Below are 110,676 nucleotides of genomic sequence, written 5' to 3' on the forward strand. Positions count from 1 at the left end.
TGCAGCCAAAAAATAAATACAATTTAAAAAACTAAAAAAAAAAAAAAAAAAAAGCTGTGGATAAAATACAGTTTCGGAAGCAAGGAGAGGGTTGTATCTAAGGCTGCCAGCAGCCCGTCTAAGGCAGCCCTGACCCGGGAAAGGCTTATGGAAGTGGAGCAGGTCCTGGGGCAGGGGCAGGCCCAGCGATCCAAGTCCTGGGGCGCGCAGAGGGCACAGGGTGTAGCAGAGGCGGGACTTCGAGTGACAGGAACCTCAACTATGTGGTGACTCAGGCTCTGGGCAGCCTAGGCCCTTCCTTCCCTGCTCAGCCTGATTCTCCTTAAACTGGACTTGAGAAGTATGGGCACAAGAGGGAGAGAAACCCTGGGCTGGTCTTCCCTTCCCTGGGGAACTGGGGGAAAAGCAGAGGAATTTGGAGAGGACAGCAGAAAGGCAGATCCCAAAAAAGGAGAGAGGAGGCTGGTGTTCCCCTCTCCCAGCCCCTCCCTCCCTGCTCCCTGCTCCCTGCTGGGGAGGGGAGCTGCCTGGGGCGTTGGCTGCTCTGTTCATTCCAGCTCCCTCCCTCGGCTCCTGTTTACAAGTCCAACCGCCCAGTCCCTAGCTCAGCTCTGGGCTCTTTTTTTCTCTCTCTCCCTCCCCCCCTCCCTGTACAGCCTCATTCAGTGCTGTTTTGCCACTTCTTTTCCTTAATCTTGGGTCTCCATTTCCTATTATCTTTTTGCTCCCCCAGCATCCTGGCACCCACAGCTCAGGTGCCTCTAGGCCATCTCTCTCTGCCGCTGGGAATCCAGCTGTCTTGATGTGGTCACCTGCCCTACTCTCCCTGCTCACATCTGTTCCCCGTCTCTTGCCTGGACAGCCTTTCTTTGCCTTCTTACATCCCAGAGTCTCTACTCAGGGCCCTGTGTCTCATCTCTTGTTCTCTAATCAGCTTTAACTTGGGTTCTGCTTGGGCCTGAAGATTTCAATTAGGACTGAGTGTAATGGGAGGGTTTCCGGTATCCTAGCTGTCTGATCTGCGTAATTCAGGAACTCCTTATTTGAAGCCTGAGGTTTAACACAGGCTGGGATTTGAATTGAGCTGGAGGAGGATGGTTTGATTTGGCTTCCTATTTTGGGTTTGGGTTAGGAGTTTGGGGTTTGAGAATTGCTTAGAAAATAATGTTTGGATCCCAGAATCGCCCAATAATTTTGCTGTTCCACGAGGGAAGATGATAGATTAGAATCAATGAAAGTGAATGGAGAAGGACCTGGTGCTTGGCAGGGATGCTCATCTCTGGGCTGGTGTGGGTATGAGGTAGAGGTGGGGTCTGGGAGATCCCAGATGGCTCGAAGAATGGGTAACAGTAATTTCTGTGCTTCTAAGGCTGACATGCCAAAGGGCCCTCATCCGGGGAAAAAGTCTGCTTTCAAAGAGACTGCAAGCAGACTGCACACTTCGCTTCCGTTCTGGGATCAGAGTTTAAAAGCCATGATGACTCTTTGAGCAGTTGGCTTCTTTTCTTCCTCGTCGTAACACACTGATTTCAGAGAAGGGGACTGTGGAGAGAAGGGAGGGGAAGGGGAATCCCCTGGCATGGGGCCTGCCCACGGAGCTCCCCTCTGTGGTAGCTATGGAAACAGGCATAATAAGAACAAAACAGAGGCACGTTGCCTGGCAACAAAGGAGCCCAGGGTTCATCACACACATACTACATACATATCAGGGAACCCCCAGGGAGGGCGTGACACTTCTGGGGAAGCTAGGGTATCCCAGTGATGAGGAGTCCTAGCTTTTCCAGTGAGTCTGGAGGACTGGTGTGGGATGCTTCTGAAGGATGGTGTAGTGGCAGGGGAGGGCTCACGTCCTCTCAGATCCCTGGGGAGCCCTTATTTTGACAGGGAAGTCCGAAACAAAGGTTTTCTTTGCGATGTTGGAACCAACTGAGGGGACACATAACTAAAAAATAGTGTGTCTGTGTGGGGGGAAGTAAGGTAGGGGTGTAAAAGATGTGTAAGAAAAGATAATGTCCAGTTTCTCCAAAGCATAGGACTCGAGTACAAGGTAAGGTGGCATCAGAGGATAGTTCCTTCTGGACTGAGCGCCTTGAGGGCAGGGATTCCATCTTGCCAAGTACTCCATTACCTGCACAAGCACCATCAGCACCCCCCCCCCCCAGCGGCCTCTGACCCAGTGCTGGACACAGTGAATGTTTGTGCAGCTGCATGAGAGACCTACACGTGGGGGAAGTGCTCCCTGGGGCTGAGAGCAAGGGGAAGCTGACTTTCCCTCGTGAGAATCATGGGGTACAGGATGCTGTTGTATAAGGAACAAGGGCTTTGGGGCCAGTTATACCTGTAGTTCATTCATTCATTCACTCATTTAACCAAGTGTTCTGGAGTGATTGCTTGGTGCCAGCCACTGCTCTAGGCATGGAGTATACAGCAGAGAACAAAGAATTCCTGCCCTCGTGGAGCTTAGATGCTGGTGGGAGCTTTGACTCCTGCTTCTGAGGGTTGTGTGATTTTAGCTAAATCACTGCCCCTCTCTGAGACCCTTTCCTTCCTTCATGTGAGGATTAAACGAGCTGACACGTCAAGTGCCTGCAGCAGTGTCAGGCACAGTCCCCACTGAGGTAGCTTTGGGGAGTGAAAGCTGGGGGCTACAGCAGTGGGCGGAAGGAACAGGGTTGGCAGAAGTTTCTAAAAGTGTGTGTCTCCAGTTGCACCATTGCCAACTGTTGAAAATATTCCCTTCACCTGGGCTGAGGAGGCTGACCCTAAGAAACCCCAGCTTTGGTCTGGCAGGCACGATCATGGCTTTGTAGGGGGCAGGGTCTAGGTTACCCCTTATCTACCCTCCTAGCCTAGAATGGGGCAGGAGCCAGTCCCCAGGACCACCTCCCAGCAGGTATCCTGACCCTCCTACCCCTGAATGAAGTACCTGGACAGTAATCCCTGCTCTGTGGCTGCTCCCCAGACCATCCTCTCCCACCTTTTTCTCTGTTGACCAAGAGGGTGGCCAGAACAAACAATGGAGCAGATAAGTTGGCTCTGAGCCCAGGACACTAGCCTCTGCTCTTTCACTCCTGGGGGGCTGATGGCGCCCAAGCCAAGGTGAGGGGACAGTATCCACACCCGTTCCCCACTCTTCCTTTCCTGCTCCAGCCCCTCCCTCCAAACTCCCATGGCCATCTTTTCAGAGCTATCTTTCTGAAAAACCTACCTGTAAATCAGCTCCCATCTTAATATGCACTGGAAACCCTTGTACTTTCAAGGAACCAAATGACTCATTTCATAAAGTTAAAATCCTCTGGTAAACTGTTAACAATGATTACTTTTGGGGAGAGGGACTGGGTGTGGGTGGGAGATGTCTACTTTTTTTTTTTTTTTTTTTTTGCGGTACGTGGGCCTCTCACTGTTGTGGCCTCTCCCATTGTGGAGCACAGGCTCCGGACGCGCAGGCTCAGCGGCCATGGCTCACGGGCCGAGCCGCTCTGCGGTACGTGGGATCCTCCCGGACCGGGGCACGAACCCGTGTCCCCTGCATCGGCAGGCGGACTCTCAACCACTGCGCCACCAGGGAAGCCCCATCTACTTTTTATTGTTCTACTTTTCTGTACTGACATTCTTCACCCTATGGAGGTATTGATTTTGTTTCAGAAACAGCAACAAGGATTATCTGACTTGTAGGATCACAGGACACTTTGTCTGTATTCTTGGTTCATATTTAAAAACCGAGTAAATGTTATTTAAAATGAGATAAAATTTAAAAAGCCATTGGTATAAGGAAATAATTAGCTCTTGGTCTCTATTTTTATTTTTTAAAGCATCCCAAAGTTGAAAAGTTTAGATTTTTTCTTTAAATAAAGTAGGTGCTGGGAAAGGGGTGCAGACCACAATGGAGGTGGAGGTGATTCTTCAGAAAGTCTGGGTTTCTGATTGTGTGCTTGTGATATGGGTGGTGGAACCGCCTCTGCTGTGGGTTTGAGTCACTGTGTGTGTGTGTGTGTGTGTGTGTGTGTGTGTGTGTGTGTGTGTGAGAGAGAGAGAGAGAGAGAGAGAGAGAGAGAGAGAGAATGAGAGAATGCTGGTGCCCAAGTCTGTGCTTTGACTGTGGGTCTCTGCATGTCTATGCCTGTCTGAATGTCTACACATGTGTCTCCACCTTTCTGTGTCCATTATCTGAGTGTCTGCCTGTCTGTGGCTCCTTTGGCTGTCTCTTCCCTCCCCCATGCCTGTACCCTGTGCTGGTAACTGGACCTGGGACACAGCCCCCAGGGCTGGCAGCAGAGTTGGCTGCTGGGTATTTTTAGCCTGTAAACATGCTTGCCATTTCAGAGGACAGGGCCGCTGGTCTCAGCCCCAGCCCACTCATGATCATACAGCGAGGAGGGCGCTCCCTGCCGGGGCCAGGTCTTCTCAGGTCCCCAGCCTGGGGTCTCCCTTCTGCACGCAGCATTCCAGAAGGAAGGAAAACTGGCTTCGCGTGGGTAGTGGGTGGCCATCCAGGAAGGAGGATAAGAGAGCTCACGGGGGAGAAGCGAATGAGGGTGTAGCCAGAAGGCCCCTGCACCCTGTCATTAAGCGTTTAATAAAATCTCCGTGTAGTTAGAAGTGCCTGTGGGAAATGGCTTAAATTTGGAAACTCAGCGTCCGGCCAGTGGGGCGGTGGAGGGAGGGGGTCGGAGAAGAAATAGGTAGGAAGCGAAAAGCGGGGGGCAGGGAGGTAGACAGCGGGCTCTGCTCCTCCAAGGGGTGCAGGCCTGACTCCCGTGTCGCTGCAGCGGCCGGAGCAGCACGGTGGCACGGGGGTCACTGGTGACCCTGACTCCAGCAGGTGGGGCGAGCGTCTCCAGGTCGGTTCTGTGGGGGGAGGGGCTGAGGGGCCCCCAGAAAGAGGGAAGGCGAGAAATGCGCGCGGCTGCGTGGAGCCTGGGAACCGAGTGAGGAGCCTGGGGCCGAGGATTTGAAGGGTAGCTGCCCGTGTTGAGAGAACACTCAAAGGTCCGCGTCAGGCTGGCGGTCGCGGCTGAATCACCCAAGCCCCCCAACCGCAGCCTGAACCCCTTGGTCCTTCCTGAAAAATGGGCTGATTCGCAGTTCCAGCTGAGGATGAACCTCAGGGAGCTTCGAGGAGTTTCTTGCCGAAGAAGCCACATAGCGCATCCTTTGGGGGTAGATCCAGGCCCGGGCCAGGCCGAGGGGCAGTGGATGGGGGGAGGGGAAGGCAGCACCTCGGACGTGCGGTGCCCCCGGGTCCCCGCGGCCCCTCCGGGTCCCCGCGGCCCCTAGTGCCCTCCCAGCAGCCCGTTCCCTGGTGCCTCCAGGGTTGGCCCCGCTCACCAGTCCCAGCCCCGCTACGGCCCCGCCCGGCCCCGCCCTCTCCCCACCGCTCAGGGCAGACCCGCCCGCCCGCCCCAGCCGGAGTTACAAGAGCTGCCTCCGCGCGCGGGGGCCGGGCCACTCGGAGCAGCTCCGCCGCGGGGACTGCACCGCCCGCCCTGCCGGACCCGCCCCGACCGGGGCTCGCCGCCCGCAGCAGCCGCAGCACCGCGACCTCGGGCCCCGCGCTGGCTATGGCTGTGCCCTGGGGCTGAGCGCGCAGGTAGGGGCGCCGGGCGCACCTCGGCGCAATCGGGGAACGGGACTCCGGGAACGCGCGAGGGGAGGTGGGTGGCAGGGCTTGGGCGAGGCCCCTTGGGCGGGTGTCACTGGGAAGATTCAGTTCGGCGCAAGGTGGGCAGCCCCGGTCCGCACGGGGAGGCGACGCGTAGCGCCCTGGGAGCCGAGCTCTGCCTCCGGAGTTGGGGCGCTGGTAGGGGCGCAAGTTGGGCAAAGTTGGAAAATCGCTCCGAGGCGCGCTTTGCTCCAGTCTGTCTTTCTCTCGAGGGCTGACTGTGGTCCCTGCTGCACGGCCGGGCGTCCGTTCTTGGCCTGGTGGCCCCTGTCCCACCCCCTCCTTCTCCGTGGGGCGGTGGCTCAGCGCGCTACTCCGTTCCTATTCCATGTTTACTGGAGAAGTTTCCGAGATCGCGGCGCGGCCCCTCGGCCCCGCCCGGCGCCCCAGCGCCCCCGCGCCGCGCACTCCCTCCGCCGTCCCTCCCCGCGCCGCACACCTCCGCCCCTGACTTCGCGTCCCGGGTCCTCCCGGCCCCACCCAGTTCTGCACCACCAGCCTCTTCTTTTCTTGCTCCGGGCGGCCCCTCAGCCTCCCTCCAGCTGCCCCGCCCTAGTCTTGCCCCTCTGTGTTTCCAGCTCCAGAAAACTCCCTTCTTCCGCTGGGGCCGTTGAGCCTAGGAGTTTGCAGCTCGCCCGGCAGCGGGACGGGTGGGAGTGGGGGTGGGGGACATAATTGGGGAGATGCCTGCCCTGGGGTGGGCGGGGAGGGGGGCTGTGCCGCGGCATAGCCCTCGAGACCGCCCCTTCCCCTTCCGAGGCGGCGCTCTCTCCCCAACCCCACTCCCAAACCCGGCCGGGTGGGACGGCCCCCGCCCCAGCGCCTGGCTCGGCGCCAGCAGCCTGAGGAATGTGGTGGTTGGAGCCGGTGACTAATTCAAACCAGAACTCGGGGAGGAGTGGTGAGGGGCAAAGGGGAGGGGGGCGAAGGGTCTGGTTAGGGAGGCGGGGGCAGGAGCCCGGCTGGCGTGGGAGGAGGGCTCAGCTGCCCTCCCTGGCTGGAGCCCTCCTCTCCATAGACGCGCTCCTGGAGAGGCGGCTGGGGGGCGAGGTCCTGCCGTGGAGTTGGAAAGGCACTGGGCTTAGGGTGTGTTCAGAGAACTGTGTTATGTAAGGCTTTCCCATGCAGGGAGAGGGTGTGCAGTGTGCGAGGGCCGGCCCTGCTGGCGGGCTCGGCGCCCCCTGCAGTGCCAGGGCCTTGGGAGGCGGGGGCGCAGCCCTTTGGCGTCTCTGGCCACGAGGGACACGTGGGGTCTGAGCAGGGCTGACTGTGCCCCATGCGTGGGAGGGGAGCCGAATGGGCAGACGGGGCATCTCACGGCACTACCTGGGCCCCAGCACCACGTGGGGACAGCTCTGGCGCCTCTGCGAGTCGTGGCCACGGAGAATTGTGTGCCTTGTGTGTGTGCCTTTCACAGGGCGTGGCTGCCACCGAGGAGGAGGTGAGGCGCCCCCAGGGAGCCTGCCGCTGGGTGCCCTGCTCTGTGGAGTGGATTTGTGGAAAGGCAAAGTGGGATCCTCCCATGGCAGTGAGGTCCTTAGAGAATGACCTGGACTTTCGGGAGGAAAAGGGACCCAGATATTTACCTCTGGGTCCCCAGCACAGCGCTGGGCTGCCAATAATTGGTTTTGAAACAGTTTATTAGAATCCAGCCTCTGACTGCAGGGATCGCATGCCCTGTGCACAGCCTAGCACATGATAGGGATTGGGTTGATTTTGTGGGACACAGTGACACATTGGAGGGCTGCGGTAACAGGTGACGGTGAGGGATTTTGGGGAAAGGAGGGAGAGATTGAAGATGCCTTGGAAGGCATTTTAGGGCCTCCTCACCTGTAATGTGTCTAAACTCAGGGAGTAGATTCTGCTTTCATTCCCCCCCTCTTCCCCTGCCCCCCATGAGGGAAATCCGTGGGGCAGGGTACTCACTTCCTTTCCGAGGCTGAATGGGGCAGCTTCCTTCTCCTTGGCACCCAGGGATGTTGGGTTGGGCCAGCACTTGGTGGGTGTGTGTGCAGAGTGGGGAGTAGAAGGGAGCCCCAGGATGAGGGGGTACCTCCTTGCTCTGAGCTGGGAGCTGTGGGATGAGGTAGCGGGGAGAGGACCTGGGACCATGAGAGCTGGGCTAGCAGAAGTCAAAGGGTCTGGACTATTGGCAATGGGGATTGGAGGGTGTCTGAGCCCCTCTCCAAAGCCCTGTCTTTAAAGGTTATATGCAGGGACATTGTTCAGAGAACCAGGACACAGAGGTAGCCACAGAAGTCATGTGGGGCTTAGTGCTGCAGCTGTGGGCCCACAGCAGTGATTCAGGGGTCCTGGTTTGGGCAACTTCTTGCAGAGCTAACCCCACAGAGCTGAGAACTTGTACCAGCCAGACTTGGTTGAGGGGCATGCGACTACAGGTCCAGGGCTCAAAGTGGGACCCAATAGAGTGAACCATGGGAGACCTGTGGAAGGAGAAAGCCAGCATCAGTCAAGGGCAGGGTATGGGCTGGGGGTCCCCAGGGTCACCTTAGTCCCAGGAAGGCCGTGGGTGGAGGTGCCTGGGGACCGCTGGGCTGGATTCTTAGGCTCACTTGGAATTGGCTGGCTGGCCCTGGCAGAGCACGCCACCCAGAGCCTGAGGATATTGTTTGAGGGGTTGGGGCAAAGCTGTGGGAGTGGAGGCGTGTGTGGGGCTCTGGGGTGTGGCCATCACCTTCCTCAGAACCTGGGAACCGCTGGGGGACGGACAGAGAGGCAGACGGGGAGAGCTAGTCTGACTCCTGCTGGGAACTCTCCCATGCCGGCTCTGTCCTACCCCCCACACCTGGAAGCCCCAAGCTTCTCTCCCTGGAGCTGGGCTGATCAGGTACGTGTGCACACGAGGAAAGGAGGTGGCCCCTGGAGAGCGGTGAGAATGGGACGTTTCAGCTGGTGGGTGTCTGGGGCCTTCTGTTCTCCCTCTGACCCCCATGGGCTTTATCCAGGCTCCCAGGGAGCTGGCATTTCCCTGGGCTCCGACCATCCCACTGGGCTCCCAGGCCTTCCTGAGAACAAGCGGTTTCCTCCAGGCCTGGGGGAGCCCGAGGAGTTGTGAGGACCACGTTGCGGGGAGGGGGCACAGCGGGCTCAGCAGGAACGTGTTTTGATTGAACCCTTCTTCCTCCCTGCTGGCCTCAGTCCACATCCGGGGGCCCGCTGGGCTGTTGTCCTGGAGGTCTTGGGTCCGGGGCCCCTGTTTCACTGTGGCCTTGAGTCCCTGTGACCGCTAGTGTCACAGTAGAGAGATATGTGTTATTACCTATGAGAAGGTGTCTCTGGCTGTGCTCACTGGTCCTGAATGTGTCACCTCTGCTTGCCTCTGGGGTTTATAGGGCAGGGGACACCAGTGGGACTCTGTCCCAGTGGTGGAGGTTTCATGGGGGCTTCAGGGGCTGTAGGTAAGGACTCAAGTAAGTTTCTCCGTCCTGGACAGGTTCCAGGCCCTGGAATTTGTGTCCAGAGGCCCCAGGGAGGGTGAGCACAGACGTGGGAGTGAGGCTGCGCCGATCCAGGCTGAGTGAGGCGCCGCACAGGGCCGGTCTGGGAGGGGCATCCTGCCCCGTCCCCGGGGGCTGGAGCGGAGGTTCTAGGGAAGGGGAAGCGCCTGGTTTTGCGTCCTGGCCAGGCTGGGGGGGTGGCTCTTTGGCAGCTGAGCCGAGTGGCCTGGCCCCGAGCCCCTGCACTAGTGTGACCCGACCGCTGGGCGGAGAGATCCGCCTTGGTCTTGTCCAGACCCGGTGAGACAGCGAGCTCTTCTTCACCCCTTGCCCCAGTCAGGAGGACCGCCTCCCCATCCCCCATCCGCAAGCTGCTGTCTTAATCCCAGCCATCCAGGGTCAAGGCCCACTCTTCCCTGGCGAGGTGGCCAGGTGTGGGGACTGCCCGCTGGAGAATGGAAGCTGCCCCCAGTCCCTGCCACAAGGAGAGGGGAGTCCATTTTGGTCAGGGGAGGAAGAAGGAATCTCTCTCCCTGTTGGAAGCTTGAACTTGGAGCGTTAGGGCTGCGGGAGTGGGAGGGGCCAGGGGACAGAGGTGGAGAAAGGCGGCTGGGCGGAGCCCTGAAAGCGGCTGGCTGGCTGGCTGGAGTGGGGGTGGGGGGCTGCCCTGGAAGTCGAGGGGCAGGAAACTCTAGCGTGATGGTGAGGGGCCAGGGGAAGGGGCTGACGCGGAGGAGAGGGCTGGAGTGATGAGGCTGGAAAAACTTCCTCCAAGTGGGCGGTGTGGGCGGGACCAGCAGCCCTGGTAGCCTGGGAGGAGCTAGGCGGGCGCACGCGCTAGAGGGAGGCACGGAATCTGGGCACCAGGTTAACAGATATAGGCTCCCTCCATGATGCGCAGGGCCTGGGGCTGCCCAGACAGGTGTCTGTGGTGAGCTGGGGGAGGCAGGGGCTGTGGGCCTGCTCTGAGCTGTGAGGAGGGGGGACTGAGGAGTGTGTCTGCGCGCCCGGGTTGTGTGTGCTTCCTCGTGTGTCTTTCTTTGATTGTTTCTCCAATGCCCACGTTGCCCGTGTCTTGCAACATGTTCGTCAAATTCTCCCTGATAATTCGACCTCCCCAACACACTATCCCATTCAAGTTGAAGGTGCCCGCTGGGGGTGTGCCATCCAGAATCAGCTGACCTCAGAGCTCTTGGTGCCAGCTTAGACTCTGAATATAACTACGCAGTGCTACTCCAGTTAGAACGGGGCAGGTTGTTTTCCAGACCAAGGTCTGGCGGCTGCATATGTGGAGGTCCGTTTGGAGGCTTTGGCGCTGGAAGAGAGGCGCCCCCGTATTCCTCCGTATTCCTCTGGACCTGGGATTTCCCAGTGAGTGGAAATGTTTGCCTTGCCCTGCCGGTGCCTGTCTCTAGAGTGGGCCTGGTGCCTGCCAAGCCCCAGAAGGGGATGATTCCCTTGGTCTTCACCGGCTGGGGTCCAGAGAGTCTACAGGTGAGCTGGGTTCTGGGTGGCTCAGGATCTCTGACTCCTGGGGACACAGCGTTGATGAGCCTCAGAACCAAAAAGGCCCTCAGATCCTGGGCTCCGGGATGCCTGGGACTCTGCCCGTTCTGGGTTAGCTGTCCCCAAGCTGGGCCAGGACAAGGCTGGCGTGTGGGCAAGGAAGCTGATGGCCACTCACCCTTCCTCTTGTGCTGGTGGAGCTTGATGGGCATCACTGCTTCCTGGGGTCCCTACCCGTGCCCCTACCCAAACCTCAGCCCCTCTCTTTCTGTGTGTTTCTGTCCCTCCGAGACATCCTTCTCCCGCCATGCCTGCCTCGCTCTGGATGAGCATGGAGGCCTCTCCGCCTTCCTGTGGACGTCTCTCCAGCTCTCTGCCCCGCTCCAGTATAGGTCTCTCGGTCTCTCCCTCCCGTGTATCTCCCTTGTGCATCTTTCTCTGTGGTTTCTCATCCTCTGTGTGTGTTTATTTGTGCCTTAGTCGCTGTCCGTGGGTAAAGAGGCCTTGGCGTCAGAGAAGCCCGGGCTTGTATTTCAACTGTCTCATACTCGGGCCAGTCATTTTACCTTGGGGCCTATTTCTGCACTCTAAAATAAGGATATTAATTCTTAATCACATAGGGTTGTTTGGGGAAGGAAGGGGACCCCTTGGTGCCCCAGGCATAGAACAAGCACAGTCCTGGGGCACCATAGGAGCTCTACAAAATTCTCTCTCTCCCCCTGGGGCAGGGGGTGGGGGTGGCAGTGGCGGTTTCTTTTAATGTGGAGCTTTCTCTTCCTTTTTTACCGCCCGCCCGGGGAGTGTTCATGAGCCTAGACGGCCTCTCCGGGTGTGTCTCTCTTTTCTCCGAATATCTCAGCCCCTGGTCCTGGTTATAAGTGTTCACAGCTTTCCCGCTGGTGGAAGTCTCTGGCTCTGGTTGTGAGTCATCTCATTGTTCTGAGCTTGGGGACTGCTTCTCCCTGGCCTGTGTGTATGGTGGGTGGGTTTGCTCATGTGCTGGGTGGAAGTTTCATTGCTGTCAGTGTCCTCCCCATCGTGGGTGGGTGTGCTTCCTTCTGCCTTGGAGTGCCACCTCCTATGTCCCGCCTGTGCTGGGCTTATGCACAAACTTCTGTCCCTCTGCTATGTATCTTGACTTCAGGGTTCGTGCGTGGAGGCCTTGAGGCCCGTGGGCCTGACTCTCGGGTGTGTGTATGTATCAGTTCCTGTCATCTTGACACTGACGCTGGCTGCGAGGTTGTCTTTGGCTGCTGCAGCAGTTAGGCTGGGTCCCCTCCCTGGCTGTTTTCATACTGGCTCTTGGGCAGAAGGGGCTCTGTTTCCTGGGAGCAGTGGGAGAACATGTTCCTCTGGAGGTAGCACCTGGCGGAGACCATCTTCCTGGGGCAAAGAGTCTGTTTCCTGGGCCTTCTCCCGGATCTGCCTGGGTGTTGCCCCCAGTCTGCAGAGGTGGTATGAGCAGAGCCCTGCTGCTCTGCACATCCTCTTTGTGGTTTTGGATTGTCAGGGCAGCTTCGCTCTTCTCTAGCTGCTTCTGGCCTGAAGTACACTGTCCCTGCAGCCTCAGATGCGTGTCCTCTACCTTGAAGCTGGAGTGGCCTCACCATATCACTCCTTTTTTGCCCTCCAGGCAGCCCTGTGTCTTAGCGGGTCTCCACTCCAGCCCCTCCCATCACGAAGGTTACTGTGAGCCAGTGTCGGGTGGACTGCAGACAGGGAGCTAGCTGTCCTGGGTTCTAGGGCCCCAACACTCCCGCATTCTCAGGGCTCTGGACCTCTCTCTCCCCATCTGTAAATAGCAGGCGGTGCTGTCCCACAGGACTTTGCAGCGGTAGAAATGTTCTGTATTTGCGCTTCTCATATGGTAGCCCTGCGTGGCTGTTGAGCTCTTGAAGTGCGGCTACTATAACCAATGGACTAAATGTTTAAGTTAAATTAACTTACATTTAAATAGCCACACGTGGCCTCAGTTTTCTTCCACTCCGAGGGCTTATGCCACTTGACTGAACGTGCAGAATTCCCCAAAGCTCTAGAGACCCTGCTTTGGGTAGCAGCAAGGTCGAGCCCCCAGCCCCCCGGGTAGCTGGCTTCACCTGACTTGTGTGGGAGGAGAAGGAAGGCCCATCTGGGCTCAGTACAGGCCCCAGGGGTGGGCAAGATGGAGGGCTGGGACCCAAGTGCAGAAAATAGGCCCTTGCCACCGTGGCCTCGAATCCCCTATCAGCACCCCCGTGTCCGGCCAGGTCAGATGAAAGAGGAGGGGAGTCTTTCCTGGCTGTGCCAGGAGGTGAGGCCTGAGCCAGAGCAGGCGTGGTGGTTGGCAGCCCTGCCTGGCCAGGAAGCCAGCGGGTGCCCTGCCAGGGCCAACCTGTAGCCTTGGGTCCAGCGCCTCCTCTTCTCACGGGCTGTGGCCCTTTCTCTGCTCACGATGGCCTCCTCACTAGCCCCAGGGGTTGAGGCATGTGGCACATCCCTCCTGAGCCTCCCAGCTGTGCTTCCCTGGACTCCGGGGCTGGGGCTCTGTGCCGAGCAGCTGGCAGGGAAGCTCACTGCCTCTCACCGGGCCCCAGCCCCTCTGGCACCCAGGGGTCTGGCCCATGAAGCACTTGGTCGATCGGGTTTTAGGCGTGACCCTTGGTGTGTCTGGAGCTACTGCAGCCGCAGTGACTCACTGGGGAAGGAGGGAAGGTGGGGCTGAGATGTGGGCGAGGGTGAGCTGTCTGGCTTGCTGCCCCATCGCCGCTTGCTGGCTCAGCACCAGGATGCTGGGCTGAAGAAAAGGGGCCCCGCTCAAGGAGGAAGAGGGGCGTGCCAGTGCAGTCAGTGGCTTCGGAGATCTGAGAAGCCCTCGGGTGGAAGCCCTTTCCTTCCCTGCCCTGCCTGGCTCCTTGTCTGCAGGGCTGGCTTCTCAGTGCTGGACGCCGGGGGAAGACACCATTTAAGCTCCAGCTTGCTGTTTCACTATGGGTATGGTCAGCGGGACTTCCGGTAGGAAGGGAGGAGGTGATTTCCTCAGCTCACACCTGTGCCAACTGGCTGCCCGCTGGCCTCCTAGCCGGCACCTGTGCTGACATAAATACTGCGTGAGCGAGTGCAGGTGGCTGGCGAACAAGGTGTCTGCGGCTGTCTTCACCAGTGTGGTGATCTGCCTGACACTGGAAGTCCTAAGTGCCTGTGAATTTCCACGAATCCCATCCTCAGAGGCAAACTCAGCACCTTCAAGACTCCATTTAGATTTCATTCCCCCAGAAGGCTCCCAAGCCTTCCGGAACATTCAGAGGCTAAATTGGTCACACCCAGAGCACCTTGCTCATAACTTATATCCGGGACAGGAGCTAAGTCTTTTAACCCTCCATATCTGGCACGTGGAGTGCATTCAATAAATGTTTGGAGTGAAGTTAGGTAATAGCCTGATGCAGTGTATAGTTCAGTGCTGGGCTGAGCTGTGTCCGTCCCTTGCTAGTTTTCTCGGCAGTGTCCCGTACAATGTTGGACATACAGGAGACGATCAGTATGCATGTATTTATTGATTGGTTGGCTAATTTCTGGGTGTCAGTAGATTCAGGGAGGAGCTTTGGGCGGGTTCTCCACGATTTATAGCACCCCCCCCCCGCATGGTTTCACAGGCGTACTTCTGGGTGTCTGGAGGCTGGAGGCCTGCCTGGTGTCTTCCCCTGAGCCTCTGCAGCCAACAGTTCATCCCGTGGCTGGAGGGTGTCTTTGCTCCCTCAGTGCCCGCACCTATGGGGGCCTGGTTTCAGGGCCCAGCAGGTGCAACCAGATGGGCCCTGACTCACCACGTCCTTGAGGCAGCACAGCTGGACCGCAGCCTCTTGGGCTTGGGCCGGTGCTGGGGGGCCTGGGGCTTCCATTGTTTGGCCTCTGCCTGTGGCAGGGCTCCTGGAGCTCCCAGCTGGCGAGCGACCCCCTGGTTCTGAGGCCGGGGTTAGGGTGACCCGGAGTCACTCACCGTCGGCCACTGGGGGACGGAGGGCACCACCATCCCTGCTTGCAGGTTGCCAGTGGCCCCCAGTACCGGAGAGTCCGAGGAGGGGTCTCGCACAGGTTAGAGCTGCAGGCCTGATGTGGCATCGGAGGAAGAGTTACAGGCTCAGAGCCCGATCATAGCTGCTGTGTCACGGTGCACCCCGGCCGGCTGGCCTCTCCGAATCTCGGTTTCCCCACCTGCACTATGGGGGCAGTAACATCTCCTGCCTGAAGCTGTTACAAAGGACCTAATGAGAATGGGGATGTTGGGAGGCTCCGGTGGGCCAGAGCTTTTCTCACATGCTTTCTCTCGCTCCTTCAGTCCTCATGGGAATTCTTTATCATCTCCATTTTCGCAGATGAGGAAATGGAGGTTCAGAGAAGTTAAGTGACTTGGCCCGGGTCGCGCAGCCGGGAAGATGCAGAACCAGGATTGCACTCTGAGTCTGGCCTCTTCCAAACCCCCTTCCTGTGATCCCAGGCTGGAGAGTCTTGTGTGAATGGAGCTGTTGACAGTAGCAGGGTTGGGGATTTGGTTTGGCCCGGCGGGCAAAACATCCAGCCCTCTCTTGCACAGCAGCTGGTCGGGGTTTCGACAAGCCGAGTGCTGAGTGTGAGCCTGATTGTGACCTTCTCCCTAGGCTGTGTGACCGAGATTCCCAAGAGAGAGACACTCCGAGGAGAGGAGAGGAGAGGAAGGAGGGGCGGGCTCCTGGCAAGGCATCCGCTCCTGAGCCAAGTCCTGCGAAGGTCAGTAGGAGGGAGGGTGACGAGGGCGGTGGAGGTGAGAGGATGGGGAGGGTAGAGACCCAGGAGGCACGTGCTATCGGGAGGCAGGGCCGGGGTGGGGTACAGGACGAGGGGCTGGTTGCCTCCGCTGCGGCTGTGTCCACTGTCCACCTTGGGAGCCCGCCCACAGTGGAAGCAGGCACCTCGGAGACAGTGCCCCACACCCAGGGGGATCCCTGGCTTCCCCATCCCCTCATGCCCCCACTGCCCCGTTTCCTTACCTCATCCAGATGGAGAAGGAGGAAGAGACGACCCGGGAGCTGCTGCTGCCCAACTGGCAGGGCAGCGGCTCCCACGGGCTGACCATCACCCAGAGGGACGACGGCGTCTTTGTGCAGGAGGTGATGCAGAACTCCCCTGCGGCCCGCACTGGGGTGGTCAAGGAGGGTGAGTCACCTCGGGGTGCTGCTGGGGCGGGGAGGGGGAGGGTGCGGGAGGGAAAGGCAGGGGCAGCACAAGCGGGTGGGTGGTTGCAGAGGGCTGGGTCCCAGTGGCATCAGGATGGCCGGTACGTAAGCCCTGCCCTCCCCTGCCTGCTCTCTGTCCCTCGTTCCCTCACAGTCCTCGTGGCAGGTGGTCCTGAGGGCTGGTGGACACGCTGTCCTCTGTTCCGACGCCACCACCCATGAGCTCTGCCACTTTGGGCGAATTAATTGGCCTCTCTGCCTCAGTTTCCTCATCTGTACAATGGGTGTTACCACACCTGCACGTCAGTCCGAGGGCCCGGCATAGAGTGGTTATGTGTTGTTTCCCCGAGACCCTGGGTGGTCTTACCCGCTTCCTGCTCCTCCCTGCTCAGGGGACCAGATTGTGGGTGCCACCATCTACTTTGACAACCTGCAGTCAGGAGAGGTGACCCAGCTGCTGAACACCATGGGGCACCACACCGTGGGCCTGAAGCTGCATCGCAAGGGGGACCATTCCCCTGAGCCTGGCCAGACCTGGACCCACGAAGTCTTCAGCTCCCACAGCTCTGAAGTGGTTCTGGTGAGTGCCTGGCTGGCCGGCCGTGCCCTTAGCTCCCCCGACCACGCCGACGGGCCGGTCCCCCTTCCTGAGCCTCTGTCCGCCCACTGGACCTTGCTCGCTTGTCCTTCCTGGCTTCTCTCCTGCTCTCACCCTCTGCTCTCTGTAGAGCCAGCCTGTTTCTCCTTTTCACGTGTGGCTGCCGCTAAAAGTCTTCCATCAGTCTCTTCCAAGGGTCCCCGCCGGGGGAACCCACTCATTGGTCTGGTCCTTGGTGCCAGGAGGAAGTTGGCTGCTTTGCAAGCATCTTTGAAATGATCTCACAGGTGCCCAGTTCTGCCTCACAGACATCATTTTTCTACTTCCAGAGGCCTGGACTCATCTGTGAGTCAGAGGCTGGGCAGCAGAGTGCCTGAGGGACAGTTCTCTGCTGCTTCTGATGGCTTGTTTATTTAACACATAATGAGTCCTCAAAGTGGAAGTGTTAACCCCGGCACAACCAGGCTCAACAAATGCTTTCCGAAGGGTCCCTGGGAGGATTCTCCTCCAGATTAAACAAACAAGCTAGGCAGTTGAGAGGTGAGAGGTGAGAGGTGAGAGCTGAAGGTCCAGTCAACACAGAGCTAGTCACCAGGAGGTGTCCATGAGACCTGCTGGGCCGATTTGAATCTAGAACTGATTGTAAATCCTTCTCCCAGACTCCACTGTCCAGGAGTCTACCTGTCCCCACTCCCCATGGCTTTTGCTTACCAGAGATTCCCCAAGTAATTTCTGTTTTCGTCCTGTGGTGTGGCTGCCAGCCCCTCTCTTCAGTCCCCTGTGCTGTGTCCCAGGAGGCTCCGTGGACCTCCCTTATGGTCCCGGCTTCTTTGGGAAACAGGCAACCATGCTGTGGGCTGGGCTGCGGCCAGGCGGCTGTCACTCACGCAGACTCTGCTGCAACCTGTGGGGGGCGTGTGTTTCTGCAGAGCGGGGATGACGAGGAGTACCAGCGCATCTACACCACGAAGATCAAGCCTCGGCTGAAGCCAGAGGATGGAGTGGAAGGGGAGCCTGGGGAGACCCAGAGCCGCACCATCACGGTGACTAGGAGGGTCACAGCCTACACTGTGGATGTGACAAGCCGCGAAGGAGCCAAGGACATTGACATCAGCAGCCCTGAGTTCAAGATCAAGATTCCACGGCACGAACTGACTGAAATCTCCACTGTGGATGTGGAGACCCAGCCTGGGAAGACAGTGATCAGACTGCCCTCGGGCTCGGGGGCACTGTCCCCCACCACAGGCTCCACTGTGGACATCCAAACAGGGTCCATTTCCACTTCAGGACCAGAGCTCCAAGGTGCTGACCACTCGAAGGTCCAGGTCACCGTGCCTGGGATAAAGGTGGGAAGCCCGGGTGTTAGTGTCAGTGCAAAGGGCTTGGACTTAGGTAGCAAAGGAGGGGTCCAAGTCCCAGGGGTGGATGTTTTGTCTTCTCTTGGGGGTGGGGCAGCAGAGTGGCAGGGCCCAGCTCTTGAGAGTGGCAATAATGGGAAAATTAAATTTCCCTCCATGAAGCTGCCAAAATTTGGTGTCTCAACAGGGCTTGAGGGTCAGGCCCCAGAGGCAGGGTTGAGCGTTTCTGCCCCTGAATTCTCTGTGGGGCACAAGGGTGGCAAGCCAGGCTTGACCATTGGCGGGAACATCCAGACCCCTCAGCTAGAAGTCAGTGGTCCCTCTGCCAGTATTAAGGGGTTTGAGGGGAAGCTGAAGGGCCCCCAAATCACTGGGCCATCCCTTGAGGGTGACCTGGGCCTGAAAGGTACCAAGCCACAGGGGAGTTCAAGGGTGGACATCTCTGTGCCCAAAATCGAGGGCAGCATCGCTGGCTCCAGGGTGGAAGTTCAAACTCCTAACATTGATATTCATGGGCCAGGGGGCAAACTGAATATGCCCAAGGTGAAGGCCCCCAAATTCTCTGTATCAGGTTCTAAGGGAGAGGGAGCTGGCATTGATGTGACACTTCCTGGGGTCTCTGGGGATGTTGGCCTGCCTGAGGTTGCTTCTGGGGGGCTGGAAGGGAAGATGAAAGGTCCTAAAATCAAGACTCCTGAAATGATTGTTCAGACACCTAAAATCTCCATGCAGGATGTGGATCTGAGCCTCAGGTCCCCTAAACTGAAAGGAGACATTAAGGTTTCTGCTCCTGGGGTTCAAGGTGATGTTAAAGGCCCTCAAGTGGCAGTTAAAGGTGCCAAAGTGGACATAGAGACACCCAGCCTAGAGGGGACCATGACTGGCCCCAAGTTTAGGGGTCCTTCTGGGGAAGAAGGAACCTGTAAGATCTCTATGGCAGATGTAGACTTAAATGTGGCTGCACCAAAGGTGAAAGGGGGTGTGGATGTCATGCTTCCAAAAGTAGAGGAGAAAGTCAGTGTCCCTGAAGTTGATGTCAGAGGCCCCAAAGTGGATGTCAGTGCCCCAGATGTGGACATTCATGGTCTGGACTGGAACCTGAAAATGCCCAAGATGAAAATGCCCAAGTTCAGCACTCCAGGAGTTAAAGGGGAAGGGCCAGATGTAGATGTGAATCTCCCCAGAGGTGATGTCAGTATTTCAGGGCCCAAGATCAGTGTGGAAGCCCCAAATGTGAACATAGGGGGCCCGGTGGGCAACCTTAAAGGCCCTGATGTTCAGCTGCCTGAAGTGAGTGTCAAGACACCAAAGATCACCATGCCTGATGTGGATTTGCATGTGAAAGGCCCAAAGGTAAAAGGAGAGTATGATGTAACAGCAACAAAACTTGAAGGAGAGCTGAAAGGCCCCAAAGTGGACATTGATGCCCCTGATGTGGACGTTCATGGCCCAGACTGGCACCTGAAGATGCCCAAGATGAAAATGCCCAAATTCACTGTGCCAGGGTTCAAAGCAGAGGGCCCCGAAGTGAATGTAAACCTGCCTGAGCCTGATGTGGACATTTCTGGGCCCAAGGTAGATGTCTGTGCTCCAGATGTGAGTATTGAGGGACCAGAGGGGAAATTGAAAGGACCCAAGTTTAAGATGCCTGAGATGAATATCAAAGCCCCAAAGATCTCCATACCAGATGTGGACTTACATTTGAAAGGCCCTAGTGTAAAAGGAGAATATGATGTCACAGTGCCGAAGGTTGAAGGTGAGATTAAAGTTCCTGATGTTGAACTTAAAAGTGCCAAACTGGACATTGATGCTCCAGATGTGGACGTTCATGGCCCAGACTGGCACCTGAAGATGCCCAAAATGAAAATGCCCAAGTTCAGCATGCCCGGCCTCAAAGCAGAGGTCCCAGAAGTGGATGTGAACCTGCCCAAGACTGACATTGACATCGCTGGACCCAAGGTGGATGTTGAACTTCCAGATGTGAATATTGAAGGACCTGAAGGAAAGCTGAAGGGTCCCAAGTTTAAGATGCCTGAGGTGAATATCAAGGCCCCCAAGATCTCCATGCCTGATGTAGATTTGCATATGAAAGGTCCCAAGGTAAAGGGGGAATATGATGTTACAGTGCCAAAGCTGGAAGGGGACCTGAAGGGGCCAAAGGTAGACATCAGTGCCCCAGATGTTGGAGTTCACAGTCCTGATTGGAACCTAAAGATGCCAAAGATGAAAATGCCCAGATTCACCAAGCCCAGCCTTAAAGGAGAGGGCCCAGAATTGGATGTGAACCTGCCCAAGGCTGATGTCGACATTTCTGCATGCAAGGTAGATATTAGTGCTCCAGATCTGAGCCTTGAAGGACCAGAAGGGAAGTTGAAAGGCCCCAAATTTAAGATGCCTGAGATGCACTTCAAAGCTCCCAAGATGACCCTGCCAGATGTTGACATGGATTTTAAAGGACCCAAAATGAAAGGGAATCTAGATGTGTCTGCACCAAAAATAGAAGGTGAGATGAAAGCTCCACATGTGGACATCAAAGGCCCCAAAGTAGATGTTAAAGCACCAGATGTGGAAGTTCAGGATGCAGACTGGAGTCTGAAAATGCCCAAGATGAAAATGCCTAAATTCAGCATGCCAAGCTTCAAAGGCGAGGGCCCAGATGTGGACATGAAACAGCCCAAAGCTGACATTGATGTCTCCGGACCCAAGGTGGACATTGAAGCCCCAGATGTGAGCCTGGAGGGGCCAGAAGGAAAGCTTAAGGGTCCCAAGTTTAAAATGCCTGAGATGCACTTCAGGGCCCCCAAGATCTCCATGCCTGATGTGGACTTACACTTGAAAGGCCCCAAAGTCAAAGGGGATGTGGATGTGTCTGTGCCCAAGATAGAAGGTGAAATGAAAGTGCCCTATGTGGACATCAAAGGCCCCAAAGTGGATGTTGATGTCCCAGATGTGGACGCTCAAGGCCCCGACTGGCAGCTGAAGATGCCCAAGATGAAAATGCCCAAGTTCAGCGTGCCCGGCTTCAAAGGAGAGGGCCCTGAAGTGGACGTGAATCCACCCAAGGCGGATATTGATGTCTCAGGACCCAAGATGGACATTGAAGCCCCAGATGTGAGCCTTGAGGGGCCGGAAGGGAAGCTCAAGGGTCCAAAGTTTAAGATGCCTGAGATGCACTTCAAGGCCCCCAAGATCTCCATGCCTGATATAGATTTACACTTGAAAGGCCCTAAAGTCAAAGGTGATGTGGATGTTTCTGTGCCCAAGATAGAAGGTGAAATGAAAGTACCAGATGTGGACATCAAAGGCCCCAAAGTGGATGTTGATGTCCCAGATGTGGATGTTCAAGGCCCCGACTGGCACCTGAAGATGCCCAAGATGAAAATGCCCAAGTTCAGCATGCCTGGCTTCAGAGGAGAGGGCCCAGAAGTGGATGTCAACCTACCCAAGGCTGACATTGATGTCTCAGGACCCAAGGTGGACATTGAAGCCCCAGATGTGAACCTTGAGGGACCAGAAGGAAAGCTTAAGGGTCCCAAGTTTAAGATGCCTGAGATGCACTTCAAGGCCCCCAAAGTCTCCATGCCTGATGTGGACTTACACTTGAAAGGCCCCAGAGTCAAAGGGGATGTGGGTGTGTCTGTGCCCAAGATAGAAGGTGAAATGAAAGTGCCCGATGTGGACATCAAAGGCCCCAAAGTGGATGTTGATGTTCCAGATGTGGATGTTCAAGGCCCCGACTGGCAGCTGAAGATGCCCAAGATGAAAATGCCCAAGTTCAGCATTCCTGGCTTCAGAGGAGAGGGCCCTGATGTAGATGTGAACCTGCCCAAGGCTGACATTGATGTCTCAGGACCCAAGGTGGACATTGAAGCCCCAGATGTGAGCCTTGAGGGGCCAGAAGGAAAGCTTAAGGGTCCCAAGTTTAAGATGCCTGAGATGCACTTCAAGGCCCCCAAGATCTCCATGCCTGATATAGACTTACACTTGAAAGGCCCCAAAATCAAAGGGGATGTGGATGTGTCTGTGCCCAAGATAGAAGGTGAAATGAAAGTGCCCGATGTGGACATCAAAGGCCCCAGAGTGGATGTTGATGTCCCAGATGTGGATGCTCAAGGCCCCGACTGGCAGCTGAAGATGCCCAAGATGAAAATGCCCAAATTCAGCATGGCTGGCTTCAAAGGAGAGGCCCCTGAAGTGGATGTGAACCTGCCTAAAGCTGACATTGACATCTCTGTACCCAAAGTTGAGATTGAAGCCCCAGATATGAGCCTTGAAGGTCCAGAAGGGAAGCTCAAGGGTCCTAAGTTTAAGATGCCTGAGATGCACTTCAAGCCTCCGAAGATCTCCATGCCTGACATTGATTTAAACCTCAAGAGCCCCAAGGTGAAAGGTGACGTGGATGTTTCTCTGCCCAAAGTTGAAGGGGGTCTGAAAGGACCAGAGGTTGACATCAAAGGTCCCAAAGTGGACATTGATGTCCCCGATGTGGATGTTCATGGCCCAGACTGGCACCTGAAGATGCCCAAGATAAAAATGCCCAAGATCAGCATGCCCGGCTTTAAAGGAGAGAGCCCTGAAGTGGATGTGAACCTGCCTAAAGCTGACATTGATGTCTCAGGACCCAAGGTGGATGTTGAAGTTCCAAATGTGAATATTGATGGTCCAGATGCAAAACTAAAAGGTCCTAAATTTAAGTTGCCAGAAATGAATATAAAGCCTCAGAAGATATCCATGCCTGATGTTAGTCTGCATTTGAAAGGCCATAAAATGAAAGGAGATTATGATGTTACGGTTCCAAAAGTAGAAGGAGAGATTAAAGCTCCTGACATTGACGGTCCAAAAGTAGACATTAATGCACCAGATGTGGGAGTTCATGGTCCAGACTGGCACCTGAAGATGCCCAAGATAAAAATGCCCAAGATCAGCATGCCTGGCTTCAAAGGAGAGGGCCCAGAAGTGGATGTGAACCTACCCAAGGCTGACATTGATGTGTCAGGACCCAAGGTGGACACTGATGTTCCAGATGTGAATATTGAAGGTCCAGAGGGGAAACTAAAGGGTCCCAAGTTCAAGATGCCAAGCATGCATATACAAACACACAAAATCTCTATGCCTGATGTTGGACTTAATCTGAAAGCCCCTAAACTGAAAACTGATGTAGATGTTTCTCTTCCCAATGTGGAAGGAGACTTGAAAGGTCCTGGAATTGACATAAAAACCCCTAAAATGGATGTGGATGTTGGTGATATAGATGTTGAATGTCCAGAAGGAAAGCTTAAGGGTCCCAAGTTTAAGATGCCTGAGATGCACTTCAAAGCCCCCAAGATCTCCATGCCTGATGTGGACTTAAACTTGAAAGGCCCCAAAGTCAAAGGGGATGTGGATGTGTCTGTGCCCAAGATAGAAGGTGAAATGAAAGTGCCCGATGTGGACATCAAAGGCCCCAAAGTGGACGTTGATGTCCCAGATGTGGATGTTCAAGGCCCCGACTGGCACCTGAAGATGCCCAAGATGAAAATGCCCAAGTTCAGCATGGCTGGTTTCAAAGGAGAGGGCCCTGATGTAGACGTGAACCTACCAAAGGCTGACATTAATGTTTCTGGCCCCAAAGTGGACATTGATACTCCTGATTTGGATATTGAGGGACCAGAAGGAAAATTAAAAGGTTCTAAATTTAAGATGCCTAAGTTGAATATCAAAGCTCCCAAGATATCCATGCCAGATGTGGACTTGAATTTGAAGGGACCCAAACTGAAAGGAGAGATGGATGCTTCTGTGCCAGAACTAGAAGGTGATCTCAAAGGTCCGCAAGTTGATATCAAAGGTCCTAGTGTGGATGTGGAGGTGCCTGACGTTGATCTGGAATATCCTGATGCAAAGTTGAAAGGACCTAAGTTTAAGATGCCTGAGATGCACTTCAAGGCCCCCAAGATCTCCATGCCAGATGTGGACTTACACTTGAAAGGCCCCAAAGTCAAAGGGGATGTGGATGTGTCTGTGCCCAAGATAGAAGGTGAAATGAAAGTGCCAGATGTGGACATCAAAGGCGCCGAAGTGGACGTTGATGTCCCAGATGTGGACGTCCAGGGCCCAGACTGGCACCTGAAGATGCCCAAGATGAAAATGCCTAAATTCAGCATGCCTGGCTTCAAAGGCCAAGGCCCAGATGTGGATGTGAACCTGCCCAAGGCTGACATTGATGTCTCAGGGCCCAAGGTGGACATTGAAACCCCAGACGTGAGCCTGGAGGGGCCAGAAGGAAAGCTTAAGGGTCCCAAATTTAAGATGCCTGAGATGCACTTCAAGGCCCCCAAGATCTCCATGCCTGATGTGGACTTAAACTTGAAAGGCCCTAAAGTCAAAGGGGATGTGGATGTGTCTGCGCCCAAGATAGAAGGTGAAATGAAAGTGCCCGATGTGGACATCAAAGGCCCCAAAGTGGATGTTGATGTTCCAGATGTGGATGTTCAAGGCCCCGACTGGCAGCTGAAGATGCCCAAGATGAAAATGCCCAAGTTCAGCATTCCTGGCTTCAGAGGAGAGGGCCCTGATGTAGATGTGAACCTGCCCAAGGCTGACATTGATGTCTCAGGACCCAATGTGGACATTGAAGCCCCAGATGTGAGCCTTGAGGGGCCAGAAGGAAAGCTTAAGGGTCCCAAGTTTAAGATGCCTGAGATGCACTTCAAGGCCCCCAAGATCTCCATGCCTGATATAGACTTACACTTGAAAGGCCCCAAAATCAAAGGGGATGTGGATGTGTCTGTGCCCAAGATAGAAGGTGAAATGAACGTGCCTGATGTGGACATCAAAGGCCCCAGAGTGGATGTTGATGTCCCAGATGTGGATGCTCAAGGCCCCGACTGGCATCTGAAGATGCCCAAGGTGAAAATGCCGAAGTTCAGCATGCCTGGCTTCAAAGGTGAAGGCCCAGAAGTGGATGTGAACCTGCCTAAAGCTGACATTGATGTCTCAGGACCCAAGGTGGACATTGAAGGCCCTGATGTTAATATTGAAGGACCAGCGGGAAAGTTGAAAGGTCCTAAGTTCAAGATGCCAGAGATGAACATCAAAGCCCCCAAGATCTCCATGCCTGACTTTGATTTGCACCTGAAAGGTCCTAAGGTGAAAGGAGATGTGGATGTTTCTGTGCCTAAGATGGAAGGTGACCTAAAGGCCCCTGAAGTTGACATCAAAGGCCCCAAAGTGGACATTGATGTTTCAGATGTGGACGTTCACGGCCCAGACTGGCACCTGAAGATGCCCAAGATAAAAATGCCCAAGATCAGCATGCCTGGCTTCAAAGGAGAAGGCCCAGAAGTGGATGTGAACTTTCCCAAGGCCAACATTGATGTGTCAGGACCCAAAGTGGACATTGAAGGCCCTGATGTTAACATTGAAGGACCAGAAGAAAAGTGGAAAAGTCCGAAGTTTAAAATGCCTGAAATGCATTTTAAGACTCCAAAGATACACATGCCAGATATTGATCTTAATCTAATAGGTCCAAAGATGAAAGGAGATGTGGATATCACATGCCCCAAGGTAGAGGGAGATTTTAAAGGACCTGAAGTTGACCTCAAAGGCTCCAAAGTGGACGTTGATGTCCCTGATGTGGATGTTCAAGGCCCAGACTGGCACCTAAAGATGCCAAAGATGAAAATGCCCAAGTTCAGCATGCCTGGCTTCAAAGGAGAGGGCCCAGAAGTGGATGTGAACCTGCCCAAGGCTGACATTGATGTGTCAGGACCCAAAGTGGACATTGAAGGCCCTGATGTTAACATTGAAGGACCAGAGGGAAAGTTGAAAGGTCCTAAGTTCAAGATGCCAGAGATGAACATCAAAGCCCCCAAGATCTCCATGCCTGACTTTGATTTGCACCTGAAAAGTCCTAAGGTGAAAGGAGATGTGGATGTTTCTGTGCCTAAGGTGGAAGGTGACCTAAAGGCCCCTGAAGTTGACATCAAAGGCCCCAAAGTGGACGTTGATGTCCCTGATGTGGATGTTCAAGGCCCAGACTGGCACCTGAAGATGCCCAAGATGAAAATGCCCAAGATCAGCATGCCCAGCTTCAAGGGAGAAGGCCCCGAAGTGGATGTGAACCTGCCCAAAGCTGACATTGATGTGTCAGGACCCAAGGTGGACATTGAAGGCCCTGATGTTAATATTGAAGGACCAGAGGGAAAGTTGAAAGGTCCTAAGTTCAAGATGCCAGAGATGAATATCAAAGCCCCCAAGATCTCCATGCCTGACATTGATCTTAATCTGAAGGGCCCCAAACTGAAGGGTGATGTGGATGTGTCTTTACCGAAAGTGGAAGGTGAGCTTAAAGTTCCTGAAGTTGATATGAAGGGCCCCAAAGTGGACATTGATGCTCCAGATGTGGACGTTCATGGTCCAGACTGGCACCTGAAGATGCCTAAGATAAAAATGCCCAAGATCAGCATGCCTGGCTTCAGAGGAGAGGGCCCAGAAGTGGATGTGAACCTGCCCAAGGCTGACATAGATGTCTCAGGACCCAAGGTGGACATTGATGTTCCAGATGTGAATATTGAAGGTCCAGATGCGAAACTGAAGGGTCCCAAGTTCAAGATGACAGAGATGAATGTCAAAGCTCCTAAGATATCAATGCCAGATTTGGACCTTAATCTTAAAGACCCTAAAATGAAAGGAGAGGTGGATATTTCACTTCCAAATGTAGAAGGTGATTTGAAAGGGCCTTCTCTTGGCATCAAAGGACCGAAGATAGAGGTAGATGCGCCAGATATTGATATTCATGGCCCAGAAGGCAAATTAAAAGGTCCAAAGCTGAAGATGCCTGATATGCATGTAAACATGCCCAAGATCTCCATGCCAGAAATTGACCTGAATTTGAAAGGCTCAAAACTTAAGGGAGATGTTGATGTTTCTGGACCCAAATTGGAAGGTGACATTAAAGCTTCCAAGTTAGATGTAAAGGGCCCAGAAGTGGACATTTCTGGTCCTAAGCTCAATATTGAAGGCAAGTCAAAGAAATCTCGCTTTAAGCTTCCCAAATTTAATTTTTCAGGCTCCAAAGTTCAGACACCTGAGGTAGATGTCAAAGTCAAAAAGCCAGATATTGATGTAACAGGTCCAAAAGTTGACATTAATGCTCCCGATATTGAGGTCCAAGGAAAAGTGAAAGGACCCAAGTTCAAAATGCCTTTCCTGAGTATTTCATCTCCTAAAGTGTCTATGCCTGATGTGGAGTTAAATCTGAAAGGTCCTAAAGTCAAAGGAGACTTAGATGTTGCAGGTCCTAATTTAGAAGGTGATTTTAAAGGACCCAAAGTGGACATTAAGGCACCAGAAGTTCATCTTGATGCACCTGATGTGGATGTTCATGGTCCAGACTGGAATTTGAAAATGCCCAAGATGAAAATGCCCAAGTTCAGTGTGCCCGGCTTAAAAGCAGAAGGGCCAGATATGGCTGTGGATCTGCCAAAAGGAGATATCAACATAGAGGGTCCCAGAATGGACATTGAGGGCCCAGAAATCAATGTGGAAGGTCTAGAGGGAGGCTTAAAAGGTCCCAAATTCAAGATGCCTGATATGAATATCAAAGCTCCCAAGGTCTCCATGCCTGATATGGACTTACACTTGAAAGGCCCCAAAGTCAAAGGGGATGTGAATGTGTCTGTGCCCAAGATAGAAGGTGAAATGAACGTGCCAGGTGTGGACACCAAAGGGCCCAAAGTGGACGTTGATGTCCCAGATGTGGATGTTCAAGGCCCTGACTGGCACCTGAAGATGCCCAAGGTGAAAATGCCCAAGTTCAGCATGCCTGGCTTCAAAGGAGAGGGCCCTGAAGTGGATGTGAACCTGCCCAAAGCTGACATTGGTATTTCTGGCCCCAAAGTGGACATTGATGCCCCAGATGTGAATATTGAAGGTCCAGATGCGAAACTGAAGAGCCCCAAATTCAAGATGCCAGAGATGAACATCAAAGCTCCCAAAATGTCCATGCCTGACCTTGACTTTAACCTGAAGGGCCCCAAACTAAAGGGTGATGTGGATGTGACTTTGCCAAAAGTGGAAGGTGACCTCAAGGCCCCTGAGGTGGACATCAAGGGCCCCAAAGTGGACATTGAAACTCCTGATATTAACATTGAAGGCCCAGAGGGGAAATTGAAGGGGCCCAAATTCAAGATGCCAGAGATGCACCTGAAGGCGCCCAAGATCTCCATGCCTAACATTGATTTAAACCTGAAGGGGCCCAAGGTGAAGGGTGATATAGATGTTTCCCTTCCCAAGACTGAAGGAGATCTGAAAGGCCCTGAGATTGACATCAAAGGTCCCAAAGTGGACACTGATGCTCCAGATGTGGATACTCAAGGCCCAGACTGGCACCTGAAGATGCCCAAGATAAAAATGCCCAAGATCAGCATGCCTGGCTTCAAAGGAGAGGGCCCAGAAGTGGATGTGAACCTCCCCAAGACCAACATTGATGTGTCAGGACCCAAGATGGACATTGAAGGCCCTGATGTTAACATTGAAGGACCTGAGGGAAAGTTGAAAGGTCCTAAGTTCAAGATGCCAGAGATGAACATCAAAGCCCCCAAGATCTCCATGCCTGACTTTGATTTGCACCTGAAAGGTCCTAAAGTGAGAGGAGATGTGGATGTTTCTGTGCCTAAGGTGGAAGGTGACCTAAACGCCCCTGGCATTGACTTCAAAGGCCCCAAAGTGGATATTGATGTCCCAGATGTGGATGTGCATGGCCCAGACTGGCACCCGAAGATGCCCAAGATAAAAATGCCCAAGATCAGCATGCCTGGCTTCAAAGGAGAGGGCCCAGAAGTGGATGTGAACCTTCCCAAGGCCGACATTGATGTCTCAGGACCCCAGGTGGACGTTGATATTCCAGATGTGGATATTGAAGGTCCAGATGTGAAACTGAAGGGCCCCAAGTTCAAGATGCCTGAGATGAACATCAAAGCCCCCAAGATCTCCATGCCTGACTTTGATTTGCACCTGAAAAGTCCTAAGGTGAAAGGAGATGTGGATGTTTCTGTGCCTAAGGTGGAGGGTGACCTAAAGGCCCCTGAAGTTGACATCAGAGGTCCCAAAGTGGACGTTGATGTCCCTGATGTGGATGTTCAAGGCCCAGACTGGCACCTGAAGATGCCCAAGATAAAAATGCCCAAGATCAGCATGCCCAGCTTCAAGGGAGAAGGCCCTGAAGTGGATGTGAACCTGCCCAAGGCTGACATTGATGTCTCAGGACCCAAGGTGGACATAGACACTCCTGACATTGATGTTCATGGTCCAGAAGGGAAACTGAAGGGCCCCAAGTTTAAAATGCCTGACCTGCACCTCAAGGCACCCAAGATCTCCATGCCTGAAGTTGACCTGAATCTGAAGGGCCCCAAGGTAAAGGGTGATGTGGATGTTACTCTGCCCAAAGTTGAAGGTGACCTCAAGGGCCCTGAAGTTGACGTCAAAGGTCCCAAAGTGGACATTGATGTTCCAGATGTGGACGTGCATGGCCCAGACTGGCACCTGAAGATGCCTAAGGTGAAAATGCCCAAGATCAGCATGCCTGGCTTCAAAGGAGAGGGCCCAGAAGTGGATGTGAACCTGTCTAAAGCTGACATTGATGTCTCAGGACCCAAGGTTGACATTGATGTTCCAGACGTGAATATTGAAGGTCCAGATGCGAAACTGAAGGGCCCCAAGTTCAAGATGCCGGAGATGAACATCAAAGCTCCTAAGATCTCCATGCCTGGCACTGACTTAAACCTGAAAGGACCCAAAGTAAAGGGAGATGTGGATGTTTCTCTGCCTAAGGTGGAAGGTGACCTCAAGGGCCTGGAAGGTGACCTCAAGGGCCCCGAAGTTGACGTCAAGGGCCCCAAAGTGGACATTGATGTCCCAAATGTGGACGTTCATGGCCCAGACTGGCATCTGAAGATGCCTAAGGTGAAAATGCCCAAGTTCAGCATGCCTGGCTTCAAAGGAGAGGGCCCAGAAGTGGATGTGAACCTGCCTAAGGCTGACATTGACGTCTCAGGACCCAAGGTGGATGTTGATGTTCCAGATGTAAATATTGACGGTCCAGAGGCAAAACTGAAGGGCCCTAAATTCAAGATGCCGGAGATGAACATAAAAGCCCCTAAAATCTCCATGCCTGACCTTGACTTTAACCTGAAGGGCCCCAAAATGAAGGGTGATGTTGATATCTCTCTGCCCAAAGTTGAGGGTGATCTCAAGGCCCCTGAGGTGGACATCAAGAGCCCCAAACTGGACATTGACACTCCTGATATCAATATTGAAGGTCCAGATGGAAAACTGAAGGGGCCTAAATTTAAGATGCCAGAGATGAACATTAAAGCCCCCAAGATCTCCATGCCTGACTTTGACTTAAGTCTGAAAGGGCCAAAGGTAAAGGGGGATGTGGACTTTTCACTGCCTAAGGTAGAAGGCGATCTGAAAGGGCCAGAGGTGGACATTGAAGGTCCTGAAGGGAAACTCAAAGGACCCAAATTTAAGATGCCTGATGTCCATTTTAAAACCCCACAAATCTCCATGAGTGATATTGATTTGAACTTGAAAGGACCTAAGATAAAAGGAGATTTTGATGCTTCCATCCCTAAACTGGAAGGAGATCTGAAAGGCCCCAAAATAGATGTTAAAGGCCCTAAGCTGGATATAGACACTCCTGATTTTGACATTAATGGTCCAGAAGGGAAACTGAAGGGCCCCAAGTTTAAAATGCCTGACCTGCATCTCAAGGCGCCCAGGATCGGTGTGCCTGGCTTCAAAGGAGAGGGCTCTGAAGTGGATGTGAACCTGCCCAAGGCTGACATTGACGTCTCAGGACCCAAGGTGGACATTGCTGTTCCAGACATGGATATTGAAGGTCCCGATGCGAAACTGAAGGGCCCCAAGTTCAAGATGCCAGAGATGAATGTCAAAGCTCCTAAGATCTCCATGCCTGGCATTGACTTAAACCTGAAAGGACCCAAAGTAAAGGGAGATGTGGATGTTTCTCTGCCTAAGATGGAAGGTGACTTCAAGGGCCCTGAAGTCGATGTCAAGGGCCCCAAAGTGGACATTGATGTTCCAGATGTGGACGTTCATGGCGCAGACTGGCACCTGAAGATGCCTAAGGTGAAAATGCCCAAGTTCAGCATGCCTGGCTTCAAAGGAGAGGGCCCAGAAGTGGATGTGAACCTGCCTAAGGCTGACATTGACGTCTCAGGACCCAAGGTGGACGTTCCAGACGTGAATATTGAAGGTCCAGATGCAAAACTGAAGGGCCCCAAGTTCAAGATGCCAGAGATGAACATCAAAGCTCCTAAGATCTCCATGCCTGATGTTGACCTGGATTTGAAAGGATCCACAGGCAAAGGAGATTTCGATGTGTCTGTCCCTAAGATTGAAGGGACTTTCAAAGGCCCAGAAGTAGACCTTAAAGGTCCAGGTCTGGATTTGGAAGGCCCTGATGCCAAACTCAGTGGCCCATGTTTGAAGATGCCCTCACTGGATATATCTGCCCCTAAAGTAACCGCACCTGATACTGATTTGCATCTCAAGGCACCCAAAATTGGAGTTTCTGGTCCCAAATTAGAAGGCGGTGAACTGGACCTCAAGGGACCCAAAGTTGATTTAGAAGCTCCAAGCTTAGATGTACACGTGGAGAGCCCAGATATTAACACTGAGGGGCCAGATGTGAAAATTCCGAAATTTAAGAAACCCAAGTTTGGGTTCGGGGCAAAAAGCCCCAAAGCTGACTTAAAATCCCCTTCGCTTGATGTGACAGTTCCTGAGGCAGAGCTGAATGTTGAGGCTCCTGAAATGAGTGTTGGTGGCAAGGGCAAGAAAAGTAAGTTTAAAATGCCTAAAATTCACATGAGTGGGCCTAAAATTAAGGCCAAAAAACAAGGATTTGATTTGAATGCTCCTGGGGGTGAGATCGATGCCAGTCTCAAGTCTCCTGAGGTAGACGTCAACGTGGCAGGGCCCGATGCCTCACTTAAAGTCGACATGAAATCTCCCAAGACCAAGAAGCCTATGTTTGGAAAAATGTACTTTCCAGATGTAGAATTTGACATTAAGTCACCTAAATTTAAAGCTGAAGCTTCCCTCCCTGGCCCCAAAATGGGGGGTGAAATCCAGGCACCTGATCTGGATAGTTCCTCACCAGGGATTCATGTGGAAGGTCCTGACCTCAAGCTGAAGGCTCCCAAGTTCAAGGTGCCAGGTGTGGATGTCTCAGGGCCAAAAATAGAGGGCGACTGGAAAGGCCCCAGGGTGCAGGCAAACTTGGATGCATCTGACATCAACATTGAAGGCCCAGATGCTAAAGTCAAAGCACCATCATTCAGCATTTCTGCCCCTCAAGTCCCCATCCCTGATGTGAATGTTAACTTGAAAGGACCAAAGATAAAGGGTGACATCCCCAGTGTGGGACTGGAAGGACCAGATGTAGATCTGCAAGGTCCAGAATCGAAAATTAAGTTCCCCAAGTTTTCGATGCCCAAGATCGGCATCCCTGGTGTGAAGATGGAGGGTGGGGGAGCTGAGGTCCAGCTGCCCTCTCTAGAAGGAGGCTTGAGCGCACCAGATGTTAAGCTTGAAGGGCCCGATGTGTCTCTGAAAGGGCCAAAAGTAGACTTGCCTTCAGGGAACCTCTCTGCGCCAAAAGTCTCTGGACCTGACATTGACCTGAACTTGAAAGGACCAAGTTTGAAGGGAGGCCTGGATGTATCTGTTCCCAGCATGAAGGTGCATGCTCCCGGGCTTGACCTCAGAGGTGTCGGTGGAAAGGTGAAGGTGGAAGGTGATGGTGTGAAAGTGCCTGGAATTGATTCCACAGCAGTGCTTGATGTCGGTGCGCCAGATGTGACCCTGAAGGGACCAAGCCTGCAGGGAGACCTGGCTGTCTCTGGTGACATCAAGTGTCCTGAAGTATCAGTAGGTGCTCCTGATCTAAGCTTGGAGGCACCTGAAGGTGGTATCAAACTTCCTAAGATGAAGCTGCCCCAGTTTGGCATCTCTGCTCCAGGGTCCGACTTGGACATCAGCGTCAAGGGGCCACAAGCTGCTGGAGAACTAAAGGGGCCCGGCATAGATTTGAACCCCAGAGGCCTGAACCTGAAAGGGCCTCAGATCTCTGGCCCTCAAATCTCAGCACCAGATGTGGACTTGAACTTGGAAGGACCAAAAGTAAAAGGCAGCCTTGGGGCCAGTGGTGAGATGAAAGGCCCCACGGTTGGAGGAGGTCTTCCGGGCATCAGTGTTCAAGGCCTAGAAGGAAACCTCCAAATGCCTGGAATTAAGTCATCCAGATGTGAGGCGGAGCTGCCAGGTGTGAATGTGAAACTCCCAACCGGGCATATTTCTGGTCCTGAAATCAAAGGTGATCTGAAAGGTTCAGGAATAGGTTTCCACGGGGCCTTTCCTGACATTGGCATGAAAGGGCCTTCATTTAACGTGGCATCTCCTGAGTCAGATTTTGGTGTTAGCTTGAAGGGCCCGAAAATCAAAGGAGGCATGGATGTTTCAGGGGGTGTCAGTGCCCCAGATACCAGCCTGGGTGAGGGGCATGTGAGCGTCAAAGGTTCCGGGGGGGAGTGGAAAGGACCCCAGGTCTCCTCTGCTCTCAACTTGGATGCACCTAAGTTTGCCGGAGGACTTCATTTCTCAGGACCAAAGATAGAAGGAGGTGTCAAAGGAGGCCAGGTTGGACTTCAGGGTCCTGGGCTGAGCGTGTCTGGGCCTCAAGGTCACTTGGAAAACGGATCTGGAAAAGTAACATTCCCCAAGATGAAGATCCCCAAGTTCACCTCTGGCCATGAGCTGGTTGGCAGAGAAGTAGGGGTGGATATTAACTTCCCTAAAGCGGAGGCCAGTGTCCAGTCTGGTGCCGGAGAGGGCGAGTGGGAAGAGTCTGATGTAAAACTTAAAAAGTCCAAAATCAAAATGCCCAAGTTCAGCTTTTCCAAACCTAAAGGGAAAGCTGGTGTCACCGGCTCACCGGAAGCATCCATTTCAGGGTCCAAAGGTGACCTGAAGAGCTCCAAGGCCAGCCTAGGCTCTCTGGAAGGAGAGGCAGAAGTCGAAACAGCTTCGCCCAAAGGCAAATTCTCCTTATTCAAAAGCAAGAAGCCACAGCACCGCTCAAATTCCTTCAGTGAAGAAAGGGAGCATTCTGCATCTTCTACCCCTCCGGGAACTTTGGAGTTCGAAGGTGGGGAAGTGTCGCTGGAAGGCGGGAAAGTCAAAGGGAAACATGGGAAGCTGAAATTTGGTACCTTTGGTGGATTGGGGTCAAAGAGCAAAGGTCATTATGAGGTCACTGGGAGTGATGATGAGGCAGGCAAGTTACAGGGGAGTGGAGTGTCCTCGGCCTCTAAGAAGTCCCGACTGTCATCTTCTTCTAGCAGTGACAGTGGGACTAAGGTTGGCATCCAGCTTCCCGAGGTGGAGCTGGCAGTTTCCACAAAGAAAGAGTAGCAGGCCTCTGTGTGTGTGTGTGTACATATATGTATAAAAATACATCAGCCTGGGGTGTGTTTGTATATAAACTCCAAAGAGAAACACGCCGCCGACAGCCTCAGCAGCAACGCAAACATCTGGCCTCTGGCAGGGGCAAGCGCTGAAAAGCCAAGCGCCTTTAGGCTCCTCCTGGAGCTTTACAGATAGGTAAAGAGTTCTAAGTTCTTCGTCCAGCCCGTGTGCAAAGTCAACAGTATTTGCCTTAAGATTTCAGTGTTTTTTTTTTTGCATTGAACGCTGAGAGCTCCTGTTTACTAAGCAAGCTTTTGTGTTTATTATCCTCATTTTTACTGAACATTGTTAGTGTTGGGGTCATGGAAACCCACTTTTTCATTGTAATGACTTTTGGGGCTTATGTTAGTAAGGGTGGGGGGTGGAGAAGGCAGTAGAGGGGGCCCAGACCTTCATTTCTCCTACCGTCGGATCTACTCAAACAGGAAACACCCAAAGATGGCTGAGAGGAGCCGCCAGGCAGAGCATGTGGGTGTTTCTAGAACTCCTTAGCGTTGCTTTTTCTTCCCTCGGGGTGGCGGTCCCAGCCCGTTCGGTGCTCACGGTGAGAGGGAATTTAGAATCTGTTTGCAAATTAGTCAACCCACCAACTCAACACGAGGGCCTTCCATTCTGTGTGTTGTAAGAGAAATGTTTTCTTTGTGATCGCCACGTTCCTGATATTAATTCTGATTTCTTTTAACAAATGTTATTGTGATTAAGACAATTTCCAGCACTTTAACGGCAAATTAATTGAGAATGTAAGAAAATTGATGCTGTCAAGGGCAAATAAAGCTGTTTATTAACCCGGATGTCCTGTGCCTTTTATATTCTGTAATGGGAGGATGAGGCCTAGGGAGGCTGCACACCCAGCCCTGACAGGTCAGACTGGGTCCACTCAGTGGCATTGCTAGTTGCATTAGTGGGTGATGGGAGGGATTCTTTGCTTCTCAATTCTCATGGTGAGGCTGGTTGCACCATTGCTAAGAAATCAAGAGAGGCTGGGCACACTGGCAGCCCGAGCCCCAGGACCTGCCCACCAATTTGGCATCCCAGATAGGAATATACGATTCAGAAATGGTTCAGACATGAATGGAAGAAAAGGCCTGTGGAATGGCAGAAAGGGATCTGGCCGTGGGTCACAGGCCTGCCAGCTATTCCAAACTTGGCTGTAGGTTTGCTGGCTGGCCTCGTTACCTGCCCTTCTGGGCCTCAGTTTCCTCTTCTTTGAAATAAGGGTGCTGATCTCGAATCACGTGTCTTTATGCTTCTTTCTAGTCCATGTGAGCGCTAAACTTCACGAAAAATCTCTTCTGACAGAAGTCCCCTCCCCCACCCCTTTTTTTGGCCTTCCCTTGAGGCATGCAGGATCTTAGTTCCCCGACCAGGGATCGAACCCACGCCCCCTGCATTGGGAGCACGGAGTCTTAACCACCGGACCGCCAGGGAAGTCCAAAAGTCCTCTTTTGATTTACAGCTCTGTAGACAATACAGAGTGGGGGGGGGGGGCTTCTAGAAACTGGCTTCTGATGTTGGTCATTGCTGGGCAAAGGGCAGTGCCTTCTTAGGCCAAAATGATCGAACCAAGCTCATTCCCCTTGCCATTCCCCAGAGCTGCTTCCTTTCTGCCAGTGGAAGCAGCTCTGTACCTCTCCCATCAGCCCTGGAGCGGAGATACCAGCTCCAACGCCCTCCTGCCCTCTCCAGAGCTAGCTTATTTGTGGGTCTCAGTGCAGAGCAGTGGGATCTCTTGCCCAGCGTGAAATCCACCTGCCCTTGCTTGGATTTCAGACGGGCCTTTGCCAGCTTCATCCACTCCCGCGTCAGCCAGCAGAGCCTGTGTCCCTGGGGGGTTTTGGAGCTCACGGGTGGCTCTTGGTTTTGGAAAGAGATAGGTAACAAGGGAGGTGCTTGATCTCCTGTGGCTTTTTAAAATAATTTTTAAAAATTTTATTTATTGAAGTATAGTTGATTTACAATGTTGTATTAGCTTCAGTACAGCAAAGTGATTCGGTTTTATATAAAAAAAATATATATATATTCTTTTCCAGATTCTTTTCCCTTATAGGTTATTACAAAATACTGAATATAGCTCCCTGTGCTATACAGTAGGTCCTTGGTTATCTATTTTATATGTAGTAGTGTGTATCTGTTAATCCCATACTCCTAATTTATCCCTCCCCCAGCCCCCATGGCTTTTTAAAAGCTGATTTGTGAATTGGGCAAGAGTTTCCTCACCCAGAAAATAGGGGTAGCATCCACAGGACCAGAGTCTGTCTGTTCAGGTGTTTGGGTTGTCTGCTGTGCAAGGGCATCGCATTTAAGGGTATAGCATTCATGTCACAGCCATATGCTTGTTTATTGAGAGCATGAGGGTGGGCATGGAGTCCTAGAGAGGTGGGTGTGAGCCCCTGCACACACACTGAAAAGCTAGAGTGTGCACACGCCCACTGGCACACGTGCCTATACGCAGCTGCCTTCCGTCCTAACCAGGTCTGGGCACCCCACAAGTGTGCTTCTTTCAACCACGGCTCAAATCCCACTTCTCAGTTCTGAAGCTGATGAGTGTGGAGTGGGACAGGGTGGGCATGCTGCCTGAGATGTGTGGTCCTGGCGTCTGGAGGGGGGATAAGTGGGTGACAGTGCAGTGCACTTGTGTACACAGCCAGGGGGATGCCCACTGGGACGCTGGAAAGATCTCCCAGGCAGAACTACCCAGGTTGTCCAATTATATGGCAATTAAAAAAGTTTTTTTTTAGCTTGAGGAAGGGGTGATGTACACTAGTGTGGCCCTCAGCGGCCATTCATTCAACAAGTATTTTTAGAGCATCACGTGGTTAGATGCTGTCCCTGCCCCCCTGGTCTCAGAATCCTCCTCTGCTGACCTCCACAGATCAAATGATGTGATGGATGTGGGACACTGGAACACTGGAAATACACACGTGTAAGTGACGCTTCTACCAGGGATGATGAGGATGATGGTGATGTTCCCTGGACTCTCAGGGTGAGATCTCATTGGCTGGGACAGTCAGGGGTAGTGGGTCAGATGGATCAGGAACATGGCAACGGGCCATTCAAATGTGAGAAACTTCTCAGCTGCCCTCCTCCCACATCAGGCCCAGGCTGGAGGCAGTGACCACAGGACAGGAGCCCTCCCTGCTGCAGTGACTGTTACCACTGGAAGGGGACATGTGGAGGAGGTGCCGGGGGTGGAGACGCACAGGCAGGGCCCATCCCGGCGAGCTTTCCTTCGCTTGTTCCACCCACCCACTCTCAGTTCCCCCCTTCCTCCGTTCTTCCTGATGCCTTCTCACCGCCTTCCTGATGGGGATGGTCCAAGTTATTCCCCAAAGTCCTACAGGGCCCAGATTCAGGAGGCCTTAATACTCTGAGGTCCCAGTTCCTGCATTTGAGGGCGGGAGTGGTCTCAGGAGACCTGGAGGGGGCTGGGCTGGGCTCCTCTGGGTCCTTCCTTCGAGTTCCAGCACGCGGAGCCACAGCAGGGCCTGCAGCCTGACAGTGCACCTTGCTTTAAGCAGTGTGACTGACTGTGGGCGTGGCTAAGGGGACATTTGGCAAATTCAATTCTTTTTTTTTTTTTTTTACTTTTTTTGGCCACACCCCATGGCATGTGAGATCTTAGTTCCCCAACCAGGGATCGAACCTGAGCCCCCTGCATTGGAAGTGCAGAGTCTTAACCACTGGACTGCCAGGGAAGTCCCAGATTCAATTATGTTGAAATGCACCCCATGCTCACAAAAGGCACTGTATGTTTTTCACCAACTCAAACTCATTTCTGTACGTGTCAGGGTCCCTACAGGAAATGTTCGTGAAGACAACTCAGCCACAGAGAATTTAACGGCAGCTGTTTATGCAGCAGTGGGCCAGGACCAAGCAGCCAGCAAGGAGTGGTGAGACCCCCAGGGACAGCGGGAGGCTGGTGCTACCCCTAGGCCTGAAGAGGCCTGGGAAGAGATGGTATTCCTGGAATCTAGCCATGAGGGGCCACAGCATCTGCCAGAACTGCCTTCCATGAGAAGCAGGAATAAGCACCCTGACCTTTGCTTCTGCTGGTGCCTTGCACTGGAGGGCAAGCGAGCCCAGGTCTTTTTTTTTTTTTAAGTTTATTTATTTGGTTGTGCCGGGTCTTAGCTGCAGTAGGCGGGCTCCTTAGTTGAGGCATGTGAACTCTTAGTTGCGGCATGCATGTTGGCTCTAGTTCCCTGGCCATGGGTCGAACACGGGCCCCCTGCATTGGGAGCACTGAGTCTTACTGCGCCACCCGGGAAGTCCTGAGCCCAGAACTTGCGGGTAGAGGGACTGGCCTTCCGGAGGCACAGAGCAGGGCAGAGAAGCGGGTAGAAGGGGTCTCAGGGTGGGTGGCGAGATAGAGAACGACCAGGACAATGCCCTCATCCTCATTTTTCTGTTTGGCAAGTGTGACTTTCTATGTATTGAGGTTTCTTAAAATAGCCACAGTCATGTGGGATGTATCTAAGGTATGATCATAAAGTAATACGACAATTTTTGTTTTAAACGAGCACACTTATACTTGGGAGGTGCTACACTTACTTCTGTGAAAATTTTACTGTTAAGAATATTTTTGTCCCCTCTCTTTTGGAACTGCTCTCAACATCACTTGTGCATTAAAAAAAAGTAACAATTTCCTTGGGGAAGCACAAATCTTCCTCTCTTGAGGCCTGCAAATAGCCAAAGGGCCTGGAAGATCCTCCAGGGTTCCCAGGACAAAACCCTGAAAAGACCACTAGCCTGGGAGTCAGTGGGATTCGCCATGACCTTGAACAAGTGAAGGCCCCTCTTTGAGCCTCGGTTTACTCATTTGTAACATGGATAAGGCACGCATTCTCTAAGGCCCTTGCCAGTTCCAATAGTCTATGATCTTTTCAGAAGCAAGGCTGGTTAATTAGGTGGATGGGGCTGTTTGGGGTCAAAAACGAGGCATGATTATAATGTAGTGCAACTAATTTTCCCATGTGGCTGGTAAACCAACTCAAGTGTTTTGAGCAACAGCACTGTTGAAATACTGCTATGTCTCTAGTGGCCCAAAGCCAAGGCACTGCACCCCCAGGACTTTGCATGTTGCTGGCACGTGCGTCTCATTTCTCAAGTCCCATCTTAGCTCTCTGGCATTGCGTGTTAGCTGTGACGTGAGAGATGCTGCTCAGCTTGTAACTGACGATCCTATTTTTTTTTTTTTTTTTTTTGCGGTACGCGGGCCTTTCGGTGTTGTGGCCTCTCCCGTTGCGGAGCACAGGCTCCAGACGCGCAGGCTCAGTGGCCATGGCTCACGGGCCCAGCTGCTCCACGGCATGTGGGACCTTCCCGGACTGGGGCACGAACCTGCGTCCCCTGCATGGGCAGGCGGACTCTCAATCACTGAGCCACCAGGGAAGCCCAGACGTTCCTTTTTTTTTTTTTTACAGTGTATTTATTTTGAATTCAAACCTACTTGCAAGTGAATATCCATATAACTTTCACTTAGATTTCCCAGTTTTACCTTGTTGGTTTTAATCTCTCTCTCTAGATGTTATAATTATCATTATATCTGCTGAATCATTTGAAAGTGAATTGCAAACATCATGACCCTTTACTCCTAAATCCTTCAGCATGTATGGACATTCTCTTATATAACCACAAGATAAGAGCCAAATTCATTGTTATTAAACATTGTTATTATTATCTGACATATTGCCCATATTTAAATTTTACCAATTGCCCCAGTAATTACAATTTCCTTGTAGCAATGTCTTTTTTCCCACTTAGGCTTCAACCATCTGTGATCCCATGTGACATTTAATTGTCATGGTCTCTTTAGCTTCTTCACTTTGGAACAGTTCCTTTGCTTTTTTTTTTTTTTCCCCCTTATTATTTTATTTTTTATTTTTATTTTTTTTACATCTTTATTGGAGTATAATTGCTTTACAATGGTATGTTAGTTTCTGCTTTATAACAAAAGTGAATCAGTTATACGTATACATATGTTCCCATATCTCTTCCCTCTTGCATCTCTCTCCCACTTCCTTTGCTTTTTGTTGTCATTTGTGACACTGAGATTTTTGAAGTGTACAGGGCCAGTTGTTTTGCAGAAACGTCCCTCAGTGTGGGTTTGTCTGAGGATATTTCCTCATGCTTGGGTTCAGGTTATGTGTTGTGGGGCAGAGATCCCACAGAAGTGGAGTGGGGTCACTGCTCAGGACCCTCATGACTTGGATCCCTTGGTGAAGGAGGAGATTGCCAAGTTTCTCCATTGTAACAGCGCTGTGTTTTTTTCCCCTTTGGAATTAAAAGTAAACCCAAGTTTTCAAGAAAGAAGTCCAAGTTTGGGCAAGTTTATTTTGCAAGCAAAATAGGGCTGAAAGGGCTGGTGGCCTGCGTGCCTCGGCCTTGGCGTGCTTTCTGGCTGGTGTTTGGAAACTGGAGTTCTGGCTTGGGGCTTTGCACCACAGAGTAGCTCTCTGTCCGTCCCCATCAGGACAAAGAATTCAGTGCATGAATGCTTGCCACGGGTTGGGAATGCCAGAGCTGTTTACGGCCTCTGAATCGCCCCGTGGAGTCAGGCATTTGCTAGTGCTTCCCAAGGCTGACTGCTGCCATGCATGGGCCAGAGCAAATGTGTGTGGAACATTCTGCTGAGGCCGGTGGTTTCAATTCCCTTTAAAAATCTCTGTTATTTTCCACCACAAACTTGAGACCTGGCCTTAACGGTAAAACCTCCCAGCAGCGGGGCCGATGATCAGAAAGGGTTAAGAAAGAAGAGCTTCTCTCGGGACAGGGCCTGGTGGTCCACAAGGTGCCCATCTCTTGAGATCTCATGCTGAGTTTTCACTCGGCCCCTGGCCAGAAGGCTATAGAAAAGTGAGGTTCAGAGAAGTGAAGCAATCCGTCTCCACCCTTAGAGCTGGAAGAGGTGACTCTCTCTAGGTCAATCCAAGCTTTCTAATTAAAAAAAAAAAGCATTTTGGGACTTCCCTGGTGGTCCAGTGGTTAGGACTCCATGCTTCTACTGCAGGGGTTCCATCCTTGGTTGGGGAACTAAGATCCCGCATGTCAGGGTGCGGCCAGAAAAAAAAAATTTTTTTTTAATTTAAAAAAGCATTTTTCCCCCTTTCCCCTGATGCCATTGCTGCTTCCCTGAGGAACCCGGGAATTTTTTTCTGTGGAGGTTTTAGGAAATGGAAGCTGTCTTTCAAAATTTGTAGGGCCTTGACCTTTTGAGAACTGAAGCAGTTATTAAATACTTATGGGCAAAGCCCATTTCCTCAAGGAGCCTGCAAGGGAATAAGTAAGGGAATAATGATGATGATGATGATGATAATGATGATGATGGTGGTAGCTATCAGTTCTGCCACTTCCTAGCTGTGTGATCTTGGGCTAGTTATTGAACCTCTCTGTGCCTCACTTCCCTTATCTGTAAAATAGTGATGATACATTACCTCTCTCATAGCAGTTTTGTGAGGATGATGTACGTTAACACATACAGTATAATGTATTTGGCATATAGTAAGTACTGGAAGTGTTAGCCATTTCTATTGAATACTTACTTTGTGTTAGGCATTGTATATGTATTGTACACACTTTATCTCTTTTGACTTCTACAACCCTATGAGGTGGGTATTACTTTCCTCAGACATAGAAACTGAGGCTCAGAGAGGTTAAGCAATTATGTTCAGGGTCACACAGCTAGTAAGTAGCAGAAACTGGAGACCCCGGCAACTTGGCTGGTTTCTGGTCCAGCCCAGAAAAGGCTCTTATTCATTTGCCCATTTGGGGGCTAGGGGTAGGCTCCAGGCCTCAAGCGAAGTGAACCCTTGGCCCCGGTTCAACCTTGTCAGCTGCTGCCAGCCCCTCTCCCCAGTCTTTTCCCCTCCTGAGTATTCACTCTTCCAGGATGATGATAAACAAGGGAGAAACGACAATCAAAGCATTTGCATTATAACTGCCTCACCCACTGTTCCTGACAGCTGTCCAGGAAGCCTGGAGGCCCCTTCCACCACCCCATCCAGTGGACTGGCTGCCCCCCAGCTTCAGGAATGCAGGCCAGCTGAGGCCTCTGGGGATCCTCTCTTGGGGAGGACCTGGGAATGTGAGGGGGCTCCAGAGAGGAGTTTTGGGCAGCAGAGTTGTTCCCAACCGTGGACAGTCTCCCTCATCCCTTTGCCTGCAGGCCTCCTGGGCTCCAAAGCTGAGGCCAGTTGGAGCCCAGCTTGAGAACTCGCTAACCCTGAGCCGTGTGAGCGGAGCACTTGCTCTGTCCCACCCACCAGCGGCGCCCCGCCCAAGGGGAAGGAACTGAGGCCTCCACGAGTTTGGACCACTGGCTCTTTCCTCCGGAGATTATGGGGGCCCGAGGGAAGAAGGAAGTAAAAAGTAATCTATGGGGAAAACTGAAAAGCGAGCCCGGGACAGGGCAGAGGTGATGCGGCGTGGCCGGTGCTGGGAGGGAGAAGGCAGCAGGGGAGGAGCAAAGCCCCAGGAAGGGGGACGATTTGGAACGAGCAGCTGGGAGCGTGTCAGGGCGCGCGGAGGGAAGGAAAGAAGACAGGACCTACAGGGAGCAGGGACTGCGCCGAAGGCCTTTGAGGGGACTTTAGCCCCGCTCCCTATCTAAGTCCCTCCTAGCGCCCCAAATGAATTTACCACCTAAATAAAACAGCATTCTTGCAACTTCAAGTTCTTCCGCTCCAACCAGAAACCAGGTGACACCCTTAAGCCCTCCATAATGTAATCATGGGGCCGCCATTTTCCAGGGAGTAAGGGAGCCTTCCGGAGACTCGCGGTCCGGGAGAAGTGAGAGGGAGCCTGGGAGGGAGGGACCGGGGTGGGGGGCGCGCACAGGACAGTCTCTAGGGAGCATCTGACGCCACGCCCCGTTCGGCCGAACTGCCAATTGCCAGGCCGCATCCAGGTCCCCGTGACTCGTTGCCAGGCAGATTTCTATCCACCTCTGGGCTGCTGCGAGCCACCAGCCGTGCTTTGGCAGAGTGGGGTAGGGCGCGGGGCACAGCGGGGAGGAAAGAGGAAAAGGAAGACCGGGGGTGGGGGTGGGGGGTGAGGGGCGTGGTGCGTCGGGAAGTTGCTGGAAGCCAGGTTCACACCTCCCAGGGAGGGCGCGGCCGTGGGAGCTAGCCACCTTACCCTGGTGGGTCCCTAAGCCCTAAGCCTTGCAGGGACACAAGCTTTTCCCTTAGTCAATCGACAGCTTTGTACTCTGAGAAACTGCTGTGCTGGAGAGTGCCGGGGCCCTGTATGTTAATTCTTTGGGATATTTACATTTAACAAGAGGACTTTTGGGCCCTGAGGTGTGGGTCCCTCTTGGTGGTTATTTCAGGCCTTTGGGCGGGCCAGCTCTGGGTATTTCGGGTCTGGAGAGCCTTTTAGCAAAGCCTCACAAACAGCATGGGTAGGTGCCCGCCTTGCTTTCCCCTCTGGAGGCCTGACATGGCCCCTCGCCTGTAGCCTGGCATTCAGACTCCTGCCTTTTTGTTTGTTTTGTTTTGTATGGCCACGCTGGGCGGCTTATGGGATCTTAGTTCCCCGACCGGGGATCTAACCCATGCCCCCTGCAGTGGAAGTCCAGAGTCTTTACCACTGGATCGCCAGGGAATTCCTGTCCCCTGCCTGTCTTAAGGTCCCCCACTCCAGGCCAGGTGAGGGAGAAGGCTTTTGACAACCCCTGGCTTTCCAGCCAGTGCCCTGTGGCCTGGGTTTGGGGTTTTACCTGGAGGTGTGGTCTCCACCAGGACACAGGGCCACCATCCTGGCCTCCATCCTCTGGCTCAGTGGCCAGGCAGTGGGGAGGGCTGGAATGTGAACAGGCAGGAGAGAATAATACCAGGGCTTTTTCTGCTTGTAAGAGTGCAAGTTCGCTCACAACTTGAATTTCAAGTGGGCCCTTCAGGCAGATTAGGGATGTTAAGTGAGAGAGTGGAGGCATTCGGTGTGGATTGACTAAATTCCTAGAAAATAAATTCTAGGAATTTAGCTGCGGGAGGGAGAAGTGCCAGGTGGGCATTGTCGGTGCCAAGCGTGGCTGGGGTTAGAGCTGGTGGTCCAGGAGGCCTGGAGGGGAAGAGGTGGTGTTTTTCTTTCCTTCTTCTATTTAAACACCCTGTGTTCCAAAAAGTACTTGTTTCTTGAATCTTATCTAAGAGACAAATGAATGCTTTTAGCTAAAGTTTTAAAAAATTATTATTATTATTTGAAAAAACGGAGCTGCAGTTCTCTTACGGAGGAGAACCAGTCCTTCTAAATAATGTAAACGCCCTTTGGTAACTGCCCTTTGTTTGAAGTAATTATTGTCCCTAAAAATGGGAAATTACACGCTACTGTTTATCAAAAGGAAATAAACACCTTGGGCTAACAGGGTTCTTGCCACTGGATGGTGATTCCAGACCTTGCCAGCAACCCAGGGAAACAGCCTGCACTGCATGTTTTGCTCACACACGCTTTCGGTGTTTTGCAATTTTTAAAGGGGAAACGTCTGGATTCCGTGCGTCCCCCAAAGCTTGCTTGCCCTGTTCTTGTTATGTAATCATGGAGAACCTTTGATAGGGCTTCTCTGGTGGCTGAAATAAGTACAGGAAAAAACATGGGGAGTGGGGCGTGTCTGCCGCTCTCTTTGCTCTGATGTGGATGGGCCCCTTCTCACTGAGTGAAGAGTTGGCCGGGGATGCTTTATAGAGACAGCATGTAGGTTCACAGAGGGAAGAAAAGGTCTTGGAGGTGGCTCTGGGCGTGTCTGAGCTTTTCCGGCTCCACCCAAGGTCCCAGGGAGTCCTCGAGCACTCCCCTATTTTTTTTTGTACTTTTATGAATTTTATTCAATAACACATGTATAGATTCATGTAATTACCACCATAATCAGGAAAACCTCCTCAAGCCCTGAAACCCTTAGCTCTCCCTTTATAGTCACACCATCCCTTGATTCCCTGGCAACCACAAATCTGTTCTCCCTCAGTATAGTTTTGTCTTTTTGAGAATGTCATATTAAAGGAACCACACAGATCATGTAACCTAAGACTGGTTTATTTCACTCAGCATAATGAACTTGAAATTTGTCCAAGTTGTGTATATTGATAATTCATTCCTTTTTATTGCTGAGTAGTATTCCATTGTATGAATGTACCATAGTTTGCTTATCCATTAAACTGCTGAAACACATTTGGGTTATTTCCAGTTTGGCACGCCCCTCTTTTTAACTCTGGTCCTTGTCAGCCCCTGAAGCCTCAAGACGGCCTCTCCAGCCACACCCAGCTCTTTCATCTCCTGCTCTCTGGCCCCCTGGCTTTCAACAAGCTTCTCTTCCGCAATCCTTTGGGTTTCAGCTTAGGGAGCATTTCCTCCTGGAAGTCTTCTTCCCCTGACACACAAACACCCCCCCATCCTCCCCCCACAGTCTGTGCACCCGCGTTGCTCTGTACTTTCCTGTTCTCAGCACTATTCATATTAGATCATCAGTAACTGGTTGCTTGTCTAGCTGCCTCCCCATCAGACTGTCAGCCCTGTGAGGGAGGGAGGCGGTCAGCTCATCCACCATCATATTGCCAGCACAGTGCCAGGCACATGGTGCACAGCTCGTGGCAGAAACTCCATCAGCCCTCCTATCACTGTCTTATCACTTAATACACCTCCCCTTAGCGACATGGACTCCTATTTTCCTTCTGTCCATTATTGCATATTTCCCTGCTCTCCAATGCATTCCCTTAGACTTTGGGTAAAAACAATCCAACAAAAAGAAACAAAATGAAATCCAAAAGCAAACAAAAGAAACAAACACCAGAAATGATTCCCTAATAAGTTATTACGCAAATTGTGCAAATCAGCTGCTCTCCTTGAGCTGTTGATGAGCCTGATTTAACTTCAGTAAAGGATGGAAAGTCAGCAAACTTCAAAATCCACACTTTTCCAGCATGTGGGACTGCCTTGTTGGGGTGGAAAAGGAGGTAAAGCAAAAGCTTGGAGACTCAATCTTGTAATAACCTATAATGGAAAAGAATCTGAAAAAGAAATATATATATATTTATATATGTAACTGAATCACTTAGCTATACCTCTGAAATTAACACAACATTATAAGTCAACTATACTTCAATAATAAAAAAAAAAGCTTGGAGACTGAAAAAGTGAAGAGCTGATCTAAGAAATGTGGGGTGGCTGCTTCAGAGGGGGTGCTGAGTGGGGAAGAGACCTGTGGGGTTTTGGTGGGAGACGCAGGTAGGTCACGGGTGGGTTGGAGATGGCCCACACCAGAATTACAGCAGAGATTTGATGGCCAAGAATTGCAGTTGACGAAGGGGGAGGGGAAGAATGCTGGGGTGTGGAGGAGGAGGAGGTTCCCCAAATCTGATCAGTTTGGTCCAGTACCGGTGACTGACATCTGAAATGTCAATTAAGTCTGGAAAGTGTGACTTTTGATTATTCTGTTCCCAACTGATTATTTTGTTTTTATTTAAAAAATGCATCTTTCAGATGCAACTCTTTTTTTAAAAAAAAAATATTTATTTAGGGACTTACCTGGTGGTCTGGTGGTAGAGAATCCGCCTTACAATGCCGGGGCTGCCAGTTCGATCCCTGGTCAGGGAACTAAGATACCACATGCTGCAGGACAACTAAGCCCGCGTGCCACAACTACTGAGCTCGCACACCTCAACTAGAGAGCCTGCGAGCTGCAAACTATAGGGCCCACGCACTCTGGAACCTGCGCGACACAACTACAGAGCCCACGTGCCCTGGAGCCTGTGGGCCACAACTAGAGAGAAGCCTGCGCGCTGCAACGAAGTGCCCGCATGCCTCAACGGAGATCCTGCGTGCCGCAGTAAGACCCGATACAGCCAAAAATAAAAATAAATAAATAATAAATAAATCTTTTAAAATATATTTGTTTATTTGGCTGCGCTGGGTCTTAGTTGGGGCATGCGGGATCTTTGTTACAGAAAGTGGGATCTTTAGTTGGGGCATACAGGATCTTTAGTTGTGGCATTCAGGCTCTTTTAGTTGTGGCATGAGGGATCTAGTTTCCTGACCAGGGATCGAACCTGGGCCCCCTGCATTGGGAGCACAGAGTCTTAACCATTGGACCACCAGGGAAGTCCCTCGGGTGAGATTCTGATGCCCTGACCAGGCTTTGTTATTTATTTATTTATTTATTTATTTGGCTGCGTTGCGTCTTCTTTGCTGCGCGCGGGCTTTCTCTAGTTGTTTCGAGCGGGGTTTACTCTTTGTTGTGGCTTCTCTTGTTGCGGAGCATGGGCTCTAGGTGCGCGGGCTTCAGTTAGTTGTGGCACACAGGCTTAGTTTCTTTGTGGCATATGGGATCTTCCTGGACCAGGGCTCGAACCCATGTCCCCTGCATTGACAGGAGGATTCTTAACCACTGTGCCACCAGAGAAGTCCTTAGGCTTTGTTTTATTAAGGGAGCAATACAAAAAAAATCACCTTCATTTTCTTCCCCATCCCTTCCTTCCTAGTGAGATTTGTGACCAGAAATCCCAGCCAGGATGTGCAGAGTTGTGTTTTCCCCCTGAAGCGAGGTGGGGCTGACCCTCTCTCCATGGCAGCTCACTGCCACCCTCCACCCAGCTGTTCTTTCTGAGCTGGACAGACACAGTGACAGTGGCTCCAATGCCAGTGCAGACTGTTGCAGATTGAGACAAAGCCCTTGTGTATTTTGCTGGGAAGCACTTGGCTGTGAAATAGTGACATGTGAGCAGGGGAGCATATGCGGTGTCTGAGCACATGGCACTCACATCCACGCCTTTCAGGGCGTTTCCAAGCCTCTGTTGAGGACAGTGAGGCTGGGGTTTGCCAAGTGTGTTTATCTTTCTCAGGTTTGGGCAAAGTCCTTCTAGAAAGTAGATTTGAAAAAAGAAAAAAAAAGAGAAAGATTTGGAGGCATTGAGATCAGAAATCTCCTGGGGAATTGTGTATTTTAAAGCAATGCCATGTGTTTAAGCAATGTACACCTCGAGTTGCCAAGAGAGAAACACCATTGCCAGCCCCGTGCAGACTTGTGCAAATGGTAGCTGACCCAGGTGCCTTATGCTGGTTCCTTGTTCACAGAACAGGCTCCTGAGCTGGGAAGGACTTGCCAGCCGAGAGCGAGAAGAAAGCATTAGTTTTATTTATTTATTTATTTATTTTTCCCGGTACGCGGGCCTCTCACTGTTGTGGCCTCTCCCGTTGCGGAGCACAGGCTCCGGATGCGCAGGCTCAGCGGCCATGGCTCACGGGCCCAGCCGCTCCGCGGCATGTGGGATCTTCCCGGACCGGGCCACAAACTTGTGTCCCCTGCATCGGCAGGTGGACTCTCAACCACTGCGCCACCAGGGAAGCCCAAGCATTATTATTTTAATAATTAAAAAAAATTTTATTCAAGTATAGTTGATTTACAATGTTGTGTTAATTTCTGCTGTACAGCAAAGTGATTCAGTTATACATACATATATATACACATTCTTTTTTAAAAAAATAAATTTATTTATTTATTTATGGCTGCGTTGGGTCTTCATTGCTGCACGCAGGCTTTCCCTAGTTGCGGCGAGCGGGGGCTACTCTTTGTTGCGGTGTGCGGGCTTCTCATTGCGGTGGCTTCTCTTGTTGCGGAGCACAGGCTCTAGACGCGCGGGCTTCAGTAGCTGTGGCTCGCAGGCTCTAGAACTCAGGCTCAGTAGTTGTGGCACATGGGCTTATTTGCTCTGTGGCATGTGGGATCTTCCCAGATCAGGGCTTGAACCTGTGTCCCCTGTATTGGCAGGCAGATTCTTAACCACTGTGCCACCAGGGAAGCCCCATATATGTACATTCTTTTTCATATTCTTTTCCATTATGGTTTATCACAGGATATTGAATATAGTTCCCTGTGCTATACGGTAGGACCTTGTTGTTTATCCATTCTCTATTGAAAGGATTATTTACTATGTGAGGTGGTGGGTCAGGAATCTCCCCGTTGATTCTCTGAGTTCAAAGTGGAAAAGAAATGAAGTGGAGGTGATTCTTTAGCTTGAGGTCCAGTCCGGTCAACTGGGCATGGCAGTTTTAAACCCACTTGGATCTTATAAATCATCAGACCTCTGCAAAGCTGCTCACACCGCCCTGCGTTTCTCCCTGTCTTGCTCTCTGAGGTACAGCACGTGGGTCTGGGAAGAACAGGTTCAAACCTGACACTGATCTTTAACAGAGCCAGTCTTCCCTAGCAAACATGACTTTCCAGAACAATCAGATTACCTTTGCCTCCCAGCACCCGTGTGAACTGGCATCACATGACGCTGGCTGGGTCAGGGTCAGGTGGGGCATCCCTGGGGCCTCTGAGGGATGATTTGAAGGCCTCAGGAGAGGCTGCCCGAGCCTGAAATCTCTCCCTTACTGGCTTTTTAAGGATGTCTCCCATTTCACTATTATTGAGTCATTCCTCTGTGTGTACCCCAGGGTCCCCTCCGTGCCATCATCCTGTGGATGCAGGTTGCTCTGGGTTACAGGATTCCCTTAACCCTCTGTCCTTAAACTGTACATTTAATCTCTTGAGTAAGCCACAAATTCAGTTCCACTTTTTCTTTTTCCAGTTTTACTGACATGTAATTGACATATAATGTTGTGTTAGCTTTAGGTGTACAAGATAATGATTTGATCTATGTATATACTGTAAAATGATTACTGTGGTAAGCTTAGTCTCAGTTCTGCTTTTTCAGGTTAGACCTCTCTGGAGTCACTTCACCTATCCAATTCCCTATTCCGTTCAGCTCAGACAGGAAGCAAAGCAGAAATCAGGTGCCCTGGTGTCGGGGACAGAGGGGCAGGAGGAGGGGAAGTGAGGATGCTGAGGAATGGCAGGCTCTCACATAGCTCCCAGCACAGTCAGGGCTGCTGGGCCTTGCTCTGGCGCCACATGACACTTGAAGGGAGTGATGGTCTCCCCGCTTTTGGCCAAGGTGGAGCAACGCCTGCTCCTCCACGAGCTCCTTTCCTCTCTAATCTTACTTCCTTCCACTCACTTTCCTCTTACTCTCTGTCCCTCTGTCCCCCTACTTGTTGGCTCTCAGCCATCATCATTCTAAGTGGCCCCGTGCAGGAAGGGATCTCTTCTTGGTAGCCCTGAGGACCCAGGCCTCCTAAGCCAGACCAGAGCTTGGCTGTCCCCTTCCCTCCTTCCATACTTGGTTCTCAGTCCCTTCACAAGGCCTGGGGAGTGGCACTGGAGCTGCCCAACTGCAGACACCTCTTCCTCTTTCCCTGGCCTAGAAGAGCTGACCCTGCCTCTGGGCAGCTTCTCTCCCAGAGACACCGCCCCCTGCCGCCCCAAGGAGATGATGCCATAAACTCCCCTGGAATATAAACTCCACGAAAGCAGATATTTTTAATATTCCCCAGAGTCTAGAACAGTGCCTGGCCCATAGTAGGTGCTCAATAAATATCTGTTGAATGAACCTCCTCTTGTTGAAGTAATTACAGCTGGTAAAATACTTCCAACCCTGATGGACACTCGATTGGGCAGGTAGACATTTTTAGAGCTAACATGTTCAAAGATTTAGTTTTTAATTACACCGCATAGCAAGTCGTTTTTATAAAAAATTTTAAAAAGGGCTGTTCTCCTTGTCCCAAGCCCGCTTGCACGCTCCTCCATAGTGCTAGCCACTGCCATAATCTTGGCATGCCCCCTGCAGACTTTGCTCGAAGCTTTTGGACATATCTGTAGAGTAACCCAGACGTCTATAGTTTGGTGGGTTAAAATAAATCATAAAGAAGACCATAGCATTGGGACTTCCCTGGTGGCGCAGTGGTTAAGAATCCGCCTGCCAGTGCAGGGGACACTGGTTCGAGCCCTGGTCCGGGAAGATCCCACATGCCACGGAGCAACTAAGCCCGTGCACCACAACTACTGAGCCTGTGCTCTGGAGCCCGGAAGTCACAACTACTGAGCCCTCATGCCACAACTACTGAAGCCCGTGGGCCTAGAGCCTGTGCTCTGCAACAAGAGAAGCCACCACAATGAGAAGCCCGTGCACCGCAACAAGGAGTAGCCCCTGCTCACTGCAACTAGAGAAAGCCCACGTGCAGCAACGAAGACACAACACAGCCATAAAAAAAAAAAAAACAGACCATAGCATATTGTTTTGCAATTTGCTTTTTTCCCCTTAGTATGTTTTGGAGATGTTCTGTGTAGGTAAATACAGATCTGCTTCATTCTCCTTCACTGTTGTGAAATATTGCATAGCCTAGATGAAATATTGTATGTTGCATGTTGTTTCCCGTGTCTAGGAACATCCCGGCACACGCCATTTTGAGCACATGTACAAGGATTTCACTCAGATACCTAGCAATGGAATTGCTGGGCGAAGGAGCACATGCATTTAACATTTTAATAGCTGCTCCCAATCGCCCTCCCAAAAGGCAGTATCTATGTACATTCTGGGCATGAAAGCCCCTGCTTTCTCTATACCCTTATTTGTTTTTATTGAGCTGTTTTATTTTTTACCAATCTGTTGGTCAAAAAAACATGATTTCATTGTTAAAATAAAAATTTTGGTTCAATCTTCCTGGCCAGGAAACTGTGAGCGATTCACATTAGTAACATAATAACATGTATAGTAATAACACTATTTAACCACTATGTGCTCTGTTACTATTTTACAGGGAGCGAGTAACTAAGCCGGTCTCTACCCTTTTGCAGGGGAATCTCGTTATGTATCAGTTTTCTCCACACAGTTCACTGTACCTTTTAGATGTAAAACCCAGCGTCTGGGGTCTTGGAGGGCCACTGGGGAATGCCCCACCCAGCCCCCCATCCTCTCTTCTCTGGAATGGCTCCAACGAGTTCTTTGGCCACAGCCTGCCCTTCCTTCACGTCCGTTCCTGCCACACAGTGGTCATGCCCTGGAATGACGATGCCAATTGTCTGGTCTGACACAGCAGTACATTCTCTGCTCCCGGCCTCTGGGTTTCTCCTTTGATCAGCATGGGACACGTCAGCAGAAGTCGTTGGTTTTGTCCCTTGCTTGACTTAGATGATACCAGGCCCATCTTCTGGTACATCAGAAGCTGTACCACTGGCTGGATCCTGCCTTAATCTTTTCCAAGCTCACACATCATCTAGTACAATGTTTTCCACAGAGGAGTCCCTTTTATTTGTTTTTTATTTGTTTTGGCCACACTGTGCAGCATGCAGGATCTTAGTTCTCTGAGCAGTGATGGAACCCTGTGCCCCCTGCAGTGGAAGCATGGAGTCTTAACCACTGGACCGCCAGGGAAGTGCCGGGGAGTCCCTTTTAAAACGAAAAGCTTTGGGCTTCCCTGGTGGTGCAGTGGCTGAGAGTCCGCCTGCCGATGCAGGGGACACGGGTTCATGCCCTGGTCCGGGAAGATCCACATGCCGCAGAGCGGCTGGGCCTGTGAGCCATGGCCTCTGAGCCTGCGCATCCGGAGCCTGTGCTCCGCAACGGGAGAGGCCACAACAGTGAGAGGCCCGCGTACCGCAAAAAAAATAAAAATAAAAATAAATAAATAAATAAAATAAAATAAAAGGAAAAGCTTTAAGAGCATTTAAATTTTTACACCATTTAATTTCATGACTCTTTCTCTTCCCCATCTCCACCTCGATGTCTTGGGTTCTTTCTTCTATTTTTCTCATCCTCTGTATTCAGGAAGACACCAAAATGGTGGCTGTGGAAGGATTTTTCTCCCTGAAAGTTTCCTCTGGGCACTGTTCTCTGTTACTAACAAGATACACCTTAGTGTATCACTTAGTGCCTTAATATTAATCTCTGGGGATTGAATTGGACTCACCACTCAGTACGCCTGGATTTAATAGTGGCTTCCTTCCGAGGTTTACATATTTAGAGGGATTATAGGATTTTAAGGCAGGGTGACTTGTTCTGATGGTTTCAGAATAATTTCCTATTTGTATCAGATTAATTTCATATTTGTATCAGAAAACCATTTGCTTGCTGATTTGATTATCTCCTTTCCTAAGGTCAGTTGAAACCGAATTTGGTTTTTACCCCTTTATCCAGTCCAACTACTACAGAATCTTTGTTTTGCTAGTTTAGTAATATTAATCTCTTGTTTCTAAAGTGCTCTAGTTTTGGCTATGAGTTTTGTCAACAGGACAGTGCGAGGCAATCTATATAATTAGCTAAGAACCATATTTTCTTCAGGATAACTTCTTCTTTGGGATATTTTGGTAACTTTGCCTTGGACTTTTTTTTTCTTTCATATTTTCTAGTATATGCTGCGAAACATAAGTGGATGGTTTAATAGGTTTGAGTGTGGGTTCATGAACCCCAGGTGGCCTGGGTTCAAATCCCAGCTCTGTGACTTCCTAGCTGTGTGATCTTGGGCAAGCTACTTAAGCTCTCTGTGTCTCAGTTTTCATGTCAGTGGTTGTTAAAGAAATGCAAGTATCATTCAATCGAAAAAATATTCCTTCCTCCCTCCCTTCCTTCCTCCTCCCTCCCCCTCCCTCCCTCCCTCCCTCCCCCTCCCCCTCCCCCTCCCTCCCTCCCTTCCTCCCTCCCTCTCTCCCTCCCTTCCTTCCTTCCTTCCTTTATTCCTTCGTCAGTCATCCATCCAAGCCACAAGCTTTTCCAGAGTGCCTGGGACAATGTGCTAGGCTCTATAAACAGGGATACAAAGACAAATAACCCATGGTCTCGACCCTTAGGAAAGTCTAATGAGGGATTTGCTTGTTACTTATGGTGAGGATAGATCACCTGGAAAAAGAAAGCATGAAGAAGAAAATTTACCAATTTGAAGTTGAAGATCCAGACTCATTCCATTCATCAATCTCCAAGTTACTTTCTCCTGAGAAAGAGTAATTTCTTGGGATGATGTTCAACTTGAGCAAACACATGAAAAGAACAGCCTGTGGCAGCTGCTGATGGTAACTGTTCTCCACAAACTGGTTTCCATGTCGTTGCCAGACAGGATTCTGCCATTGGCCAGGGAACCCCGTGCTCGGGTAGGCTTTCCTGCCTCAGGGGACCCCCTACTCTGAGACGGTGGTGACCCCTGCGTTGGAGATCTACCACATAGGCTTCAGGAGCTCTTAGTGGAATTCAATCCACTGGTTAGAGCTCCTGCTGCATGGCATCCAGGTCGGTTGTGGTTCAGAGAAAAGATGCAGAGCGGACAGTAACTCACACCCTCCTTTCTACACATTCCTCACCTGACAGCATCTTGTTCCTCAGTATTGAATTGCACCTTATCTCTTTTCTTCTGCCACCGCCAAACCCTTGAGGGACTGGGTCTGCTGTACTGATGAACCTGAGATGGCATTGTCCCCTTTGTACGAGGGTCACTGGACTTTCACAGAAGGATGTCTTTCAGCTGATGCCAGCTCACTTCTTAAGATCCTGTTATCTCTTCTACGGGCAGAGCTTCCAAGTGATGGGTGGGCTGGACTGAGAGGCGGTGGGGCGTAAACGTGGGGCCCCTCGTTTTTTTATATATTAGGCATTTGAGAAACGTTCATTGGTTGGGTGATTTGATGTGCGACTGGTAACAATCCTTGTCCTTGTTGTTAGAATGCACCACAGCCATCAGCCCTGGAATGCAAAGACCAGAATAAACCTGAGGAAGCCACCAGCCAAGCCTGGGCAGAGTCAGTCTCCACCCCAGACACAGGTGAGAGAAGTTTCGTGGGCACCGAAAAAATGATAACTTTAATTGTAATAATGATACCTCCATCCAGACATGAGACTCATGGGAGCCTCTGCAGATGACCATGCCTCCCTGGACCAGAAGTCACACGCAGGAGAGAGCTGGCTCAGAACACCAGGGGCCCCGCCCCTTCCTCTCTAGGACCTAGAAATTCAAGTCTTCCTCTCTCCTTTCAGCTGTTTGAAAAGCCTGTGGAAAATGCACAGAATTAGAAGAATATAGAAGAATAATTGACTCCTTCCAAAGGAGTCTCAAGGGTTTCTTTGTATGTAGGGCTGTTAACATTTGTGGCATATGTGGAACATGTACACGGCTTATAGGACAGTATCTGTTGAATTCAGGGTGGGGCAGAGACCAGAGACTTGGAACTTAAGGGTTAGTAGCTACGTTTAGTGAAGATCTACAGAGTTTAGGAAAAAGTATTTTGGATCCTGTAACGGAAATGCTTTCTCCAGAGGGGAGACGCCCACATGAAGGAGGAGATGAGAGGAAGAAGTAACTGTGGGCAGTGGAAATCCTGGTCATAGGGATCTTAACTTGGGCCACAGTCAGGTTTGAGGCTTACTGTATTTGAGGTAGTTGTGAACATTTAAAAATCAGGAGATTTCCATGGGCTTCCCTGGTGGTGCAGTGGTTCAGAGTCCGCCTGCCGATGCAGGGGACACGGGTTCATGCCCTGGTCCGGGAAGATCCCACATGCCGCGGAGCGGCTGGGCCCGTGAGCCATGGCCGCTGAGCCTGCGCGTCCGAGCCTGTGCTCCGCAACGGGAAAGGCTACAACAGTGAGAGGCCCGCGTACCACAAAAAAAAAAAAAAAAAAAAAAAGAAGAAGAAATCAGGAGATTTCCAGAAAATCGGGAATGTATTCAAGAGGAATAGCCTAGCTTCTCTTGAAATGTTGAAATCCTCACCGAGCCTGCAGCTCGCATGGCCCCACCAGCTGGAGCAGTCACTGTTCGTCACCGGGGAATATTGGGGTTTCCTGTCCCTTCTCCCCCGCAGACGCCCCCCCACCCCCACCTCCTCCATCCTGGCATTAGCCTTGGCTGCCCAGGCTAATCCCTCCAGGGGTTCTGTGCATACGCTTCCCTCACCTCCCTCAGTCACCCCCGCTCTCCTCAGCACCCCACCTCTATCTTGGCAGCTCCTTTCAGCAAATGAATGTGCTCTCGCCCCTCCCCCTTTAAAGCCGTCCTCCATCAGCCCCGTCCCCCTTGCTGTGGTGGTGTCCTTGCAGAGCCAACCTGCTTGAAAAGGTCACCTGCTTTCTCTGTCACCTCTTCCTCATGTCCCACTCATGCCAGTGCTCCACCCACTGCTATGGGGCTTCCCCCGTCTCCACCCAGAGCTGTTCTTGCTCATCCTTCATTCTGCCCAGGGAAGTCTTGGGGCGCTTGGTGCTGTGTCCTCTCCCTCCTGGAATCCCCCTCCTCCCTTGGCTTAGTGATTTCTCTCTTTTTTCTTTTTCTTTTTTTCTTTTTTTTTTTTTTTGGCCTCACTGCACAGCTTGCGGGATCTCAGTTCCCCGACCAGGGATTGAACCCAGGCCACAGCCAAGAAAGTGCCAAGTCCTAACCACTGGACCGCTAGGGAATACCCTAGTGATTTCTCTTTTGTCTGCATGGTTAGGACCACTTTGCCCCCTCTTCCAAGGCCCCTTAAGGCCTTGTCTCTTCCCACGAGCTCACAAGTGGCAGAATTTCCCGAGGACCTGTCCTGGGCTCTTTATTTTTCTTGCTCTGGACTCTCTGGGCAATCTCTTGGGGCCACTGATTCTCAAGCCTGCTTTCCAGCACTGGGCCCACCTCCGCCTCCCCTCACCCTGCCAACCGGACCCCTGTCGAGTTTTCTCTGCCTCTGATCAGCTCTGTAACCATCTGGTCGCCACACCAGCACCCCCATCCTTAACATCCCTGACATCTTAGGTTTTCATTATTTACTGCAATTGCCACTATTATTTACTGGTCTGCCTGTCTTAGACCTTTTCCTCCACAGAGGGAGTGAGCTTTAAGTAGAGGCCAGTCTAAAATAAAAATCGGATCATGTTACTCCCCTGCTTATAATTCTTCAGAGGCTCCTCTTGGCTTTCAGGGTGAAGTTCATGTCTTTGGCTTAGCACCCAAGGCTGCCATGACCTGCTTCCATTTCAGCACCCATGGCTTTCCCATGTGCACCTTTCGCCCCAGGCATACCAAAGTGCTTGCTGGTACCCAAATTCATGATGTGGGTCCCTGCTCCTGTCTTCACAATTCTCCCCAACACTCTTTCTGCCCCCCGTTTTTCTGGGCCTTTGAGTTACTACCTCAGACCCCCTGAGCCTCTGGGTCTGGGCTCAGTGCCCTCCTGCGGTGCCAGGCACCCCTGTTTCAACTCCCACAGTACTGAGCTTCTGCTAGACTTCCCATGCCCTGGGGACCCAGGAAGGTCCCCTGCACAGTATGCCTGGCACATAAAATAGAGAGATGATGGCAGGAGCTTCTGGCTGGCTTCCCAGCTCTCACATGGCTGCATACTCCTCTCTCGTCCTTTTGGGAGCAGCTTAGCCTCTCACAGTGTTTGCGTTTCCAACACAGCACTTTTTTCTAGTACAATGTACTTCAACATTTATTAAGCGTCTCAAGATTTAAAGATGATTGGGATTTGACCCCTTTCCCCAAAGGACTTGTTATACACTGGATGCATCACATCTATTCATTCAGTAAGCATTTACCAACAGCCAGCACAGAAGGAGGTAGAATTAATGCAGCCAGGCACGGGGATTCACATAAAGTCTGTGGAGCTTAGAAGAACTTGCTGTGGCTTTTCATCTTCACAAGCTTTGCTTTAAACGACAGGAGAAAGATGACAGCTCTCCTTGCTGGGACTCCTCTACTGGCCAGGTTACAGGCTTTTCCCTGCTCACAAATGTTTCCTTTGAAACCTTCTTTCATGGCCCTCACTTTCATGGACTTTGAAGTCGGAATTTCATGTAAACGCGACTTCAGCAGAAACGAACATTTCCTGCCCCTGCCATTGGCCTCTGGCTTTCTCTACTTCAGCTTCTCAAGAGGATTCTGCCGTGTCCCTTAATAGTTAAAAACAGAACAGAGCTTGGGGTCGGCCTTCTCACAGCAACACTGCTGTCAGCTGTTGTCATAAAGAGTCATGTTGGTAAATAAGCAGAAAATCAGTGCGTTTGATCAGAGAGCCATGGCTGGACTTTGAGATAAGACTGTGAGGGTCAGACCAGTGGGGCTTTTGCTCAAGACATCTATCTGGCCACGTGGTGTCTTAAGTGCCTAAGAGGGTTTTGAAAGATGAAATGCTGGAGAGTTGAATCTATAAATGTCCACCCCCAAAGTCACAATGTTTGCATGTCACACTGTCTGGCCTTGAGAGCTGGGTAGCCTAGTGGTTAAGAGCTCCACTCCAGAACTGGACTGCCGGGGTTTCAATCCTGTTTCTGCTACTCTAACCTTCTGATGGGACAAGTTCTTGTTTCCCCATTTGTGAAATCAGGATGATTAGAGTATTTCCTGTGGTGGTTGTGAGGATTAAGCCAGTTAGTAGCTGTGCAGGGCTTAGACACACAGTAAGTACTCAGTAACGTGAGCTCTTGTAATTATGCCCCTTTATCAGCTTCACACAGGATGTCAAGCACGATGACTTTCTCTGGGTCACCAAAGCCGTCATCAGATCTCCCCACCTTTGGTGGTCCACGGCATCCCCGCTCCCGTTGTTTCAATCCTCTTTGCTTCTCGGGCCGTCTTATTTAAGTCCTCTCTCTCTCTCTCTCTCTCTCTCTCTCTCTTTTTTTTTGGCTGTGCTGAGTGGCTTGTGAGATCTTAGTTCCCTGATCAGGGATCCAACCTGGGCCCCGTCTCTTTATATTTGAGAGCACCGAGTCCACTGGGAGTTCACTGGACCACCAATGAATTCCCAGTCGTATCTCTCTTTTTTTTTTTTGCGGTACGCGGGCCTCTCACTGCTGTGGCCTTTCCTGTTGCGGAGCACAGGCTCCGGACGCGCAGGCTCAGCGGCCATGGTTCACGGGCCCAGCCACTCCGTGGCATGTGGGATCTTCCCGGACTGGGGCACGAACCCGCATCCCCTGCATCGGCAGGCGGACTCTCAACCACTGCGCCACCAGGGAAGCCCAGTCGTATCTCTTTCATATGTTCTTTCTGCCTGGAATAGGCTTCATTTCACCTCTGCCCCTCCCCCAGTGCTCTGTCTCTCCCTGTTGAAGCCCTCTTGGTGGATTGGGTAGAGATATTCCTGCAACTACCACTAACCGTGGAGAAACTCTAGGATGATTTTTTTTTTTTGAGTTTGTATTTATAAATCTCTAAAGCCTTTATTTATTTATTTATTTATTGCACATTCGGGATCTTAGTTCCCTGATCAGGGATCAAACCTGTGGCCCCTGCAGTGGAAGTGTGGAGTCTTAACCACTGGACTGCCAGGCAAGTCCTTCTAAAGCCTTATAGAGCCCTTGCCAGTGGACTAACCTGTGAGATTGCCATCTTTTTTTTTACTTGTAAAATATACATAAGATTTAGCGTTTTAACCATTTTTAGGTGCACAGTTCAGTGGCATTAAGTACATTCACATTGTTGTGCACTCATCAAGATTCTCTGTCCCCAGAACACTTTCGTCTTCCCAAACAGAAGCTCTGTACCCATTAAACAATAACTTCCCCTTTTCTCCCTCCAGTTCCTGGCAACCACGATTCTGTTTTCTGTCTCTATGAATTAACTACATTAGGTGCCTCATATTGGTGGAGTCATACATTTGTCCTTTCTTAAAAAAAAATTATTTATTTATTATCTTTGGCTGCGGTGGGTCTTCATTGCTGCACGCAGGCTTTCTCTAGTTGTGGCGAGTGGGGGCTACTCTTTGTTGCGGTGTGAAGGCTTCTCATTGCAGTGGCTTCTCTTGTTGCGGAGCATGGGCTCTAGGCACGTGGGCTTCAGTAGTCATGGCATGCGGGCTCAGTAGCTGTGGCTCACGGGCTCTAGAGCTCAGGCTCAGTAGTTCTGGCACACGGGCTTAGTTGCTCTGCAGCATGTGGGATCTTCCTGGACCAGGGCTTGAACCCGTGTCCCCTGCATTGGCAGGCGGTTTCTTAACCACTGCACCACCAGGGAAGCCCCATACATTTGTCCTTTGATGGCTGGCTTACTTCACGTAGCATAATGTCTTCAAGGTACGTCCATGCTGTAGCATGTGTCAGAACCTCCTTTCCTCTATAGGCTGAATTGTATGTATAGGTCACATTTTGCTTATCCAGTCATCTGTCAATGGACATTTGAGTTGTTTCCACTTTTTGACTATTGTGAATGGCACTGCCGTGAACATTGGTGTACAAGTATGAGTCCCTGCTTTCAATTCTTTTGGGTGTTATGCCCTGTGGTGGAACTGTGGGATCATATGGTCCATCTCTTAGGCAAGGTTGACTTTATAAATCAAGATCAGAGCTTGAACACCTGGTGGGAAAATTCTCTCTTTACCTCCCTTCTCCCCCACCCACACCCACCCCAGGCCCTCCCACGGACTTCATCTCCATCAATGTCAACTCTACCCTCAGGTGCTTCAGGCTAAAACTCTGGTGTCATCTTGGACTTCTCGAATTCTTTTACAACTCATATTTAGACAATAAGCAATTCCCATCGGCTCCATCTTCCGTATCCAGAATCGAATCACTTCTCACCATCCTGAACATTGCTGCCGGATCCAGGCCACCACACCTCTCATCTGGATTATGACAATTGTTTCCTAACTGCTCTCCCTGTTTCAGTCTTGGTCCCCCTCTGGTCTCTTCTGAGCACAGCAATAAATTCAACCCTTTAAAAACATTAGTCAAATAATGTCATTCCTCATTCCAGTATCTCACTCCCCATCTCACTCGAGGCAAAATTTAAGTGCTTGCAAAGGTCTGTTGGCCCTCACTGCTCTTCTGACCCCACCTCTCCTCCCCTCATCAGCTCAGGCCACAAGTGTCCTCTTGCTGTTCCGCCTCAGGGCTTTTGAGTTTGCGGAGAACTATGCCTAGAATGTTCTTCCTTTGACAAACTCTTCCCCTTCCAATGCCACCTCTCTAGAGAGCCCTTCTCTGAAAAGTTACTTAAAGTAACAAGCCCATGCTCTCCTGATTCCAGGCATCACCCATGCCTTTTACCCACTTACTTATCACTGTCTGACACATATTCACTCCCTAATCTGTTCCTTTCCTTCCTCCTCACTAGAATGTAAGCTTCATGATGTCAGGGGCTTTGTTTGGTTTCCTGTCATATCCTCAATTCCTGTAACAGTGCCAGGCACACACTAGGTGCTCAATTAGTATCTGTGCAATGAATGGATGGATGGTGCTTTGAGGTCCCCACCTTAACGGCCCACAGATATTCCTAGTCTCTGAGAGTTATGCAGACGTATGAAAGTCCCATGGCTACCAGGCTCCAGTCTCATCCTTCTGGCCCAGGGCAGCTTCAAAACGAAGCAAACTGGGTTGATCACTTTTTGCAGCTCCCTTTAGCCTTAGTAGTTCTTGTAAATACCCCTCATCACTGCAAGGATTTATCCTATAACAAACAGCCCTTCAAAAACCTGTGCCATATCTGAGTTCCCCAAACTGGACTCTGTGGGTATCTTCTTAGGGGCTCAAGGAGTCTACACAAATCAAATAGTGTTTTTACATTTTGATGACAATCTGAGGGGAAAAAAAGGCAACAAATTTGTGGTCTTTTGATGGCTGCCTTACAGCTGAGGAGTGTCATATAAGTGGTTCCAGGGTGGTTGCATTTGTGTGTGTGGTATTCTTGGTGCCCAGGGATGCCCTGAATTGATGGTCTTTAATTTTCATTTGTTCAAACTGGGGTCACTGGTTCGTGATCTCTTCTTGCAAATTCATGATAATTTTTTTTTCCCTGTAAATGTGTCTGAAAGAGATATATTCAGACTGCACAGCTAATAACCATGAGGTACTGTGCAGGCTGAAATACAACACCAGGAGAAATCTTCCAGGCTCCAGGCCTCAATTTTACATGGTCTGAGTCAGCCTAGGGCAACAGGGTATGAAGCAGAGGCAAGAATATTGGTCTTAGAGTCAGGACAATGGAGGTGGCACCAATCTCGATCTCTGAACTAACCGTGTGACCCTGGCTTTGTCGGCCCACCTTTTTGGGTTTCATTCTTCCTCTATAAAATGAACCAGAGACTCTGAGTCTCTTCCAACCCTGACACTGTCTTTTGTGAGATATGTTGGGGAGAAATGCTCATTTGGACACCAGGAAAAATACATTGTTGGCACCAAACCCTGGCGCCAACAGGACTGGCCATGAGGATAATAGTGACATTTACTGAGGTGTCCATTCAAGGCTCGTCTTCTCTGAGTGGACTTTGCTGAGGAGTCTACCTAGAAATCCCACCTCCATCTCTATCCTATTTACCCTAGTTGATTTTTCTTCATATTCTTCTCCTGTGCTTTTGAGGAAATCTGACCTTTATTAAGGTTATTTCTTATTATCTGTCTTCTCCTTCTAAAATTAAACTCCATAAGGGAGAGTTTTTTGTTTTGTTTTGTTTTGTTTTTTTGTGCAAGACTGTGCTCCAGTGCCTTGGAATAGTGTCTGTTCCTTAGTGGGTACCTGATCAACAGTTTCTGAATGATTTGGGCACCTCCTCTGCTTTGGGTCCTGTGCAAGGTGCTTTACATTTTAATCAATAAGTGCATGAAGTAAGTATTATTATTAGCCTTGTGTATTGGCTGAGAAAACTGAGGCTTCACAAAAATCAGGTAACTTGCCTGTAAGTATCAGAGCTGAAACTTAAACCTGGGTAAGTTGCACTCCTTGTTGTATTCATCCTTAGCTTTGGCACCTTTCAGCCAGGAGGGCTCTAGTGCCAAATGCATGAAGCACAGATGGGCTATTCTGTGGCTCTGGTTTTTTTCCTTCTTTTGTGCAGCTCTGTGTATGGGGAAGGGGAAATTAAACTCTCATTTATTGAAGAGACTATCTTTTTCCCATTGTATAGTCTTGGCTCCTTTGTTGTAAGTTAATTAACCGTAAATGCATGGTTTAATTTCTGGGCTCTCTATTCTGTTCCATTGATCTATGTGTCTGTTTTATGCCAATGCCATACTGTTCTGGTTACTACAGCTTTGTAATATAGTTTAAAACCAGGACGTGCGCTGCCTCCAGCTTTCTTCCTTCTCAAGGTTTCTTTGGTTATTCAGGGACTTTTGTGATTCCATAAAAATTTTGGGATTTTTTTTTTTCTATTTCTGTGAAAAATGCCTTTGGAATTTTGATGGGGATTGCTTTGAATCTAGAGTGCTTTGGGTAGTATTGATGGAAATCAAACTCTCAGAGTCCTCCTTGACTGCCTTTGCTTGCTCTGACTGCGCAAAGAACTCACTGTGCAGAATTGCAGAACTGGGTGGTTTGTTAGCTATCCTCTGGTTCCGCCAATCCCTTCATTTTAAAGTGGAAGAAATGGAGACCTGAAACAGCTGAGTGCCACATAACTCCTGTATTGTCTTGATCTATGGACTGATTCATGAGCTTTCAGTGGTCTGGGTGGTAAACCAGAAGGCCCTTGGCAGCAAAGCTGGGAGCCTGCACAGCATCAGGGGCCCACCCCACCTTGATGCTATGGCCATCTGCTGGCCCCTTGGGCCCTGGGCCTTTGGGGTCTTCTGTTACTTGGGTGCTGTTCAGCTTCCAGGGAGCAGACACTGGCTGAGGGCCCTGCCTCTGGTCAGGCCACCCCCCACCAGACAGTGCTTCTTGATGTGAAAACCATGTCTGTCAAAATGTCATCTTCTTGGTGTTCAAATGTTCCAGGAGGATGGGTTTCAGGACCATTCTGTGGGCATTTTCGTGTCTTCCTGTTCCTGACACGTTGTCCCTATCTTTTCCCTCCTGGGTCTCTTAGGGGTTAAATGCTACCAGGAAGAAGCAGGGCAAGTTCTCCCCCTTATGCTGCAAGTAAAGAATGAGGAATAGTTTATGTTTATGAATAAGCTACTGCTTATTGATATTCTGATCACAGATAAAATGTTCTTGTTCCTGTTTGTTACACATGAAATTGCAGCGAACAGTACAAGACTGATTATAATTAAGTACTTGAGTGATGTGGTCTCTATTATACCAGGTGTAGAAATTCAGGGAAAAGAGTCTTGGAGAGGGATGAAATGGTCAGGTAATAATAAAAATGAAATAAGAACTAACCCTTATCAAGTGCTTTCTATGTGTCGGGCACAATACAAATATTTTACGTGACTTAACTCATTTAATCTTCACAATAACCCTGCGCACCCTCTTCATCTCCATTTTCCAGTGGAGGAATCTGAGGCACAGAAAGATTAAATAATTTGTTCAAAGTCATACAGAGCTGGAAGTGCAAAGCCAGGATTTGAATCCAGACAGCCTGGCTCCAGGGTCTTTTCTCTTAAATACTGCACCTAATGGCCTTGATGAAGGCTTTGTGAAGGAGATGAGACTTGAGCTGGACCTTGAAGAAGGAAGGGTCTGACAGCGTGGGGACATATCTGAGTGATGGAGTGGGCATGGCAGACCCCAACAGGGAGGAAGGGACTGGCCTCACTCGGCAGAGCGCATGTATTGGGGAGCAGCAGGGAAGACGGCAGGGCAGTACGTTGGGAACAGATTATAAAAGGTCTTAGCATCTAGTCAGAGGGTTTAGACTTGATCTGGAAGACCCAGCCTTTGAAGTGTGCTGAAGGATGACTTGCTAGAAGCAGAGGTTTGGGGAGGTTTTTTTTGTTTTGTTTTGGTTTTTTGCAGTACGCGGGCCTCTCACTGTTGTGGCCTCTCCCGTTGCGGAGCACAGGCTCCGGACGCGCAGGCTCAGCGGCCATGGCTCACGGGCCCAGCCACTCCGTGGCATGTGGGATCTTCCCGAACCGGGGCACGAACCCGTGTCCCCTGCATCAGCAGGCGGACTCCCAACCACTGTGCCACCAGGGAAGCCCCCTGGGGAGGTTTTTTTGGTGGCAGTGGTAGGTCTGAGGGTAGGAGGTGCAGAGGCAGGAATGAGGCGCTGGAGGGTCGAGCCTAGACTGCTGGTCTCAGCTGGGCCAGCTTGGGAGGGAAGATGCACTCAGAGTGGGAAAGATGGGGGACAGACCGGAAGGGCTCTCACCACCTGACATCACCATGATGCAGTGACGTTCTGGGCAAGCAGGGGCCCCGCACCCCAGAGCTGCACACACCTGGCCCAGGAGTGGAGGGGCTTCGGGCCAGTGGCTGCCCCAACACTAAGAAGTATGCCTGAACTGCCCCGCATCTGTCTGTCCTGCTCCACCCTCAGAGTACAAAAGGGCTGCACTTCCCCTGCATCCTCCAAGTCCTGCACACCTTTCTCGTGGTCACCCCAACCTAGGACCCCACAGGGAGGGGAATTCTGGAAATTCCACATACAGAGCAGATTCACTTTTCTTTCATTCTTCTCTTTTCCTCCTCAGCGATTTGACTGAAAGGGCTTCCACAGATGCAGCATAAATTTTCTCAGCGAATCAGTTGTAGCCAAACATCATATCTGAGGATCTCCCACCCTCCCTGCAAGTTCTTAATAAATCTCACCTCTTCTCTGAACTTCCTGAAGTTTCATCTGTGCCACTCACATCTGGGGCACGTGGTTTTCTACAGCTGCATCTTCTGTACTAGTTTGCTTGGGCCTGCAGGACAAAGTGCCATCGAACAGATGGCTGAACAACAGACATTTGTTTTTTCACAAACCTGGAGGCTAGAAGTCCAAGATTGAGGTGTGGCAGGGTGGGTTTCTCGAGGCCCCTCTCCTTGGCTTATAAATGATGGTCTTTTCCTGTCTCCACGTGGTAGTCGCTATGTAACTGTCTGTGACCTTATTTCCTCTTGTTATAAGGACACCGGGGTCCTTATGCAAGCATTCCAACTTGGTCAGATCAGAAAGTAGTAAATCCAGTGGAGATTTTTTTTTTTTTTTTTTACTGTGTGCAGAATTCCTGGCATAGCAGAGAGCTCAGGAAGGAAGGCCCTGTTTGGGGCCAGAGATCAAGGCTTTGGAGGCTTAACCCTCTGAGAAAGGGTTAGACCCTCCTCTCACTAATCCTGTTTGCTTGATTAGCCTCTGAATTGATGTACCTAGAATGACGCACTTTGTCACAACCAGTGATTTAATGTAACCCTTGAGCTTTTTTTTTTTTCTCCCACCCTTAGAGTACCAGTCACTGGGGGATCTAGAAAGGAGTAGAGAGGCAAGTTTGGCAAAGGGGAGGGTTCTGTGGCTCTCAGGGTCCAGGACAGGCCACTGGGTCCAGTCTGCTCCCCCAGCAGGCACCAGTGGGGGCCAGAGGGCTGCCTGCCTGGCAGGAAGTGGGGGTCTGGGCGAGGCGAGGCTTCCCAAGCCCTGCCTACTGTCCTCCTGCTGGAAATGGGGAGAGGGTGGGTGACAGCCTTCTACAGATCTGGCAGAATCAAGCCACAAGGGCACCGGGCATCTTACTCCCTCTTCTCTAGATTCCAGCTCCCAGGCACCGGCCAGAGTTGTCATCGCTTTTTATTAAAGTGAAAAACACTTCACTGAAGTGAAATATTCGAGATACGAATATTCTCCAAAGCCATTTTGGAAAATTTTCAAGAATAGTTTCTTAGGCAAAACAGGGAAAAGGACAAGATTGCACACAGGGCTGGATGACCCACTTGGAGAGCCGGTTCTAGAAAGATTTTGATTTTATGCTACGGCCTCACGCAGAGGGAAGGAAGGGAGCGGGAGGGCTGGGTTGGAGGGCTGGAGGCCTGGTCCTTCTCCAGGGTGTGACACGTGACAGGCCCTTGGGGAGACACCTTGATAAAGGGGTCGTGTGAGCAGCCTGGCAGCCTTCTGACCCTCCTGGTACCCAAGACAAAAGTGTTAGCCTGAAGTGACTCTTTAGGTAATTTCCTAGCACATTTACCCCTTTACAGACCCCAAACTACGCAAGTAATTGGACCTCTTTAAAAAAAAAATAAAGGTATTAAAAACATCCAACTATCTTATTACGGTAAGTGCTGAAGTAGATGCACTTTGTAATCTTAGCTGTCGACATTAGTGAAAAACTTTTTTTTTTAAATTTATTTATTTTTGGCTGTGTTGGGTCTTCGTTTCTGTGTGAGGGCTTTCTCTAGTTGTGGCGAGCGGGGGCCACTCTTCATCGCGGTGCGCAGGCCTCTCACTAACGCGGCCTCTCTTGTTGCGGAGCACAGGCTCCAGAAGTGCAGGCCCACTAGTTGTGGCTCACGGGCCTAGTTGCTCCGCGGCATGTGGGATCCTCCCAGACCAGGTGCTTGAACCCGTGTCCCCCTGCATTAGCAAGCAGATTCTCAACCACTGCGCCACCAGGGAAGCCCTAGTGAAACACTTTTATCCCAAAAGGCCTGGGAGGTATTATTTTAAAGCTATTTTTGTACTAGTATAGACTTTCTTCTTTTCTAAACATGGCTAGAAGTGGTCAATTTGGGAGAAGTAAAAGAGGAGAAAAAAGGAAACGAAGAGGCACTTTCCTACCAGTGCTTTCCTGAGGTCTAGAAGCTGGTAGAAATGGCCTGAATGAGAGCTGAACCAAGTGCCCTGGGTCGGTGGCGGAGGCTGGGAGGGGCACTGGCAGGGCCGGAGGGGTCCAGTTTTGGTGTGAGGCGGCCTTGGGGCCTGCCCCACTCCTCCCAGCCCCTGGGCTCTTGCTGAGAGGAATGGAATGTGTGTGCGGACCAGACCTGCCAAGCCGAGGGCTCTGAGAAGTCAGGAACCTCCTTACCTGTTGCCAGATGTTGTTTCTGGCAGGTAACTCTTCGGAGGCCTGAGCATGGGGGAAGGGAGACGACCCCTGCGGTGTGCAGGCCCTGGGGCTTGAGGGATGATTGAGGGCAGGTCCTGGCTCAGCTTGGTACCCAGGCTGCTCAGTAAGTGTTTGTGGACCGACTGTCAAGTTCACTTTTGTTGGGCAGCTCCCACACTCCTGGCACTTTGTATTCCTCCTCTAGTGTAATCCGCACAAAAACAGGTGAGGAAAGTCTCATGTCCATTTCCAGACAAGGGACTTTGGGATCTGTACGTTCTGTGACTTGACTGAGGTCGTACAGCTGAGAGGCCATGACATTCCCGGCTCTCGTGCTGAGGGGGCATAAGAACCACTGGGGAGCTGGTTAAAAACGTGGGTTTCCCCGCACCACTCAAGATTCTGATTTTGTCATAGCATTTTTTTAAAATTGTGGTAAAATATACAGAATAGAAAATTTACCATTTAACCATTTTGAGTGTATAGTTCAGTGGCATTAAGTACATTCACATTGTTCTGCAACCATCACCACCAACCATCTCCAGAACTTTTTTCATCTCCCCAAACTGAAACTCTGCCCCCATTAAACAACCACGCCCCCTCCCCCTCCCCCTCCCCCAGTCCCTGGTGACCACCGCTCCACTTTCCGTCTCTGAATTCGACTACTCTAGGGACCTCTGTAAGTGGAATCATGTAGTGTGTGTCCTTTTGTGTCTGGCTTATTTCACTGTCACAGTATTTTAAACAAGGGCCCCTGGCAATCCTCATGTAGGGGTCTGGACCTCTCTGAGGAATTCTGGCAGAGGCTGGGAGGAGGGTGAGGGGAAATGCCTTCCTGGCACAGGCTTTGCTGGCTGAGTTTATAAGCATGGGAGGGCTGGGATGAGTCAGGGAGTGCTGGTTGAGAGGTAGGAAGTGGGAGGTGACGGTATGGTGTCAGAGGGACCCTGGGGTGGGCAGTGGCTGGTTTCTGGCAGGTATTGCTTAGGGTAGGGTGTTGACCAAGGCCTAAGAGCTCAGGGCGGGAGGACTGGAGGGACAATTGTGTGGACTGGTCAGTTCAGGGAGGGCTCCCCCTTTCTTCTTAGCTTCTCTTTCTCCTAACTGATACAGAGGATGGAGGTGAGGTGCGCATTCACTGCGCCTGCGCACGCGTATAGCACTCTCCCGCCCCCAAACCGCCGACCTGGCTGCGGTCTGCCTGGCCTCCTATTAGTTGCCTGACCCCGGGCAGGTCTCCCTCCATCTCTGTACCTCTCTTTCCCCATTTATGACATTTATAGTTACAGTACCAATCACATAGGTGTGTCGTAAGGATTAAATGAGAGAATTCCTGCAAGGGCTTAGAACGGTGCTTGGCACAGATTAAGCGGCCAATAAATATCCAGCATAACGCAGAGGTTTCTGGTGGGGGTGTGATTTGCCCCGACTGTTTGTTTTTTTCATAGTAACGCAAATACAGACTCGGAGAGGAGGTGGCGGACTTGTAGCCGCAGGGTGTACTGATAACATGGGTAGTGAGGGTGGGAGCTGGTGGGTGGTCCCCTTGCCAGCTTGAGCCCGTGCCACGTCTTCTGCTTGGTTTCAGCCTCTCTTTCTCTCAGCCATATGAGGATATAGCAACTAAGAGGTCGTCAGCAAACCGGGAAGAGGGTTCTTACCAGAACCCTACCATGCTGGCACTCTGATCTCAGACTTTTAGCTTCCACAGCTGTGAGACAGACTTCTGTCGTTTAAGGCACCCCGTCTATGGTATACAGTATTTGTCATAGCAGCCTAAACCGACTGAGACACAAGGGATGGGGCTAAACATCCTACAGTGCACAGACCCGTCTCCCACAACAAAGAATTATCCAGCGCAAAATGTTTTTTTATTTTTTTATTTTATTTTGGCTGCGCCAGGTCTTAGTTGTGGCACGAGGGGTCTGTAGTTGCAGCATGCGGACTTCTTAGTTGTGGCATATGGGATCTAGATTCCCGACCAGGAATCGAAACCGGGTCCAGGCCCCCTGCATCGGGAGCGTGGAGTCTTACCCACTGGGCCACCAGGGAAGTCCCAGCACGAAATGTCTGAAATGTCACTTCGAGAAACTCTGCTCAAGGGTAGCTTTTGTTTTTTTTAATATTTATTTATTTGGCTGCACCGGGTCTTAGTTGCGGCACACAGGATCTTTAGTTGTGGCATGCCGGATCTAGCTCCCCGATCGAACCTGGGCCCCCTGCATTGAGAGCGTGGAGTCTTAACCACTGGACCACTTAACCACCAGGGAAGTCCTGCTCTAGGGTAGTTCGAACTGTGCTTGCAGCCAGAAAGCACTCCTCCAAGGACTGCCGGCCTCCCCATGGTTCCAGATAGTGACCCCTTTGTCCTCATCCTTATGGTTGCAGGAGGCTGAAGCTCATGCCCAACTTCTCCCGTAGTGGTGCAAATAAGCTCAGAAGTTCTTTAACTTGCAGTGGTAGACCACAGGTGGAGCGGGCATCTGGGGCGTGGCAGGGAGGGTTAGGCCCGAGGGGTTGCAAAAGACCCATTATCTCGTATTATCTATGTATTGAATTGACATTCACCAGCTGGGTTAGCACAGGGTTATTGTGGATAACTGGGCTGTTTAGAAGTCCCACTGCTCCCCCCTCCCCCACCCGGAAAGAACAGAGATGAGTTGAAGATTGTCAGGAGATGATGATCTGCTGCAAATGGTCATTCACAAAGTTATTGACCTGCCCACCTGCGATGGCCACTCATTGGACCCTTTACTCAGCACTCAAGCCTCACTCTGTGGCTGCATGACAAAGCAATTGGATGATGTGATGAGTTTTAAACTTCTCAACTTTTGTGGTTTTGGTGGCTAGGAACCAGAGCCCTAGTTACAGGAGTGTTTTCTAATCTCTATGGGGTTTTTCCACGTAATTTTTGGTTTATGATCCAGCGCTCATACGTGGATGAGCTGTACTTTCTGCTTTCCCCGTGTTGTCCACTTTGTAAACTTGAATGGTTTCACATGTCACCTTCTCTGTCCCTGACACCTCTCCCTCTTGTGGAATGACCTGTTGCTTTACCTGTACCCACACAGCCCGTTATGCTGTGAGAGCCCATAGCGCTCATCATAGTCTGGTTATGTCAATATAGTCCCAATATAATGAATATAACTCATATAATTCTCCCCAATGGAAGAAGATGCTGGAGGGGAGGGACTACATGTTTTCTCATCCTTGAGCCCTCAGTACCGGGGCTGGGTCTGACCCAGGATCAGGCTGCAGGAAATGTTTGCTGAGCTGAACTGAACTTCAAAAGAGTAAAGCAGGGCTTCCCTGGTGGCGCAGTGGTTGAGAGTCCGCCTGCCGATGCAGGGGACACGGGTTCGTGCCCTGGTCCGGGAAGATCCCACATGCCGCAGAGCGGCTAGGCCTAAGAGCCATGGCCGCTGAGGCTGCGTGTCCGGAGCCTGTGCTCCACAATGGGAGAGGCCACAACAGTGAGAGGCCCGCATACCGCAAAAAAAAAAAAAAAAAAAAAAAGAGTAAAGCATATGCAACAATTTGATGGTGAAAATGGCAGATCTGGGCCACTCGATATATATATGGAGGAAAGAAAGACATTGCAGCAAGTTCTAGCAGGTTATGTTGGAAACTGCCTGAGAGTGTGTCCTTCTTTCTTTTTCAAACCAACTACAGCTGCTAGCATGCATTCCTCAGTGTCAAAAGGCTTGAGTGTTTCAAGATGCATTTTTGGAATGCTGGGCTAGCCATCGAGAATTTAAGATGTTTATGGGATATGCTTTCTGGTGAGATCACTGCAAAAGTTTGAATTGTAGGATATGTATTTTCTTTTAAAGAAATGCAATTATATTACTTTGAAGACTATACTAAGTGTAATTGAACTAAGCTGCGAGGAAGGACCTAGGCTTTGCATAACCACCAAGTACACTAGATCTTTTAGAAGAGGAACTTGGGGACCGTAATGAGTATACAAACGATTCATAGTTAACAGGCATGTTGTTTGTAAATAGTTTATTATCCCACATAGTTTAAATGCTTCCTCATTTTAGATATACGGTCAATTTGCTTAATAGCCTCTGTTTAAACGATCACAAATACTGGATCAGGGATATTAAATTTTTATTTATTTATTTATTTTGCGGTACGCGGGCCTCTCTCACTGTTGCGGCCTCTCCCGTTGCGGAGCACAGGCTCCGGACGCGCAGGCTCAGCGGCCATGGCTCACGGACCCAGCCGCTCCGCGGCATGTGGGATCTTCCCGGACCAGGGCACGCACCCGCGTCCCCTGCCTCGGCAGACGGACTCTCAACCACTGCGCCACCAGGGAAGCCCTATTTTTTGTTTTTATTTTACTTTTATTTTTGGCTGCATTGGGTCTTTGTTGCTGTGCACGGGCTTTCTCTAGTCGCGTTGAATGGGGGCCACTCTTCGTTGCGGTGCGCGGGCTTCTCATTGCAGTGGCTTCTCTTGTTGCGGAGCACGGACTCTAGGCACACGGGCTACAGTACTTGCGGCATGCGGGCTTTAGAGCACAGGATCAGTAGTTGTAGCGCACGGGCTTAGCTGCTCCGTGGCATGTGGGGTCTTCCCGGACCAGGGCTCGGACCCATGTCCCCTGCATTGGCAGGCGGATTCTTTTTTTTTTTTTTTTTCTTTTTGCGGTATGCGGGCCTCTCACTGTTGTGGCCTCTCCCGTTGCGGAGCACAGGCTCCGGATGCGCAAGCCCAGCGGCCATGGCTCACGGGCCCAGCCGCTCCGCGGCATATGGGATCCTCCCAGACCGGGGCACGAACCCGTATCCCCTGCATCGGCAGGCGGACTCTCAACCACTGCGCCACCAGGGAGGCCCAGGCAGGCGGATTCTTAACCACTGTGCCACAAGGGAAGTCGTGGCATGTATGAATTGATAAGTTTTTGTTTCATTCATTGATCTAACCAGTATTTATTGAAAGCGCATTATGTTCCAGACCCTGGGGATAGCAATGAGCAAGATCAAGTCCTTGTCTTCTTGGAACATTCTAGTGAGGCGAGGCATGTTAAGGGTTGCAAAAATCCAGATGGCTAATATTCTGTATAATTAACTTGTTTCAACGTAAGGCACTTTTGTGTTGTCCTGGAATAACTGAAGATGGATACATCATTAGAAACACATTCCTGGTCTATAGGACTTGGAGCTAAAAACAGAGAGAATGACACCTTCACCCTCACCTTGGATTTCTTCCATTAGGGACTGCTCACACTTATAGCGCAAACCCTTTAAAACCACATCACCCTTTGGTTCATCCACAGAAATGCGTTGGTGGCTTGTTTATACCCAACACTTCTTTGCAATTAACAATTACAGTGATTTGCATGAGCAACGATTTAACACTCATGGGAGTAAGAAGTCATTGTCAGGCTTGATTCCACTGATCTTCATATCAAAGGAGCTCAGATATTTTCAGAGTTGGTGATTCAAAAAGTAGGAAAATATATGGATTTGGAGTTAGAGGGCCTGGATTCACGTTATCCACCCGCCATTTATTGGTCAGGTGACCTTACGAAGTTCCTCTAACCTGTAGACCTTAATTTCATCATAAAAATGTGGCTAAAGCTGCCTGTGCTGGTTACTTCGGGGGTGTAAGTGCTTTATAATAATATATAAATGAAAGCGTCCTATGTTGAATGAACATGGGCCGTTGCTATGATAATTTATAACACAGTTCTGTGACTTTCTTCAGTAGTTTTCAGTTCTGTAGCTTTAATAAATAGGGACAGAGAAAACTGCTGACCCACTGGGCGTGGCAGCTGAGTATTCAATAACTGTCAGTCCTAAGGAGGGATGAGGTGCAGGACTAGAGACCAGAGATGAAATGAGAGGGGAGGGCAGGGGTGGTGGGAGTGAGGAACAGCCGGTGGCCGGGCGGGGGGCTGTGGTTACAGAGGGAAAGTTCTTTTTTTGTTGTTGTTGTTAATTATTTTATTGAAGTATAATTGATTTACTATGTTGTGGCAATCTCAGCTGTATAGAAAAGTGACTCAGTTATACACACACAGACATTCTTTTTTTAATATTCTTTTCCATGATGGTTTATCCCAGGATATTGAATATAGTTCACTGTGCTACACAGTAGGTCCTTGTTTTTTATCCATCCTATATATAATAGTTTACATCTGCTAATCCCACACTTCCCTCCCCCACCAACCTCCCCCTTGGCAACCACAAGTCTGTTCTCTATGTCTGTGAGTCTGTTTCTGTTTTGTAGATAGGTTCATTTGTGCCATGTTTTAGATTCCACATATAAGTGATATCATATGGTATTTGTCTTTGTCTTTCTGACTTACTTTACTTAGTACGATAATCTCTAGTTGCATCCAGGTAGCTGCAAATGGCATCATTTCATTCTTTTTTATGGCTGAGTAGTATTCCATTGCCTATATGTACCACATCTTCTTTATCCATTCATCTGTCGATGGACATTTAGGTTGTTTCCATGACTTGGCTATTGTGAATAGTGCTGCTATGAACATAAGGGTGTGTGTATCTTTTTGAATTATAGTTTTGTCTGGGAATATTGCTGAATCATATGTTAATTCTATTTTTAGTTTTCTGAGGAAGCTCCACACTGTTTTCCATAGTGGCTGCACCAACTTACATTCCTACCAGCAGTGTAGGAGGGTTATAGAGGGAAAGTTCTGCATGTAAGATACTGAAAGTGGAGTAGTTTCAGGCCCTCTTAAGCCCTAGGGTGCCACCTAGAAATGGCGTTGCTGAAACGAGGTCCCAGCTACCCTGTTTTAGAATGCAGAGGCCAAGAGGCCATTTTAGAAAGACTTCTATTTAAAAGTTTAAATGTCTATCCCTTAAAGGTTTCATCTTTAGCCATTCAGGAAATTCTACTCTATAAAGTGACTCATTCATTCCCCGAGGGTTCCACAACGCCAAGGTTTTACTGGGCCAACCGCAGAGACGTCCATTCCTGGAAGATTGTTCCCATTTTGTCATGGACTTGGAGGGAATATTTTTGAATTCTCAGTTATGGAGAACTCAAAACACTTTTTTAGAAATTAGTTCTAAAATCCTTAGGTATTGTCCTTCTCTTACTCTTGAGTATGAAAATTGGAAATGTCTTATGATCTCCAGATTAAATAATCTTAATGTGCTTAAAAAGGCAATTTAGATTCCAACCCTACTGCAATACAGACACCCCCTCTCCAGGACATCCCAGCCACCTTCCCTCCAGTTAGTGGGGGATTCTTTGATCTTTCTTTCTTTTTTTTTTTTAATAAATTTATTTATTTACTTACTTTTTATTTTTGGCTGTGTTGCATCTTTGCTGCTGCGAGTAGGTTTTCTCTAGTTGCAGTGAGCAGAGGCTACTCTTCATTGCGGTGTGCGGGCTTCTCATTGTCGTGGCTTCTCCTGTTTTGGAACTCAGGCTCCAGGTGCACAGGCTTCAGTAGTTGTGGCATACTGGCTCAGTAGTTGCGGCCTGTGGGCTCTAGAGCGCAGGCTCAATAGTTGTGGTGCATGGGCTTAGTTGCTCCGGGGCATGTGGGATCTTCCCGGGCCAGGGCTCGAACCCATGTCCCTTGCATTGGCAGGCAGATTCTTAACCACTGCACCACCAGGGAAGCCCTGATCTTTTTTCTGTAATCTCATCTTCAACCTTAAAATCCCACTGTCCTCACCTCTCTGCTTCCAAAGCTCAGGGCTTAGCATCCTGCTCTTCTCTATCCACCAAAGAAAGACTTATTTCCCCTTGAATCATTTTTTCCTTTTTTTATTGAAGGATAGTTGGTTTACAATACTGTGTTAGTTTCAGGTGTACAGCAAAGTGATTTGGTTACACATATACACATATATATTTTAAAAAATTCTTTTCCATTATAGTTTATTACAAGATAGTGAATACTGTTCCCTGGGCTATACGATCATTTTTTTAAGATATGACAAAAAAGCCAAGTTTTTACCAATTATTTCAGATAACTCAAAACTGTTGAGAGGGAAAAGTGGACGTCACCCCCGATGCCCTCTCCAAGGTAAGCCCCACTTGGCCTGCATATGCACTCTTTCTGGGAAAGCTCTCCCAGGCTGAAGGCTTTGGGACAGGGTCTCTGGATCCAAGTGTCCAGCTCCAGCTCTTTGTGGTCCAGCCCACATTTCTGCTGGACATGTGAGTCCCTCATTTCAGATACAGCAAATCTTTTTTTTTTTTTTTTTTTTGGTGGTACGCGGGCCTCTCACTGTTGTGGCCTCTCCCGCTGCGGAGCACAGGCTCCGGACGCGCAGGCTCAGCGGCCATGGCTCACGGGCCCAGCCGCTCTGCGGCATGTGGGATCTTCCCGGACCGGGGCACGAACCCGTGTCTCCTGCATCAGCAGGCGGACTCTCAACCACTGCGCCACCAGGGAAGCCCAGATACAGCAAATCTTAAGGTCTGCTGGCAGAATCCACTTCTATAGCCACTGTGGACAGGCCTTTAGTGACCTGCAAGACAGGTTTCCTGTATGTAACCATGGGAACTACCTTGGACCTCTGTGTGCCTCAGTTTCCTCATCTGTAACGTGGGTTAGAACACCATGATCCCTCACACACTGTTTTGCTCTGATCAGTCTATGCGTCCAGCCTCCTCCTCAATTAATATTTCTAGTTTCCCTTCCTGCACGGGTCATTTTTTTTGCCCAGCAGAAGGGCTTGTGGAGCAGTGTGGAGAACAGGAAGACCGAGGTCACCTTTGGGCTGTTAGCTGTGTGACCCTGCCAATCATGTGGTCCTCTGGACCTTAGTTTTCTCATATGAGAAATGGGGGACCAGGGCTGTCTGATCTCCAGGAGATGTTCTGGTTCTCATCTGAAACCCATGATTCTCATGACCTCCTCCTGCCCAGGGTGACCCCTCTGATCCTGAGGGAACAGTCAGCTCAGCATAGGTGTTTGCTGCTTTCAGCACACAGTGACAGTGGTAGGTTTTGGGGAGGGGACAGTCTGGGGAAGATGGACCCTTTTCTAGAGCCCCTGAGTCAGTTCCTCATGGTCTGACTTCCTTTTTTCCTTTGAAGTGTTGTGAAATCTCAGCATATCACCCACGTGCACATTCGACTCTGAGTGTATCCCGACACCATTCCAATCCCAAGTACGAGTGATTTGGAGATAATCTCTCACCTGTGAGCTTGGCAACCCCTGCTCTTTGTCCTTGCGTGGTGTTTTGAAGGGGCTAGGATAACCAACCATTCCGGCTTGCCCTGGACTGTCCTGGCTTTAGCCCTGGAAGTCCCATGTCCCAGGAAACCCCTCAGTCCACACCAGGATGGTTGGTTCCCCTCCCTGTAGTCCCCATCAGGGCCTGGCTGATTTCCTCAGTGGGACGGGCCACAGTTAAATAGAGTCCGCACGGCAGTGAATCTCAGAATCAGCTGGGGTTCTGGGTACATATAGATTCCTGGGCCCCATCCTGGAGGGTCTGAGTCAGTAGATCTGAAGTGGGGGCCAGGAATTTGATGTTATCAGGCCCCCAGGTGGGTCTGGGGTAGGTGGTTCAGGTACCACACCTGCTAGGCTTGGGGAAATGGAGGAGACAGAGTCAGCTCCTGCTCTTCTGACACAGGCAGGAGCCAGGTAGAGCCAGAACTCCCTCTGATATGCAGGGGAACGAAATCAGAGCTGTAAAGTGAGTAACATGAGTACTGGCCAATTTTTTTCCCTCCTCCCACCCTCCAAAGTCATTCAGTGCTTACAAAGCTTGGCTTTGTTCATTATGAGGGCTGACGTGGCATTTTTTGGCAGGGGGTCTGCACAGAGGGTGGGTAAGTTGCAAGAAATGGCCATTGCCTGAGGCTCACATCAGACTCACCTGTCTCAAAACACCTCTGCACTGGGTGACCCCTCTGGTGAGGGGACTGAGGGGGACCATCATTAAAGCCCCTTGCAGCTCTGATGTTCTGGCCCCGGGTGGTGAGGAAGTAGCCCTGTCCTTATTCTTGGTGGGCAGCTGTCACTGCTGTTGCTTACAAGCTAAGCCTTATTCTAAGGTGAAGTGAAGCTCTGGTGTCCTCAAGGGCCCTTAGTGATAGGGTTGATGGAACAGGACCTGGAGGTCGGGTGGCCGTAAAGGGCTCACTTATTCTCTGGGTTCGGGGATGCTCCCTTGTCCCTGATGCCAAAGGATAAAGTGGCAGAGATGTCCTTTTTTTTCTTTTTCTAATTGAAGTATAGTTAACTTACAATGTTGTGTTAGTTTCAGGTGTACAGCACAGTGACTCATATATATATATATTCTTTTCTTCAGATTCTTTTCCCTTATAGTTTATTACTAAATATTGAGTATAGTTCCTGATGTCTTCTTTTTTTTTTTTTTTTTGTGGTACGCGGGCCTCTCACTGTTGTGGCCTCTCCCGTTGTGGAGCACAGGCTCCGGACATGCAGGCTCAGCGGCCATGGCTTACGGGCCCAGCCGCTCCGCGGCATGTGGGATCCTCCCAGACCGGGGCACGAACCCGTGTCCCCTGCATCGGCAGGCGGACTCTCAACCACTGCGCCACCAGGGAAGCCCCTGATGTCTTCTTATTCACACCTCGCGTTGTTCTTTCGATGGTTTGGTTTTCCAGAGTCTCTCTGTCCATGGTCATTCTGAGGGTGCTGGTTGGTGGTGGAAGATGGTATTCTTTCCAAACCCTTTGGTGGCCTCAGAGTTAACTTAGAGCTTCGGACTGTGCACATGGCAGTGCGTTTAGACACAGTCCTCTTGCCGAGATGTGTTCCGGGAGCAGAACCCCTACGTGCGGACCTACAATTCAAACTCCACCTCCTGCTTCCAGTCTCCTCCAGTCCCCACTCCTCTGGGTGAGCTGAAACCCCCCTGAAGGCTCTCTCCCCTCCTGTGGACACCAGACTTGACCTTCTTGGAAGACAGTGGTGCAGTGCCAAGTTCAACTCCTGGGTTCAAATCCTAGCTCTGCTATTGACTAGCTGGGTCTCCAAGATAAAAACATGGCAGGGGGCTTCCCTGGTGGCATAGTGGTTGAGAGTCCGCCTGCTGATACAGGGGACACGGGTTCGTGCCCCGGTCTGGGAAGATCCCACATGCCGCGGAGCGGCTGGGCCCGTGAGCCATGGCCGCTGAGCCTGCGCGTCCGGAGCCTGTGCTCCGCAGCGGGAGAGGCCACAACGGTGAGAGGCTCGTGTACCGCAAAAAAAAAAAAAAACATGGCAGGGACTGTGATGGCTCTAATGAGGCAGTCGCTAGGAGACTGTTCTGATAGTTCCTTCCCACCTTCCCCACCCCCCAAATAACAGCAGCTAGGAAGAAACTACAGGAATGTAACAGACCCCCAATCCACTAAGCCCATCTGCAGACAATGCAAAGGAACAGGCTGTGCAGCATCGTGGGTAGGACCTCTGGCTCCAGAGAGGGGCTGCCTGCATCCAGTTCCAGCCCCCCCCACCCCCTACAAGCTGTTCTTCCTTAGCCTCAGTTTTCCCCTTGCCTTGTAGATAGGGTTGTTTTACTTATTTATTTGTTTTGTTTATTTGTTTATTTTTCTCGGTACGCGGGCCTCTCACTGTTGTGGCCTCTCCCGTTGCGGAGCACAGGCTCCGGACGTGCAGGCTCAGCGGCCATGGCTCACGGGCCCAGCCGCTCCGCGGCACGTGGGATCCTCCCGGACCGGGGCACGAACCCGCGTCCCCTGCATCGGCAGGCGGACTCTCAACCACTGCGCCGCCAGGGAAGCCCCGGGCTGTTTATTAAATGAGGGACCACACGTGGAGTGTTTGGCACAGTGCCTGGCACGTTGTAAGTGCTCAATAAACATCAGCCAGTTGCTATTTTTGTTATTGTTACTATTGTCTGCTTTAGAGGGGGCCCCCTGGCATGCTGGGTATTGGCTGGTGTGAGTGAACTGTGCCAGTAAAGCCAACCCCGGCCAGAGATGGTTGCTTAATAGGATGTATGGCCAGCATCTGCCGCGCCCTCCCCGGTTGCCGTGGTTACTGACCTGGGCACCTGGTTCTCTCTCTGTTGCTGGCGCCTCTCCAGCTCAGGTCTAGGTGACCCCATTCAAACCTGGTGTCATTCCATGACTGTTTCTCTGCGGTCCCCTCCTGGATGCTCTGGTTTCAGTTTTGCTCCAGCTGAGCAGAGGCAGACCCCACAGGTGGCAGAGTGAAGGGTGAACTGGAGGGACCAAAGGCCAGGTGTTGGTTGAAAATCTCCAGGGGAGGCACGGTGAAGGCTGGAAGGGCACCAGCCATGGCAAGGGAGAGAGGACAGCTTTAAGAAGTGTTCTGAATTTAGAACTAATAGGATGTGGCATTCTAACATATGAAGAGAAGAAGTGAAAAATAAATGATACTTCTAACTTGAAAAGCCCTATCCTATTCTTTCTATGCTTCACTCAATGGATCTCATCAATTCCTGTGACTTGAAAGACCGTTTCTAGGCTGATAATCTCCAAATTCTCAATTCCTTGAGCTCCAGCCTTGCCCCCTTCACTTGGATGTCTCTGGAGGCATTTCAAACTCAGCATTTCCAAAATGAAACTCCAAAAATGGCTTGCCTCCCTCACTCCCAAATTCTTTTCTCCATCTCAGTAAATTGTACTACTTTCCCTTGGGTCCAAGGTAGAACCTATGAGTGTCATCCTCCATGTCTCCCTCTTCCTCATCCCTTGTATCCCACCCACCAGCAAGTCCCATCATGTGCATCTTGGGACTACATCACAAAGGAAACACACCATCTCTCTCCATCTCTACTGCCACCATCCAAGGCCAAGCCACCACCATCTCTCACCTGGGAGACTGTGAGTCCACACTGGGCTCCCACTTCCACTCTGGCTCCAAATTCCAGCCATTTGTTTTAGGAACACAAATTTGATCGTTAATCCTCTTACCCAGTGATTTCCAACGGCACTTAGCACGACAATCACCACCATCCCATGGCTTACCCTTTTCTATCCTGGATCTCGCCTTCATCTGACTTCCCTCCTCCCATCACTCCTCTTTGGCCTCACTGGCTTCCTTGGGGTCCCCGTGAGGCGCCACGTCTTTCCTTCTTTCGCTCCATCATGGTTCCCACTGTCTGGAATGCTCTGCCTCATCTTTGCGTGGCCAGCTTCTTTTCATCCTTCAAACGTCAGCCTAAGTGTTCCCTCTCAGCTCACTGCCCAAGACCTAAGGAGGCTCAGCATCCTTCTCATCATCCTCTTTAGCCAATCATTTCACTCAGAGCACTCACTGTTCACAACTTGACATTTTCATTTGTTCATCTTGTTTATTGTTTGCCTCCCCCACTGGAGTGTCAAGCCTATAGGGCAGCCTGGCACACAGAAGGTGCCAACAGGTATTTGTTGAATCGATGAACAGGTGGCTGATGGGGCTATGCACTTAAGGAGCACAGGGGGCCAGGAGAACGCTGGTAGTCAAGGGGTGGCAGACGGGCTGTCAAGGGGACTTGAGACCAAGGGATAGGAAGGTAGTGTCAGTAAAAAGAGAGGAGGGTCACATTGGTAGGGTATACTTTTGGCTGCAGGTAACAGCAAAAGTGTCCAGTGGTGAGGTAGACAAGAGGGATTATTTTTAAAAATTTAAAAATTAAAGTATAGTTGATTTACAATATCATGTAAGTTTCAGGTATACAGCACAGCAATTCAGAATCTATATATTCTTTTTCAGATTGTTTTCCCTTATAAGTTATTACATAATATTGAGTGTAGTTCCCTGTGCTATACAGTAGGTCCTTGTTGGTTATCTATTTTATACATAGTAGTGTGTATATGTTAATCCCAACCTCTCAATTTATCCCTCCCCCCACCCCCTTTCCCCTTTGGTAACCATTAGTTTGTTTCCTGTGTCTGTGAGTAAGAGGGATTATTTTTCTCGTGGTTGAGATGGTCAGTAGCCAATCTCTGGTCAGTGTCACTGAGGTCCTTTTGACCTCCCCTCAGCTTCAGGCATCACATCCTCACACGACTGAGTTCAAAGACAGAAAAGGAAGCAGCCTGGGCAGACACTGTCCTCACGGCTCCCTCGTATTGGTGGGGGTGGGTGGTGGTAGAGGGGTTGTCCCCAGAAGACCTTCACTTATCTCGCCCTATATCCCACTGGTCAGAAAGGACCCATGCTGCCCTTGGACCAGAAGCTGTGTCCATCTTGCTGAAATAAAAGAATCTCTTTCCTGTCCTTGAACTAAGTTGGGATTCTGCCAGCTAAAGAGAAGGGAAATGGCTCTGAGTAAGCAACAAGCAGTGCTGGCCCCAAGTACCTCTCACAAGGAAGCGTCTTTTCCGTTGGGTTCACTGCTACAGAGAGGTCAAATGGGATGGGTGTTGCGAAGCGGCCACTGGATTCAATGCTTGTAGACTATTTGTGGCCCTTGAGAGGCAGTTCCCATCGAGTAGCCGGGCTGGGCTGCACCCGGCAGGGGCTTAGGAATCCCTGGGAGAAGTTCAGGAGATGAAAGTGGGCTACCAGGAAGTTTGGAGTTAAAGCTAAGAGGAGAGATGGGACGGTCTCTGGGCACAGGAGGCAGACACAGGAGGTCTGACTTTTCATCCGGGACAGACTTGAAGATGTTTATAGGCGGAGCAAAAGAAGCCAGCAGGAAAGGGAGGGTAGGGATTTTGAAGCAAGATGGGATAGTTGATTCCTGTGCTCTGAAAGAAGCATGGGAATGGGATCAGTGCACAAGAGGTGGTGGCTGTTACTGGAACAAGTGGGGAGGCTTTTATGAAGAGACTCAGATGCCTTCTGAGACTGGGGGGAAGGAGGGCAGGATGGTGAAGACCCCCAGGAGGGACAAAGATTCCTTATTTTCTTTGATGTGACAATGGGCTCACTTAGAGATTGAATTCATGATCTTGATCTTTCCATCAACCCATCATTTTAACATCTGATACAATAGACTCTAAAGAGACAGATCACGTTCCTGTGGTCGTACACTGGAAAGTCCAAGGACAAAGCCTATCCTTGAGTTTCCTTGTTCAGATGGACGCAGCCACCCAGGACATGGTCAGGGGCATGGTTATTACATGATGCAATCCAGAGGGTGGAGGTCACTTCACACACAGCATGGAGCTGCCAGATCCTGTAGCCGACGGACAGCAGGGTGGAGAGGGAGAGTCCTGGGCTGTACAGAGAGGACTAGGGAGCCAGGTCAAGGTCCACCACTTACAAGCTGGGGTTCGCTGGCATCTTCCAAGCCTGACCTTATCTGCAGGGGGGTGGGTTATGGTGCTTGTCTCCTCCCTCTGCTGTCCACAGTTATAAAACGTGTTGGCTTCTCACAGGGATTAAGGGAATGCCTTCTTGCCCCGTCACCACTCCTCTATGGGGAGTTTTGACCCTGCTCAGTAGCCCCTGGAATAGGATGGCAGTTTTCGTCCCCATTAGCCCTGGCCTGTCACTTCTGAAATCTTTCCCCTCTTGTTTTGCGGGATGATGGCACAGCGCCCAGCTCGTAGAACAGGGAGCCAAACCCTCTCCTCTGTTTACTCAGATCGTAGCTATGGCTGCAGCAAAAAGCAAACAGCAGTTTGACTAGATGCATGAGCTCAATATTCCACAACATTGGAAGCTCGTGTCTGCTTACGTAGGAGGCATAGAACACAATATTATGTTGAAATGACTAATAGTCCCTACAGAAAAAAAATGCATTTTTAAGAAAAAGTTCTTAGCAGGAATGTTCAGATGCTGAGTTGGTAAGACTGACACTAGTTCTGTGTGTCTCCTCTTCAGAATCTCCTTCCTGTCCATCCCCATCACATGCTGCCTCGGGGTGTGGGTTCTGAAGGGGACATGTCTGCCGTGTGGTCACCCTCTTTACCCAGCCCGTGGGGTAAGACTTGGGGCTCCACACACGTTCACGGAGTCGCTGGGGGAGGCTGATGCTGGTAAGAAGTGAGGAACAGGATCATTTGATCCCATTAAAGCTGTCATCATTGGATCAGTCCTGCCCACTGGCTGGGTCACCTGGACCCCACTTCGTCATCTCTAAAATGGGACTAACGATAGTTTCTCCGTCACGGGATGGCCGTGGAGAGTCAATGAGTTTATTGTGAAGTGTTTAAGAGGGTGCCCAGAGGCAATCAGTTACTCAATCAACAAACACAGAGTGCCTGTAACTTGTCCCTGTTGTGCCTTGCGGGAAGGAAGCCCCAGATGCGTCTATGCCCTCGAGGAACCAGCATCTATCTGGAGAAGGAAAATTGGACACTCTGGACATCAATAGAGAGCAGTGAGGCCTGGGGGAACAGCCTTTCCCGTGGGGAGGATGTCCTGGAGGGCAAGCAGCTGCTGGGTGGGGTGCGCTGTCAGCCAGCCCTGCTTAATCTCCTGGCAGCCGAGGCAGGGAGAAAGGAGAATCTGGTATTCATTGTGTGGTTGTTTCTGATTTCCTTCTGCTTTTGAGATCCTCTTCTGAGGGAGAACAATGGCCCAAGAGGCTCAGGCTTCCTTGGCCAGGTACCCACCAAGCTGTGGGGGAGGCAGCGCCCAGAAGGAGGCAAGAGCCAGCCGGGCACTCGCAAGCAGGTTGGCATTTGATTCCCGTCTTCTGAGAATCTCTGGGGACACTGGGTTTTGGTGGCTGGTTCGAATCCCAGCCTATTATTTATCATTATATCCCTGGGGCTTTGAGTGAGTTCTCCCAATCTCATTTACGAGTATTCTTTTAAAACTTTCTCTATTTGCCAAGGAAGAGCAGTCCTTCTTGTACCACCAGGAAGGCAGTACCGTCAGACGCTGGGTGAGCAGAGGGGGCCGTTGAACACATGGGACTCCCTGTGGGCTCTTGATTTTGGAGCCACGAGGTTGCTCCCTGCCACTGTGTCCCCAGCAGGAAGTGGAGAGTGCAGGGTCCTCGAGCACATCGTCCAGCCCACAGACCAGCGCCGGAGAGGGATCCTCAGTGGAGGACCCCGGGGCTGGCGTTTCCCCAGCTGGTGCCTCGTAAGGCCAGCTGGGGGCAGAAGGCCCAGGACTGTGTCCAAAGAATGGGGTGGGGTTTCCTCATTCCTCTCTGTCGTCACACTTGGCCTCTTATTTGTGGATTTTAGTACATTTAGCGGCCTTGCTGGATTACTCTTTCATCACCAGAAAGCAGAGAGAATCTAAAAGTGACTGACCCACATATGGAAAGGGGCAGAGACAGCCGGAGGGCTACTGGATTACGATCTTCAAGTCTATTGAGAAAGAGGCTCTGAGGATGACAGGTCAGCGTAAGAGGAGGGAGGGGGCGACACAGCCCTGCAGGGGCTAGGGCAGGGGTCAGCTGTCTTCAAGATGAGACAAGACCAGAACAGGGTTGCCCAAGCTTAAGATGTCCAGTGCCATCATCACAATTTCTGCCACATCCACATGCCATCGTATACTATTTGTTTAATAACTGTCTTTAAGTAGGTTTATTTTAAAAACCTTACTTTAAAAAAAAACACCTTACATTTAATTAGAAAAAAAAACTTTATGTAATTACCATAAATGAAATCCAGAATTTTTCTAATAAGCACTGAAAAAAGTTCCTAACTGTTAAAGTAAAAATATTCATCGTGTACCACTAAAATTTTGACCGCCACCCAGAGCTTTGTGTAAGTTCTTGGTGTAGGCTTTCTTTTTGAAATTTATTTATTTATTTATTTATTTATTTATTTATTTTTTCTGCGGTACGTGGGCCTCTCACTGTTGTGGCCTCTCCCGTTGCGGAGCACAGGCTCCGGACGCGCAGGCTCAGTGGTCATGGCTCACGGGCCCAGCCGCTCTGCGGCATGTGGGATCTTCCCGGACCGGGGCACGAACCCGTGTCCCCTGCATCGGCAGGCAGACTCTCAACCACTGCGCCACCAGGGAAGTCCTTGAAATTTATTTTTCTTTAACAATTATTTTATTGAAATATAGTTGATTTACAGTATTCTGTTAGTTTCTGGTGTACAGCAAGGTGATTCAGTTTTATATATATATATATATTATTTTTCAGATTCTTTGTCAGATATATATATATATGTTCTTTTCCAGATTCTTTTCCATTATGGTTTATTACAGGATATTGAATATAGTTTTCTGTGCTGTACGGTACGACCTTGTTGTTTATCTAATTTATATCTGTTTTGTGTCTGTTAATCCCATACTCTTAATTTATCCCTCTCCCCCCCTCCCCACCTTTGGTAACCATAAGTTTGTTCTCCATGTCTGTGAGTCTGTTTCTGTTTTGTAAATAAGTTCATTTGTATCATATTTTAGATTCCACATGTAAGAGATATCATATATTTGTCATTCTCTGTCTGACTTACTTCACTTAGTATGATAATCTCTAGGTCCATCCATTTTGCTTCAAATGACATTATTTCATTCTTTTCTTTATGGCTGAGTAGTATTCCACTGTGTGTATATATATCTTGGTGTGGGCTTTTACACACCAGGGGGTCCACATGTGTCTGAGGGGGGCGAGGTTGACATTAGCTCCAAGTAAGGAGAAGCGTGATTTGTGTTGACTTGTGACCCCATAAAGATGCTCCAAGAGAGCATCCTGCTGCTTGACCAAGGTTTCCCCAGGCCCCATATCCACATCTCCAACATGGGAGAATGACAGTTTTTCCGGGGGAGGATGGACTGAATTCATGTATTTACAAGGTATTTAGAACAGCGTCCAGTGCATAGTAAGGGCTCAACAAGTGTTAACGCCCACCATGACTTGGGAGATTCTGGCTGAGGGCTCTTGGCTGCCCTGGGCATCCCATCGCCTGTCTTGGAGACAGGGCCAGGGCTGACATGGTCTTGGGATTCCCTCCTCCTCTCATGGTCTCTTGCTCTGTAACTTCTCCACTGGGACAGGTGTGGCCGGGTGGCCTGACCATCATTTACCTCATGATTATAGGATTAAGTTAGGATGCAGTCATGGCATTAGTCATCATGAAACATCCCCGTTGGAACTGGTGGCCATCTATGTCCACTGGAGGCTCTGGCATGGGCTCCCAGGGGCGGGCACTCATGTTGGATCTGGGTCTGCACCTCCATCTGAGCAGCCCCGTGTTGTTTCTGGAATGGGACTGATGGCTTGGAGAAAGGAGCTGTGGGAAGCAATCCCAGGTTCCCCGGCGGGACTGGAAATACTGCTTCAGGCCCTGGAATTTTACTTTCCTGTTTGGCCTGGCACTTGTCCTCCCCTCCCCCAGCCCACCACATATTCGTCTCGGATGCATCCTCTCCCTCCCCCTCTCGAATCCGTTTCCTCATCTGTAAAAGTGGAGGTTGCACTAGATCGTATCTGAGGCCCCTTTGAGCTTGAGAAAGCTATGATTCACCTCTCAGCCACCCCCTCACTTTTCCCGCGGGCCTCTTGATTGACACTGAGAAGAAAGGTAGGAAGGAAAAGAGAGAAACAGGGGGAGCCGTGCATCCTACAGTGTAGGCACCGGCCCCCACGACACAGAAGTATCCGGTCCAAAGTGTCAGTAGTACTGAGGCTGAGAAACCCTGCTTTAGAGAAGGAGAGACAGAAGGAAAGAAATGATTTAAAAGGCAAATGTATAACGAATGCCCCCGAGATGATAAGTGATTAGACAAATGATACTGAAAGGGAAAATTCAGGGAGCAAAGGAAATGCATGGGAAAAAGGTTTATAAATGGGGAGAGAAAACATCGCTAGGGTGGAGAAGGATGTGTTTGTAAGGTGATCACGGTGTGGGTTGTGAAAGCGAGCTGCTGGCCTGAGAGTATAAACCAGCGCTGGGGGGATTGCCATCCCCCTTTCTTGGTCACTCTGGAAGCTGCCGCTCCTCTGCAGCTCCTCCTATGGAATTTCAGCAGTGCAGCCAGTCAGCAATGGTGCCTGTTAATGCCCCCAAGTGGCTTTAAGGTAACAGGCTGGATGGTCCAAAGACTTAGGCGGTCATTACCGTGTGAGTATTATCATGTGAGTCGGTCATGCTTCGTTTTTTCTGTGAGACCTTTGCTCCTCATTGAATTAACCACTCAGTTCTCTCCAGCTCGAGAGGAAGACAGGAAGACACCACAAACACATGATGAAAAGAAATTAGCATAGAGTGTATTTATGACCCCAGGGGTAGGCAAACATTTCTAAAAGGGAACACCAAAAGCATTTCTAACCATAGAAGAAAAATGGATACATTGGACTTTATTAAAATTAGAAGGCTCTCTTCATAAAAAGGTACTATTAAAAACATGAAAAGACAAAAACTCTAATTCAAAAAGATACATGCATCCCAATGTTCAGAGCAGCACTATTCACAACAGCCAAGACATGGAAGCAACCTAAATGTCCATCAACAGATGAATGGGTAAAGAAGATGTGGGTATACATGCATATATTTACAATGGAATGTTACTCAGCCATAAAAAAGAATGAAATAATGCCATTTGCATCTACATGGATGGACCTAGAGATTATCATGCTAAATGAAGTAAGTCAGACAAAGAAAGGTAAATATCATATGATATTGCTTATATGTGGAATCTAAAAAAATGATACAAATGAACTTATTTACAAAATGGAAATAGACTCACAGACATGGAGAACAAACTTGTGGTTACCAAAGGGGAAAGGGAGGGGAGGGATAAATTAGGAGTTTGGGATTGACAGAGAAATGCTACTATGTATAAAATAGATAAACAATAAAGCTCTACTATATAGCACAGGGAACTATATTCAATATCTTGTAATAACGTATAATGGAAAAGAGTCTGAAAGAGAATATATATGTGTGTATATGTGTGTGTGTGTGTGTGTGTGTCTGAATCACTTTGCTGTACACCTGAAACTAACACAGCATTGTAAATCAACTATACTTCAATAAAAAATAAATTTTAAAAGGCACCATTAAAAACATGAAAAGGCGAGTCTCAGTCTCAGAAGATGTCTGCAATACATATAACTGGCAAAGTATTCATTTCCAGAGTAAATGAAGAGCCACTATAAATCAGTAAGAAAAAGGCGAATGACCCAATAAAAACTGGGCAAAAACCTTACAGACACTCACAAAAGAGCATATCCAGATGGTCAAATAAACTGTGAAAAGGTGCTCAACATCATTACTCATCAGGGAAATGCAAATTAAAAGCACAGGAAGCTACACTACACAGCCACCAGAAGGGCAAAAATAAGAGCGAGCACCAGGCATCACTGAAGATAAGGAGCCACTGGAACACTCGTGCATTGCTGTGCGGGGTGTAGAAATGGCACAGCCGCTTAGGAAAATTGTTTGGCAGGTTCTAGTAAAGCTAAAGCTTTCCCACTCTAGAACCCAGTAATTCCACTCACAGGTACACATACCCAGTGCCTGAGCTGACAAAAAGATATGTACAGAGTGTTCAAAGGAGAAATTCCCTGGCGGTCCAGTGGTTAGGACTTCGTGCTTTCGCTGCAGGGGTTACAGGTTTGATCCCTAGTCGGGGAACTAAGATCCTATGTGCCACGTGGTGCGGACAAAAGATTAAAAAAAAAAAAGAATATTCAGGGCTTCCCTGGTGGCGCAGTGGTTGAGAGTCCGCCTGCCGATGCAGGGGACACGGGTTCGTGCCCCGGTCCGGGAAGATCCCACATGCCGCGGAGCGGCTGGGCCTGTGAGCCATTGCCGCTGAGCCTGCGCGTCTGGAGCCTGTGCTCCGCAGCGGGAGAGGCCACAGCAGTGAGAGGCCCGTGTGCCGCAAAAAAAAAAAAAAAAAAAAAAAAAAGAATGTTCAAAGGAGTTGTCTCCAAATCCCATCAACAGAAGATGGGACATAGACTGTGATATATTCATACAATGGAGTGCTACACACACAACCATGACAGAATCCACATTGTCTGAGTCCATTCATATGAAGTTCAAGAAGAGGCAAAGCAAAAATATGAGTCAAATCATGGTCGTAGCTGGTGGGCATATGGATTGAGATGGTGCAAGGGGGAACTTTTTGGGGTGCAGAAATAGTCTATATCTGGACTGGGGTGGTGGGTATACACATGCATATAAATGTAAATAATTATCAAGCTGTCCATTGAAGATGAGTGAGTTTTATGTACTTTATATATGTTATGCTTCGATTAAAAAAAACGAAAAGATGCAGATTCTTATGTCCAAGTGAAGTAATAGCAACAATAATAATTTATTGAATACCTTATATGTGCCAGGTGCTTAATACAGATTATTTCACTTCATCCACCCAAACTCACCTGTCGGCCAGGTATTATTCTCATTTTACACGTGAGGAAACCGAGGCCTAGAGAGGTTCACTAGCTTGTCTGAGACTCACAGCTAGTGGGTGCCGGGGCCAGGACTCGAGCTCCACAATCCAAGCTCTTGCCACTCGGCTTGGGATCTCACAGTGATTCTTGGTTCACCACCAAAGCTCTCTGTTTCGCCTGCTACTCCTCCCAAACACAGAAGCCTTAGATACCATATTTTAAAGAGAACTTCATCGTGTATCCTGATATTCCAGGAACTCAAATCCCTCTACCTTCTTTAAAAAAAAAAAAAATCCCCTTTATGCATCCTTTCCATGAATATGTTCCAATCGGAAGAAGAACTCATGGTTTCCTACCCAACCCGTTCTTTTTTTTTTTTTTTTTTTTTTTTGTGGTACGCGGGCCTCTCACTGCTGTGGCCTCTCCCGCTGCGGAGCACAGGCTCCAGACGCGCAGGCTCAGCGGCAATGACTCACGGGCCCAGCCGCTCCGCGGCATGTGGGATCTTCCCGGACCGGGGCACGAACCCGTGTCCCCTGCATCGGCAGGCAGACTCTCAACCACTGCACCACCAGGGAAGCCCCCCTCTACCTTCTTTTAAAAAAAAAAATCCCCTTTATGCATCCTTTCCATGAATGTGTTCCAATCGGAAGAAGAACTCATGGTTTCCTACCCAACCCGTTCATTTTAATCGTTCCGTGTTGTAAATTCTCTGAGAATGAGGCACTGAGTATTGGCTATAGCGGTCAATGTTGTGAGCCAAGCTGGAGCACCAACTCTGCTCCCCTTAAACGCTGAGGCTCTCAGGAAGTTAATTTCTCAAAACCCTTGTTTCCTTGTCTGTACAAAGGGGACAGTGGTACTTACCTTATAGTCTCATTGTGAGGGTAAAATGAGGACCTACGTCAGAAGTGCTCAGCTCATTGTCAGCCCCATAGCAAGTGCTCAGAAAAGGGTGGTGTAGAAATGTCAGGGCTTTCCCTTTATTGACGCCCAATTCCTTCCAACCCTCTTCTTCTTATTATTATTATTATTTAAAATTTGTTGGCTGCGCCGCGCCAGCATGTGCAATCTTAGTTCCCCAACCAGGGATCAAATCTGCGCTCCCTGCATTGGAAGGTCGGAGTCTTAACCACTGGGCCACCAGGGAAGTCCCCCGACCCTCTTAAAAACACTTAGCACTTTGCTCCTCTAAACGTTCAACACGTGTTTGAAAAAAAAAAAAAAAGTTATCCTCATGATTTCTCCAGAAAGTGGAGATGCAGAAGGAAGGGGTCAGAATCTCAGTGCTTCAGTGAGGGAGAGGGGAGGGAGGTCATTTTCAAGTAGATCAGTCAGCAAGAGGGTATTATTTGTGTAGATCTTCAAAAATGGGTAGGATTTAGTCCCAGAGGGAGGACCAGGAAGATCATTCTAAGTTGGGGGAGGGGGAGGAGGTGGGACCTAGAGCATGTGGGGGTTGAGGAATGGTGAGCCCGCCATTTTGGTTGGCACCTAAGATTTATGTTGGGACTTGTGGAAGATCAAGTTGGCTCCAGATGAGGTCCCACCAAAAAATCTGGACATTTTCTATAGGACCTGGAGTTGTGGAACATTGTTGTTTTTTTTTTTTTTTGCGGTACGAGGGCCTCTCACTGCTGTGGCCTCTCCCGTTGCGGAGCACAGGCTCCGGACGCGCAGGCTCAGCGGCCATGGCTCACGGGCCCAGCCGCTCCGCGGCATGTGGGATCCTCCCGGACCGGGGCACGAACCCGTGTCCCCTGCATCGGCAGGCGGACTCTCAACCACTGCGCCACCAGGGAAGCCCTCGTGGAACATTTTTGAGTAGGGAGGTGTATGAGGAAGCCCGGACGTGCACACCCACATGGGAGGTGAAATCGACTCGGTCAGGAGGCCAGTGAGGAGAGAAACGTGAGGGTCCAGGTGGAGATGAGTTGGGTGCACCTCAGGGTGGTGGTGGTGGGATGGAAGGAAGGTGCAGGTAGATGGGGAAGCGGGTGAAGGACTCCTCAAATCTGGGAGCCACTCTTCTGAGTTCATGAAGCAGGGAGAAAGTCAGTTTGGAGCTGATGATGAAAGGGATTCCTTGGTGGCTAAGACCAGAGGGCGTGCATCTCACCCCGCCCCGGTTCCTCACCTCCCTCGGCCTGCTATTGGCACATTCTCAAGAACACACTGTCCTCTCCTGGCCTCAGACTTGCACAGGACACCCGAAGGACAGACACTGGCTTTCTACAAGCTTCCTTTCCACCCTTGCCACACGGGAACCCACAGAGGGAGGCGTGTCAAGACCCAAACAGATCCCACAGCGGAATCGTTTCCAAATAGACCCCTCCCCAAAGTAAGAGTTTGTTGAGGTGCTCTTCCAAGGGGTGGGGGGACCTTTTTTATTCAGCCTGTGAAAAGTTAACGAAAGGCCTCCCGATTTTATGGAGAGACGCAAACAGTGTTTTGAATAAAAATCCCTTTGTTATTGTTGTTTTACAGAGCTGTAGCCGTGGCCAGGAAGAAATCCGCCCCCTCTGAGGGTTGTTTTTGTGACTGTTCTTGGGAGCATTGTTCTAAAAATGGGAAATTACATATCACTGTGCCAAAGGAAACAAACACCTGCAGTTAAAGGAATACCTTCCACGAGGTGGCTTTTAGAGTCCCAGCCAGCTCTGGACCTGAAGGGCTGCTGCACCAGTTCTTTTGGGTGCGTTTCTTCACTTCTAAGGGAATCGGGTTTGTAACCAGAGTGGGCTTTGGCAACGATGGCGCTCGGGTGATGGTCCTTCGCTTATTCACTCAGTAAACATCTATCAAGCATCTGTGCTGGGTCAGTCTTGGTGGTTTTTACTACTTCCTTCCCTGGCATTGTTAAAATTACTGGGAGCGTTGGCTACAGGCAGCGACTTTCTGACACTATTTTTCAGAGTCAGTATTTGACTTCTGCCCCCCGATGATGAGGAGCCAGAGAGAACATCAACTTCTTCTCTCCTTCCTCTCCTTTCTTTCTTCCCTCCCTCTCTCCCTCCTTCCTCTTCCTTAGTCTACAGAAGTAAACCCGCTATTTTCAACATGTCAGTCAATACACTTCTTTAGGCAAAGGATTTTTCTTTTCTTTTCTTCTTCTTCTTTTTTTTCTTTTTTTGGCCATGCCGCGCAGCAGGCAGGATCTTAAGTTTCCCCACCAGGGATGGAACCCGTACCCCCTGCAGTCTAACCACTGGACAGTGAGGGAATTCCCAGGCAAAGCATTTTTCAAAGTTTCCGGTCACTGGGGTACAGTCTGAAATTCTTGCCTATGGTGTAAGATATCGAAAGATAAATTTTTGGTTATCTGGTTAATATTTAACATTTTCAGCATCAATATAATTGCAACATAATCAGGTCTTGAAATTTATTGATCGTGAAATGAATACATTTCAGATGGATTTGTGGTTTCAAAGAATCCAGTTTCATAAGCTGATCTCACCTTTATGAGAAACAAGAATGAAGAAGGGAGCAATGGGAAACAATGAGCTTCTAACTTTGGGGACTGCATTGACTTTGGTTAGAACTTCCTGCCCATGAAGTGCTTGCCTTCCTCCAATGGGTTGGCCAGAGAGTGACGGAAGATCTTTGGGAGTCAGGGGTATCTCCCTGGGACCACTTGGTTATTGACGTGGTCCCACCGGGAAGTAGATGGAATAAAAAGGCTCTCCAGTCCCGTAATGTACTTAATCTACTGTCTTAGTTTCCAGATAGGTCTTAACTTAGCCACTAGAGGAAGAGCCTAGGAGCTGAGTCTTGAAGGAATCTTAAGGTTGCCAGATTTAGCAGATGATAATACAAGATGTCAGGTTAAATTTGAATTTTTTTTTAGGTTTTTGAAAAAATATATATTTATTTGACTGCACTGGGTCTTAGTTGTGGCATGAGGGATCTTTAGTTGTGGGATGTGGAATCTAGTTCCCTGACCAGGGATCGAACCCAGGACCCCTGCTTGGGAGATCAGAGTTTTAACTGTTGGACCACAGGGAAGTCCCTAAATTTGAATTTTAGATAAATAATGAATTTTTTTTTTTTTTTTTTTTTTTTTTTTTTAGTATAGCCATGTCCCAAACATTGCATAGGGCACGGAGGATGGAGCTTGGGTCTTCAAGTGACTTTGGGAAGGGGAGACATTATAGTCTGTGGAGGTGGGAACAGCATGGGTTTGTTGCCTGTTTAAATATTAATGTGTGTGCCTCATGGTAATGCAGGGAAGTGTCACCCAAGGAAGGAGGTCTGCCCGCCAGGAAGATGGTCTGTTCTGGGCTGGTGGCATCAGGAGATTGACCCTTTGCTCTCCCTTCTCTGGGCTGGCAGGAGACAGATGAGAAGTGGGTCCTGGTTGTCCCTAGATAGCACTGCCCGGGTCTGCCTTGTGGTTCTGTGGCATCAGGACCTGCCTGAGGGACACAATGAGAAGGGCTCCATGTCCCTAAGGCAGCTGCACACTAACTGAGCATCCACACCGAGAGCTTCAGTGAGAAGCACGTTGGTGGATTAATCAATCAGAGGCTAGTGGACCAGCTGGCGTATCCTCCCCTGTGGACGAGCGTCAGGAAGGTCAGGAAGTGAGCACAGACTTAGAACCAGTAAGCGTTCTTCCATTGCTTTTTCTCCCTGCTCAGGACCTCTGTGCCTCCCTCGCACTGCTGTCCATCCCCTCCTGTTTGGCACAGGTTATCAGGTTAGATTTCCATGTCCTACACGACACCCAGATTCTGGTCCTGCCCCCCAGATGACTCCCTCATCACCTTGCTGGAGTGTAGGGTGTGGCTGCATTCTTTTCTCCTAGTTAGGGACAATCTCTTGGTTCATCCCCATAGATAGCTCACCCCATATACCATCTGTGAATTTACCAGCCTAACCTGGAGGGCAATCTTTTTTTTTTTTTAACATCTTTGTTGGAGTATAATTGCTTTACAATGGTGTGTTAGTTTCTGCTTTATAACAAAGTGAATCAGTTATACATATACATATATCCCCATATCCCCTCTCTCTTACGTCTCCCTCCCACTCTCCCCATTCCACCTCTCTAAGTGGTCACAAAGCACCGAGCTGATCTCCCTGTGCTATGTGGCTGCTTCCCACTAGCTGTCTATTTTACATTTGGTAGGGTATGTATGTCCATGCCACTCTCTCACTTCATCCCAGCTTACCCTTCACCCTCCCTGTGTCCTCAAGTCCATTCTTGATGTCTGCGTCTTTATTCCTGTCCTGCTTCTAGGTTCTTCAGACCTTTTTTTTTAATATATTCCATATATATGTGTTAGCATATGGTATTGGTTTTTCTCTTTCTGACTTACTTCACTCTGTATGACAGTCTCTAGGTCCATCCACCTCATTACAAATAACTCAATTTTGTTTCTTTTTATGGCCGAGTAATATTCCATTGTATATACGTGCCATATCTTCTTTATCCATTCATCTGTCGATGGTCACTTAGGTTACTTCCATGTCCTGGCTATTGTAAGTAGAGCTGCAATGAACACTGTGGTACATGACTCTTTTTGAATTATGGTTTTCTCAGGGTATATGCCCAGTAGTGGGATTGCTGGATTGTATGGTAGTTCTATTATTAGTTTTTTAAGGAACCACCATACTGTTCTCCATAGTGGCTGTATCAATTTACATTCCCACCAACAGTGCAAGAGTGTTCCCTTTTCTCCACACCCTCTCCAGCACTTATTGTTTGTAGATTTTTTTATAATGGCCATTCTGACTGGTGTGAGATGATACCTCATTGTAGTTTTGATTTGCATTTCCTGGAGGGCAATCTTATTTCCAAACCTTGTCCACTGCTGTACCCCCAGCGTAGGTGGGGGAAGCAGCAGGATTTGAGTCCAGAGCACCGGGGAGGACCAGGCTCTCAGGAGGGCCTCCTGGACCAGGCGAAGAATCTGGAATTTATCCTGTAGGAGCCTGTTAGCAAAGGGAAATGAAGGTTGCAGATGGAATTAAGGTTGCTAATCAGCTGATGCTGAGATGAAGAGATCATCTTGGATTACTGGAGTGGGCCCAGTGCAGTCACAAGTGTCCTTCCGCATGGGAGAAGGAGGCAGAAGAGGAGGCTGCACTGCTGACTTTGAAGGTGAGAGAAGGGGCCACGAGCCAATGAATGAAGGTTGCCTCTAGAAACTGAAAAAACAAGAAAACAGACTCTCCCTTAGAACCTCCAGAAGGAACACAGGCTGCCAACACTTTGATTTTTAGTTCAGTGAAATCATTTTGAATTTCTGAGCTCCAGATCTGTAAGATAATAAATGTGAATTTTTTTAAAAAGCCATTAAGTTTGTGGTGATTTGTTATAGGAGACATAGGAAACTAGGTTAGAGAACTATTTGCAATACTCCAGGCCACAGATGGTAAAGACCTGCTACTGGAATCAGAGTAAGGAGAAGGGGACACATTCAAGGTAAATTGAGAAGAGACGGACTCAGAGACCAATGGACGCATAGGGTCAGAGGTCAAGAGATCCTTCCTCTGGCCCCAGTGCCCTGAGGCCTGGCCCTCATCTTATCTCTCCCAAGGAGTCCCTGACCAGCATCTCCATCCTGTCCCAGAGCTGAAGGACTATCTACATGTGTCACCAGGGCCATAAGAGGGAATTTTAAAGGACTCTCTGTAGCTACATGTCTTGCAGTCACACAGGATGCTTGGGTGCTGCAGGCACATAACTTTAGATATTTTAGGAGTTATCTAGGCTACTGTCATAGGCTAGGAATCCATTCACTTGATGGGGGACAAATCTGAGTTCCAAACGCCTGGTTTATCCATTCTGATGCGACCGTGCATGCTAAGCTGAATCTATTTTCAGATTTATTTATATTTGCATGTATTATAGCGTTATAATTTTAGTTTGCTCACAGAAATCCGTTGGGTGGCTAACTCCTAATGATTCATGCTCACATGGTTTCCACGTGCCCGCTGGTGTGTTCCATAAGTGCCTGGGAGGAACGTTCCCTAATTACACGTTGCAGAAGGCATTGTTTATGTGGCCCCTTCCTCATCAATCAAGGTTTTTTTTATCATTTGTCTGAAGCCATTCTGAACAGCAATCACCCTACGGTGAATTACTACCCACAAATCCCCTGGCATTCGCAAACAGCACGCTGGCATTAGCCATAAACTAGACATCATTTTATCCATATCATCTTCATAAAGTTGGTAAGGGCTGGTTTCACTTCCTCTTCCTGCCTTGTGAATCATTTATAGATTTTTCTGCCTGGCTAACATTAATCCTCTCACATGTTGAGGGTGTAAAACTGCAGCTTTCCTACTGATCCATCAATTTAGGCATTGACATAGCAAGGGCAAGTCTTTGGATTTTGCAATGTGGTGGCAATGTTTGGTAATGACCACTCCTCTTTAGCTTTTTTTTTTTTTTAACATCTTTATTGGAGTATAATTGCTTTACAATGTTGTGTTAGTTTCTGCTGTATAACAAAGTGAATCAGCTATATGCATACATATATCTTTAGCTTTCTTCAAGAGTAAACGTTCCGGGCTTCCCTGGTGGCACAGTGGTTAAGAATCTGCCTGCCAATGCAGGGGACACGGGTTCGAGCCCTGGTCCCGGAAGATCCCACATGCCACGGAGCAACTAAGCCCGTGTGCCACAACTACTGAGCCTGCACTCTACAGCCCTCGAGCCACAACTACTGAGCCTGCGTTCCCCAACTACTGAAGCCCGCGTGCCTAGAGCCCGTGCTCTGCAACAAGAGAGGCCACTTCAATGAGAAGCCCGTGCACCGCAACGAAGAGTAGCCCCTGCTCGCCGCAACTAGAGAAAGCCTACGTACAGCAACGGAGACCCAGTGCAGCCAAAAATAAACAAAGAAAAATAAATACATTTATTTTTTTAAAAAAGAGTAAATGTCCCTTTGGTGGCAAAGTAATATACTTTTCAAAGATCAATTTCACCCAGATTCACGGTTTCATTGACAACGTGATCAAGAAAAAATGTGGGGCTTCCCTGGTGGCGCAGTGGTTGAGAGTTCGCCTGCCGATGCAGGGGACACAGGTTCGTGCCCCGGTCCGGGAAGATCCCACGTGCCGCGGAGCGGCTGGGCCTATGAGCCATGGCCGCTGAGCCTGCGCGTCCAGAGCCTGTGCTCCGCAACGGGAGAGGCCACGACAGTGAGAGGCCCGCGTACCACAAAAAAAAAAAAGAAAAAATGTGATCTTTCCCCTGGGCTCCTCAGAGGTATGAATGCTAAAAAATGCTAAAAGTAATATAGTGCTAAAAATACATTTCTTGTTTTTAATCTTTTTTTTTGGCTTTATTGAGATGCATTTTACATTTTTTTCTTTACACACTTTGTGCATAATACTTCTCAAATGCAGGAAGCTTATATTCATACATTGGCTTCCTTGTGTTTTAGAGTTTGGCAGATTCACAGTGAAAAAGGCTGATTATATAATTATATATTTATATGATCCAGGGCTGGACACGCTTTTTCTCCTCCTCCTCCTTCTTCAAATGTACAAATCATTCTTAGCTTGAGGTCTGTTCAAAAATAAGCCATGGCTTTAGTGTGGCCTGCCAGGCGTAGTTTGCAGACTCGCGCTATATAACGTAGTCCAGGAAAAAAAAAAAAAAAGACAAAAAAGAACCCAGTGACATACCTTCATTTCTCTCATCTCCTTTTGCTTTCTGGCAACATGCGTCACACAGATACGTGCTCTTTCCGTGGCTGTGATCAGTTCATCTTGCCTCCTGCTCTTTTCAAACTACATGTACATTTCTGTGTGTTGACAGCTCACATTCTTTGGATCTCCTACCTCTGCAGCTCCCTTGAGGTGGAGACTCCCTTTTATCCGCAGATACCTGTTGTATTTGCCCTAGGTAAATATTTCCCCAGTTGTGACTAGGTAATTAAAATTCTCAACCTTTTATGACCCTGGATCTTTATCTGTTTGAACAACACTCATCTAGGTGGATGGCTCAGAGGAGCCCCGGGGATTCCGCAGTGAGGAAGTGGGGGAGGAGGGGGAGGCAGGAGGTGCCCCACCCTCTACCAAGAATCTTCGGGAATTGCCAATCCCCCTGACCTGCTCTGGAATTTTTACAGTCACAGGCCCTCTTTTGTGGCACACAATGAGGGAGGGGTGCAATGGCTTTACAAACGGTTTGTGTGTGTGTGTCTGCACAAGCATGCACACACGTGTGTGTTTGGGGCAGGGTGGGTGGACATTTCTCATCGGTATCCCTTCAGTTATTAGCTCAGGAAATTCCTGCGTCTGGGATCCTACTCTCTGTAGGGCAGGGGTTGGGGCCTGGGCTCTGGAATCCGGGTTGTGTGAGGAATAAATAAGAAATTGCAAAAAATGCCTGCCAGCGAGTAAGCGATCAATAAAAGAAATTGTTAGGTTACTTGAGACTTTTAAAATGGGGTGGATGGAGGTCAAAGGTCAGCTCCACCAGCGCCCCGTGGTCCTCTGTACCTCTGGGGCCATCGCTGTAGATTCCGTTGGACTCGCCCTTGGAATTGTTTGGGAATGGAATTATTACTAATTCCAAAAGTGCTGACACACCACTGGCAGGGTTCAGCGGGCAGCAACTTTGTGTGACTGCCCTTGCTCTTCCTCAGAATTCTGATGAAAAACCCCCTGAAAAATCAAATTAAAGCAATCAAAGATGATAAAAGATCCCTAGAGAGGAACTGTGTTTCATCATCTGTCCCGCGGAGTGAGCCGGGCTGGGTGGAGCCGCAGGGCTCAGAAGCTCCAGGGCCGGACCAGCGCGTCCGCTCCTGGACACCTTGGTCGACACTGCCCCCCAGTGGTCTCGGCGGCACCGGCCGCTGAGGGCGGGGGAGGCGCGTCCCCGTGGGACCACGTTGCTTCTTGGAAAAATCCGGACGGAAGAGGTTTCTCTCTCTCTTCAGACCTCTCCTTGCGTGCTCTCTGCTTATGCCCTCTCCATTCCCTGAAGTAGGAAGGGGCTTGGTGGCTTGGTTCTTAAAAAAACTAAAGGCCAGAGGGGTGGACTGCAGAGATGGAGTGAGCAGTGGGAAGGAGGGTGGGAGATGAGAGCCAGTGATGAGCCCGTTCTGCATTTGGAGGTTATGAGAAGAGTGCTGGGAAGCTTTGAAGGGCTTTACTTGGTTGGGGTGGGGGAAGTGGCCCAGGAAGGGGGTTTTCATTTGATAAAAACTACTTTGGCCTCAGTGTGGAGTGTGGACTGCAGGGGCGCTAGAGTGTGAGCTGGGAGCCAGTTAGGAGGCTTCCCTCCCCCGGGTTGTGCGGCAGAGGAATGGGTAGTGTGGCCCAGGGTGGCTCTGTGGACATGGAGACAGGTCCCAGAGGTGCTTTGGAGGTAACCTGCTTGGCTGGACGTGACAGTGCTGGAGAGGGAAGGGCCGGGGATGCCCCTTGGACTTCAGGCGAGAGCAACTGGGCGGCTAGGGATAGAATTTACAGAGATTGGAAAGAGATGGATGGGGTGGGGTGGGGGGCAATCAGACTTCTGTTGGACAAGAGGAGTTTGAGATGTTGGGTAGATGGTAGGATATAAGGGGAAGAGGTCTGGGCTGTTTTGGTGGCAGGTGATAGAAACCTGGAGGTAAAGTTCTTTCTTTCCTTTTTTAGTTTTATTTTCGCTGCACCACACAGCTTGCAGGATCTCAGTTCCCCAACAGGGGTTGAACCTGGGCCCTGTCAGTGAAAGCCCAGAATCCTAACCACTAGGCCACAAGGGAACTCCCTTTAGAAGGTTCTGAATTTTCTCCTGGGGCCCAAGGGCAGGGCTCAGTGGGGCCTCAAGAAGGGCAGGGGTTGGGCTTCCCTGGTGGTGCAGTGGTTGAGAGTCCGCCTGCCGATGCAGGGGACACGGGTTCATGCCCCGGTCCGGGAGGATCCCACATGCCGCGGAGCGGCTGGGCCCGTGAGCCATGGCCGCTGAGCCTGCGCGTCCGGAGCCTGTGCTCCGCAACGGGAGAGGCTGCAACAGTGAGAGGCCCGCGTACCGCAAAAAAACAACAACAACAAAAAAAGAAGAGCAGGGGCTCAGGAAGAAGCCCAGGCAGCCTCCCCTCTTCCCTCTTGCTTCACCCTCTGCCTGCAATGCTCTGTCCGCCTCCCCCCACCTCGTTGAATTCCGCCCATCCCTGCTCAGACCCTGAGCAGCGGGACTCCCGGGCTGGCCTGTCCATGCTGCTCTTGGTCACATCACTCCCTGTATTTCTTTTAGGCTTTTATCAGAGTTCTCTCTATCTGTCTATTTGTTTCCTTGTTGATTTGCAGGGCGCTGACCATCTTCCCTGCTAGATTGCCAGCTCCTTGAGAGGAGAGGCCACTGTTTTCTTCACTCTGCTCTACTTGGGCCTCAGTGTGGTTCTGGCTCTGAGCAAGGGCTTCATGCATATTTGTTGGGTTATGAAATCTGCTCCCGGGTTCCTCAGAACGCCCAGCACCACTATGAACACATGGAAAGTGCTGGTAAACACCCAGGGATTGATTTCACGCCTGAAGACTCCTTCGCCACAAGACAAAAAGGGGGTGGCATGAAAGTTGGCTGGGAGGGGACTCAGGGAACGGCGGGAGACGGGGGCAGGTCAGAGAGGGGCTTCAGGGTCGAACAAGAGCACCATCGCCAGTGGATGGCAGTCATTAGGTGCTGACCAGCCTGGTCCCGACCCACCCACCCCCCAGACTCCTCTTCTGGGCAGAGACTGACGTGAATGGACAGTTTGACACGTAGGCCTCTGCAATTTCAGCCTGGAAATAGGATGTCCTAACAATGATGACTGATAAAGGATCTAGAAAATGCATGAGTAGAGGGTTTTTGCTTTAAAAAATAGTTTGACAAATAATTTCGTGTAGCAAATTTGAAGTGAGCGAAACAGCCTGCCTTCTCTGGGGATGCCCCTTAGAGGCTATTGCTCCTTGAAATTAGCCCCAAGGACACTGGATTCCTAATCAAGGAATCGAGTCTGTTCCTCCCTCCAGCCTTTGTTTCCTAAGTTTCTTAGGAATCTGATCCTTCTGTAGGTGGAGGGCGTCAGTCGTGTGCTGGGTGTGATTTGCAGGACTGTCACAGGGCCACTCAGCCCCTCATAGCACCCTACTGCTCTGTCAAAATGCTTGAAAAGTCCACCATTTATCTTTTTTTTTTTTTTTTTCCTGAGGTATGCAGGCCTCTCACTGTTGTGGCCTCTCCCGTTGTGGAGCACAGGCTCCGGACGCGCAGGCTCAGCGGCCATGGCTCACAGGCCCAACTGCTCCACGGCATGTGGGATCTTCCCGGACTGGGGCACGAACCCGTGTCCCTGCATCGGCAGGTGGACTCTCAACCACTGCGCCACCAGGGAAGCCCCACCATTTATCTTTGGGAGACAGAACTCTCTGGAAAGCTCCATCTTTGTCTGCAGGCATGTCTGGGTAGCATAATCACCTGAAATATTTCTTTTTCCACCCAAGAGTGGGATCCCAAAGGGTCTGGAAGAAACAGAACACTTACTTCCATTATTAAATGGGTGTTAGAGAGGTCAGCCTGAGGTCAGCTGCCACCCTGTCTAACCTCTCCCCGCCTTCCCCCGTAGGTCAAGTTTGAGCAAGGCCCTGGGAACGATTCCAGGCCAGCTCTCTGCCCATGGAAGGGAGTATGTGCTAGAAGCTGGTCTGGCCACCTGTGGACCGGAAGTGAGACAGGGCCTGGGCCCCTTGGGGATGTGTTTCCATGGCCACTGCTTTTTTTTTGCTCTAAACGTACCCCAGGAGCAGCACACCTTCTCACTCTAGCAGGTGAATAAAAAAGAGATGGGGACACAGAGATGTGATGCTTGTACTTTATTGCAGGGAGCCAGACAGCGCTGGTGGGGATGGAGTGAAGGAAACATCCGGGGAGTGGCAGGGGCCTCGGCAGGTGGAGATCTTCAGCTTCTAAATCCTAAGCACACTGTGGGCTTTTGATTATTTTGTCCTAAAGCAAACAAACAAAAAACCCAATACAATAGTGAATGAACGTCAAAGTCAGACCCAGAAACTTCAATGTCACCTAAGAGGTTCGGTGTTTCTGGGAGGAGCTAAGCTTAGACTATTTCTCAGAAGCTTCTTTATTTTTATTTTCTTATTTTATTTATTAATTTTTTAAACTTTTTGGCCGCACGGCATGCAGGATCTTAATTCCCTGACCAGGGAGCGAACCCACACCCCCTGCAGTGAAAACGCCTTAACCACTTAACCACTTAACCACTGGGCCGCCAGGGAAGTCCCTCAGAAGCTTCTTTAGAAAAGGTAAGATGGGGCTTCCCTGGTGGCACAGTGGTTGAGAATCTGCCTGCTAATGCAGGGGACACGGGTTCGAGCCCTAGTCTGAGAAGATCCCACATGCCGCAGAGCAACTAGGCCTGTGAGCCGCAACTACTGAGCCTGCACGTCTGGAGCCTGTGCTCCACAACAAGAGAGGCTGTGATAGTGAGAGGCCCGCGCACTGCGATGAAGAGTGGCCCCCGCTTGCCACAACTAGAGAAAGCCCTCGCACAGAAACGAAGACACAACACAGCAAAAAAAAAAAAAAAAAAAGTAAGATGGCTGTGTCTGCTCCCTGGGGACATTTGCACTATGACTCTCCTCTCTGGATTAGAAAAGGGTTCCCAAAGGGAGTTGACACTGCACCTGAGGGATATGGGAAATCCTCCATTGGGCAGTGGGAGAGGAGGGAGCCATGTACCGTGAGCTTTATCATGCTGTCCTTTGGTCTTCTGGGGGAGATGTCCACCAGCATCTTCAACTGGGCCCCTGCATCTTTCATGGCTTCCTCAGGGCTGAAGGGTTCAAGGGCAGCCTCATAGCTGGAAAGCGTGCCCATGAAGAGGTTTTCAACGACATGTAGAAAGTTCAGGCAGACCTCGTAGATGCTGGAGCACAGAAAAGAGAGAGCACGTGTATCCAGGCCCTTGTCTACACTGGCCAGCTTCCTGCCTGGGCCTGGCCCAGATGCACATAGCTGGGCCTGTCAGCAAGAAATAGCAGCCCTTTCATCGACGGCCTTGAATGTGAGACCTGGTGGCACTCCAAGCAGTTGGCTCTTTGACGCCGCGTGGATGCCTTCTGGGTTGCGGCCAGCTTTTCCTGGCTTGCCTGAGCCTCCCTTGTACTTCCTGGGTTGCGGTGGGCAAGGTGCTACCCGCTCTTTCTGATAGAGTTCTAGGCAGGCACTGAGCATAGAAGCTGCTGATCTGATTTGTTTGGTGTGCGTGCGGGGGCTGGGAAGAGGCCGTCGAGGGTTTTGGCTCCCACATGCCTCTTACCGATGGTTAGTGATGGTCTGAGCCACACGTGACAAAGTCAGGCTCTGGCAGGAAGAGGCACTTGTACCAGCCAAGCATGAGCCCCCGAGCCTGGCCCAGAAGAGGAATCCACTGTGGGCTCCAGGCCTTGTGGGCTCATCCACACACAGACACACCTCTGCGTCTATTCCTGGCCCTGCCATGTTCCCTTCACCAGAGTTCTCCCTACCCCGCCTCCGGTTGTGCTCCTTTTTAGGTCCCTGCCCCCAGGAATGTGGGAAGAGTCACCATCCCCTACTCCCTGCTTGCCCATCTTCCTACTGAGTCTCAAATCCCCGTCCTTGAATTTGCTGCCCGGTGGCAAACTCCCCTGCCTGGGCTCCAGGGCCCCACTCAAAGTGGCAACTCCAAGTCAGACCCTCTCCAGAACTTAGATCCCTGCTTTGCAACTTACTATGCCATCAGCCAAGTTACTTTATCTTTCTTTAGCTCAGTTTTCTCATCTGTAAAATGGGGATAATGTCCACACTTCATAGGGTTGCGGTGAACGGGGTTCAGCACGGTGATGGGCACATTGTAAGCGCTAAATAAATGTTAGACCTTATTATTGGTATTATCATATGTGCACACACAGGAACATACCAACGCATCCCAGCCCCACCTCCTAACATATTTCAGTCCTGTCTTGCTGAGACACCCCGCTCTGTACCTGGCATTGAGATCTTCTAATTAACATATGTTTCAGTCCAAATGATGTTATTTCCCCTTTAAAATAGACATCTCTGCACCACAGTTGTTCCCACTGCCTCTTGGTCTTGGTTTTCTAACTAACTCCCCCGCCTCGCCAAGGTCATAAAACGTACCTCCATGGTTGTCAGGAAACTTTGAAAGTGAACTAACGGGAATTTGTTTAAAATTTTTGGTTGTAGAAGGAGTAGAAGAGGCTGACACAGAGTAAAAAACAGTTCAGTAACCCAGCTCCCAAGAGACCAGGGGGTTTCTGGGGGGGGTGTGATTCACCCCCCACCCCATTCCTTTCCTCTTAGTGACAGCTGCAACTCTTCAGAGACTCCTAACCCTTTTCTTGCAGAGGACAGAAAATGTTTAGAAATCTCCATTCTGAGTTGGCAGTTTCCCAAAGGGAAGAGCCCTTTCTAGAATATTCCTCTCTGTGTAGAATGGGAGACCTTGCCTTGGGTTGGGTTTCTTTGGAACCCATGAGGCTCCTTCCAGACCCTTTGGCTGCCAGAGTGGTGTGTTGACCCCAAATCCGGAGGCAGCATCCAGGTCTCTTGGCATCTCAGGGTCTGTCCAGGCCTGGGCTTTGAGAAGCTTGTTTGTTACTCTTATTCCGCTGGTCATTGCATCTAGGTGGGATATTCTCCATCCCTCCCTCTAGTCTGTTCCATTCCCTGCACTTCTGAGGTTGTTGGATATGGAAGATGGGGTCCTTTTCAGGTTTCCCCACAGCCTCGGGGCTCTCCCCAAGTTCCCAAGATGAGCTTGCTCGCTAGACCCAGCTTCCTGGCTGGGAGTCAGCTTTCCCAGCCTCTCCCGGCAGCTAAACAGAGGGCACGGACAGCCGTCCCCTCTCTCGAGAAGAACTGGGAGAGTTCTTGAGCTCGGCTTGGGGCGGAGGGCTCTGGACACTCACCAGGGCTGCAGAAGAGAGTCAGGGAGACCAGGGTGAGGGCAAGGGCGAGCTTCATGGTGGGAGGGAGGCTGGTGAGGGAGGCTCTGTCCCTGTCTCTGGATCTGGTGGTCTTGTGGGAGATGTGCCCATCCGGGTATCTTCTTATATGCTCCTGGAGCGGGTAGGGCAGGGCGAGGGCTCCACTTATGGGACCACACTGTTTACATGGGCATCAGCTCAGTGGAAAAAGTAAACATTCTCCTTTCTCAACCCGGTTTCTGTCCCCATGGAAACTGAGCTCACACAATAGGACACTTGGGACGGGGGAAGCCAGGGTCCAGTGTGGAGGAAGCAAGGGTTCCCAAGTCAGAGGGTCTGGAGAGCTGGCCGCCTGTGCCACTCTCTTTGAACCTGAGCACCAGGCAGTCCAGATCGACAGATAGAAGCAATTGTAGAGCCCACCTGGACCCATCACCCTGGGAGAAACTGAGGCTTAAGGCCCCATAGCAGTGGCAGCAACAGGACTAGGACTCGGGACTCCTGATACTTCAATGGGCTCCTCTCCAAGGAAATGGCTGGACCTTAAGCTTCCAGGGTCCCACGGTCCAGAGCATCTCATGGTCAGACTTGGGGGGGAACCTGGACTGAAGCATGTTGACAGGTGAAGGAGTTCTCCAGAAGGCCCCTGAAACCCAAGCCCCAGGTCAGGCTGGAGGACGCACTGCACCAGCTGGGTCTGGAGTCCTGCCCTCCTGAAGGCAAATCTAAGGGCACTTTGGGCCTTATTGCACTTGACCTCTTAATGGCCTTGGCCCGTTTCCTTCTTGAACTGTTCTCCTACCTGCACTCCCACGACTCAGTCCTTTCCTGTTTTCCTCCCTGACCGACCTTCTTGTTCTTTAGACGTTGATTCTTCACTGACCGAGCTTACATACTGGTGGTTCCAGGCTGTGGCCGTGGCCCCTTCTGGCCTCCTGACGCTATGTCAGAGGCTGCCTGCTTCTCTCTCCAGTATTCGTGCCTTAGAACACAGGCCTGCCCGGGTCAAAGTCACCTCGTAAACGGCCTCTGCCTCCTAGCTCGTCCTCCTTGGCCATCCTGGGAAAGGCCACAAGAATGATCTTTCTAAAGCCTGCTGATCACATCCTCCTCCTTCTTTTTTTTTTTTTTTTTTTGTGGTACACGGGCCTCTCACTGCTGTGGCCTCTCCCGTTGCGGAGCACAGGCTCCGGACGCACAGGCGCAGCGGCCATGGCTCACGGGCCCAGCCACTCCACGGCATGTGGGATCTTCCCGGACTGGGGCTCAAACCCGTGTCCCCTGCATCAGCAGGCGGACTCTCACCCACTGCACCACCAGGGAAGCCCTCCTCCTCTTTTTTTTTTTTTTTTTTTTTTTGCGGTATGTGGGCCTCTCACTGTTGTGGCCTCTCCCACTGTGGAGCACAGGCTCCGGACACGCAGGCTCAACGGCCATGGCTCATGGGCCAAGCCGCTCCGCGGCATGTGGGATCTTCCCAGACCGGGGCACGAACCTGTGTCCCCTGCATCGGCAGGCGGACTCTCAACCACTGCGCCACCAGGGAAGCCCCTCCTCCTCTTTTTTGAAACCCTTTTAAAGCCTCTTTGGGCGGATGGGATAAAATTCAAGTGTGATTTATTACAAGGCCCTTGTCCACTGGCCTTTGCTACCACTTGAGCCTTATTCCTCTGCTCCCCTGCTTGGGAATTTAACCCTATCTTAGTATTTGCCGATTTGGGAAAATGCCTCGTTTTTCTTCATGCCTTTTTACCTTTGTACAAGCTGTGCCTCGTGCCTGGAACACACATCTGCCTTGTCTCCTCCAAATCCTATCTGTACTTCAAGATTCAATCAAATGTTCATTCATTCATTCATTCATTCATTCAATAAGTGCTGACCACCTGCTAGGAGTTTCAGGCACTGTGCTAGGAGTTAGGCGTTGGCTTAGACATGGAGCAGCCCTGCTCTGGAGCCCCTTCAAGATGAAATTGCCGCTGGGCTTCGAGGAGTGAGGTCAGCAGAGAGCAGCCAGTGACCAGTCCTGGGGGTCTGCCCAGTCCCGGGGGGTCTGCCGCAGCTGCAGGGAGCTCCTTGCTCAAGGTCACACCCTCCCCGGGGCGCTCGTACCTGGTGACCAAGCAAGAAGGGTGCTTCTGCGCCGTGCGGGGCAGCTCTAGCAGGTGGTCCTTTTACTCCAGTGCGCTGTGCCTGGCTGGCCAAGTCTTTGTCGGGCCTGCGTGGCCTGCAGGCCGGTTTTCCCCTCTGCCCAGCCCAGATTCCGCCCATTTCCCTTCACAGTGTTTTGTTTTTTGTTTTTTGTTTTTGCGGTACGCAGGCCTCCCACTGTTGTGGCCTCCCCCGTTGCGGAGCACAGGCTCCGGACGCGCAGGCTCAGCGGCCATGGCTCACGGGCCCAGCCGCTCCGCGGCATGTGGGATCCTCCCAGACCGGGGCACGAACCCATGTCCTCTGCATTGGCAGGCGGACTCTCAACCACTGCGCCACCAGGGAAGCCCTTCTTCACAGTTATTGATCCCTAGGAATAATCTTGTACCCCAGACTCCGACTCAGCATCTGCTGTCAGGGCAGCATCGACCCACAACAGGGAGGCAGGAATGAACCAGGCGGGCCCAGGTCCCTGCTGCCGTGGAACTTCACTCTGGTGGGGAGACAGCAAGCAGACGGTGAGACAAATGAAACACTCGCAGGTGTGCTAAGCGCTAGGGGAGAACGAAGCGGGGACCCTATGGTGGAAAAGGAGAGAGAGACTACTTAGTGGGGGGATGGGGTGGTCCTCTCTGAGCAGGTGACTCGGTGCCAAGATCTACAGGGGAGGGGCCTGGGCAGAGGGGGGTGCCCAGCACTGAGGCCCTCAGGTGGGAAGGACCTGGGCTTGTCCGGAGCACTGAGGGGCATTGTGCCTGGAGTGGGGAGTGGGGGCCAGATCCCGAAGGGCCTCCAGTTAACTTCTTTATGCTCTGGAAGGGGTTTCCTTGTTCACTGCTTTAAAAAAAAATTGTGTTAAAATGCACATAACATAAAATTTACTTTCTGAGCCGTTCTTAAGTGTCCTGCTCAGTGGTATGAAATACTTTCACACTGATGGGCACCCATCACCACCATCCACCCCCATAACTCTTTTCATCTTGTAAAACTGGAACTCTATACCCGCTAAACACCAACTCCCCACCCTGCTTCCTTCAGCCCCTGGCAACCACTGTTCTACTGTCCATCTCCATGATTTTTTTTTTTTTTTTTTTGCGGTACACAGGCCTCTCACCGCTGTGGCCTCTCCCGTTGCGGAGCACAGTCTCCAGACGTGCAGGCTCAGCGGCCATGGCTCACGGGCCCAGCCGCTCTGCGGCATGTGGGATCTTCCCGGACCGGGGCACAAACCCGTGTCCCCTGCATCGGCAGACGGACTCTCAACCACTGCGCCACCAGGGAAGCCCCATCTCCATGATTTTGACAAGTCTAAGTACCTTATAAAAGTGGAATCATGCCATAATTGTCTTTTTGTGACTGGCTTATTTCACTCAGCGTAATGTCCTCAAGGTTCACCCATGTAGCATGTTGCAGAATTCTTTCCTCTTTGAGGCAGAATAAGATTCCATTTTATGTCTAGATCACATTTTTCTTATCCATTCATCTGTCGATAGACACTAGGGTTGTGTCTGCATTTTAGCTATCGTGAATAATGCTGCTGTGAACAGGGGTGTACAGTCTGGAAGGTGTTGATAGGGGGTGATGGGGTCTGATTTCCCTTTTGATGAGATGTCTCTGACTACTGCTCTGAGGGGAAAGGATGGGGTGGGGTGGGAGTGACTGAGCGGCTCAGCAGAAGGGATAGTGGGTTTGGACCAGCTGACGGCAGTAGGGTGAGGATGTGAGAGACCCAGGGACAGGCTTGACGTTGGATAGAATAAGACCGGTTGGGGAGGGAAGCATCAGGCTGGGGCAGCCAGGGGCCTGGGGTGCTATTTCCTGACCTAGAAAAGACTTGGGAGGAATAGGAGGGGGGTGGGATCCGAGCGAAGCATTCTTCAACCTGCGGTGCCTGTCAGCTGTTGCTCTCGCTGTCAGCCTCTACGTCCCTCTGTTTTGTGCTTTAACTTTGCAATTCTTTACTTGTTCTAACCTCTTACATAATGTTTGCTAAACAGGAATCCGTGTGGCATTAGTCAATGAATGTGAGAGTTGGAGGCTCAGAGCTGCCTTAACACGGTTAAAAGCACAGGTTCTGAAGTTGCCATCGTGTGGACTCATGGAGTATATTACTGTGTAGCTGAAAGATCAGGAGAGGAAGGTCTTCTGAACTGATCATGAAACGATCTCTGAGGCAGGCTGCAAAGGGGGAAAACAAACAAACAAACAAACAGACAAACAGGGGACTTCCCTGGTGGCTCAGTGGTTAAGAATCCGCCTGCCAGTGCAGGGGATACAAGTTGAAGTCCTGGTCCGAGAAGATCGCAGCTACGCCCGTGTGCCACAACTACTGAGCCCACGTGCCACAGCTACTGACGCCCGTGCACCTAGAGCCCGTGCTCCACAACAAGAGAAATCACCGCAATGAGAAGCCCTCGCACCGCAACAAAGAGTAGCCCTCCCTCGCCGCAAATAGAGAAAGCCTGCGCACAGCAACGAAGACCCAACACAGCCAAAAATAAAATAAACAAATAAATAAATTTATAAAAAAGCAGACAAAAACAAAGTGGAACGGAGTAAAAAACAGAATATAAGAGCAAAATAATCCACATATGTAATTGCTTGTCTATGCAGAAGACATCTCTGGAAGTGGATGGTGCTGGCTGTTTCCACAAGGTGCGTGGAGGGGACCCAGAGGAGACCTCACTGTAAGCACTTTGGTGCTCTTTGAATCAGGAAT

General features: G+C 50.4%; 1 protein-coding gene across 8 annotated transcripts; it reads left to right on the top strand.

Moving 5' to 3' along the window:
• Positions 1-5,421: 5,421 nt before the first annotated feature.
• On the top strand, positions 5,422-109,295 carry AHNAK (AHNAK nucleoprotein). Of its 8 annotated transcripts, none has more exons than XM_082629047.1 (7): positions 5,422-5,590; positions 15,258-15,366; positions 15,636-15,792; positions 16,205-16,392; positions 54,815-54,914; positions 75,710-75,766; positions 92,379-92,701. In XM_082629047.1, exons 3-7 carry the CDS (start codon positions 15,636-15,638, stop codon positions 92,384-92,386), a joined length of 510 nt encoding a protein of 169 aa, XP_082485173.1. In that variant the 5' UTR covers positions 5,422-5,590; positions 15,258-15,366; the 3' UTR covers positions 92,387-92,701. The 8 variants fall into 8 exon arrangements, with proteins under 8 accessions (XP_082485173.1, XP_082485172.1, XP_082485171.1 ...); XM_082629046.1 differs by lacking the exon at positions 92,379-92,701 and adding an exon at positions 78,331-78,371; XM_082629045.1 differs by lacking the exons at positions 75,710-75,766; positions 92,379-92,701 and adding an exon at positions 109,063-109,295.
• Positions 109,296-110,676: the final 1,381 nt, after the last annotated feature.

The sequence above is a fragment of the Mesoplodon mirus genome (genome assembly GCF_964341445.2).
Source record: "Mesoplodon mirus genome assembly, chromosome: 7".
Taxonomy (NCBI): Eukaryota; Metazoa; Chordata; class Mammalia; order Artiodactyla; family Ziphiidae; genus Mesoplodon; species Mesoplodon mirus.

Coding starts and splice junctions, on each gene's coding strand:
- AHNAK (XM_082629043.1), top strand. CDS start 15,636: ATGGAGAAGGAGGAAGAGACGACCCGGGAGCTGCTGCTGCCCAACTGG. Junction 15,793..16,204: donor CACTGGGGTGGTCAAGGAGG/GTGAGTCACCTC, acceptor CTCCCTGCTCAG/GGGACCAGATTGTGGGTGCC. Junction 16,393..17,339: donor ACAGCTCTGAAGTGGTTCTG/GTGAGTGCCTGG, acceptor GTGTTTCTGCAG/AGCGGGGATGACGAGGAGTA.